This window comes from Trachypithecus francoisi, unplaced genomic scaffold (assembly GCF_009764315.1).
Source record: "Trachypithecus francoisi isolate TF-2019V2 unplaced genomic scaffold, Tfra_2.0 Lachesis_group11, whole genome shotgun sequence".
In the NCBI taxonomy this organism is placed as follows: domain Eukaryota; kingdom Metazoa; phylum Chordata; class Mammalia; order Primates; family Cercopithecidae; genus Trachypithecus; species Trachypithecus francoisi.
In genome coordinates, this window is record NW_022681456.1 from 86,517,427 (window position 1) to 86,649,331 (window position 131,905).

At 48.3% G+C, this 131,905-nt stretch overlaps 1 protein-coding gene across 5 annotated transcripts; it reads left to right on the forward strand.

Moving 5' to 3' along the window:
* The first annotated feature begins 58,061 nt into the window (after positions 1–58,061).
* VDR (vitamin D receptor) lies at positions 58,062–121,637 on the forward strand. Of its 5 annotated transcripts, XM_033222290.1 has the most exons (12): positions 58,073–58,147; positions 59,306–59,403; positions 61,367–61,443; positions 63,109–63,230; positions 83,861–84,008; positions 96,957–97,087; positions 104,398–104,582; positions 104,838–104,958; positions 107,600–107,771; positions 116,312–116,463; positions 116,664–116,780; positions 118,124–121,588. In XM_033222290.1, exons 5-12 carry the CDS (start codon positions 83,863–83,865, stop codon positions 118,381–118,383), a joined length of 1,284 nt encoding a protein of 427 aa, XP_033078181.1. In that variant the 5' UTR covers positions 58,073–58,147; positions 59,306–59,403; positions 61,367–61,443; positions 63,109–63,230; positions 83,861–83,862; the 3' UTR covers positions 118,384–121,588. The 5 variants fall into 5 exon arrangements, with proteins under 5 accessions (XP_033078179.1, XP_033078180.1, XP_033078181.1 ...); XM_033222288.1 differs by lacking the exons at positions 59,306–59,403; positions 61,367–61,443 and adding an exon at positions 80,188–80,268 and having other exon boundaries at positions 58,062–58,147; XM_033222287.1 differs by lacking the exons at positions 59,306–59,403; positions 61,367–61,443; positions 63,109–63,230 and adding an exon at positions 80,188–80,268 and having other exon boundaries at positions 58,077–58,147.
* The last annotated feature ends 10,268 nt before the right edge of the window (positions 121,638–131,905 follow it).

The window sequence follows — 131,905 nt, forward strand, 5'->3', positions numbered from 1 at the left end:
ACTGTGAGCAGCACATCAATGCTGCTCTGCTCCTCTGGAAGCTTCCATGAAAAGAACTCAGGACCTCACAAGTCAGTAGAAGGGTAAGAAATTTTCACCAGCCAGGCTTTCAATCTCTCTTTCTGTGGAATCTGATTGAGCAAATGGTAAAAATCACTGCCTTTTTCTCTCCTAAATCTTAATTAATGGGAGAAAAGCATTTGTGTGACTCGTCTTGGGTATGGCAACTCTGGTGTACTTTTTGAATGAATATTCATGTTATCTGATCCTTTTTCCTCCCAGAAATCCTGTTTTCCTTTGTCTTTGTCTTTCTGTGTTCTTATGCCATAAAGTGGGTACCATAAGGTAGAACATACACCTAAAACCCCAAAACCCTGCTCTTCAATTCAGCCTTGCAGACTGGTCAGTTTTGTGGTTCTGACCAGTCCAGTGTCTACTTAGAAAAACCACTGAGTCCCCAAAATAAAAACTGGACGAGGTCCCCCTCTCGTCTTGTCTTAAGTCATTGAGAGCCTGACTTGTGACCAAGTGGGAGCCCCTTCACAGGAAAAGGGGGCAGTTTTCCCTTTGCTCCTACACATCTCTCTCCTTACAAGTTCTATACCAGTTTTTATACCTCATTTAGCCAAATCTGATGTTGTTGGTGGCAGCAAATGATCAACTAACAACACATTTCTCAGTCTCTATTTCTTGCAAATAGAGGTGGCTGTGTGACACAGTTCTGGCCGATGGGGTCTAAGAACTTGTGTGGAACTTCCAGGAAAGCTCCTTAAAAGGGATGGAGACTCAACTGATCCTTTGATCTTCATCTTCCTGCTTGGAATTTGAACTTGATGTTGGAGATGGGGTAGCCATCTTGTGACGATAAGAAGTACATGCTAAGGGAGACTGGGTAGAAAGGTAAAAGGAGCCTGGACCCCTGATGGCATTGGAGCCATGGTCAGAGCCTGACTGCCTAACCTCTGAGCTCTCATTAAATGAGACAAATAGCCCCTCAAAATCATGTAAGCCTGGTCTTTGGGGTGTCTCTTTTTCCTGGTGGGATGCAATCCTAACATGTAGATATAGAGCTAGTAAAGATAAAAGACTGGATCTTATAACAAGAAGAATGACTGCTTTGACCACATACCATGTAGGCCACGCTGAGGTTTCTAACCTCTTCCAACTTCAGCCCTCAGGGCACATGCCCTTTGAGAGGGAGGCCCCTTGCCTAACTGAGGCCTATCTTCCAAGTTAGGCTTTCCTGCCTGAGGACCTGCCTCTATAGGTAATTAACCTGAAGAGCACCTCTAGTGAGAGCCCATCCTCTAGACACATGGGTGTTGCCTCACTTTGTGGCCTCTCTTGGACACCTTGCCAAGGACAGGAAGCAATAAACCTAATGTCTGTGGATGGACAGTGGGTGGTTTAGACTGTCCCAGAAGCAGGAAAATGAGGAGGCAGCAGCCTGATTCATACAGCTTAAGATGAAGAGGAGCCTAGAAGGAGATTGAGAACTGTGGGTGCTTTGAAAAGAGAGGGAAACAAGTTAGGGGCTTATAGCTGTGGTCAGGCAGTGGGAGGGCTTTGGGTTGATGGAGGTCTGGGGGCTTCACCAGTAGAGCTCTTGAGGCTTTCTGACAATCTGTCTCCGAAAGTGTGTCTGGGACAGACAGACTGTACTCTCCAGTGTGGCTTTTATTCCTCCTTGTTATGCCTGATGCATAGTAGGTCCTCAATAAATGCTCACAGAATGACTCAGCCTGGAGGCTGGCCAGCACCGCCCTGGGGGAGTAGTCCTAGCCTCCGCAGGAGCCATCTGGGAGGCAGTGTTAATTGGGCAGCACATTCCTGAGGAGACAGCCATCACTTCTCACCTGGGCTTGGCTTCCCAGGCGTGTCTCACCGTCGCAGTTATGAGAAGTGAGGTTACTGCAGACGTGAGCTCACTGGGGCTCTCCGGGTGGGCCTGGGCAGAGGGGACCAGCTGTGTACTCCTGTGCTCCCAGCCTCCTCAATCTCTCCACATGCATGTACTCTTGGCCCTATAGGCCCAGGGCAGTGCAGGCCGGAAAGGGCTGCTGGTCCTAAAAGGCCCTGTGGGGCCAGGGGCAGGTCAGCGACTAGCTCTGCCCAGCTCTGCATCCCTTTCTGGACTCATGGGCAGGAACGGGATGAGGCAGGAGGATCTTCAGGGCTGTGGTGACCTGCCTTTGCACTGGTGGGGTGACTGAGGAATTCGAGTTGGAGGTGCTCTTCATGGTCTTCATTCTGTCCCCACTTTCTTGATTCCACGCTTGAGAAAGCTTGCTTGAGGTTAAATGACACCCAGTGAGTGAAAGAATCAGGACCAGAACTAAGTCAGTTGTTTCCTTATTGGGTGCACTTTCCCAAAAGATCGGGACTTGCTAAAGCTTGGACAGTTGGAGGCTGAGCCAGGTCATAACCCCGTTGCTGCAGCCACTGTAGTACCTGAGTGGTCTTAAGAGGCACACAAACCTTATTTAATGGATTCTGTGTTTATTCTTTTTTTTTTTTTTTTTTTTGAGCCGGAGTCTCGCTCTGTCGCCCGGGCTGGAGTGTAGTGGCCGGATCTCAGCTCACTGCAAGCTCCGCCTCCCGGGTTTACGCCATTCTCCTGCCTCAGCCTCCCGAGTAGCTGGGACTACAGGTGCCCACCACCTCGCCTGGCTAGTTTTTTGTATTTTTTAGTAGAGACGGGGTTTCACAGTGTTAGCCAGGATGGTCTCCATCTCCTGACCTCGTGATCCGCCCGTCTCGGCCTCCCAAAGTGCTGGGATTACAGGCTTGAGCCACCGCGCCCGGCCGGATTCTGTGTTTATTCTTAGGTGAATCAGAGATCTTAGAGCCCAAAGCTCTGGCTCATATGTCTAGAGTGAGGAAACAGTCTCACCCTCTGAAGTTCTGAGTTCAGTTCTCTAAATGAATAGGGTCCCTTGCTTTTAAAAACTCCTTACAACCTTAGAGCATTTTACCACTTACATGGCACTTCCTTTGATGTGAGGCAGCTGTTATTCCCATTTTATGGGTGGAAAAACTGAGACGGAAGCTGATTTGTCTTAACTATTGTGGTAGGGTCCAAACTGGATCATTGGGATTTCTGCTCCCAAGTTGTCTCTTTTTTCCTTACTGTGCTAATTTGTGTGAAGAATGGGCACAGAAAGAGAGTTTACAGACTTTTTCTTGGAGGAGTAGCACATAGGGTGTCTATGTAGAGAAGGTCCCAGGCAGGGGTCTGCACCTGTGGGTGCAGTTGGAGGCAGAGAGCTCTGCTCGGACAGGTTAGACACAGTGAGGGCGCAGGGAGCTTATGTGTTCAAGTGTATGGTAGACACACCTGAGAGTGATAACTCAAGCCTACCCTGAGAGTGACCCTGTACAGCGGATGCACCTGAAAGCAGTTCAGAAGTCTGAGCTAAAGATTCTGGGAGTGGCCGACCTGGAGATTAATTTCTTATCTATGAGAACGTCCGAGTTTCCCTGCTGTCCAGTGGGACATGGCCGTACAGGGGATTGAGCCCCTTTCTTTTGGATTAAGTGAAGGCTGCCAGGTGGAGGCTGTTAGGGGCAGGGTGAGAAGTGAAAATGCTGTAAACTGCATGTTTTTCACAAGTGGCTGTGGTTCTTCTGCCCAGCGCGCCACCATGGGAACATCCCCATGTGTAATTTTCCCACTAATAACGCCCCTGGTCTCGTATGCTGGCTCGGGGTCTCTTCTTCAGTCTCTTGAACCTGGTGCCCTCCCTACTGAAGTTAATAGGGGTCTGGCACAACATCAAGGAACTGACAATTCACCACGACCTTGTGAAGAGGACCCAGAAGCCAGTCAACCAAGGTGGTCCCCAAAACCACATTCTCAGCTCTTCCTTTGAGGGACCTGACGAGGCTGTCTGTGGGACCAGGGAAGGAGGGTCTCGCTTGCATTGGGCCCACGTTCACCTGGCTCACAGGTGCACCTGGAACAGCCAATAAGTGTCCTGGCTGCAGTTGGAGGGATGAATCTTCCTCCACAAATCCTGGAGGGCAAAAGAGGTCTTAGTTTTAAAAAATTTAAACCAATCTAAATCTAACTCAGAGCCCCATCCTGACTGGCCCCAGGGGATTTAATCTCCTCCATTACTGAGGCTACCTCCCCCTCCCCATGGTCGCTCAGGAGTCCTGGAGAATTGCTTCTTGGAGCCCAGGAGGCAGGGTATGCAAGGGCCTCTCACCATGTCATGCTGATCTCCCCCTTGTCCCTTGTCCCACAGACCTCTGTGTTGGGTCATGTTACTGCTCCTTGTGACCTGGGAACCTTGGCCCAGGCTGGTAAAGCTGGTGTGCAGGGTCCAACATGCCCATGCAGTCATGCCCCTTGGACACCCTGACCCTTCTCCACGGTGATGCCAGGGCAGGGTTCAGCTTCCTCTCCCCTCACCCTGCTCGCTCCTTGCTGTCCTCGCTCAACAGCATCTTGAACACCTGATATCATCTCTTGAGTAAGCCCAGGAATTCAAGAGAGACAGTTCAAGAGGTTGTCTTTGAATGATTTTTTAAAAAATTTCTACCCCAAAGAAATCTAGAGGACTGAGTTATCCCTTTGGAACAGGGGACAGGTATTGGGGAAAAATCAAAAAACACAAACTAACATCTTAAAATGGACATAATCAAACTTTCTTAAAGGGGGACCTGCAGACCACAGAGACTAATAGCTGCCTCTGACACTATTAACAACTTCCCCAGGCTCAGTACGGCCTGAAGAGGGTGACAACACCATGAGATGGCTTTGGGGGTCTTAGCCCTTCATAATTGCCGCAAGTCCCTCCGCCACTGGCAACCTCAGATGAACACAGTCTAAGTAGGTTAAACGGTGATCCAGCTACACACACAAAAACTGCTTGCCCCTTTTTGCCCTTCCTCTAGAGGGGCTGGAGCATCCCCCGAATGGTACCTGTGGTACCTATGTTAAGAGCTGGCACCCTGGAGGCAGGTGTGGGAGGAAGGCTGCCTGGCCGGGGAGCTGGGGGAGCTGTGCCTGAGGGGTAGGCTGGAGATGGGCTTCCTAGATTTTCACTCTGCAGTGAGTGTTTGATGAAACCCAGGCGCCAGCTAATCTCCATGGTCAACTTTCCCAGCACTTCTTTTCTCAATCTTAGCTTCAAGGATGAACGTGGTGGCTGGACAGATCCTCATCTGATTGTCATCCAAAACCTCCATGAATCTGTCCACTGCTGCCTGAGACATCCCTACCTAGAGGCTCAGCCAGCAGGGCCTTTGCCTGAACTCCAGGCATCCTGTGCCTGAGCAGACAAACTGCAAATTGGACAAGCCTTAAACAAGCATATGTACACCTAATATAAAGCGAGCAGTAAAAAATGCGGGAAGGTGATTAAGTATGCATGGGTCACGGATTAGTGCCTGAGGACAAAAGGCTGAGATGAACTCTGGGATGTTTTTAGAAAGACAAGGTCCATATCCAACCCATTCCCAAAGGGCAACTGTCTGAAATAGCTCTTGACGTCCCCTTCTTCTCACCTTCCACAATGGTTGAATTCAGGTTCTCTGCATCTCTTGCCTAGGCAATTGCAATAGCCTTCTTGGTAGGCTCTCTGATGTAATATATATATACACATACACATATATATAGTATACATATATATAGTATATACACACACGCATATGTGTATAATTTACTGTGTGTCTATTATGTGTCAGGTACCATAGTAGGCACTTCTGCATATTATCTCATTTACTCCTCTTAACAAGTCTATAGACTGAGTATCATCACCCCCATTTGACAGATGCACCCCCATTTAACAGATGAGGCCTCTGTGGCTCAGATAAGTGATGTGGCTTGCCTGATGTCACACAGCTGGGGTACAAGCACCATGCCATTTTCGGCCACTTGCCTTCCCAGCCCCGCTCCACACTCCACTGGTCTAGTGGTCTTTTTCTGAAAGCAGAAGCGTTCGTATCATTCTGTCTCTTAAGGCCTTCAGGGGCTCCTCACAGCTCCAGGATCAGACCCAAGCCCCTTATACAACTTGTGAGGCTTCTTCCACCCTCTTGCTGCCTCCTTGCCACTGACCACACACTTGTACCACAGCAAACTATTTGTAGCTTCCTGAACATGCTGGGACTTTGTGACCTTCCTCTCTCTGTCCTCTTGGTGTGGGAAGTTCTTTCCGCCCTGCCCCACCCCATAGCCCATTTCCTGTGCCTGGAGGGATCCTATACAGCTACTCGATCCCAGCCTTGACGTGGCTCTGCCATCTCTGCAAATCCGTCTCCCACCATCCCCCAGCATGCACACACACGTACACGCATGCGCACCCACACCCTCTTCTGCTCCTCCAGGCCCCTGCTCGGTGTGAGAGCCGCTGTTGGTGCATCTGTCATGTCTCCTCTTGGCCTCTTCTCTGGCACCTGTGGCTCATCTACTGTATGATGATTGTTTGTTTAGCAGGCGATAGGTCCTGTTAGACTAAACTCTGTGAGGGCAGGATGGTGTCCTTGCGGCCTTGAGAAGAGCCTGGCAGAGAGGAGGAGCTCCATAAATATTTATTGAATGAATTGAACAGAGTTGAGTGAACAGAGAGGACCTTGGGACAGGGACAATTTCAATCCCTTCCATGCCCCATCTCGTGGCATGTGCCTGGCACCCAGAGTGTGTGCAGTTAAGGGTGAATGAATAAGGTCAGAGGAAAAGACTGGAGGGGTGGGAGGAGAGTGGTGGGAAGGTTGGCCACAGATTCCAGTGCAGGTCTGGACACAGCTCTGTTCCTTCCGCCAGGGGGCGTGGGAGGCCCGGCCCAGGCCTCCAGACTCCAATAATTCCTTCCTTTCTTAAAATCCACAGGAGGATCCAGGTGCGCCTGTCCTCCCAGCTACTTGGCAGGCTGAGGCAGGAGGATGGCTTGAGCCCAGGAGTTCGAGGCTGCAGTGCACTATGATCGTATCCATGCATAGCCACTGTGTTCTGGCCTGGGCAACACAGCGAAACCTCATCTCTGAAAAAAAAAAAAAAAAAACCAAATCCACAAGAGGTTGGAGGTTGCTTCCCTCCACTGAAGGGATCAGGAGACAGCCAGGATCAAAGGGAAGGAACCCACCCAGGGCTGGATTACCCAAAACAGTGGGCTAGGGTCTGGCCTGATCTGCTCTTGCATGGTGGGACAGGAAGGGATCGGGACGCACCTTGGAACAGGTAGATGTCTGCAGTTGGAGGCTATGGTTGGAGCTGTCGGTCTAGAGCCGGGAAAGGGCTCATATTTCTTCATCATCACATCTGAGAGAACTGAGGCCCAGAGATGTCAAATGACCTGGCATCTCAGCCAAGTACAGGCCGGACAGGGAGAGGCAGAGTCTGCCCACACACCCACCTGCCTATCTCCTGAGGCTTCAGGCCACTTGGCTCTGTGGCCACTTGGCTCTGTGGCCACTCTACTGGGCCCAACTGTCCAAACAAGACAGCTGGGTGATTTTTGTCTAAATTAGATGCCACCAAATATTTGTATTATAAGGAGTTTTTCAAGTGTTGTAGTTTTGTCTTTCACTCTCCCCATGAACAGGTTTGCAAGGGGACCCAGATGAGTGGTGAGAGTGAGAGAATGGAGCAGATAGGAGGTGCAGGGAGATGATACAGGCCAAGGGTGCTGGAGAGCTGGAGCATGAATCTGAGTTGCTCTTCCACTGTGGCTGAGCCTGGCCTGCCTGGACATCTTCCTCGGGCGAGTGTCCCTTCTGGGCACTGGGCTGCCATGAGGACAGGCTTTTGGGTGGTGCTGTACACCAGCAGCTGACCTCTCGGGTGCTGTCTCTGCTCCTGCTTTAGTGATCTCTGCTGTAGACCTTCCGTCCCTGCCCCTGAGTACAGGCTCAGAAGCCCCACTATCCTTCCAGAGGCTGCTCTACGTTACTTCCTCCAGGGAGCACTCCTTGATTCTGACCCTCTGCCAGGGACAATCTCTCCCTTCTTGGAGTTCTTATGTTAATTTGTTTATGCTTCTTTCATGAGGTTTTGCCTCTCCCCTTGCATGACTGTACAGAAGTGGCATAGCATAGCCGCTAAGATGGATTCAGGACAGATTCCCTGGGCCCAGATCCTGACTCCACTGTTTACTAGTTGTATTGTGGTGTGACAGTTTCTTGGCTGGGTGCGGTGGCTCACACCTGTAATCCCAGCACTTTGGGAGGCTGATGTGGGCGGATCACTTGAACCCAGTGTTCGAGACCAGCCTGAACAACATGGTTAAATCCTGCCTGTACAAAAATAAAACATAAGTAAAAATTAGCCAGGCTTGGTGATGTGCACCTGTAGACCCAGCTACTTGGGAGTCTGAGGTGGAAGGATCACCTGAGTCCAGGAGGTTGTGGCTGCAACAAGCTGTGATTGCGCCACTGCCCTTCAACCTGGGCAACAGAGTGCAACTCTTGTCTTTTTTTTTTTTTTAAGAGTTTCTTACCTTCTGTGTGCCTCAGTTTCCTCCTCTGTAAGATGGGAATAATAAGAGTACCTTTCTTACAGGGCTGATGAGGGTTTTTAATGAACTACTACATGTAAAGTGCTTAGGTCAGGACCTTGTACATGGCAAACACCCTGTAAGTGCATGCTATGATTGCCACTGGAGTGTTTGTGTCTATGCCTTACCTCCTTATTAAGCCTGTAACTTCTTGAGAATGGGGTTGGCCCCTTTTCCTTAAGGCGGTTTGTGTCCCTCAGGGTCCTGGCGCAGGGCCTGGTGCGCAGCCGGTTCTCGCTGACTGTTTGTAGAATGATGACGGTGCTCAGTGCCCTCTCCCTGCATCTGTGTCCCTGCTGCAAGCCCCTGCAGAGCGAGCCCGTCTCCGCAGCTCAGGCCCTTCCTCCCACAGCCTGAGCCCCAGCAATTTTCCCTGGCAGCTCCCACGTTCCGGACTAACTTTAGGGTTGGTTTCCAGCTGTGGTTGGATTTTTCTGTTTGAAAAATATTTTAAGCAGCTGGTGGGGAAGGGGTGGAGAGGTGGGAAAAGAATAATAAATACACTTGTGAAAGGAAGATTGTCTAAATAGCCAGGAGCTGCCACTGCCAACAGCTTGGTCTCTGGGCCATGCCAAGGACTCGGGAGCTATCAGGTGGTTGGCGGTGGGGACGGGACACTGTGGTGGCTTCGCAGGCCAAGGAGAAAGACTCTCTGCCCTTCACAAGCACTCTCACGCTTCCTTTCACATTATGCCCTGCGTGAGTTTCCAGGATGCAAGAGCTACACATGGAGAAAGCTAGTTCTGCCGCAGGCAGGATTGAAGTTAGACACTGAAAAGAACTTCTTAGTATCGGAGCCCATCCCTGTAATCCAACTTTATTTCCCCTAAGATCTTGTTTTTCTCCAAAACTCAACTCCTTTTCAGCTCTGATTATGTAACACCTCGGCCACCCCCACCTGCCTCCAATGCGCCCATTCAACTAACAGCGCACTTCCCTTTGGCCCTTCCACGGCCCGTCCTCCAGCGCCCTGCTTTCATCAGCTTCTTCTTTCCTTTCAGCCCGACTCTGCCACCGAGGCCCTTGGCTTCTTTCTTCACCTCAGCCACCTCCCTCGGTGGGGCTGGGGAGACCTCCCGGACAGAGCGGACCCTGGTGCAGACAGACTGCCAGGCCCAGAGGCCCAGGGTCCCTCCACATGCAGACGGAGGAAAGGCTCACACTACCCTTGTGCAGGCTGGGGACTGTGAAGACAGAGACCCACAGAAAATCAAGGATGGGAGAGAAACTAAATCACAGAGTCAAACAGAAGCTGAGTCAGAGAGACACGGAGCAAGTCAGATGTGGGGGGGAGGGCGTTGATGACCACTGGGCAGCTCCCTGGCCAGGCCCTCATGGACATTCCTGTGGCCTCCGATGGCAGGGTGGGCTCTGTCCTGAGGGCTGCCCGATGCCCAGGGTCCAGGGCCTGGGTGGGCAGGAGGCCCCGCCTCTGTCCTGGCTTCTCCTGAGAGCTCCCTCCACCTTCACTGTGGGGAGATTGCCAAGTCAGCGGGCCGATGAAAGGGGGTGATGCCTGTGCTCAGTGGCAGAGTGTTCCTCAAAGTCTAGGGGAACCCATAGCAGGGGAGGAAGGGCTGGGGATGTGGGGGGTTTGGGAGGCTGGGGAAGGCAGGAGTCCTTGTCTGGGGCCAGCAAGGTGGGGTGCTGAGGCCCAAGGAAGGGGCTGTGTTGAAGAGTAGGGTGGTGGGTAGTTGTGGAAAGGGGCCTGTCTGGGGTCCAGGGAGCTTTGCAGGGGTGAGGACCACCCCGGGCAGGAATTCAAGAGTGGGCAGATGAGGCCGCTGTCCTCAACAGTCTGTGGGGGAGAGAGACCACAGGAGGTAGGGCTGTTTGGAGTGGACTGACAGCCTCTCAGAAAGTCATCTGCCCTCCTGGGCACCCACCAGCAAGGAAAACGACATTGGTCTGAATTTATAACTGGAATCTCTACTCATTAGCTGATCCTTGCCATCCAGCAAACTCAGCCACAGCCCTACCACTGTCTACTTGTTTTCAATTGCCTGGGAAACCAGGCGAAATTTAGAGTCCCAGATGCTCCTCTGAGGGTATGAAGATGGGAATTTGCACTTCCTACTACTACTTTTACATTTATACTGAGCAGGAAAATGTCCAAAGTATTTACTTTTTTTTTCTTACTGTGAAGCATAGCATATGTATATTAAATATATATGTACAGATTAATAAATAATTATAAATCAAACACCTAGGTTTTCTTTTTTTTTGAGGCGGAGTGTCGCTCTGTCGCCCGAACTGGAGTGCAGTGGCCAGATCTCAGCTCACTGCAAGCTCCACCTCCTGGGTTTATGCCATTCTCCTGCCTCAGCCTCCCGAGTAGCTGGGACTACAGGCGCCCGCCACCTCGCCCGGCTCGTTTTTGTATTTTTAGTAGAGACGGGGTTTCACCGTGTTAGCCAGGATGGTCTCGATCTCCTGACCTCGTGATCCGCCCGTCTCGGCCTCCCAAAGTGCTGGGATTACAGGCTTGAGCCACCGCGCCCGGCCAACTAACACCTAGGTTTTCACTGCCTAGGTCAAGTCATAGAATACGGCTGGCACTCTAGAAGCCTTGTGTTCTTCCCTGATCACAACCCCTGCCCCACCCTGAGGGAACTGGGATCCTCAAGTTTGTGTCATCATTTCCTTGTTTGTCTTCTAAAGACTGTAGTTTCTTAGATATTATCATCTTTGAGTTTCACAATCACTTTATTATTCCTATTTTACTGTTGAGGAAACTGATGCTCAGGAAGGTTAAATAACTAGTCCAATACCAGAGAAGAAAGGAGTGGCAGAACCAGGATCATGTTTTGGATTGACTGGGTGTTTCCCAGGGTGTTCCTTGGTCAAACTAGAATCCACAGGAAACTCTGGGACGGTCCAGCATTGCAGATAGCACCCCAGTGCCCTAGAGAAGAGGGAGGCCATCTTCACAGCCAGGAGGGGTGCTGTTCACCAGCAATTTTTCACTCTCCTGGCTTTATCAATAGGATCCTGGTTCCTGAGTACCTGGCAAGAAATGGCAAGGCTTCCAGGGAGATGAGTTGGAGGCTGGGAAAGCTAGAGGAGCTGAGCGGACCTGAGATAGGATCAGTGACTTGAGAGAGCCTTGGGCCCTTCCTGACACATGCCAAGGGAACCCAGGATTGTGGGTATGTGCCTGAGCCAAGTGCTGCCCAAGTTTTGCCAGATTCACTAGGTGTGCCCTCCTTGGTGGGCCAGGTGTGCTTGGTGTGTGTGTGCGTGTGTGGGTGTGCATGTGTGTGGATGTGGGGGTGTGTACATGTAGATGTGAATGTGTGTGCATGTGTGTGTGCATGTGTGGGCATGTGTGTATGTGTGTGCATGTGTGTGTGTGTGCGCGTGTGTGTGTGCATGTGTACCTGGCATGTCCACATCTATCCACTGACTTGGATTGTTCCGAACCATTTTCTCTGCCCTCACCTTCTTTCTTTATTATGAAATCATACATGCTTATTCTAAAAATTCATATACAAATGTTTCTCTAAGTCTAAATTATCTCAGATATAATTTCTTCTAACTATTTCATATTTATCTACATATACTTCTTTCAAGTACATTCAAATATATAGTTAGTTACATGATTTAGATACACATATCCAAATGTAGTAGTATTAGGTTTATTGTTAACAAAATGGTATCATAATCTACGTATCATTTTTCACCTTTTTTTTCCCACTTAATAAACCTTGGTCATTTTCTCTGCCAGCATCAATGGGTTTATGTCACTTTTAACAGCTGAAGAGCACTCCATTAAACAGATGTATCATCATCTGTTTACCTGGGTGGACTCATCACTACGTGCCTAGCTCCCCCAGAAGCTGCGAGAATAGGGTGCCAGAGGGGTGGGAGGACAAGGAGACTAGTCAATGTCAGCCATACCTTGGGAAGCAGCCCAGTCTCAGCTGCCCTTTGACATCTTGCAAATGGATTCCAGAACTCTGCTCCCTCACCACCTCTACAACCCCACCCACGCCCAAGTCCATACCTCCAGTCCTCTGTCTGCTGTCCCCCTGCCCTTCTCCCTCTGACCATTGACCTCTGTATAGTGCTACGGGTTTGGGGGTCTCCTGGGTGGGCTCCCTGCTTCCCAGCTCCTGGCCTCTGAGGCTGGCTGATCTCCCAGAAATGGGAGGAACTGGGGCTTGAGGGACCCTGAGTTCAGGAGGCTCTGCGGAGACAGCCTGGCCTGGCCAAGACAGCCACCCAGGCCAACCCAGGGGAGGCGCCATGCTAATGGAGAGGCTGGCACTGCCCATGCCCAGATGGCAGTTTCCTGCTTCCCAGAGGGCATGGGGAATGGGGACTGTGCCAGGTAGGCATGGTGTCCCCGCCCCTGCACCAATGTCATGGAAAATGTGAAGCCTTGATCTTTGTTCTTGATTGTTCCTCCAACTTTTACAACTGGAAACTGGCGGTGTCTTTGTTCCCATCGGCTTAGGAAGGAGATGTTGAGGGCTGGGGACGGGAGGCAGCCGAGTCAGCAGCTGGAGATGTTGAACTGGTTGCTTCCTCAGACCAACCATGACCCCTTCTCTCTCACTTACATGCACTCAGTTTACCCATCAACAGACAGTACCTTAACAGCGCCAGTGGGAGTGGGGATGGGAACAGCCTTCACCGTCCTTCCTGAGCAAGCCATCTCTCCTTGCCCAGGATGGACGGCCGGGCTGTCCACAGCCGTGATCCCCACCCCCTGCTCCAGATACCTCTGGCTCCTCTAATGCCCATGGTGGCAAGCAGTTCCCAACTTGCCTCCTTCCTCAGGGCAGGTCCGGTGTGTTTGTTTACCTCAAGATCCAATTAGAAATTGATGGTAGGGAAACCACTTTGCCAGGTGGCTCCCTTCGGCTATGTGGGGCCCAGCCTCCTGGTGCCCCCCTGTTCCCTCATGGCCAGAGTTCATGGAAACTTCTCAGGTCACTGACTCTCACCTTCCTTTCCTCCTCAGGAGGGCAGGCCCAGCCCCACTCCCTGCAGCCTGGCCCCTCCTTTCCCTGAAGGCCCTGCTGTCCTGGTGCAGGGTGGAGAAGGGCAGGCCTGGGGACTGGACAGCAGCAGGGCCAGGGTGGTCTGCTGCAAGGGGAGATGCACCTCTGCTTCCTGCGACCTTGGCAGTGAGCCTGGGGACAGGGGTGAGGCCAGAGAGGGACATAGGGGCCCTGCCCAAAGCAAGGGAGGACAGCGGTACTAAGGCAGAAAGGAAGAGGGCATTGTGTTCACGCGCAGCCCAACCTGTCACTCAAGGACTCCTAGACGCTGGTAGAAAGCTCCTCCCAGGAGCCTGCTATCCAGTCGTGAATGCAGGTGTGGGGGGTGCGCAGGTGTGTGTGTGGGTGCGCAGGTGTGTGGGGGTGCGCAGGTGTGAGGGGTGCGCAGGTGTGCGTGGGTGTGCAGGTGTGTGGGGTGCGCAGGTGTGTGGGGTGCGCAGGTGTGTGGGGTGCGCAGGTGTGAAGGGTGCGCAGGTGTGTGGGGTGTGCAGGTGTGAGGGGTGCGCAGGTGTGCGTGGGTGTGCAGGTGTGTGGGGTGCGCAGGTGTGGGGGTGCGCAGGTGTGTGGGGTGCGCAGGTGTGAAGGGTGCGCAGGTGTGTGTGGGTGTGCAGGTGTGAGGGGTGCGCAGGTGTGAGGGGTGCACAGGTGTGTGGGTGCACAGGTGTGGGGGGTGCGCAGGTGTGTGGGGTGTGCAGGTGTGGGGGGTGCGCAGGTGTGAGGGGTGCACAGGTGTGTGTGGGTGCACAGGTGTGAGGGGTGTGCAGGTGTGTGGGGTGCGCAGGTGTGAGGGGTGCACAGGTGTGTGGGGTGCGCAGGTGTGAGGGGTGCACAGGTGTGGGGGGTGGGCAGGTGTGTGGGGTGCGCAGGTGTGAGAGGTGCACAGGTGTGAGGGGGTGCGCAGGTGTGTGGGGTGCGCAGGTGTGAGGGGGTGCACAGGTGTGAGGGAGTGCACAGGTGTGTGGGTGCACAGGTGTCAGGATGCGCAGGTGTGTGGGGTGCGCAGGTGTGTGGGATGCGCAAGTGTGAGGGGGTGAGCAGGTTATGGGGTGTGCAGGTGTCAGGGGGTGCACAGGTTTGTGGGGTGCGCAGGTGTGAGGGGGTGTGCAGGTGTGTGGAGTGAGCAGGTGTGGGGGGTGCACAGATGTGTGTGGGTGCACAGGTGTGAAGGGTGCACAGATGTGTGTGGGTGCGCAGGTGTGAGGGGTGCACAGGTGTGTGGGTGCGCAGGTGTGAAGGGTGCGCAGGTGTGTGTGGGTGCACAGGTGTGAGGGGTGCGCAGGTGTGAGGGGTGCGCAGGTGTGAGGGGGTGCACAGGTGTGTGGGGTGCACAGGTGTGTGGGGTGTGCAGGTGTGTGGGGTGCGCAGGTGTGTGGGGTGCGCAGGTGTGAGGGGTGCGCAGGTGTGGGGGGTGCGCAGGTGTGGGGGGTGCATAGGTGTGTGTGGGTGTGCAGGTGTGAGGGGTGTGCAGGTGTGTGGGGTGCGCAGGTGTGAGGGGTGTGCAGGTGTGTGGGTGCGCAGGTGTGAGGGGTGCACAGGTGTGGGGGTGCGCAGGTGTGAGGGGTGCGCAGGTGTGAGGGGTGCGCTGGTGTGAGGGGTGCACAGGTGTGAGGGGGTGCACAGGTGTGTGGGGTGCGTAGGTGTGAGGGGGTGCACAGGTGTGAGGGAGTGCACAGCTGTATGGGTGCACAGGTGTCAGGGTGTGCAGGTGTGTGGGGTGCGCAGGTGTGTGGGATGTGCAAGTGTGAGGGGGTGAGCAGGTGTATGGGGTGCGCAGGTGTCAGGGGGTGCACAGGTTTGTGGGGTGCGCAGGTGTGAGGGGTGTGCAGGTGTGTGGAGTGAGCAGGTGTGGGGGTGCGCAGATGTGTGTGGGTGCACAGGTGTGAAGGGTGCGCAGATGTGTGTGGGTGTGCAGGTGTGTGTGGGTGCACAGGTGTGAGGGGTGTGCTGGTGTGAGGGGTGCGCAGGTGTGGGGGGTGCGCTGGTGTGTGAGGTGCACAGGTGTGAGGGGGTGTGCAGGTGTGTGGGGTGTGCCGGTGTGAGGGAGTGAGCAGGTGTTTGTGGGTGCACAGGTGTGAGGGTGTGCGCAGGTGTGTGTGGGTGTGCAGGTGTGAGGGGTGCACAGATGTGGGGGTGCACAGGTGTGAGGGGCTGCGCAGGTGTGTGGGGTGTGCAGGTGTGAGGGGGTGCACAGGTGTGGGGGGTGCACAGGTGTGAGGGGTGTGCAGGTGTGTGGGGTGCGCAGGTGTGAGGGGTGTGCAGGTGTGAGGGGTGTGCAGGTGTGTGGGGTGCGCAGGTGTGAGGGGTGCGCAGGTGTGTGGGGTGCGCAGGTGTGAGGGGTGCACAGGTGTGAGGTGGTGCACAGGTGTGTGGGATGCGTAGGTGTGAGGGGGTGCACAGGTGTGAGGGAGTGCACAGGTGTATGGGTGCACAGGTGTCAGGGTGCGCAGGTGTGTGGGGTGCGCAGGTGTGTGGGATGTGCAAGTGTGGGGGGTGAGCAGGTGTATGGGGTGCGCAGGTGTCAGGGGGTGCACAGGTGTGGGGGTGCGCAGGTGTGTGGGGTGCGCAGGTGTGTGGGGTAACGCAGGTGTGTAGCCCGCGCTTTGGGGCCGCAGGAGAGAGAGGTTTGAGAGAGGATGGCAGTAAAGGCTGCCCCCTGCGGGGGAAGGGGTGTGGGAGGGGAGCTGCGATCCGGCGCTGGCGCAGTCAGAGAAGGGTGGGCGGTGGTTGGAGGGAGGCAGGGCATTGGCCTTGCTGGAGCAGAGAAGGGTGGGCGGTGGTTGGAGGGAGGCAGGGCATTGGCCTTGCTGGATCCCGCGCGCAGGCCTTCTCTGCTGGCGGAGGTTGCGAGGGCCGCCTCTGTCTGTCCGTCTGTCTGTCCGTCCGGGTGGTGCGCCAGGCTGCAGTCGGAGCAGGCAGTGGCTGTGGGTAGAGGAAATGGGACTTGCCGGCCTGGGGCTGAGCGCCTGATCTTTTCTTAGCGATGCTCTGCCTCCCAGGAACCATCGCTTTTGGCTGTGGCCGGGCAGGACTGGGAAGAGCCCTGTGGCCCCTGCAGGTCAGGCCGCTGCACCGCCTACATCCGATCCACCTCGCTGCCCAAGCGGGACAGGTTTTTTTTTGTTCCTTCAGATTTTGCCAGTGCTTTGCACCCCTCTCCGAGAGTTACTCAGTTACCAGTGTTGGTTTTCTATTTCCAGAGCAAAGGCAGGTCCTCCCCTCCACGGCTTTCTCCACCCTAGCGAGGGCTGGGCCTCTGCCTTCCATCCAAGCCTGAGTCCAGGTCCCAGGGCCATGGCTCCCTCGCCTTTGTGGAGGAAGGCGGGGGAGTGGGGGTGGGGGTGAGGGGTGGCACCTGAGGGGGAGGGTGCCTCAGCTGTCCTTCATATCTTCTCCTGACCTCCAACCCCACCCTGCTTTCTCCTGGACCGTTCCCATCAGCATGCTCTACCTCTCATCTCTAAAAGTATCCCTCTCCAGGATCCATCTTTGCCAGTCCATCGCACTGACCCTTCCACAGCCATCCTCCTCACAAGAGCAGGGCCACTTGCTGCCTCTACTTCCTCTCTCAGCCCCAGCCACTGCTCCACTGCAGCTCTTCACATGAAACTCGGCCTGAGGAGAGCTTCTGTGCCTCCCATGTCCTCTCCCAGCAGCCCGGACTCAACTGACTCCCCTCCCGAGGCCTTCTCTTTTCCCTTCTGCTCCCGCCATGTGGCGCTGCCCTTCTGGTTCCTTCTTGCCTTGTCTGTGATTCCTTCTCAGGCCTCTTGGCAGGTTTCTCTTCAAAGTGACTGGAAAGCCAGTGCTGCATGGACTTGGTACTGCCATCCCCTCTGCCGTATTTCTGTGGTTTAGACACCATCTGTATGGTGGCAAACCCCATTCTTCCTCTGTGTTCTGACTCCCAGAGCAGTTCCCCTGGACAATTCTGTTGGAGGCCTCGCAGACATTTCAACGTAATGCATCCAGATGACAACCCTTGATTCCCCTCTGTCACCCCCAATCTAACCTGCCTCACCTTCATCTTTCTAGTTGCTGAAGAGTGTGGTCCTTGGTGCTGCCTTACCTTTCACATCCAATATACCGTCCAGTCCACCAGATCGCACACAAAATGCACTTGCTTTTCCACCATTCATCTCAATGGCCACCATGGCCCTGGTTTTTCTAAGCCACCATCCTCTCTTACCTGGACTCCACAGTGGCCTCATGACTGGCCTGCCTGCTGCCAACCCTCAGCTCCTCCATTTCAATTTCCAGGAAGTATGAAGAATTGTCTTTTGGGGAAGATCACTTGAGGCCAGGACTTTCAGACCAGCCTGGGCAACATAGCTTGACCTCACCTATTAAAAAAAAAAAAAAAATCAGCCAGGTGTGGTAGCATGCACCTGTCGTCTCAGCTACTCAGGAAGCTGAGATGGGTGGATCACTTAAGCCTGAGAGGTCCAAGCTGCAGTGAGCTGAGATTGCACCACTGCACTCCAGCCTGGGTGACAGAGTAAGACCCTGCCTCAAACAAACAAACAAACAAACAACCAGAACTGTATTTTAATAGCTTTCAGTTCATGATCTCTTTTCTCCTGAAGCTTTCAGTGTGCCCACGCATATGTGCTGTGTGTGTGCACATGTGCACGTGCATGTGTGTGTGTTTGGAATGTTACCATAGCCTGTAAGGCCCTGAGTAATTCTGCACTTTTCCCATTTTCCCAGTCTTATCTTATACCCTTTATCATTGGCCAGGTGCTTGAGTCTTTCATTTCCCACTAGTCAAACTTCTTTCCCTACCATGGGGCCTAGAATCCCATCCTCCCCCAGTGTGTGTGTGTGCGCGCGCGCACACACACACACACACACACACCGAACTGGCCCCGTTTTCATTCTTCATGTCCACGTGTGTGTCATCTCTGCAGAGAAGTTTTCCTCACTGCCCTGTCCAAACCAGCCCTCCTCTTCTAATTTCTAGTTCAGTCCTCTATTTAGTTTCTTCTCTTAATAGCATGGATTGTACTTAGTAATAATTGTATTTATTTGTTTCTTCACTTTCACCTTTGCTGTTCACTCCAGAATGTAAACTCCACAGGGCAGGGGCTACGTCTGATGTTTCCGTCATTGTAACCCCAATGCTTAGCAGATGGCTTGGTGCTTGGTAGGTGTGCAATAAAAATGTGTTGGATGAGTGAATGAATAAATTAATGAATGGTCCCAGCTGCTAAGGTCATTTAGGATCTGGTGGGACTGGAAGACAGGTATGGAGGAAGGGAAGACTGTGATTGGTAGAAAGGCACGGCCTAAGTAGCCTTTCCAGACTTCGCAAATAAAACTACAGGATACCGGTTACATTTTAATTTCAGATAAACAATAATTTCTTTTAGTATAGGTACATCTGACATTCAAATTTAATTGGGCATCCTATATTTTATCTGGAGACTAGGTGAATGAGGAGGGTGTGGTGGGAGGGGGTCCAGGCCTGATGGAGTAATGGGGCCCAGGGAGTGTGCAGAGCCCTGGGGTCAGGTGGAGCAATTGTGGAAGCTAATCGGGCAAGAGCAGGGCACATCATCACAGCACACCCGTATGGGACACTCCCAGGGTGATCCTTGGCCCAAGAGAGAAATGAGGGGAAGAGGAAGCGCTGAGAGATGGTGAGAGCTGGGTGGGGCTGGGGGGAGGTGGGTCCTGGGGTTCGGGTGGGGACTCAGGTCCTTGCGCCTTGAAGGTGACAGAACCTGTCAGATGCTTCCTTCTCCATGACCTTCTGACTTGCCAAATTTAGCTCAACACATGCATATTGGATACCATAGAATGAGCTGGGCGTTGTGCCAGGTACCGAGGGCACAGAGATAAGTGAGACTTGTCCCTGCCCTCAAGTGCTTAGTGCTTGAGCACTGGGCAACATGATGTGGCCCTGGAGGAAGCCATAACCGGTTCCACTGTCCCCCAAACCAAAGTCGGGTACCCTCCATTTCATCCTAAAACAACCCCACAAAGTAGTCATTATTACTGCCATTCCCTAAACAAGGAAATGGGTGCTCAGGTGATTCTGCAACTTAGCAAAGGTTACACAAGAAGTCAGGGATGGAGCTGGGATGCAGTCTCCGTTTCTCTTTCCTTGAAGAACTCATCCCAGTTGGAGGGGCACGGCTCTTCAAGCCAGGTCAGGATCTAGTGGGGGCTGGAGGAGGTAAGTAGAGGGAGGATTCTTCTGGGCTTGGCAGTGCTGCCCTGCAACAAGGGCAGAGCACAGGCTTCAACGGCCTCTTTATGCTAGGGCCCAGCAGGGCTGCCTGGACGTACAATAGGGAAGGCCATTAGCACATGTCCACTGACGTTCTGGTCTTGCCTACATCTCCATGTAACATGTGTGACATTGAACGTATTGTCTACAGCCCTCACTCCTCTGGAGGCTCTAAACCCTGGGGAACATAAGCAGTGTGAGAGAAGGAGCTGGTGAAATGCTAACTCCACCAGGTGCAGTGATTTGTACTTGTAATCCCAGCATTTTGAGAGGGCGAGGCAGGAGGATCATTTAATCCCATGAGTTTGAGACCAGCCTGGGCAATGGAGGGAGACCCCGTCTCGACAAAACATAAAAAAAAAAAAAGTAGTCAGGCATGTTGGGGAGTGCTGCCTGTAGTCTCAGTTATTTGGGAGGCTAAGGCGCGAGGATTTCTTGAGCCCAGCTGGTTGAGATTGCAGTGAGTCGTAATTGTGCCACTCCACTCCTGCCTGGTGACAGAGCAAGAATCTGTCTCAAAATAAATAAATAAATAAATAAATAAAATAAAATAAATAAAGCTAACCCATCCTGTTCCCCGAACCTTCAAGAAGCCAATCCTTCTAACTCTGGGGGTGCAGCTGGGCTCATGTTCCTTTGCTTGGAAATTTCTTAAACTAGGTTTGGCTTTGAGAGCTCATCCTGCCCTCCTTCTCCCCCCAGGAAGGCCAGGACCTGGCTCCATTTTTACTGGTGGACTATCTTGGGCCTCAGAGATCTCTGAGGAGGGAGAGGCTATATAGCTCACCTTGCTCCCCCTCCCCACGGTCTTCCATGCCCAAGAAGTAGAAACTCCTACCTAACTTTGTCCCTCCCAGTGGCGTGTGTGGCAAGTCACTGTAGCCCAGGTCTCTGAGAATCAAGATGACCTTGGAACTTGCTGTTCAATGAATTCTTTTTCTGTCTTTCCAGTTCCCCGTGGCTCTATCTCTTTATTTTCCTTTGCATCATCTCTATGTCATTTCACAATTAAATAATTAATTAATTTTCAGGCAGATGCAGTTTGGGTATAAGGAATCCTCTCCTTGGGACCCTCATAAGACTGACATGTGGGATTTCCTAGCTCTGGATCCAACACCTAACGAGTGAGTCTAAACATCTACTTTGTGCCTTTTCCCAATAACATTTGATCTAGTTCTTAGGGCTCTCCCTACACGTGCACACACACAGTCACACATACACACACTTGTACATACATATGCTCTCACCCATGCTTGCACATACATTCACATGTACACACTAGCGCACGGACTGCTGTCTGTAACACAAGGTGTTGGTGTGTTGGGAAAGGAGCCTCTGTCACTGACAGGGAAAATTCTTCTTCAAGCACTTTGTTGAACAAACACCATGATGGGCCATTTGGGTTGTGGAAGGCAGTCTTTGCATGGAGTGGGCTTTGACTGAGACAGAGATAACCAGCATAGGAATTTGTGGGTGAGGGATGGTTAGTTCAGAAGGAGACTGGAGAGGAAGGAGCCACAACATGGTAGGAGGCTTGAGTCCAAGTAGAATACAATTCCCCGTGGTGGGAATATGGGGAGGGGAAAGAGCTGAAAGACTTTGAAGGACAAAGATTATAGTAATCAACATTATGACTGATTCTGTTATGCAGCAAAGAACTGCCCCTCAGTTACTTTCAGTTCTATAGTAGTCCACATGCAGTAGACACCGCCTGGTCTTTGTGGTAACATCTTAGAGAAATTAAGAAATATGGGCTGAATTGCATGTTTGAATCAATGGAGGTGGAGGTGGAAATGTCCACAAGAGGTAAGACATTAAAAAAAGAGATAAAATTCCATAGAAGCAGGAACTTAGAGCCAGAAGTGACTGAAAGAAACATAAGCTCAACTCCATTCCCACCTCAAACATTCCTAGAGATATTAGGATTAGATACCCGAATTGCACACCATTTGTGGGCTGAATGTCTGAGTACAGATTATCTCATTTCAACAAAGCTGAGTTATATGTAAATACACATATTAAATCACATGTGCGTTCACACTCACATGAGCATTACTTTTCTCTTCATAGAGCATGAATGAAGCTGTGATTTAGCAAGTATCAGGTTAATTTTACAAATGAAAACAGCCAAACCAGAATATTTTGGTTCAAAAATCACCACTGGCCTGAATGATCTGGTTTGGCCATCTATATCTAGCAAGTTAACCGGAAAAGTGCCAAAGTCCTGCACTTGTGCTCCCCAGGTGCACTTTTAATAGGGTGGCCTAAATCCTTGCAGGTACATAGGTATCTCTCCACACGTTATTATTAAGTAGATCTCTCCACATATTATTACATCTAATGTATATTTGTAAGCAACTCCATGATTGTCCCAGATTATCTAGGACTGATCTTTCATACTAGGCTGGTTTTCTGCAGCTACCTATCATGTGACTGACCCTAAAAAGGAGGTCATGCTAGAAAAGGCCATTATTGCTTTTGTTCTTGTTATTGTTTCATTCTCTATTAATGCGTGCTCAGAAAATGCAATGAAATTTACTATTAGCCTAAATTGTACATAACTGGCCCGCCAGTTACAGAAAGAAAAAAAAAAAAACACAATCCCAAATATAAAGCAACAAATGTGAAAATAAAGACATAAAGAAACAGGAAGAGAACAGTTACAGTGGAAGTCTTTTGAGTCAAAAGAGAGATTTGGGGTTTTACCTTTGTTCTGCTAGGGACTTGTTTTGCAAATGTGTCGGTGTCATTATTTGTCCTATGACAGGGTGGACCTAAGAGCTTTTGAGAATTGCCTTCCAGCTCTAAAATGCTAAGATGCCCTAAGAGTGTATGACCCAGGCAGATCAGCCGGTGCTTACGAGGAGTGGTCCGATATGGTAGAAACAATGCTTCTCAGGCTTTCATGTGCATGTAAAATGCGAATTGCCAGGGGATCTTGTTGAAATGTAGACTCTGATTCATGAGGTCCAGGTTTGCAATTCCATATTTCTAACAAGCTTCTAGGGTGAGCCAATGCTGCTGGTCTGTGGATCACACATTGAAAAGCAAAGCATGAAACATTAGGTCTGGAGTTAGAAGTCCCAGGCCTGTCCCTAGTTTCTTATCTTTGCTGAGCCTCAATTTCCTCTTTTGTAAAATAAAATAAAAAATAAAAATAAAATAAAATTAAAAAGTCTTAAATACATACATTCCGGAGGATGTTGTGAGACTCAAGGGAGATAACGTATTTGAAAGACCTCTACATCATAAAGTGCCTTACAAATGTTTGTTAGCATTGTTTTGAGGTTGCTGAGCTTTGCCGTCAAAGCCTCCTGGTGGCTGGGTGCTGCTGACATGGCGAGTGGGGCTGATGGAGTGATAGCAGCTCACAACCTTGCATCCGTTCCATGGTGCACTCACGTGAAGCTGTTTCTCTGGAAGCTGTTATTTACTGAGCCAGATGTTATGTGTCTCTCCCTCCACTCTCTGATTGCTAGTCTGCTTGTGCTCCTGGCCCTGACCCAGAGAGGCCACATGGCTTCCAGCTGTGCTGGGGCATCTAGAATGCATTCCTGTCTCTCCCAGCTTGTGGGCTCTCCCTTCAGCTGACCCCATGCTCAGGGCTGGCCCTGGGTGGTACTCTGCATTAGACAGTTTTCCCTGCCAGTTTTTCCCCTCAGGCAGCCAGTGTCCTCATGCCTTTCTACCCCCGTGCCCTCAGTTCACTCCACCCAACCCGCCCCCGTCAAATGCTCATGTCAGGAAATCATCTGATACATGGATTCACACCAAGTTAGCAATGCCTGATAAGACTTGGGGTGAACTCTCCACAGGGTACAAAGTCAAGATGGCAGTCAGAACCACAAGGGAATGGCTCAGGGCTAGGTGCCTGGAAAGGGTCACATTTTTGGAGATCCTACTCTTCAGTGTCCTGGATCTGTATGCCTTACCATTTTCCATTTGCAGCCAGAAACGCTCAAACTTTGCTGTGTTCCTGATCTTGCTCCTGACCCGTATGAGTGTGTCTGTGAAAGCCAAGATTAAGTCCTTTGATTTTGTAGACTGATGTGAGAATCTGGCAGGTCCGACTTTCTTAGCCATGAAGATGCTTGGGCACAGCTACCACAATTGATCTGCTTCCTGCATGTGACAGTCATGGCAGCTGAAACTTATATGTGGGACCTGTGTGTCCTGGTGCTGAACACCCTCCCTGGCAGCTATAACACTACCCCTTCCTTTCTTGTTCAAGTGAATTTCATCTAAGTAAATAAGAGTATTATTATAAAGATAATTTTGATTTGCTCTGATTATTATTTTTTAAGTTTTCTTAAACTTCGGTCCTTTTCTTTTTTTGAGACAGAGTCTCAATCTGTCACCCAAGCTGGAGTTCAGTGGTGAGACCTCGGCTCACTGCAACTTCTGCCTCCTGGGTTCAAGCGATTCTCATGCCTCAGCCTCTCCAGTAGCTGGGATTACAGGCATGTGCCACCATGCCCAGCTAATTCTTTTCTTTGTATTGTTGGTAGAGATGGGGTTTTGCCATATTGGCCAGGCTGGTCTGGAACTCCTGACCTCAGATGATCCGCCCGCCTCAGCTTCCCAAAGTCCTGGGATTACTGGTGTGAGCCACCGTGCCCAGTCAACTTTTGTTCTTTTCTTAATGTCAGTAACAAATAGCAGCATTTAATTCTTGACTCTCTGTTCACTCCAATATTGGAGCCATAGACAACCTACTCAAGAAGGGGATTTGATTCTAGACACTAACCCCACTGAATACCTATTATGTACCAGGCTGCCAACCTTTGAAGATACAAAGATAATTAAGACATGGGCACCACATTGCCAACAGGAAAGGGAGAGGGGGGCTTGCCTTCTATGGACATAATATCCTCTAGGCTTTTATCATATCAACAGTACCTCTAGGCCAGGCACAGTGGCTCACGCCTGTAATCCCAGAGCTTTAGGAGACCAAGGCAGGAGAATTGCTTGAGCACAGGAATTTGAGATCAGCTAGGCAGCATAGTGAGACTCTGTCTCTACAAAAAATTTAAAAATTAGCTGGATGTGGTGGCATGTGCCTGTGATCCCAGCTACTCGGGAGGCTGAGGCAGGATCCTTGATTGAGCCCAGGTGGTTGAGGTTACAGCAAGCCATGATTACACCACTGCACTCCAGCCTGGGTGACAAAGCAAGATCCTATTTCAAAAAACAAAACAGAAAAATAGTACCTCTACTTGCCTTTAAGGCTCTTTCCGCCCCTCTTTCATTCCTTTTCCTTCCTAGATAAATCTTGCTTTTTGCTTTTTTTAAGTTTGTCAGGTTTATTAATTCTCTCAGAACCCAACTTTCGAGTTTGTCATTATTGTTTCCTGATTCATTGTTTTGCTTTTTTGTTTCTTTCTACTTTCTTTGAACGTTCTCAGTTTTTGAATTGAATATGTAGCTCACTAACATTCAATCCTATTTTCTAATTACATTTAAAACCATACATTTTCCTATAAAAACTATTTTCAGCCTGGCGTGGTGGCTCATGCATGTGATCCCAGCACTTTGGGAGGCTGAGGTGGGCAGATCATGTGGTCAGGAGATCCAGACCATCCTGACTAACACAGTGAAACCCTATCTCTAGTAAAAATACGACAAATTAGCCGGACATGGTGATGCGTGCCTGTAGTCCCAGCTACTTGGGAGGCTGAGGCAGGAGAATTGCTTGAACCTGGGAGGCGGAGGTTGCAGTGAGCTGAGATCGCGCCACTGCACTCCAGCCTGGGCGACAGAGCGAGACTCCATCTCAAAATTAAAAAAAAAAAAATTTTCACTGCATCCACAAATTTTGATGTGTATTGTTTTCATTATTATTTGGTTGTAACAATTTCATAACCATAATTATATTTCTTTGGTTTAAATCATTTAGGGGAGCACTAGAAGTTTTCCAAATAAATACTTTATTTATCTTCTTGAAATTGAATTTTCATTTCACTTTATTATGGTCACAGAACATATAAACTTTTTTGGGTGTTTTTTGAGAAGTGCTTTAGGATTTACTTTTATAAATATTTTGTCATCTGTTCTTAAAAAAGGTGTGTCTTGTCCATTTTGGGGAGTAAGATTTTATATACATCTAACAACCCAGGACTTAATAAGTTTTGTTCAAATTATTTCTATTCTTATTCGATTTTTAGCTTCTTAAGCTTCTTATTTCTACAATGATGAGTAGAAATCTCCTACTCCGTGTATTCGTTAATTTCTCCTTATAATTGTCTCAATTTTTGCTTAATGTATTTCAAGCCTATATTGCTAAATGCGTGCAGATTTAGTCTTATTGTATTGTATCTTCCTGATATAATATCTTTAAGTAATGATCTTCTTTATTCCTATAATGCTTGTGGGGTGTTTTTTTGTTTGTTTTGCTTTAGACTCTGTTTGTTCTGATATTAATATTGCTACAGCCCTTTTTTTAAATATCATTTCTGCTAAAAACATTTTTGTGTTGTTACGGATTATGAACAAAATAGATGGACTTTTTAAATCCAGTCTGAGAATCTCTATCCTTTAGCAGATACGTTATACACACAGTGACTCTCTTAGTATGCCCGGGTTTTAAGCCGGAAGTATCCAGAGGAACTGAAGATGTCATTGCCATTCCCAGGAAAATGAACATGAATTATTCTTTCATAATTCTCCTGAGAGAATTGCCTGGGAATTGTCAAATTCCCTGGCCTGGAACTGACCTCATCTTGCGCTTATTTTACTGTTCTCTTCCACTTCAAGTGCAGTCATCCAGTATGCCACCAGCATCTATTAGCCCTGGACGTGTCCCAGGTACTTCTATCCCCTACTGCTTGGCTCACACAATCCAAAGGAGGATTTTTTTTTTTTTTTTTTTGAGACAGAGTCTTGCTCCATTGCCCAGGCTGAAGTACAGTGGCGTGATTTCGGCTCACTGCAACCTCCGCCTTCTGGGTTCAAGCGATTCTTGTGCCTTAGCCTCCCGAGTAGCTGGGATTACTGCCATGCCTGGCTAATTTTTGCAATTTTAGTAGAGACAGGGCTTCACTGTGTTGACCAGGCTGGTCTTGAACTCCTGGCCTCAAGGGATCTGCCCACCTTGGCCTCCCAAAGTGTTGGGATTACAGGCATGAGCCACTGCGCACGGTCATAGGAGGAAAATTTACTTGGGGTGTCCATGTCCTTCAGCATGTGGGAGGGATGGACAAAAAGGTGACTCAGTTCAGTAGTCAACACCCAACGGGTTACTGAACCCTACTCAGTTCAGTAAGCAAAATGAGCCCTCTTGGCATCTACAAGTCTGAGCCAACCCTTTGCTCTCCCAGGCTTTGTCCACCTGAATCTTCCTCTGTCCTCTTCTCCCTGAGTTGCTGTGGTTTCTCCCATCCCATAGTTTCCTCCACAACCCTCCCTCCTTGCATGCACAGGCAAACATACACACACGTGTGCAGATTCCTATGCTGGCTTCAGTATAACTGGATAGGGAGGAATTTGCTTTGAAGAGTCTCATTGGCAGGAATATCTCTGCTTTTCTTTGAAGTCAGAAAAGCAAATATTTTTGTTTGGGGAGTAGATAAGTGGGGAAAGGTGTAGTAAGTGGGGAAAGGTGAAGTGTAGGTAGATACCCTGATCAGGTGAGCTAATGGCGTGAGTGGGAGAGATTCAAGCAGCACCATAGTTACTCCGTTGTGAGTCCTATGTTTCCTGCCCATAGCAGGGTTGCGTTTAGAGTCTCCAGCTCTCTTCCCAACCAACTTGAGCTTAGACCTCAGAAGGGTAAGCTTGGGCTTGACTGGGGAGGTGGTATCGTTTCTCACATTCCCACCTTAGTGGCTTAGGAGCTTGAAACAGTGGAGGAGGCATAAGAGTCTGTGGTCTGGGGAAGATTGAGGCTGAAAGCCCTGAATGGTGGGAGGCAAGGGCCCTGGCGTTCATGTAGCACCTGAGGAGTGTGCAGGGAATACAATACAGCTACATCAACAGAGGCAGGCCTGAGAGACCTTGGGAACAGAAGAGCACACACCTGTTCTCAATGCTGTACTACCTGTTAGCCCAGCAAGAGCTCTCTTGGGGCCTAATCAGATGCCAGGTGAAGTGCAGGGACCCAGGGAAACAGGAGTGACAGAGCCTGCGTGTGGGAGTGATTTGAAGGGTGTAATGAAGGGGACTTTTTAGTATCATTAGGGCCATCACCATCACTCAACCGCCATTGAACTGTTAGACTCCAAAGACCAGCTCATCAGAGACTCTCCTTGGGACCGTGGTTGGTTTCCATTCCTTCCTTTCCATTCCATGCCTTTCTGTTAGTGAGAAATGATAGAAAGGATCAGATTTACTTGATAACAAGAGGGTTCTCAGAAACTATAACCTGTACTTAGGAACCTGACAACCTCATTAAAAATACATGTTCACAAATCATTGACTGAAAATGATACCCTACACAATGCTCTGTGGCCAATCATCCTAGTTTTCAGTACTCAAGGATAGGGTAAAAGGCAGTACTGGTGTGGGTAGGCACATCTGTACAGCACTTTCCACTGCTTAAGCTGAGGCCAAAGCTTCCACACGTGCTGTTACCTGGAGCAGGAACTCTTTAGCCTTCTCACCTAAAACGGGAACTGGGGCATCTTTTCACTTGGTAATGTCTTCCTTCACTTTGGTTCATCCCCAAGCATGCTGTGGTATAACCAAGTCACCTAGCACTACCTGGTTAAGGCTGGCCAGGATGGACAGAACCAGATAAGGATAGCATTCTTGGCCCTGGGAGCAGGGCAACAAGAACTCCAGGCGGGGGGCAGCAGCCCACAGCACAGAGTGGCATGTGTCTTAATTCCAGGATCCTTTTATCCCCCTGGATCTCAGGTTTTCCCCAGGCACGTAGAACACTTATGTTACCCACTTGCTCAGCTGAGAACAGAGTCGAGGTTTGTCTGCAGCATCTTGGAGATGTGGAAGTGCTTTCTGTCCCCCCTTGACTTGCCTCGGGCCCTATCTCCTCTGGTGGGGGTGGAAAGGCAAGTTGTCGGGAGCAGAAGGTACATTGAGTTCTCAGAGAGCACCTAGATATCAGTCCCACTCAGAGTAGGCAAACAGAGCTCTGGAACAAAGCATCTCAGCAGCAGTGTGTGGGTGGGTCTCTTCCTCCTCAGCACCCGGCGGTTAGAGTAATTGGCACAATTACTGATTACCGCCATGGCAGGTGAGATTGTAATTGGGCTTGGGCTGGGGGTGGGTGGGCAGACCTGAACCTAATGAAGTGGGTTTAGGAAACTGAAAGCCGGCTTGTTGATAGGGAAAGCTCCTGCACCTGGTGCCTCCAGGCAGCAGAATCTGCTCCAGGGAACACCTTGGGGCTTGGAGTTGGGGGCTAGGGCAAGGATGGAGGGGTTGATGGTGGGCAGAGATCCTCAGCTTTTGGTCGCCTGTAGACAGTGCTTTGTCTTGCTGACAATGATACTAATAAACGCTAAGTCACATCTGGCCCTTGGTTTGTCTTTGGACATCAAACCTGGGAGGCTCTGATGATGGCTACCCATCGTCATTCAGGCCCCAGGCCCCTACCCACCTCTCCTGCCTTCACTAACGGGTCCAGAGGTCTCGCTGCAGGCTTTGTGCCAAGCTCAGAGGTCTGAGAGCCCTGGGGAGCCATGGAGGAAGTGGTTCGCCTGGGCAATGATGCCTATGTGTGCGTCTCGCCTGTGGTCTCAGGCAGGCTGCAGAGGCCACAGGGCAGCATGGTCTTGGGCTCAGCTCCCCCACTCCCTGCTGGCCACACTGACCTGGGCCTCCCAATCCCATCTTGGTCTAGTGTCCCTGTGTCTGGAGACCCAATGAAGAGGGTCTGATTGTGAAAGTTTGGGGCCAGACTTCTATTGCATGGGTTTCTTTGAGCTCAAGAGGGAATTTGGGCCACAGGGTAAACAAGTTGAGTTCCTGGGAAGAAGTGCCCTGAACCAGCTGTTTGAGGTTGAAGGATAGGTCCCATTGTCCTGGGCCAGGCCACACAGAATTATCTGCAGGAAGCAGAGACTGCACTTTCGCCATAGGATATGTACTCCTTTTGTGGCTAACACGTCCTCTGGCTCTTTATTGAGGACTTCAGTCTGCCTCATCTCTGCCCCCAGTCATAGACCCGGTCCTTAATGTCCCATGGGGCTGGAGACACTTCACCTCAGTGAGCCCAGTGGCTGAGGCCAGCTCTGGGGTTGAGCAAGAGATGAGAGATAATACGTAACCTTTTAGAGCCAAAAAGTTGAGAGGAGGCAGGGGGTTGTCCGAGTTGGACAAGGAAGCCTCGTGGTGTCTGTAGCAGGATTTGGGTCACTGAAGGGCTCCATCTGCCCTAATAGCACTAACTGCAGCTCTTCACCAAAATTAATTTTTAAGTGTCCATACGTGACCCAGGTCATGGCAAAGTCAACATCACGCCTAGGCCAATGAGCCTCTTGGTTTCCTTACCTCAGATTATTCTCTGTTCCTTACTCCCATCTCCCTCTCGGATCCATTCTCACCTTTCTCTGTCCTGTTCTGTGTCCCAGGAGGCTGGCTCTCTGGACTACATCTGGGTTGGTCAGAAACTTTCCTAGGATCCTTCTAAGCCTAAGGAAGATATTTTGGGAAAAGAATGTTGTTATTTAAAGCTGGAAAAAACCCAGTGTGATTCTTGCTGTTCTAGTAAATTTATCAATCCCCTATAATTTTCTTGACCCCAAAGATAACAAGCTGTGCTCTTAAAGAAGGGCTTAACCACATCCTTCCCTTTTGTGATCTCTTTGCTGCCCTTCTCCCTCCAAAACACAGCCTTACAGACTTGGCAGAAATGGTCAGTCCAGCCCACAATTCCAAGCATGGTTTCCCACCACTCTGAACATGTAGATCCTAAATAGTTCAGACTCCGATCTCTGGGAAGCCCCTAATGTCCCTTGACCAGAGGCTCCTACAATGACATATGATATGCTCGTTTATTCCTCCAAACCTTCTCCTGTCATGGGAGGTGGCTGTACTCACAGAGGGTCCCTAAACCAAAGGGCCAAGATATGAGCTTCGCTGTCATGGGAGCCCTTCCTCTTTCAGATCATTCCTTTTTTGGGTACCACTGGCAAGGGTATAGCCATAGCAATGGTGCCAGCATAAAAAGTGGTCTTGATTGAGTTCATACATGGCCCAGGTCATGGCAAAGTCAACATTATGGCAGGGCCAATGAGCCTCTTGGTTCCCTTACCTCGGGTTATTCTCTGTTCCTCACTCCCACCTCCCACTCGGATCCATTCTCATCTTTCTCTGTTCTGTTCTGTGTCCCAGAAGGCTGGCTCTCTGGACTATGCCTCCATGGACTCCCTCACTGAATGGCTTCAGACGGGGTCCAGCAGGGGATCCAAGGGCCAGAGGAAAGGGAGGCCAAGTCTTCCTCCCTCCTTCTCCTTGCTCCAGGGCCAAGTCTCTGTGCAGTGACTGCAGTTCCTGCCAGGCGTCTCATTCTTTATGGTTCCAGCTGTCTCTAGGCTCTGGTTGCTATTTCTTTCCTCATCCCTTGGGCCATTGAGATCAAGGTGGTAATGATTTCCTGACATTCCTACAGTCCATTTTCATTCCCTTAACCTTGCCTATGCCTCTGTCAATTGACTTTTCTTCAAGGTTTCTTCATTTGACCCCTCTGGGGTGAATTGTATTTTCTGTTAGGGCCCTGATGGATACATCTCACCTCCTTCATTTTCCGAACAGATAGCACTTGCATGACCACTGGGATCCTTGTGTCAGTGCTCAGAGCTTCACTACCATTGCTGTCTAAATGAAATATCCAGGCTCTGATCCACTCCATTCCTCCCATTTGTAGACGTTGATTCCACTCTCTCTCCTCATCAGCCAGTCCCTCTGTGGAGAGGAGAGCTGGTGGTGGATGCTGGTGGACTTGGGCAGGAGGACATTGCCTTTGCCATGACTGCACAGCTGTCTTCCCACCATAACTGTATCGCCACATTGGCAGGCAGGCCTCCTGGAGATTCTCTTACCTCAAGGGGAAAAGTGCAAATAGTGAAGGGCAAGATGATACACATAGATATAAACAGAAAGAAAAAAAGAGAAAAGAAAGACAGATGATATTTCCATGCCAGGCAGGAGGTGATGTAGCTTCCAAGGGGAAGGGGAGGTAGAACATGGTGCTCAAGGATAAAGCCCAAACTCCCTAACACACATGAAAATAAATGACTTCCCATTCTGACTCAAACAGCTTTGTAGACTCTCCATGCCACTCCTTTCCCACTGACACACTGATATGCCTGAGGATACTGAGCCCCTTGCTCTCCCCCTAAAGTCTCTGAGTGCTCCGTATCGTCATGCTCATGCTCTTCCCTCTAAATAGAAAACCGTTTGCATTTGTTTCCTAGTGCTGTATAATAAGTACCACAGCCTAATGATAAATAGCATCCATGTATTAAGTCACTGCTCTGTAGGCCAGAAGTCCAGGTGGCCCCCGCTAGGTTATCTGTTTGGAGTCTCATAAGGCCAAAATTCATGTCGCCTGGGTAGGCTCTTTCTGGAGGCTGTGGGGAAGAATCTGCTTCTAAGTTCATTCAGGCTGTTGGCAGAATTCAGTTCCAGTGGCTGCAGGACTGAGGTTCTTGTTTCTCAGCTGGCTGTCACTGGGGTCTCCCTTGAGTCTGTAAAGCCATCTGCATTGCTTCTCCTGTGGTTCCTCCATCTTCAAGTCAGCAATGGTATACCAAGCCCTTCTCATGCCTCAAGTCTCTCACTTATTCTTCTATCACCAGCCAGATACAATGCCTGCTTTCACAGGGCTCATGTGATTAGACCAGATCCACCTGGATAATCTCCATTTGCCATATAATCATGGGAGTTAGACCAGGGTGTGAAGGTCATGGGGCCATCCTAAAATCTACTTATCTCACTTTCTCTCCTTAGTTCAAATGTTAACCCCTCCATGAAGCCTTCTTGGTCTCTTCACTCAGGATTAACAGCTCTCCTAGAGCTTCACTGACTCTTGACTAGACCTCTTATGATGTATTAATGAGGTATTTGAGAGTAGGAACTGTATGTTTCTCATCTTTGTATCTTCTATTGCACCAATGCCCATCACTTAGTAGGTATTCAATAAACATCTATTGAAAGAAAGGAAGGAATGAGGGAGGGAGGGAAGGAATGAAGGAGTCAAGGAAGGAAGGGAAGAGAAAGAGGCTACCAAGACCCAAGACATAATGATAAGGACCTGAAAGGTCATCTGGTTTGAAGGGTCACATTTCTGTAGATATTGAGGGTACTTGGAGTCAATCCATTTTCTCTTTCCTTCCTTCCTTCCTACCTTCCTTCCTTCCTTCCTTCCCTCCCTCCCTCTTTCCTTCTTTCTTTCTTTCTTTCTTTCTTTCCTTCCTTCCTTCCTTCCTTCCTGCCTGCCTTCCTTCTTTCTTTCTTTTCTTTCTTTCTTTCTTTCTTTCTTTCTTTCTTTCTTTCTTTCTTTCTTCTTCTCTCTCTCTCTCTCTCTCTCTCCTTTCTTTCTTTCTTTTTGACAGAGTCTCTCTCTATCGCTCAGGCTGGAGTGCAATGGTGCAATCTCAGCTCACTGTAACCTCTGCCTCCTGGGTTCAAGCAATTCTCCTGCCTCAGCCTCCCAAGTACCTGTGATTACAGGCACCCGCCCCCATGCCCAGCTAATTTTTTTTATTTAGTGGAGACAGGCAATCTTTCACCGTGCTAGCCGGGCTGGTCTTGAACTCTTCACCTCAGGTGATTACCTGCCTCGGCCTCCCAAAGTGCTGGGATTACAGGTGTGAACCACTGCACCCGGCCTCAATCCATTTTCTTAAGCTGCTTCCTCCTCCTCCTCCTTCTCCTCTTTCTTCCTCTTCAAACTTGGTTTGAAAAAGTTTCAGACTTGGCACTTATTACTCACCACTCTCAGAGGCAGTACTACTCCCAAGAACTAATGTTTTATACCTTTGTTTCCCAGCAAAGTGCATGATCAATTCACAAGAGCCAATTCAAGAGGTTTGTCCTCAATAGGTAAGCCCAGTGGTCATTCCTTCTCTCGCAGGGCAGATGACAATAGGACAGGCCACGAAGGACAAATCCTGGAGGTATGGGAATATTTTCAGTTTCAGGCAGATATGAACCAAGCGAGATCCCTGAGTTTAGCACCAAGGTTTTGAGGGGGATGAGAAAAGTCCAACCCTTTTCTATTTGGAAAAATCATTTTGATAATAGGTTATTAGATTTCTTGCCTTTATGCCATCAACTGAGGAGTCGGGGCAATGATCCCATTAATACAATCCTTCTCTTTCTTTAGTAATAAGGCATGGCTAGACGCACTCCTTCAGATAAGGCAAGTAGCACCAACCCAGTGGCCCAGCTGGGACCCATGTGCAGCCCCTCTTGGAGGAGTTCTGAGCTGACCCTTGCTGGTTCTTTTCTTATGTTTCCAGTTTCTGCTTCTTCCTACCCCAGACCCAGGTATGAAAATGGAGATGGGTGACCTAGATAGGGAAGTACAATCTTTTCATGCATTAACATTTTTTAAAAAGTAATATGTGTATATGGTAAAAAGCCAAGTGAAACAGAAAGATGAGATGAAAAGTAAAAATCTCCTTCAACACATCCCTCATCTGACCCATGTTTCTCTCTCTAAAGCCCATCAATGTTGATAGTTTCTTACATCTTTTTCTTAAAAAAAAAATGTATCGTGCCTGCATTTTAAACTCAATCATAATACCTCTGCAGCTAGTACATGGTTTAATTGGAGGCTTATTTCCGCAAAGATCATGTTCTCTCCTCTGAACTATTAAGTCAATTTAGAAGCATTTAGAAAAGCTATTTTTCGGCCAGGCGCGGTGGCTCAAGCCTGTAATCCCAGCACTTTGGGAGGCCGAGACGGGCGGATCACGAGGTCAGGAGATCGAGACCATCCTGGCTAACATGGTGAAACCCCGTCTCTACTAAAAAATACAAAAAACTAGCCGGGCGACGTGGCGGGCGCCTGTAGTCCCAGCTGCTTGGGAGGCTGAGGCAGGAGAATGGCGTAAACCCAGGAGGCGGAGCTTGCAGTGAGCTGAAACCTGGCCACTGCACTCCAGCCTGGGCGGCAGAGCGAGACTCCATCTCAAAAAAAAAAAAAAAGAAAGAAAAGCTATTTTTCAAGCAAATTAAAGTATTGAACTTGTTTACAGTTCATCCAAGACAAAGATGAAATGTTATTTTAACTCCCCCAAGATAGCAGCTTCCTCTCCCTCCAGCCCATGAGCCTTTCTCGATTCCCAGTTCACCTTTCTCCTGCCCAGGTAAAAGCAGTGAAGACATTTAAAAAGACATATTTGCAAAGGCATATCAGTATCTCCCCCACAGAAGATAAAGTGGACGCAACAACCTCCTCAGCACATTCTCAGTCTGTCCTGATTTCAGTCCCTGTTGAGGGTGGTAAGTTTTCTGTTTATAAATAAAACTTCAGCAGAAGCAAATGGGTCTAATGCTAGGTACAACTGCACTGAGAAAGGCCTTAATTCAAAGACATATATATATATATATATTTTTTGAGACAGGGTCTTGCTCTTTGTCCAGGCTGAAGTACAGTGGTGTGAACACAACTCACTGCAGCCTCCACCCCTTGGGCTCAAGTGATCCTCCCACCTCAGCCTCCTGGGTAGCTGGGAGTACAGGTGTGCACCACCATGCCCAGCTAATTTCTGTATTTTTTGTAGAGATGAGATCCCACTATATTGTCCAGGCTGGTCTTGAACTCCTGGGTTCAAGAAACCCACCTGCCTTGGCCTCCCAAAGTCCTGAGGTTACAGGTGTGAGCCACTGTGCCCAGCCTCAGAGATGTATCCCAAGAGAGATCTACTCATCTAGATATTGGGGCAATCTTGGGCAAAATTCTCCATCTACTTATTACTACTTACTTCCAGGATCTTTTCCATTCCCAGTCTCATTATCTATACATCTTTGCTCTGTTTATAGCCTCATGAGTCCTCCCAACTCTCTTATTCTCTAAACTAGCTTTCAGACAGAATCTAAAATTCATTTAGGTACAAAGTCATGTATAAAACCTAAAGCAGTGTCTCCAAAAGTATGAGCAATGGAAAAATTTCCCACTTGATGCTTCAAGGTATACTTCCAATAGGTTTGGAAAACCCCACATACTATGCCTCTTGCTTGAAGAGTTCTGATACAGATTTGCTCATGGAAGACCATGAGAAGTCCTGTATTGAAGAAATCTACTTAATATTGGTTCATCCATTCTTTCAAATATTTACAGAGTTCCTACAGTGTGCCGGGGTTACTCTAGACACCAGACCGATGGCAATAAATGAGATCTATATGGTTTTTAATTTAAATTGGAAGAGCAGATAATGCACAATTACAACTCACAGTTTCAAATAGTGATAAAGACTGCCATAAAGAGTGATGTGGTAAGGGTGTCTACCTTAGATGGAGTGGACAGGAAAGACCCTCTCTGGGATGTGACATCTGAGCAGAAACCTGAATGACAAGAGGAGGCCAGTTATGTGAAGATCTGGGAAGAGCATCCTAGGTGGAGGGACTGGCATATGCAAAGGTGCTGAAGCTCAAGTAAACTTTTGCATGTTTGGTGAGACCTGAGAGGTAGGGAGGGGTGAGATCAAACAGGACTTTGTGGGCTACCGCAAGGTATTTACTTTCTCTATAATAAAATTTCCCAATCTTTTTGATCATATAACTTTATTTCTGTTATGAAAGTATTTATTAACATCCCATAGAGCTAGTATGCTGTGGAACACAGTTTGCCAAACCAGAGTCAGCAGTATTATCCCTCTCCAAATGTTCGTATCCTCTTGAAGGATGTGTGCTCTAACGGAGTAAAGCTCTGAAGCCAAATTGCAGACTTCATCTAGCAAATGGGAGAGTATTGTCTTTTCTTTCTTTTTTTTTTTTTTATTTTTAAAATTTTGAATCACAAAACATGCCTGGGTGGGTCAAAGGTTATTTTAAAACTTTACAAAAGGCTATTTATGTAGATAACTGTTTTCATAAGTTTTAGATATTTTAATGCCAATTTGCTTTTTGACTGTTGGCTTTTTTTTTTTTTTTTTGAGACGGAGTCTGGCTCTGTCGCCCAGGCTGGAGTGCAGTGGCCGGATCTCAGCTCACTGCAAGCTCCACCTCCCAGGTTTACGCCATTCTCCTGCCTCAGCCTCCTGAGTAGCTGGGACTACAGGCGCCCGCCACCTCGCCCGGCTAGTTTTTTGTATTCTTTTTTTTAGTAGAGACGGGGTTTCACCATGTTAGCCAGGATGGTCTCGATCTCCTGACCTCGTGATCCGCCCGTCTCGGCCTCCCAAAGTGCTGGGATTACAGGCTTGAGCCACCGCGCCCGGCCGGCTTTTTTTATTACATAAGTTCGCAAGTCACTATGGCTGAATGACAGAAGAAGAGGAAGGAGGACAAACAAATTAAGAGTCCTCTGTGTGGGTAAAAGAAGAGCAAGGGAGACTGAGAGTTTTCAGCCATTATCATGGAGTTAAAGATAAAGGCCAGTCATTCCTTATGCTCACTGAAGGAACTAAGTGAACAGCGATGGGCCTCCTAAAAGGAATTGAAATAAGCAATTGGGAAGACCCTCAAGACTAGCAGAAGAATGTGGGACTGTGAGGAATCACTGAAAAAGGGTATCGAAAATTCTGACCCTTCAGCGTCCTTTCAGGATGTGGACGGGCTTCTCATCTGCCTGGGTAGATTTTAGGTTAACTTCCTGGACTCTCATTTTTTATTCAAACCAGTGGAAGTGACAGTATGAGGGTAGGAATCTGGGTGAAGGACCATTTCACGCTAGGAAAGTTAACAAGAAATCATTTCACTATGAGGGAGAACTCAACTCCTGAAGCAAATTTGTAATAATTAAGATTTTAAAAAGTAATAATTAACGTATTGAGTGCTTTCCATGTTTCAGGCAACCTTCTAGGTGCTTTTTGTGCATTAATTAATTTAATCTTTATGACATCTCTATGAGGTAGAAAAATATTATCTCTATTATATAGAGGTAAAGTTGGGGATTCGAGTGGTTTAATAACCAGCTCAAGTTCTATAGTTGTTAATTGGCAGGCCTGAGATTTAAACCTAGGTCAGTTTGAGTCCAGAATCATAGATCTTCATTATTATCTTATACTACCAAAAATGTGGAGGCAAAACGTTGATACTTAACTTGTTGAATTTGAAGGTGATGAAGGGAAAAGGAATCTTTTTATCCTAGGTCTGGATGTAGACTTCTGAACTGAATTTTTTTCTTGTCTTGAGATGAAAAGAACACAAACAGCAGAGCAATAAGAAGACTTGGGGGCTTGTGAGTGAGCAAGATTCCCACAAGAGAAGGCGACCAGGAGTTCACATGAAACATGGAGAGCTTTAGCCTTGGATGACAGAACAGATTTGAAAAATAGAGCCCGAGGCCTGGGAACCCAGAGAGAGGTCCAAGCATCAGCAAATGCAGTCCGGGTGGGAACACAGCAGAGCACATCTGATTGTGCAGCCTCTGGAGGAAGCATGAGTCTAGGAATGGCCAGGAAGGCCAGCGCATGACAACACAAAGGCCCATGCAGACAATTACCTGGAATAACCAGATGAAAAGTGAAAAGACCTTTAAATAAAAACTCAAAACGATAAATTGGGTGGACTGGATAATCAAGTCAACCTTAGTGAGAAGAAACAGGAAAGGGATACTGCATATTAATTGTTCCCAGTTCACATCCGCCACAGCTATCTGTCTATATGGCTGGCTCCTCAGTATACCTTTTATTTAGCAAGTTCATTATCATTGAATATTGAGGCACATACATGATACACAAACAGGTATACTATGATTGCACACACAGTTAAATATGAATACGAATACTGCAATGAAAATCCATGTACCTAGATTAAGAAAGGGAGCACACCAGTACATCAGAAGCACTCTGCATTTTCTCCTCCAACAGCTCACCATTATCCTAAGCTTTGTATTAATCATCCTCTTTATACTTTTGCCATCTGTGTGATTGAGTTTTAGACTAGTAAATTTCCTCAGTGTCTTTGAACTTGTACTTATCCAGCCCTAAAACTGTCTATGGTCTCTGGGGATGCATGTGAAGAGTAGTGAAATCATGTTTAAGAATATTTGGAAATCATTACTTTCTTATAGCACTGAACACATTTTGGCTCAGGAGATAATGATAGTATTTGTATCCCTAAATACTAGACTCTCTAATCCTTCCTGTTTTTAACATTAAATAAATGAAACCATTCTGTGTATATTCCATCACTTGCCTCTTTTCTCAGTTTTATGTTTGTGAGATTCACCCTTGTGGATGTGAGTTGTTGTAGTTCTTTCATTTTCCACTGCCATATAGTATTCCATTTCAGAACACGCCACAACTTATCTATTCATTATTCCATTGATGAATATATTTTTAAGTTTTTTGGCTATTATAAACAATTTTTAAGTGAACGTTTTGTACCTGTCTCTTGGTGCATGTGAGCAACAGGTTTCTCCAGAGTACATAACTAGGAGTGAAATTTTTGGGTTATAAGGTCTGAGCACACTAAACTTCACTAGGCAGAGATAAGCTGTTCTTTATGGTGGGTCCAATTGACCTACCAGATGAGAGTTACGACTGCCCCACATCTCTGCTAAAACTTGAGTTGACTGACCTTTCGACTTGGGAGATGTGAAATGATATCTTATTGTGGTTTTAATTTGCATTTCCCTGATTACTAATGAGGACTTTTACCCCTCATATATTTATGGATCATTTGTTTTTCCTTTACTGTGAAATGCCTACTCAAATCTTCTGCTCATCTTTTTATGTAATAGTTTATATTTTTATGATTGACTCACAGCCATACTTTATATATCTTTGGTATTGATCTGTTGTTGGCTAACCATGTGGCAATTATCTTGTTCCACTCTTTGGCTTATCTTTTCACTATTTTGTTGTCTTTTTTTTTTTTTCTTCTTTTTGAGACAAAGTCTCACTCCACTCACTCTGTCAGCCAGGCTGGAGTGCAGTGTCACAGTGACGATCTCAGCTCACTGAAACCTCTGCCTCCCGGTTCAAATGGTTCTCTTGCCTCAGCCTCCTGAATGGCTGGTATTTACAGGTGCCCACTACCATGCCAGGCTTATTTTTGTATTTTAAATAAAGATGGGATTTCACCATGTTGACCAGGCTGGTCTCAAACTCCTGACCTCAAGTGATCTGCCTGCCCCAGCCCCCCAAACTGTTGGGATTACAGGCGTGAGCCACTGCGCCTGTCCATTGTCTTTTTATAGCAGAGATTCTCCATTGTGATATAGTCAAATTGGTTAGTCTTTCAGTTTACTCCTTTTCTTTCTTGCTTAAGAAATCCCCCTTTTAAAACATTCAATAAATTTTTATTTTAGAATAGTTTAAGATTCATAGACAAGTTGAGGCCATGCCTCAACTGCTGGCTCATGCCTGGAATCCCAACACTTTGGGAGGCTGAAGTGGGTGGACTGTGTGAGCCCAGGAATTTGAGATCAGCCTGGGCAACATAGAAAGACACTGTTTCTAAAAAAAAAAAAAAGTTGCAAGAGTAGTAAAGATAGTTCTTATATACACTTCACACCTAGTTTCCCCTGTTGTTACATCTTACATCATGATGGTGCATTTGTGACAACTAATGACCAAATATTGCTATATGATTATTATCTGAAGTCCCTGTTTTATTTGCATTTCTTTAGCTTTCCTGTTTTAGGATCCCATCCAGGACACCACATTATATTAGCCATCATGTCTCCTTTGGCTCCTCTAGACTGACGGTTTCTCAAACTTTCCATGTTTTTTATGATCTTGGCAGTTTTGAGGAGGACTGGTCAGGTATTTTTTAGAATGTCCTTCGACTTGGGTTTGTCTGATCTCTTTTTTTCATAGTTACACAGGAAGTATGTGTTTTAGGGAAGAAGACTACAGAGGTAAATTGTCATTTTCATCATATCATATCAAAGGTATATGCTATTCATGTTAACTTATCACCAATAATGTTCACCTTGACCACCTGGCTGAGGTAGTGTTTGCTACTTCTCCTCGCTATAAAGTTACATTTCTCACCCTTTTCCATACTGTGCTTGTAAAAGGAAATAACAGCATGCACACCACACTTTCAGAGTGGGAAATGATGCTCCACCTCCTTGTGTGGGATGGTCTCTATGTAAGCTGTTTGAAATTCTCCTATAGAGGGGATTTATCTAATCTCCCCTACTCATTTGCTCATTCAGTCACTAACTGATATTTATTTGGGCTTATCATGAATATTGATTTATGAAACATGGGTGGTAGAAGCAAGTTTTCACTATTGCAGAGGGAGGTTACAGAAAAGCAAGAAAACAAGGCTAGAATGAACCTTGGGGTTCTGGATGACAGTTAAAAACATTAATACGCACTCATGAACTATGTTGCCCAGGTTGGTCTCAAAATCCTGAGTTCAAGTGATCCTTCCACTTTTGCCTCCCAAAGTGCTGGGATTACAGGTATGAGGCACCAAGCACAACCCTTTAACTTTTTCTTTTTTTCTGAGACAGAGTCTCACTCTGTTGTGCAAGCTGTAGTGCAGTGGTATGATTTTGGCTTACTGCAGCCTCAACCTCCCAAGCTCAAGTTATCCTCCCACCTCAGCCTCCCAAGTAGCTGGGACCACAGGTGTGCACCACCACACCTGGCTAATTTTTGTATGTTTTGTAAAGATGGAGTTTCACCATGTTGCCCAGGCTGGTCTCGAAATCCTGGGCTCAAGCGATCTGCCTGCCTCAGCCTCCCACAGTGCTATGTTTATAGGCATGAGCCACTGCACCTGGCCCTAACTTTTTAAAATAGGATGCTTAGCATATTAACTTGGACTCGGGAAGGGGAACATCACTCACTGGGGCCTATCATGGGGAGGGGGGAGGAGGGAGGGATTGCATTGGGGAGTTATACATGATATAAATGATGACTTGATGGGTGCTAACAAGTTGATGGGTGCAGCACACCAACATGGCATAAGTATACATATGTAACAAACCTGCACGTTATGCACATGTACCCTAGAACTTAAAGTATAATAAAAATATAAAATAAATAAAATAAAATAAAATAAAATAAAATAAATTAATGTAACATTTGCAACTATAGCATGTGGACTCTAAAGCCTGATTTTCTGAGTCCAATTCCTAGCCCTGCTCCTTCTAGCTGTGTGACTTCAGTTAGCTTTTTTGTGCTTCAGTTTCCTCATTTATACCTGCCTCAAGGGTTGTTATGAAAATTAAGGCTGGGTGTGGTGGCTCATGCCAGTGGTCCCAGCGCTTTTGGAGGCTTAGGTGGGCGGATCACTTGAGCTCAGAATTTTAAGACTAGCCTGGGCAACATGGCAAAACTGTTCTACAAAAATACAAAAATTAGCCAGGCATGGTGGCACATGCCTGTAGAGGCTGAGGTGGGAAGATCGTTTGAGCCTGGGGGGTTTAGGTTGCCATGAGCTATGATCACTGCACTCCAGCCCAGGTAACAGAGTGAGATCCCATTTCAAAAAAGAAAACTTAAATGAGTAAAACATGTAGAGTAAGTAAAACAATGTCCGCCACATAGTAAATGCTAAGCAAGTGTTAGTATTATATACATCCCTCTAAGTACCATTTTAGTTGCATCCATAAATTTCAATATATAGCATTGTTATTATTATATTCTGAGTATTTTCTCTTTTACTCTATGGTTTATTCTTCAGAAATACATTTAAAATTTCTGGTTGGAAAGGGTTTTTCCTGGACTCTTTATTATTGACTATTGTGATGTTCATCAGTATTTTCAGTTCTCCTCCCTTCCTGGACATATGAAAGGGCTACTCACTGACCCCTGAAGTTAGTTATAGCTAAGCGACTTACTCTGATCAATTAAATACATACAATTAAATGCTTTCACTACAGCATGTGATCTTCCGTGCTCTTTTCCTTTCCACAGGGATTGGGGAAATACATGCTGACATGCAAGTGCCAGCAGTTCAGACTAGTCTAGAACACTGAGACCCAGGTGGAGAGCAGCTGCCCTGGAGGGCTGTCTGCATGTTGAGCAACGTATAAACCTCTGTTGTGTCAATCAAGCTACTCAAGTTTTGATGTTATTACCACAGCATCACCTGACCTATCTTGTTTGACATTATTTCTTTTTAGGTAAATTGGGGTCTAAGGATACAGTCAGGATGAAAGCAGTCCTTTAAATTTGTTGAGAATAGCTTTATGGCGGAACATGTGGCCAATTTTCCTAAACTTTTACACACATTCTATGTAGGGTTTGAAAAGAATGTTCTCTAATTTTTGTATGTTATGTTCCTTACATGAATATTAAATCAAGCTTGTTAATTGTCTTTTCTATCCTCACTCATTTTTTGTTCCCTTAATCTGTCACTTCTCTAGAGTTGTGTGTTAAAATCACTCACTACAATATTGAATTTCTCCTCTTATCATACTGTCACTTTGCCCCATACTTTTAATACTGTTATATTAAACGTATACAAATTTAGAATTATTTTAGCTTCCTGGTTAATTGACTTAATAACATGTATTTGAAATTTTAAAAACTCAATCTATCTCCATTCTTTAATAGAACATTTACTTAATTACAATTTATTATGTTTATTGACATATTTTGATTTATCGCTACCACCATCTTAAGTGCTTTGTCTCTATTTTTCTTTAAATATATCTTCATTGACCTCTTTTTTTTCCCCTTTACTTGGTTTGAAATTATGTACTCTACATGTATTTGTTTGTTTCTTTGTTTGTTTGAGACTGAGTCTTGCTCTATCCCCCAGGCTGTAGTGCAGTGGCATGATCTTGGCTCACTGCAGCCTCCACCTCAGCCTCCCAAGTAGTTGGGATTACAGGCACGCACCACCACACCTGGCTAATTTTTGTATTTTTCAGTAGAGACGGGGTTTTGCTATATTGGCCAGGCTGGTCTCAAACTCCTGGCCTCAAGTAATCCACCTGCCTCGGCCTCCCAAAGTGTTGGGATTATAGGCGTTAGCCATCGTGTCCAGCCTCTATATCTATTTGTGATGATTTTCCTAGTTATTTTTATATTCATTCTTACTCTAATAAAGTCTGTAATTAATCAATACCTGTGCCTGCCTCCTAAACACTACAAGGATTTTGGAATACTTTAACACCAATCTGTACAACCCAGATGATTTTAATATCTATTCTTTTAGTTCTAGCCTTTCCTTACCACACATAAATATTGGTTAGGTAAATGCTAACCAATATTAACTGTTTAAAACAGTAATGATGACTTTTAAGCAGAAGGAAGATGATCTTAGAATAAAGATATTCATCATTCCTTCTTGAATGTCAGATGGCCAATCTAAGATCATTTTCCTTCTGCTTAAATTATTTAGAATTTTCTTTAATAAAAACTCCAAAATTTCTTGAGAATTTTCTTTAATATCTGTTAGTTGTAAATGCTCTCAATTTTTATTAGGACATATTTTTGTTAAGCTCTTATTTTTAAAATAGATATAAAATTCTAGGTTCATGGTCATTTTCTTTTAGCACCTTGAAGATACTGCTATATCCTTCTCTCATGTGGCCCCATTATTGCTGTTGAGAAGTCAGTCATAGTCTATTCACCATTCCTTTGTAGGTGATCTTTCTCTTAGCAGCTTTTTTTTTTTTTTTTTTTTGAGACGGAGTCTTGCTCTGTCACCAGGCTGGAGTGCAGTGGCGTGATTTCAGCTCACTGCAACCTCTGCCTCCCAGGTTCAAGCAATTCTCCTGCCTCAGTCTCCCAAGTAGCTGGGACTATAGGCATGCACCACCACGCCCAGCTAATTTTTGTATTTTTAGTAGAGACGAGGTTTCATCATGTTGGCCAGGATGGCCTCAATCCCTTGACCTTGTGATCCACACGCCTCAGCCTCCCAAAGTGCTGGGATTACAGGCATGAGCCACTGCGCCTGGCTCTCCTTAGTAGCTTTCAGTCTTCTCTTTTTTCTTTGGTGTTTTGTTTCTCATGATGTTCCCAGATTTGAATTTCTCTTTATTCATTTTGTTGGATTCACTGTGCTTCCTAAAGCTAAAGATTCATGTTTTCCACAATTTCAGAAATATCTGAGTTATTGTCTTTTTGAATATTACCTCTTCCCCATTTTTCTATTTCCTTCTGGAACTCTATTTAGGAACAATTCAATTTTCTTACTTTCTCCTCTGTACTCCTTAACCTTTCATATTTCTATGGCTTTGTCTTTTTGGTCTACATTCTAGACATTTTTTTCTGCTCTAGCTTCCAGCTTACTAATTTTTTCCTCAGCTATGCCTAATCTGCTGTTTAATCTACCCACTGAGTTTTAAGATTCAACCCTGGCCAAGCATGGTGGCTCATGCCTGTAATCCTAGCACTTTGGGAGGCTGAGACAGGCGGATCATGAGGTCAGGAGATCGAGACCATCCTGGCTAAACGGTGAAACCCTTTCTCTACTAAAAATACAAAAAATTAGCCGGGTGTGGTGGCGGGCGCCTGTAGTCCTGGCTACTTGGGAGGCTTGGGCAGGAGAATGGAGTGAACCTGGGAGGGGGAGGTTGCAGTGAGCCGAAATCGCGCCACCGCACTCCAGCCTGGGTGACAGACGGAGACTCTGTCTCAAACAAAACAAAACAAAACAAAAACAAAAAGATTCAACCCTTATTACTTTTTATTTCTAGAAATCCTTTTTGGTTCTTTTCTGAGTCTTCTTGGTGATCTATATAATCCTTGTTACCTGCCCATTTTTGGAACTTCTCTTTTATTTCTTTAAACCTATTAAAACTAGTTACTTTATATTATATCTGATAATTTAAATATCTGAATCTTTTGTGGGCTTGTTTCTGCTGAATCTTACTCATTGTGCTTTATTTTCACGTGTTTTGTGACTTTGACTGTGAGCTATAATTATCTGTGAAATTTCATCTGTGGCAAATCTTTGAATACTGGGGTGATGTCCTGCAGAGATTTATTTTTGTATTTATTTTGTAGAGATGGAGTCTCATCTTATTTCCCAGGCTGGTCTTGAACTCCTAGGCTCAAGCAGTCCTCCCACCTCAGCCTCCTAAAGTGCTGGAACTACAGGCATGAGCTACTGTGCCTGGCCAGAGAAGATTTATATTTGATTCCACTAGTTATCTGAGTAGTAATAACCTGGGATCATTTTAAATTAAATTTTATGTTTGAGAGTGTTTTTTTTCTTTAATCACATAGCATATAAATTTGGACTGCAAATCCGGATAGACACCTCGTGGTTGTGAATTTTAAGGGGACATTTATTAGTTTTCCGACCATCCAGAATGGCCCAGGCCAGTTTCCCTGCTGTCCTCTTCTTTGTGCAGGTTTATTTCTCATTCTCCTTACACAGAGAGTCCTGGAGCCCAGCTCATGCAGATTGATCTTTATCTCCCGTCCCCATGCCCTGCAAAGCCATTAAAGTGAAAGAAAGCTCAAGGTTCCCAGGGTTCTACAGGAACTCACCAGGTGAAGGTGAGCTTTGGTCCTGGCTTACCGACCTCTCTTCCTGTTTTCGCTTCATTTTGAGTTCTGCAGATTTCTTCCTTTGGTGCCAGCCTGCTGATAAATTTAAGCTTTTAGAAAATTATTGCTTCAATTGGGAGGATCATTCAGGGTGCCTAATCCACTCTACTATTAGAAATGAAACATCTTTTTCAAAGCTGAGTTTAAGATGAAGGTAATGCTATCTTGACACATCTTTGTCAGTTATTCTAGTTCCAACACCATTTGACCCTAAATGCCCTCTACTTAAAGGGTGTATGCTGTTTTCTGAGAAAGAAACATGGCAATAAATCCTTAATTACTACAGATTAAATGTCAACGGATCATCTAATGCAGTAAGATAACAAGAGATTAGAAGGAGCCTACTAGTAACCACAAAGCAAGAATTGTGTCTCCTCACATTCAGAGCTTTGATAAGGAAGTAAACCAGCTGTAGGCACCAAATCAGCCTTTCTATTGGCCCAGATTGCACTGCTACAACCGACAGTGTAGACCGTATCAGTCCAAAGTTTAAGACTCCTGGAATAGGGGGAAAGATCGGTAAGGGAAAGGTGATGTCAAGACTCTTGATTCTCTAGGGCTTCAGCCCTAAATATGGCAGAAATGATTGAATTTCTTCAATTGTCTCCAAGAAGCAACAGTGGGAATTTTGACATTGCCTCTGGGATTCACTTGTAATTCCTATTAAGATTAAGCATAAGATTCCTGGGAAGAAGAAAAGAGGACAGGGAACTGGGAGATCATTGACATTACTTCAAAGATATAGAAAAAAGATTCAGAGGCCAGGCGCGGTGGCTCATGCCTCTAATCCCAGCACTTTGGAAGGCCAAGGCAGGAGGATCGCTTGAGCTCAGGGGTTTGAGACCAACCTGGGCAACATGGTGAAACTCTGTCTCTACAAATAAATACAAAAAGTTAGCTGAGTGTGGTGATGCACACCGGTAGTCCCAGCTACTCGGGAGGCTGAGCTGGGAGGATTGTTTGAGTCTGGGAGGTCGAGGCTGCAGTGAGCTGAGATCACACCACTGTACTCAGCCTGGGAGACAGAGTGGGACCCTGTCTTGAAAAGAAAGAGAATGGATGCAGCTGGAAACCATCATTCTTAGCAAACTCTCACAAGAAGAGAAAACCAAACACCGCATGTTCTCACTCATAGGTGGGAACTGAACAATGAGATCACTTGGACTCGGGAAGGGGAACATCACTCACTGGGGCCTATCATGGGGAGGGGGGAGGAGGGAGGGATTGCATTGGGGAGTTATACATGATATAAATGATGACTTGATGGGTGCTAACGAGTTGATGGGTGCAGCACACCAACATGGCATAAGTATACATATGTAACAAACCTGCACGTTATGCACATGTACCCTAGAACTTAAAGTATAATAAAAAATATATATATAAAAAAAAGAGATTCTCGGAGGAAGAAATACCCTTATATTTAAGAGTATTAAAGTAAAAGATCTTTCTTAAAAAAAAAAAATACAAAAAACTAGGCGGGTGAGGTGGCGGGCACCTATAGTCCCAGCCACTCGGAAGGCTGGGGCAGGAGAATGGCGTGAACCTGGGAGGCGGAGCTTGCAGTGGGTTGAGATCCGGCCACTGCACTTCAGCCTGGGCGACAGAGCGAGACTCCGTCTCAAAATAAATAAATTAATTAATTAAATTAAATAAAAAAAAAAAGAAAAGAAAGAGAAAAGATTCAGTTGTTGTGATGCATTGTTCTAGGTCCAGCACATGACCCAGAATCTCCATCCTAGCACTGCCAGGAACCGACAGTGGGTGTTTTCATGTCTGGGCACCTGAACTACTTGTTTAAATGTTCTTTCTCACCCCTCTTCACCTAGGTTTTAGGTTTCACTACAGGGAAAGGAAGGGAGAATGTCAGGGACGGTACTGGAAACTGGGATGTTGACCTCTTACCTGAGCAGGTCCAAGTCATAGACTCATTGACCATCAGCTCTCCATGGCCCTTAAGCTCCACCACTCAACAGACGAGGATCCTACTGATGAATAAGGAGCAGAGGTAAAGGAGGTGAATGGGGGAGCAGAGCGGGGATAGAAGAGGGCTCTAAGAGGGAGAACTTGGCTTGTCTGCATAGAGCAGAAGTGTGGGGAGAGGGAGTTAAAAGGGTAAAATGGTCAACTGAGGTGAGGCCCGTGAAGAAGGGATGAAAACCCTCTTCATCACGTTCTTTGGCCTGTTCAGCACATTCTTTCTGTACTTGGTAGTGGCCACTCAGAATTCTGCCTGCTGAGGTTCCAGGAACCCCAACTGAGGGGCAGCTCTCCTGGAAATAGGGGTTAACGGGAGGTCCATGGTGGTGGCCAGGTGAAGAACTGAAAGGCTCCTCTCCTAATGACCCAAAAGTGGCCAACACACCCTCTCCTGCAGATAGTCATGGCCAGGAGAGCCTGTCCTGTTTGTATGTCTGGTTTAATCTGATCAAAGACCTGTGGCATTAGACCCTTGGTAATCCCAGACCCAGAGCACCATTTGAATTCTACTTGGATCTTGTCTAAGATTCTACTTAAATAAGCTAGGCAGGTCAAAGAATTTAGCTTCTCAGACTTCAGTTTCTTCAGCTGTCCTGAAAAGGATCTTGACCACCAAATAGAGTATGGAGCCCTTGTTATACATACAGCACTGTCTTAGGCACTGGTGGATACAGAGACACAATGCTTACCCTAAAGGACCTTCTGACCCAGCTGTCGCCATGCCATCCGTCACCCAGGGGTCATCTTTGCAGGGGACGGCCCAGCTTCTCATGCTGCCCCTATGGGGAGGGTCACTCTGAACATCACTTTCCCCATTCTGTAAAATGAGAGGAATAAAATTCCTCTCCACATTGTGGAGTCAGTCTCTCGAGAACGCTTCATAGACTAGATTATTTTAAGTGAGCTTTTAATGGAACTATCACACACACAGAGAAAAGTGCACAAATGCTAAGTGTAGAACATGGTGGTGAATTATCATAAAGTCAACACATGTAGGTGTCCACTGCAGCTCAACAAATGGAACATGGTAGAATGTGACCACTGCCATGGAACCCCCTTCCTATTCTCTCCTAGTCATTATCTCCGGCCTCCTTCCCAGAAGTAAGTGCTGTTCTGGCTTCTAACCCCAGAGATTCGAGACTAGATTTTAAACTGAATAACCTGTAAAATAATATGAGTTGGTAGATGCCAAGCAGGGCACTGTCACAGAGAATTGTGATTCTAATTTCCTGAGATCCTCTTTACTCTGGGGCTGCAGATCCATGGCAGATGTTTCTGGGAGCACTTTGGGAAGTTGTGAGGCATCCTCCCAAATAATTTGAGCATCTATTGCAAGAGCCGGAAGGCCAGACTGCAGCGTGGAGAGTTAATCCAGGTCTACGGCATTGTGGATATCAGCATCCTGCCTTCCACGATAATCCACAAATGCTACCTGGATCTGCTCACACCACCAGGGCGTCATCAGGCCCTCCTCATGTCCCTGGTGTGCTCATTAGCTTGCTGCATGGAGCTGCTTAAAGAATTGATGTACCTTTTGGTGGAAGTGGACAACAGAAGTGTAGACGTCTTCACTACGATAGGTGTAAGCAGCAGCAAACTGGCCAGCAAACTGGCTCTGGTACCAAACAGAAGGACTCCTGGAGCTGCCTGAGAGGGGCCTTCTTAAGAAGGAAGCAGCCTGGACCTTTGCTAACTGCATTGATCCTAGCAGCCTCCCCACGTGACTTTTAAAGTACCAACTGCTGCTTATAAATGGCTTTCAAAAAGCAATCTGAACACAATCTTTTGTTGAAAGAAAACACAATTTTTTGGCAGTACAAACCACATTTCACAAATCCTCAAGCCTTCACCTTCATCTTTACCCTCAAAAAGGGACTGTAAATCCCATGCATAACCCAGGCATGGTGGCTCATGCTGCTAATCCCAGGACTTTGGGAGGCCAAAGCAGGTGGATTGCTTGAGCCCAGGAGTTCGAGACCAGCCTGTGCAACATAGTGAGACTCCATCTCTCTAAACAACAACAAAAATGCCATTCACCTTTTGTAATCAAGAGATAAGGCCCCCAAAGGACAGAGTTCTTCCTGGATATGGAATACAGTTGGCATAAACCACAAAACATTATCTTAAATGCTTTACTCTAAAAATTTCAAATGCTCCTGACTGGGTAGCCCTGGTGCAAACAGCTCCCACTGTTGGGTCTGACTCTGTGCCCCTACACAGCAATGGGCAACCCAGATCTCAGAGAGTTTGCATACCTCCTGAGATGTACAGTAGCTATACCCTTGGCAATTCTTTCCAGTTAATTCTCTTCTAGATCTTGTGAGATGGACTTGCCTCCCTTTTCCTACTTATCAAAAGAGGAAGTGGCCTGTTGGAGGCAATCAGTAAGGGCTTCATGATGCCAATATCTCATAAGACCCTAGGGTCTGGAGGTCACTGGTTCTCTCAGCTGATCAGAGCCGCCCACCTCGAGTCAAGGACTTCCAAGAAATTAGGCTACGTCTAAAATATTTTGGGCAAAGGGCAAAAATAATGGGTCTGTGTATCAGAAGCAAAGCCATTTTAAGAATAGGTGACAGTATAGCTGATAGACCTACAGATATTTAAAAACATCACAGTCAGGCCAAGCACTCCCTTTCCTTTTACCTCTCATATCCCCTTCCTTTGCTTCCTCCTTCCACCCTAATCAGAGAGATGTGAAGTAATATCTTGTTGAAACTCCAGGGGCCATGTCAGTTTTAAGGAGCTTTGCTAATTACTACACAGAAAACTTACTATGTACCAGGCACAGTGCTAAAGGCTTTATATAGGCTATTTCACTTAATCTCTTCAACAACCCTATGAAGTCAGCAACTCTATGACTATTTTTATCCCCATTTTACTGATGGCAAAACTGATTTTCAGAGAGATCAAATAATTTGCCCAACATCATTCGACCAATCAGAAGCAGTCCAAGCCCAAGCTCTTTACCACTACACTATAAACTTGACTTGCTGTCCCCACTCTCCCTGTAGTTTAAATCCCTGGAGCCTTACAGAAATGTGATAGGGAAGGCTGGGTGTGGTGTCTCACACCTGTAATCCCAGCACTTTGGGAGGCCGAGGCAAGTGGATCATTTGATGTCAGGAGTTTGAGACCAGCCTGGCCAATATGGTGAAACTCCATCTCTACTAAAAATACAAAAAAAAAAAAAAAAATTACCTGGGTGTGGTGGCACATGTCTGTAATCCCAGCTACTAGGGGAGGCTGAGGCAGGAGAATCGCCTGAACCTGGAGACAGAAGTTGTAGTGAGCTGAGATCATGCCACCACGCTCCAGCCTGGGCAACAGAACAAGACTCTGTCCCCCCCCAAAAAAAAAAAGGTGGACAGGGACATTGTCAGGTACATGGAGATTACCAATCAAATTCCTTTCTATTTCAAATGTAGGGATATTTCAAACCCAAGTGTAGATAGGCCCAGCTAAAGACAAGGCCCCCAGCCAGACTATACTAAATACAGAAGCTACAGCTCCTAGAGTGAGACTTTCCAGAGAGGAAGAGAATGCAATGTGGTGTCTCTGAGCCAGTCTGTCTAGTTCCTGTTCCTAAGATGAATGTTTCCATGGAATTGAAGCCACTCATTACTGTTGATGATGAATCTCACCCTGTGTCATGTGACTTCAGATATTAACTAATGATAGTACTTTGAAAATAATATTCATATATGGGATCACAATTTTTTTTGCAATAGGGTTTTTAAATTAAAAACATTTACAGACAACTTCTTGGCTGTTGGACACATGGATGATAACAAAGCAACACACCACCACTATCATGCAGTCCAGAGCAAATCCAGCTGGAAGTGGAGGTGGACACCCGAAACAACAGTTTTAACAATGGCAACATTTTTAATGACACAGGACAATGAGGCAAACACAACCAAAAGGGCAGCCATGCTTGGTAGTATGTTTGTCCCAGGCCAGAGGTCAAAGGCAAAGGAGAAGGGCTGTCAACAGCCACATCTTTCTGGAGTTGGGGCCCCAGGGGAGAGTTGTTTAATGCATTCCTGGGCTGCTTACGGAATGTCCTTCCTGTTCTTCTGGAGAAACAAGCAGGCATGCCCAAGATGAGTCTTGTGGGGCTTCTGCTCATTGCTATGAAGGAGGTCATTGCCCAATCGTCTTCCCTGAAAACTTTCCTCTGGGGATGGGGAGCTTCTTTCAAAAACAATCAGCTTTTCTATACTGACCTCTTCAACTGCAATGTGACACTAACTCCATTTTCACCTGCTCCCAAGATACTGACTCCCATGCCATGGAGCCCCTCCATTTATCTCCACCCCTGGGCTCCTCCACAAGACACTCATCCCCAGAAGAACAGAATAAGAATTCCCCAAAGACATTGGGAATGAGGCTTGCTTCATCTCCGTACAAGAGTAATCTTGGTGGTTACAAAACCCACAGCCATAGTTAATCATAGATGGGAAAGGACCCTGAGCCTCTAGTCTATTTTGCTGGTCTCTATGGTTGGGGTTGGGGCTTGGAGAAGAGTCATCATTGTTTGCTTGGATTTGGACAGGAGCCCAGCAAATACCTAGCAGCTTGGGAGAGAGTTCTAAGCTGTGTTTGGTTGGAGGTGCAGGTGGGAGTTTAAACCTTTCTCTGTTCGGCCTCTAGGCTCTACTTTACCATGCCAGCAGACGCTGTGTGCGGGCCAGCAGGCTGGCAGCCTGGGGCTCGAAGATGTGGGAGCAGGTGGGAAAGACAAATGCCAAAAGCCCCGAGGAAGAAGACATGAGCTGGGCTACTGGGAATGGAGCCCTGGAGCCAGATGGATTTGGAGTGAATAACTGGCGGTGCCCTACCCTTTCTAGGGCAGGCTGGGTCTGTGTGCATTCACTTCTCATGGCATTGCACAGGACTCCTTGGAGCTGTTCTGTTCTGTTCTGTTCTGGAGCAGTCAAGATTTCTGAGGTGCCATAGGCATCTTGAGGCTAAACGAACTCCCCAAACCTGGAAAATACTTGAAGTGGTAATATATCAGTTGAGTAAAGGCCACAAAAACAAACATTGGGTGGATACATTCTGCCTCAGTGACCTAACCCTGACCATGCACTCTTGGAGGTAGAATCACCAGAATCATCATGTATCCCCTGCAGGGTTCTGAGGGTGCTACATGTAAGCCATTGATGGTCTCTCAAATGTATTTCTGTGAATCTCGTGTTCCAGGCTCTAAATGAGGGGGTCCCATGGTGAGAGGGACTTGTTCTGTCATTCAGAAAGGCAAGATTCCATCAATTCCCTGGATGGAGTCTTCTGTCGGTTGGCTACTCAAACAATAAAGTTAGCCTAGCCCATGATCTAGGGCAAGAATTTTTTTTTTTTTTTTTTTTTTTTTTTTTTTTTTTTTTAGATAAGGTCTCACTCTGCCGCCCAGGCCTCAAGCATAGTGGCATGATCATAGTTTACTGCAGCCTTGACCTCCCAGGCTCAAGCGATCCTCCCACTTCAGCCTCTCAAACAGCTTGGACTACAAGCACACACTACCCCGCCTGGATAATTTTTAAATTTTTTGTAGATAGGGTCTCACTATGTTGCTTAGGCTGGTCTCAAACTCCTGGCCTCAAAGTAATCCTTCCACCTCAACCTCCTAAAGTACTGGGATTACAGGCCTGAGCCACTGTGCAGGGTAGGATTTTTAATACTATATTTTGGGTCACAACCCATTAATGCATGGTGAAATAAATTTGGTGGATCCCAAAAGGAAAGAAGGAAGGCAGGAAGGCAGGAAGAAAGAAAGAAAGAAAGAAAGAAAGAAAGAAAGAAAGAAAGAAAGAAAGAAAGAAAGAAAGAAAGAAAGAAAGAAAGAGAGAGAGAGAAAGAGAGAGAGAGAGAAAGGAAGGAAGGAAGGAAGGAAGGAAGGAAGGAAGGAAGAAGGAAGGAAGGAAGGAAGGAAGGAAGGAAGGAAGGAAAAGGAATGAAAGAGGGAAGGAGGGAGGGAGGAAGGAAGGAAAAGAGGATAGAGAAAATCATAGAAAACATTGTAGAACATCTTTGGCAGCAGGAAACTTATATATATTCCTAAGTAAACTAGGTCATAATAAAAACTTATTTCTTACTATGGGTTGCAGTTAAAAATTTGAAAACCACTGTCCTGGGAAGACCCCTTGGTTTGCTTTCATTGCTACAGCTTCTTACATTTATTCATTCTATTTTTACCATCTGGAACATAAATAAGGAGAGTCATCCTTGATCCTTTTTGTCTTAACAAGGGTTAGGAAATATAAAAGAATTAATCTTTCTGAATTTAATGTGTGTTTTTTAAAAATCTCTAAAACAAGGGAAAAAACTGAAAAGATGGCCTGGTCCCTTCTGTCTTTCTAACTCCATGCCCATGTCTCTCAGAATGTTCTCTGGGAGTTTACTGAAGAGAGGCTTCCCTTCAGTCCCACTGTGCCCATAACTATAAAATATTTAAGGGGGAAAAATAGCCCTAAAAAGGGAAAAACAAACAGTTAGATGGGAGTGTTCCAGAGAGAGCTCAAAGGGCACATTTTTACCTGCAGAGCAATCTTTAGGCAGCTCAAAAAACCTCTGTCCATGGGGACAGGGTCTCTGGGAGCCTCACAGGGACAAAGTGACCCACTCAAGCTCTGACACAACAGCAAGAGGTGCAGAGAGCATCAGCCAGCCTCGAGGACAGTGGCCAGGCTGCAGAAAAGGGAAGCCCAGAGATGAGGACAGGCTGCAGTCCTATGGCCTGACTGCAGCCACAACTGCCCAGGCCATCCCCAGGTACCTAGAGCCTGGCAGAGAGGTCAAGAGACCAGGCCCTGCCTTTCTTTGGAGTCTGTGGAATGAAATGCACAGGAATGAAATGAATGAAATGAAATCCTCAGCCTAGCGCCTCTGGAATCTTTCCATCAAAGTCAGATGCACCTGGAAGGACTCTTGTTTTTATACAGATTTTTGAGTCTATAGCACTATAGCAGGATATCTAGCACACCACCAGACTTGGCTAATATTAGCCAAGCAAGTGCTTACTAGATATACCCTGATGTAATTTGGCAGAGATGAGTAGTGACAAAAAACAATCTGTACATCCCAATAAAGACCACTACCCACCCCAGGGATAAGTGAGAATATGAGAAATGTTAACTTCAGGGAAAAGAAAAATTAATGTCTTCTGCACAGGTTCTGGTACATGGTTTATAGAGAAGTCAAGATAGAGGAATTTAAAACTATTAACTCTGTAGTGCAGGAATGGTGCTTGTCATCAAGGCATCAAGAGAACATAGTGTGGGACAGCAACCTCCCTTTCCAGTTGTATACCTGGCTAGGGAGAAGTAGGGTCCAGAGACAATTATGGATTACAGCAGAACACAGGAGAAGTGAATCTCATATGATCTTGCTTTTCTACTTTCACAAAATAACCTTCCTTCTAAGAACAAAACAGGCAAAAAAAATCTATCTTTGTTCAATGTAAATACCAGATGGTTCATTATCAGGTGCCAAATCATGCAATATAGACAATGCATGCGCTACAAAGACCAGAGAATTGACAGTTCCTTTCAGCCTAGAGATGTTAGAAAAGCCTGATGGAACAGGCAGGACCTGAAAGAGGAGAAGATCTGGACAGGCGGATGAGAGAGAACAGTTAAGGTACTGGGGGAATATGAGAAGAACATGGTTAGAGACAAGGTGATGGAGCTGATGACGGCATGTGCTGGGGACCGTGATGACATCTATAATCTTGCCAATCTGCCAAACGCATAACCTCTGAGTTCTCCAACTCTGTGAAAAGTGCATGCATGGAAATATTTTTTTGTTTTTTAGAGGCAGCATGAAACAGTGGGATGTGCAGAGAGAAGACCTGGATCCAGTAGCTCTGATACTCCTCAGCTGTAAAAACCTTGACAACTCTGCACATCAGTTGTACAATGGAACATTATTTTTTACTCTTCATGTCTGAAAAGGCTGTGATAAAGATCAAGTAAGATATTCCAAAGAATTCTTTTTATACTATAAAGCAGTTTACACATATGAATTACAAGTACCTCTCCTCCAACAAAGAGCTGTGAAAAAAGACTGTCAATTACTCTGGAATACTTAGTAAGCATCCACCATCTTTTGATAAGGTTTATTTGCAAGATGTCAGGCCAATCAAGCACCACAAAAGTGATTTCTGAGTGCTCAACCTCTTTCAGAGGCTCATGGGACTTCCAGAGAAGGTCCCAAGGTATTAGCAGTTGGAAATTTCCTCTTATGCTTTTCTTCCCATAAGAATCACCTCTAGCTTTCCCACGATGCTTTGGGCAAGGGAATTCTTCCTATTACTTTCATTACGGGTAGAGAATCCATCCATCAGACTGGCAGGACCTCTAAAGGGGCACTTCATCTGTTTCTCAGAATAAATGGTCCATTCCCAAGTTCAGTCAAAGGCTGTGCCTCTCTTCTGTCTTTTGTTTAAGTCTCCTCAGAAAGTTTCCATGATACCTCCATAACGAACTGTTTCAGCGCTTAACAAACTTCACTGTTGGAGGTTCTTCCTTCTGTTTTATCTCAGTCTATTTCTTTTAACCCCATTATTTAGTTGTGAGGGGCTGGTTATCATGTAGTCCAGCATGGCTGTCTCAGAAATGGTCCAGAGACCATTGCACTGGCAGATTTGATGGGCTCTAGCACTAGTCCTTCATTGATTAGCTGAGTCATGTTGGGCATATTACTTAACCTTTCTATGCCTCAATTTTCCACCCTTTCACCTGTCCCTCTGAGCCACGGTTTCCTCCTCTGTAAGAGGCGAATAGCAGTATCTTCCCTGGCTAAAAGAGGTCATCCACTGCTGGATGATTTTGTGGGCATTTCTATTCCAGAAGATTATGTTGTAATTGCTATTTATTTATACACTCTCCCACTGCACAGCGAGTTCTTAGAAGAGGGAACCCCAGCTTTTTCAGCTCTCCTCTAGCAGCTAGAGCTGTGCCTATCACGTAGTCAAGGGAAGCAGAGAATAACTTTTAGCCAAAATTTTCTGTGGTGAATTTTCCACAGTCATCCACAATTCCAGGTCTCAGGACGTACTCTTTATCTTTTCCCTTCACGCCGATGCCACGGAGAGGAAGGGGGAACTGGGGACCAGGGACCAGGGAAGCTGAGACTCAGCTCCCTTGGGTGAGATTCGCGACAGACCGGAAACGTGGTAAGCCGCGGTCGCTGCCAAGGTGATATCGGGTGGGAGCGATGATGCAACTCCGGTTTCCACGTCGGCCCCTAGGGATCTTTTACCCTAATCTGTGGGATCAGGCTGAGCTTCCTGGCGTTCTGCAGCAGTAACAGGATAGTGAGCGGAGCCCTGGATTTCCCATCCGTGCGGAGCTAGCCGCCGGTGCCAGTCGGCAGGCGCCCCCCAGCGTCCCGCGGACGACGAAGTCCTGGCCGGGTCAGCCCAGGAGGAGGGGACGCACCTGGCCCGGGCGTCCGCAGCAGGCTGGGTAGAACCACAGTAGGAAGGGTGGGGGGCTGCATCCCGGATTAACGCAGGCTGAAGCGGGAATCCGCACCTATAAACATCGACAACTCTGTCCCACAGAGGGCAGAAGCGTGCCTTGCACTATGGACGACAGTCGATGCAAGTTTCACGAGGTAGAGTCTCTAAGGCTACAGCGTGGCCTGTAGGGTGGTTGATTCCAAGTCAAGATGGTTGCAGCGCCAACCTAGCTCCTGGCAGAAGAAGACTGGACCTGTGGGCGGGGCGGAGGGCCGGGCCGGGGCCGGGGCGGGGCCTGATCGAGAGGCGGGGCCAGGTGCTGGGCTGTCTCTGCTTGTCAAAAGGCGGCAGCCGAGCCGTGGGCGCCGGGAGCGCGGAACAGCTTGTCCACCCCGCGGCCGGACCAGGTGCGGACCCGGGAGCAGCGGGGAAGGGGGTTTCAGGATAGGGACTCGGTGTCGGGGCGTCGGGGTTACCGGGGCCTGAGAGCCCGGGTGCGAGCATTAGAATCTAAGTCCCAGCGGTAAACTTGGCGACTGAGGTCGGGGCTGTCGTGCCATGAGGCTGGGACACTAAGGGGCACTGAGGTTTGAGAAGGGTGAAGTTCGTGCCAGGCTGGCGAGGGGAGCGGCGACATCCTCGGTGCTTAAGCAACTTAAAGGAAAAATGCTCCGCTAGCACAGTGCTCAGCACTTGGGCAACAAGAAGCATTTGTTTCCTTCCTCTGTTCGGGCGCCTTGGCATGGAGTGGAGGAATAAGAAAAGGAGCGATTGGCTGTCGATGGTGTTCAAAACTGCTGGAGTGGAGGGCATGTAGCCTCATTTATTTTCTTACAGGGCCCAGGTATGGTCCACCTGTGATGGTAGAGTTGGGTCTTTTAAGTAATTTTTTTTTTTAACCTTTCTTTGAACTACTAATGAGTTTAGACCTAATTGGCCCTAGTTTTTCAGGACAGCCTGTCAATAGATGTTCAGAGGAACTCAGGGGCAAGCATTTAAATGAGGAAGAGGCTCAAGGAGTAGTTTCTGTTTGGAAAGTGAGGTGCCCTGCATCTGTGGTGGTGGTGAGGAAGATTCAGAAGCATCTAGGAGGGAACAGCCTGTGATCTCCAGGGCCAGTGGACAACTGCCCCTCCTCTTCAACCAGGGACCAGAGTCTGAGACCCAGCCTGGGCTGGGGGAGCCTTGCGTCTCCAAGTCCAGGCCCTTCTCACAGCTCCTCCTCCTCCTCCTCCTCCTCTTCCTCCTCCTCCTCCTCCTCTTGTTCCTCCTCCTTCTCTGTGCGTGCGGTGAGTGAGTCAGCCTCCTGTCTGGGCTCAGTTGAAGCCAAAGGGGCCAGAGCCCAGGCAAGCAGTTGGGCAGGCATTTTCTGAGGATTGCAGAAACTCCTGGGCAGAGTTCGGCTCTGCTCCAACTACCTGCTGGAAGGTGGTCTTCCTCACGGGCAGGGGCTCAGATACCCAATACAGCAGTGGTTATGGAATGGCTATGGGATGATTCTAGCAGGAGGTGACTGTGAAGGGATAGTGGCTTTATGATAAATCTACGTCTCATCTTTCTCCTAGGATCAAGAGGTACATCCCAGCACTGCAGGCTTTTCCAGCCCTTCATTCCATTTCTGCCTAGTGGTCTCATTAGCGGCCTGTCTCTGCTAGTGAAAGGGGTGAGCAAAAGAAATCGGGAAAGTCTGGGGCCAGAGAAGTCATGGTGTTGGCAAAGAAGGCTTTAACCCAGGCTAGGGATTGGAGGTGGTTTGCTGAGGTAGAGATGGGTTATCTGAACACTGGAGCCTCAATTCTATGAACTGAGAGTGTTGTGTGTTGAGAGACCTTCTGCCGTCCCTTCCCTGTCCAAGTGCTGGAGGAAACTGTGGGTCTTTCTGAAACAGTTTCAGGACTGGCATGCAGCCAGACCAGGAGGTAGTAAGACTGTACATTTCTCCCTGGCTTTTGTTTTGGGTGCCAGAAATCGTTGAGCAGAAGTAGCCCTCCCTGCAGAGTCCATGGCCCCCACTCAGTAGCCTCTCTGGACCCATTTGAGAAGAGTCCTGGGAGGCCAATCTGGCTGTGGGGCTGACTCAAACTGCAAAAAGCTGGGGAATTCACAGTCTGTTCTCTGGCTGGGTCCCATGGCTTCGGGTTTGGCTGGTCCTGATCAGCTGTGACTTGGACCCTTACCAAGCTAAAGGAGGAACTATAAAATAGGGTAAGAAAGGAGGGAAAAAATGAGAGTTAGAAAGCCTTTTCAACCCTTTGCTCCTCTTCAGCAGAGGCCATCAGACTTTGTTTGTACAAACATTATGGAAGGTCGGGTGCTGTTTGGGGTGCCCTGATAATTTGTGTTTATGGTTTCTCAGTAGTATTCCCCTATTTGACCTCAGAACTGATCTCTTTTGTAACTAAGTCCCAGAGGAAGCTCCAAGAGGACCTCCTGAACCCCTACACTCTACCCCCAGAACAGAGAGCAGGTGTCCAAAGCCCAGGCTGTGAATGGAGAAAGGCCTGGGGCCGAGTGGGCTGCATCAGGTGGCTACTACATCAGGTGGTTATCTAAGACAGGAGAGGGAGTTCCCATTGTTTGATTCCTTACCCCACATCCTAAGGAGGCACCGCTGTCCTGGCTGGGATGGGCATCTGGAATCTCTGCTAGAAACTCACTGTTGCTTCTGCAGCAGTCAGGTCCTAGAAGCCAGAGAGCCAGAGACAGGAGGACCACCTAGATGACATTTGGTGTGTTGCTGAATAAAGCATTACAGGGCTTCAGCTTCCATTTGTTCCTGCTGCAATTCTGTTTTGGATGCAGGTAGAGGAAAGTAAGGAATTGACCAGATTTGATTAAGAGCCTCTTGTGTCCCCGCATGACTCCAGGCCCTCTGAGGGATGGCAGAAAGCAGAACCCACCAGACTAGGCCCCTGACTCCAAGACAATTTGAACCCCAGGGTGGGCAGCAGTTCTCAGGCTCTCCCTCCACTATTGTCCAGTTCTGAGAGGATCCAGCTGGGCTGAAGCCAGCCTGGCTGCCACTCTGGGTCACCAAGGCCTTGCTTGTTGTTCTGCTTCCCTCTGATTTGTCTCTAACCTTTTCCTGTGTCAGTGTCCTCCTGGATATGCTAGAAAGAGTGCCTGTGTAATGTGTCTTGCAAACTGGGATATTATGAGAGTGAAAGGGGATGACATGCATGGTTATACCAGGACAATGGACATAAACCCAAACTCTCCAGGGAAAAATGGGATATTAATCATCCTAGTGATCATCACTCCAAACTCAGCAGAGGTCACAGCAGTGATGAGGGGATGATGAGGTTGGGGGAGGCTTAATGCTCAAGGGAAAGCAGGGGTAGCTTAATTCTGAGGACAGACCCCAACACCCTAGACTGCTCCCTGGTGTTATCAGCCAATTCTTGTCTTTTCCCTGAGGGCAGCACTGCTCCCAGCCACCCTGTGACTTCCCTTCACCCTTGACTTGTGACTGGCCTCACCTTTGGTTTTCCTGCCCCACCCCAACCTCAGACAGGGACAGGAAGGTCTGCCAGCTCCCCTTCAGCTTCCCCTGGGGAAACTGGGGTTCATAGTGAAGCCAAGACTGGGCCTCACGTTTCTTCTTCCTTCTTCCTCCATATCTGCAGCCTCCTTGTTTTGCTCATCCAGCTTCCCAGACCTCTCGGGACCACACTATCCCACAGAAAGTCTGGCTGTAAAGCAGGTAAGCAGCCAGGAAGGCAAGGGTAGGCAAACCTTGCCCACACTGATAAAGGACATAGGTCGCCTGTAATCAGGTTCCGGGGAAATGATAAGCAAAGTGGAGGCCAAAGCTAGGGAGAAGCTGCGTTGCAGGAGACATTGTCAGTTCACCAGGACGCTAGAGTTTGCCTCTTTGGTCTGGTCTGACTATTGGGAAAATGGTCCAGGGTGGGGACAGGTTGTTCTTGCTCAATCCAAGTGGCAGGCCTTGATGGCAGTGCCTGTATCCTGCTGTGGCGACATGTGGAAGAGAAACTGTCCTGCCTTCTGGGTCCTGGGTCCTCATGGCCCAGGTGCAAAGGATGGGCTCCCCAGAGGTCCAGCCTGTGGGTGATCGGGCATAGGGGTGGAGGGAGGAGAGCCGCCACGATGACTCTCAGTCACTCTGCCAGGAAGGAAGTCATTCTCATTGTCAACAAATGAAAAGGGCAAGTGAAGATCTCTTGGGGAGTCATGTCTTTGAAGTGACTTGTGGGGAAGGGAGGTGGTGAGACCCCCACCCCAAGGCTGGCTGGGGGAGGATGGGGGTGTCTCGTCGATAAATAGCAGGAGTGGAAGGCAGAAGCAGTCAGTACTCTGTGAGTCGGAATGTGTGTCATGCTTTTGCAAACCTGCCCTGCAGGTCCTGTGCCAAGGAATAGACTAAGCAGTGTTCCCAGAACCAGATGCCATACAAAGTCCTCATTCTGCACAGGGGAGAGTCCTGGTCCTGAGCAGGGTGTGGGCAGCTGCAACTCGCGGGAAATTGTAGTCTGGGCAGACTCGGTGGTTGGTTCCTGAGAAACTGCTGCCTCTCACTGGCCTTCTGATGACAACCTGAAGCTTGGAGGTGTTATGCAAGGTGGGACATTCCAGGCACTGTGGAATACCCATGAGGCCCAAGGCTTTGCTGATGACACATCCAGTGTGTGCCATCTGCTGGTGCTGGAGTTGTAGCTTCAGCTACTTACTGAGCAATCACTTGGTAACAGGTGCTGCGCTACGTGCCTCCCAGACCTATCACTAAGTCTTGTGACGTAGGAACCAGTTATATTCTCTTTACAAATGAGGAAATGGAGTCTCCGTGAGGTTAGTCAACATGCCAAGCTGTCATAGCCTGTGAGGAGGAAAGCCAGGACTCCCTCTCAGGTTTGCAGAAGCCCATGCTCTTAACCTGCATGGAACTCTCCCACCTCTGCCTTCATGGGATGGCCACAGGGCACTAGTGCCCTGTCTTGCACATTATAGGCCTGCAATAAATGTTTGTGAGCTGCGGGGTTAGATGTACTAACTAGTTTGAACAAGTTGACCTGAGAGCAAGCTTGGACTGCCCAGAGGTTACTCTGGGGACACTGGCCTCTCAGAAGGAGGCTCCCTCTGCCAGCACTTTTAGATCTTGGTGCCTCTCTGGCAGTCTCGGTCACCTTACTTAGGTTAAGAATAGCAAACAAGAACCCAAGGGAGGTAGGACTGTGCAGAAAAATTGTATGGAATCAAATATGACTCTAATAGTCTGGAAGGCAAATAGGAAACAATCTTTCAAACAAGCCTCTTTATTGAAAACCTACTATGTGCTGATTGTCCCATTGGCCAATGGGGAGCTATTCTCACTTTGCCTACCTTTTCCCTCTCCTGGCTATCCCTTAAGGACTCCTGAACCTAGCCCAACTGGAAGGAGAAATGGACTCTAGCCTCCTCTGATAGCCTCATGCCAGGCCCCGTGCTGATTGCTTTACTTGTCTCCTTCAATCCTCATAGCTTCTCTCTGGGGTAAGTACAGTTATCCTCTCCAGCAGGCATAGTGGGGAAACCAAGGTCTAAAGAGATATAATCACCTGCCCAGGGCTGCAGAGTCAGCCTGTAACCACTGCTTTACACAGCTTGCCAGCCCTGGGCCTGGCCATACAAACTGCTCTGTCAGAGCCTGGAGACAGAGGTCACAGGAAGAGAAAATGCTCAGCCTGCCCACCCCGTGGGTCCCAGGGTTCCTTGGTAGATAACTAAAATTTTAGGTAGTGCTGTTAGAAGCTAGCAGCCTGGCAGAACAGGAGAAACCCAGGGTCTGAGTTAGACTCCTAGGTTCAAATGTTGGCATGATCACTTTGTAGCCTGTGACCTTGGGCAAGTTTCTTAATATCCCCAAATCTCAGTGTCCTTACCTGTAAATCAGGTATAATAATAGCTACCTTGTAGGGCTGTGTGAGGGTTAGGTGATGTAAGTCAAGTGCCTGGCACACAGTAGGCCCTTGAAAGGCATGTGTATTCAGTACACATAGGCCAAGAGCCTACTGTGTGCCAGGTACTACTCAAGACACTGGGAATTTACAAGTGGGGAAAAAAAGACTCTTGTACTTCTTTTCAAAATTTCTAGCCCAGAAGCCTGTCCTTGTGAGGCCCGTTTAGAATTCAGGAATGGCTGTCCTGGCACCTGACTAAACTCAGATTTGGCAAATTGATTTCTCTGTCATGTGTTAGCTGATGAGCTTGTGAAGGTTACTTAGCTTCTCTGCAGCTTGGGTTCTTCAATTCTTTTTTGTTCATTTTAAAAACTGTGATATATCATATACACAAGATTATATGTTTATGTATATATTAAAGAATCCTATACCCTGAACCTACCACCCAAGTTAAGAGTGGAGCATTCGCAGCACCTTAAAAGCCCCCTCTGCCTCTCCCCATTTGCGTTCCCCCTCCTTACTCCCCAACCCAAAGTGAATTTCTGTAATTGTCTCCTTGCTTTCTTTGTAAGTTATCATTTATGTATGTTTTACAAAACACTATATTGTTTCATTTTACATGGCTTTGGAGTTCACATACATGTGTATTCTCTGTGATGCACTTCTTTGAGTCAATATGAGTTTTCTGAGGTTCATCCATGTCGATGCACACCACTGCAGTTCATTAGTTTGCACTGCTGTGTAGTATTCCATTGGAAAAATACACCACGATTTGTACATCTTCCTCTCACTGATGGACATTTGGGTTGTTTCCAGTTGAGCTATTACGATAGGACAGTACTGCTAGGGGTGTACATGTTATACTTGTCTTCTGGTGCATGAGAAACTCACAAGAATTTCTGTAGGGCACATACCTAGGGTTGGAATTGCTGCCTCCCATGGAATTCTATGTTCAGCATTGCTATAGGGTGCCAAACAGCTTTCCATAGTGGTTGTTCCAAAAAACACTTTCAGCAATGGTTGAAAGTTTCCATTGTTCTCCATCCTTTCCAACACTTGATATGGGCTTCATTTCTAAAATGAAAAAGTTGTATTAGATGAGTTTCTACAGTTATAATGATTAGCTATAAGAGTTGTATTATTCATGACCTAGGGACCCAATTTCTGGCTCATGCGTGTGCCTGTCTGCTGCACTGTGCACAGGTGACCACATACATGCCGCAGCCTGACTCTGAGAACTCTCTGCTGGGCCTCTGTGTACAGTTGAAGCCCTTCCTCTCTGGGCTTCCATCAGCAGTGCTTGAGGTATCCCATGGTTCTACATCCTCTCCAACACTTGGTGGTCTTCTCAATTCAACCAAGAGCCTGGTGTCAGCAGTGAGCCGATACTATGTGCTCAATTAATACCTACTGAATTGCATTTTCATAAGTGGATTAGGAGGAATATATATTTTGAGAAAAGGACATCAATTTTGAGAAAAGAACATGGAAGTGTAAGAACCATGAGTCTGGCTGGCTAATCAAAGCACACAGGGCTGGGGCAGTGATGGATTCACATCTGTCCTGGGCTTCTTGATCATTTAAGGGCTCCACTGAGATGGGGTGAAGTTTAGTGATCTCTACTGGCTATCTCTTCAGAGTCTGGCCTTGTTCTTTGGCCTTTTGACTTGTTTAACCTGAGAAGCAAGGGGTAGCTGGAGGGTTGGGGTGGAGGCAACAGAGGCGATGCCATGGGAAAAGGAGCCAAATGCCTGTAGAGAGTCCTTTTCCCTTTGAAGGTCGAATACCCTGCTGGGGCTACTGGGGAAAAGAGGTGTTGACCACACTCACCATCCTGGTAGCCACATAAACAGCCAGATACTCACCACCCAGCCACCCACGGGACAAAGGAATGTGGCTAGCTGGACAGTTGCATGGGCCACCCCAGCCCTCAACTTTGTAATTACCTATCCAGTCTGTGCCTGTCAGCTCCGGGCAGGTAGGTACTTCTGCCCTGGGCCTCGCCTTGGCTCCCAGGCCTGTGCTGGGATCAGGGACAGGGTTCTACCTTCTTCAGCCATCCCTCCACCCCGGCTCCACCCAGTGTCTCTTTCTATACCAACCTTTGGCCTTTGTGAGGTTACCATATTATGTAATAGCTGACAATCGTAATAACCAATGGTTATGATAACTCACTATGTTCCAGGTACTGTGTTCAGTGCTTTTCATGCATTTTCTCATTTATGCCTCTCAATAATCCTGTGAAGCTGGTAATATTATACCCATTTTACAGAAGAGGAAACCAAGGTTCACAGAGATTAAGAAGCTAAATTCCTTGCCCAAAGGCATTGAACTACTAAATCAGAACCAGAATTTAAACTCAGGCTTAAGTCCAGAATGCATGTTCTCTTCCTCACTTGCACATTGCCTTTCCTGCAGTGTCCTGGTCATTCAGCTCAGTCTTCCCTCCTCTCCTTCCTGTCTAGGAGAGCTGGAAAAAATGCAGCAGGTGGTACGAGGGTGAATGGGGCAGTTCCAGTCTGGTCAGGGAGATGCTGGAAAACACCTTCGGGGCAGAGTTCTTTGTTCCAAACGGCTCTGAATTTCCAGACTTCTGCCAGGGGCAGGAAGTGACTTCTGCCCAGCCTCTTTGGCAAGCACACCCATATCTTGGGTGCCATGATGTTAAGAAGTGGGGGAGGGGCTGCCTCAGGTAAAATTCCATTATAATGAACTCCATTTGAGACCTGACCGGCTTTGTTGAAATCACGTGCACAGTCTGGGAAACTGGAAATGAAGTGGAATTAATTCGAGGTTGGGTGTCTTTTAGCGAAGCCCCCCGAATGGTTTGGAGCCTAGAAGGAGAAGGAGAAAAGAATCAGATCCACCCCCAGATCCTCCTGAATGCCAAGCTCCTGTGTGGTCCTGGGCAGGGCTTGTGGGGAGAGCTCTGTGCGTAACTCCACCTGTCAGTGCTGTGAGTGTTCCATCGTCCATTCCCCCCACTCGACTGCGAGCCCCAGGAACAGGTCGGAATCCTATCTCTGAAGTGCCCCTGCTCCACACAATAACCAACATGGCACATATACTCACTAGATGGTTTTTGTCTGTAGACCAGGTCCCTGAGCAAGAAAGGAGGGTTTAAGGGCAATTGCTTTGTGTTGTTAAATCATCTTCAAAAACTGGGCTGCAACTCAGATGAATTCTCCTTAGTCATTACAGCAATTGTGCGCAATAATAAGCACTAAGGTTTACTGAGCAGGTACTACGTGCCAGGCACTGTACTGAGCACTTGACGTGATTATCTCATGGACTCCTCACAGACTATGCAGTGGGTGGTGGTATTTTTCTCATTTCACAGGTGAGGAAGCAGAAGCTTAGAGAGTGCATTTCATTGGTTCTGGTTGCACAGCTAGTGGTAGGGAGAATCCAGCGTTGGGCACACCCAGGCCAGCTGCCTCCAGAGCCTGCACTTCCAACCGTGAGCTCCACTGTCACTGTGGGCTGGTCAGGGGGCCAGGGCCAGGTGGGTCATGAGCGAGGCTGGAGGGATGCAGACCCCATGAGATGGACTGGAGGGCACACGCTGGTTGATGGGAACAGCCCCTTTTGGCCCAGTAGGCTTCCAGCAGGAGCTTCAGCCTGGTGTGGTCAGATTACCCAACTTTTTCATAGAAAGCTGGACATTCAGAATTGTTTTTCAAAAATGTAACCTCTTGATTTATAAAACATTGACAGCCAATCTAAAAAATGTGTAATCACTGTTGGTGATGGGGGAGGATGGGTGGCAAACAGCACACATCACAGTCAGGTCTGCCCTGCTGGCTCCACTGCATCCTCCGGTAGTTTCTTTTAACAGGTGACTGTTACACAGTGGGATGGGAAAAACCCTGTTCATGTAGAATTCCTTACTAATGTACTAGAAGGTACCTCTTCCAGCATGTGATAATAGCTTTATAATACAGAGTGTTTCTTCCTTGTGAGTTAGAAAGAAACCTTTCAGAATAAGATATTCCAAGAATACATTCCCCTCCTTTCCTTTCTCCCCTCCTCCTTCTCTGCCTCCCAAACTCTGTCTTCTCAGGAAGGTATTTCCCTGTAGGTATTAGAAGAAAAGTTGTGTGAGAAAAAATCAAAAGGAAACTAACAGAGGATAAGTTCTTAAGGCAAAAAATAAAAAATAAAAAAATAAAAAGTAGAAAGTTTGGGGGTGGGCTTGGTAGACAACGAATGAATGGATCATGCTCCATGCAATCATTCATGGTGTTTTTTCACAGCCTTCCCCTTTTTACCTGAATTTATTCCTCCTTCTTTCCTGTTCTGAAATACCTGGAAAAATAATAGTAAGGCTAATATTTTTATAGAGTATAATTTTACAGTGTAACAATTTTTATAACATATTTAAAATATTTATCTCAGCTGACACAACAGTCTTATAGAACCTCCTTTTGGAGGCTTGGTAAAGTAGCAGTGTTTTCTTCTTCTTCCTTGCATTCTGTAAGAGCTGTAGCCATGGAGGATGGAAACCCCTGATTCCTGTGGGCCTTCCCTATCCTGCCACCCTCATGCCCCATGTGGATCCACAGGTGGAGGCAGGTGTGGCAGGCAGTTACCTCTATAAAATCTGGTGCCAGCAAGAGTGCGGGAGTGTACATAGGAAGGGCCCTAAATGGATAGTGGCCCTAGTTAGTGACCCGAGGCCAGCCTCCCCCGCCCCACTGTGCCTGTCACTCTGAGCTATGTTCTGAAAGCTGGGCAGAAAATAGCTCACTGGGGGAATTATTTTCATCTCTGTTAAACTTCAATCCTGGGCTACAGAACAGCCTAGCTGCAGAGTTATTTTTCAGGTCGGGGGAATTCTGGGAAAAGTAAGGGCAGGGGAGTGAAGGGAAGCAGTGGGCATCTCCCCCAGGGGCGGAGATGGACCTCCGCCACTGACGTCCTGCCTAGGATGCTACCTGTCTGCAGCTCACCTGGCAGCAACTCCAACTGACTTAGTGGGGCCCAGCCCAGTCAAAGGAAATGGGGTTTCACCCACAAGTCCTTTAATTGAACCTAGGTTCTGAGTAACATCAAATTCCTTCTTGAGGGGTGTTTGCTTTGTCAGAAAGAGTGTTGAGTGCAGGGAGTGGAACTTCTGCCAGCTGGTTCAGGGGCCCGGTGGGCAGCAGGCCGGGCTCAGGGCAACTCGGGGGCTGCAGAGAGCTGACCACCTGGAGGGAAAGAAGTTGCTCCTCTAGGGAAAGAGGTTGTTCCTCTAGGGACCCTGAGTTTAGCTCCTTCTCTGTCCTGGGGCAGCATTTATGGAAAGTACTCTGTGGTTTAAATCTGTTCCCTCTTTGCCCCCTGGCTACCAAAGAAAAACAAAGAGGGAGATGATCAGTGGGTAGGGCTGGGGAAGGGGAATCCTAACTTGGTTAGGGTTCAAGGGTTAGAACAGAGGCAGCTGTTTCCTACCACTTTGTGGCCCTGGGGAAGAATACTCCAGACAGATTCTGATATTTGGTCTGAAACGTTGAACCAAGAGGGTTATCTTCAATGATAGCTCTAAGGGTAAGACAAGGCTTATGTCATGTTGGCCAGCAGTGAATTTGGACAGCCAGACTCAGGATATGGACTGGCATGTGCCTATCTGCATATGAGATGTTCCACACCCGTCAGTGGTGCGTGTTTTCTGTGAGCATCATGTATTTTGTCTGATGCCCTTCCTTAGACAAATTCCTGGCAACGAGCAGAACAGAGTGGGCTGAATAGACTGGTGGAGGCAGGTTTGAGGATCCTGCAGCTGTGGGCAACTCACCTCTCTCTGTGCCCATCAACCATATCTGGCCACCCTGGACAGACTGAGGAATTCAGTAAGGATTGCACTGGTGATATGGCAGCTGAGTCGTTCACTAACCTCCCTTCCATCTGCCCTTATTGAATCATTTGTTCTTTCTTTCGATTTTCTCCCACAAGACCTTTTTCTTTTCTTTTTCTATTCAGCTAGGCTGAATTTTTCAGGTCTCTCTCCTTTACCTCTCCCTTCTAGCTCAACTACTGATGGTCCTATTCTTCTCAGGGTTAAGGATCTCCCTGATGGGCTATGGGGGACAGTGGCTTTGTGTGTACCCTGGCGGGGACTTCAGCTGTGCTGCAGAAGAGGCCTGTGCATAGCTAACCTCTCAATGAAACAATGAGAGAGGCCCTGTTGTTATTTTATTCACAACCCTCCAGGTGGATTCACGTTGGAATGGGGATCTGAATGGGATCTGAAAGTCTTCAGTTTCAATAAATCATGGCAATAATTTAAAATTCCTGATATTCAAGACTCACTGGGTTTAACTTCAAGAAGCAGAGAAAAGAGTGGAATGTACTTCCTACAGGCCTTTGACATGAGTGGTCAGTTGGTGCGTTTCTTCCTGGCGCCCTCTCCCTCTCTCCAGCTATATTGAATGAGTTTCTCTGTCCCAAACATGTTCTTTCCCTTTCATTCTCAGCTTTTGCATGTGCAGTATCCTCTGCCTGGAGTGCTCCTTACGCCTCTTACCACTACCACATTAAACTCCTCTGTTCCTTCCTGTCTCCGTGGAGAGGTTGGGAGGGGACCGCCTCCAAAGAGTCTTCTCTTCTCTTCTCTCACTAAGATGAGGCAGAGGCTTTCGCATATGCTCCCTTTAGACCTGGCACTTACCTAGACTGTAGGATGTGTCATACTGAATTGGAGGTTCCTGTTTGTCCCCCATCCCCACCCCCTAATCCGCAGTAGACTGTAAGCTCCCAGAAGACAGGGTCTATGTCTTGCTCACCACTGCGTCTCTCACTTCCAGTACAGGCCTTTCCATGTGGCTGGAACTTAAACATAGGCAGGGTCCCCATCAGAGATAAGGAAGCAGAAGCCAGTGTGAGGCCAAGAAGAAATGCTGCCACATCCCATCCCTGGCCCTCCAGGGGTGTCCCCAAGAGGGACCCTACCCAGACGGATAGCCGGAAGCCTGACCAAACCGCTCTGGAGAAGCTTGTTAGGGGGAGTCATTCAGATCAGAAATGGAGGAGCGGCCGATGTCACCTTGGGGTGCCTGCTGCTGCCCTTGAAAGTGAGTGGGAACCTCCCACCTGGCCCAGGTCCCAAGAAGCTGCATGAATACTGTACAGGGGAAGTGTCCACCCCTTACTAATAACCCAGAAGTTGGAGAGGATACGTTTGGGCAAATCAGCCCTGTACAGGACCGGAGCTGCCTGGTGGAGAGTTAACCCAGCCCTGCCCATTTCAGAGGACTCTGAGGATCCCTCCCTGATTCTGACACAGGCTTCAGAATCTATCCCAGGATAAGTGAATGGCCTTCCCAGGCCTTTAAGAGCTGGGGCAGCCAGGAGTCCAGGCCCACTGAGCCAGAGCCCACCCCATGTCTAGGTGAAGGGAAATGGTGGGGCCATTCTTCTGCCAGGGCTTCCACAGTTCTCGCTGCCACCTCCTGACTCCAGCCCCTCAGCACCCACCTCAGCCTTCTCCTGAGTTCTGCTTTCTGCTGCAGGTGGTGGTGGGTGGGAATGGGTGGTGGTAGTGCCGCTGCCCTGGTAACAGTCAGAGGGGCATCCTGGAGGTAGTCAAGCTTCAGGTCCCACTACAGTGATAACAGATGCAGGTACAGGACCAGCACTTGATAGTGAGCAAGGTGGGGGATGGAGGTGACACTGGGTGAGAAGCGACAGGAAGGACGATGGGTGTAAGGGTTGGTAATCAGTGACAACTTGGGAGCCACAGGCTTTATCTTTTACATGGAGGAAAAGTCTAGATTTGTACCTCAGCTTCTCTGATTGTTAGGGGAGAGATTAGAACAACTCACATCTCCTCACCCCAAGAAGTTTTGGAAGAGTTTTAGAAGCCACAGACAATGGGTGGGGTGGTCAGTTTTTTCCCCAGCTCAGCAAAATTGTGGCTTTCTGGGCAATGTTTGTTTGGGGTGGAGCTTTTGGGACTGAGAAGCAGGCATCCTGCCCTTCACAGCACCTCTGTGGGGCCTGAAGATCTCATTTTCCTGGATTCTCCAGTGATTATACTAAAGCCAGGTACAGTTCCAAAAAAGTTAACATATAAAGCTTATGGTGTGCCAGGCACCCTTCTGAGGGCTACTCAGAGATCAGCTCATTTGATCCCCACACAAGACCTGAGACTCAGATATTATCATGTCCCTATTTGTAGATGAGGAGACAGGAATGGGCTCTGGGGGCATCTGAACAGTGGTCAGGTGGCCAGGGGCGTAGGCTGGCCCAGGTGGCTGGACAAAGGCAAGGGGTCTGATCCCAAGGATCCCAAATATCTCGGAGCTGGTAGGACCTGGGGTTTGGATACTGACCTTTGACACAATGCAGGAAGAGTCTGAGTGATTCAGAGATCATGTTGGTCCCAGAAGGAAAATAAGAAGAATAAGCCTGGCCACCCTGGATAGGGGTAGGTGGTTGGGCCTCAAAGAGGTTTGCCTGAGCAAGAGTGGCTCAGGTCTGGGCAGGCTACTGTCCCCAGGAGCACCCTCCCTGCCCATCGGGTCCCTCTGCCCCTCCCTCCTACACATGTCACACTGACCACATCTGTAGACATCTTGAGTTGTAGCTGCAGATGGGGACCAGGGGCTCCCATTTTCATTTTAGCCATTTTGTCTCCTGCACCCACTCCCTTCGTACAGTCTAGTCAGTATAGCACTTCTAGGGCACAGGTTCTCAGTCCAAGCTGTGGGAAAGCTCCCCTTATCCAAGAGAGTTTAAAAGTAGTGACTTGGGTTTTTGCGAGTGTTTTGTTTAGTAAGGACTTGTGGGGAGGAACCATGCTAAGCCACAACCAATGAGGAGAAGCAAGACAGTCTGTCTGCCCCCAGGAGCCAGTCCTCTGCTCTTCTGCAGCCAGGTCACTGACTGGAGGCTCTGGTCATTCCAGTGGAAGAAGAATGTAACCTGCATGGTAATGTGACTACTGTTTCCTCCCTGACCCCAAAGGGGCTGGCTCTAGAAGGTTGGGATCAATCCTGATATACTTTATGTGTTAGATTTACATATATATATATATATAAAATACAAAACAATAACCCTTCCTGGGTTTCTCGTGGCAGTTGAAATAGTCCCACATGTGGTCATCAGAAAATAAGCCATTCCTCATACCAATATGGGATAAGCTCCTTGACCTCTGAGAGGCAGGAGTGCTTCCTGCTGTGTGTTTTAGAGTCCCTCCCTGCTTTGTTTCATGGCAGTGAGATGCCTGTGGCCCTGTCTAAGTGTGTCTTTCACGGATTTTTGAATCGTGTTCTAGTTGCTTGGACCTGCCACATGGGCTCAGTGTTCATTTGAGCATAACTGTACTAAATCCTTTTTCCAGATCAGTATAATAAAGGAGTGATGTGCAATTAAAAAAAAAAAAAAAAAAAAAAGAGTGGTTCAGGCCTATGTGGACTCAGGCTGAGGGTCCCAGCATTAAGACAGATGCTTAGCCTGGAGGGAGGCATGCAGCCACACTGGAAGCTGGGCTTGGGAATGGCTTGGAAGCAGCCCTCTTCTGCTGTCTTGAGCTGCTTTTTTGTTTTTGCCTTTATTTTTAGAGAAAATCTCATTTAGCCATCAGCTGCACTAACACTAGCAGTAGTTCAGGTCTCCCCAAAGAAGGGCTGGCCCTACTCTTCCTCTTTGGGGCTGCCCAGTTTCTATTTCTTGGTCTTTAAGTCACTGAACAAATAGCCTCCTTGTCTCATCAACTTTTCCCTGTAGCAGATATCCTTGACACTCCCATGCTAGTGTCTCAGGAAAACTCACCCAGAGTAGAGAAAGTTCAGGCCGGGCATATCCCACTTCCCTCTAAAGTACTCCCTGTCTTGAGTCCTTGTTCATGTCTTTGGCCGTGGGAGCTGAAGCCAGGAGCTGGAGTTGGTCAGGCAGGAGCACGTGGGTGATCCTAGCGACCTTTTTGTTTCTCTGTGTTGATTGTAAGGATGTAGTCAGTGCTGGTGGTCCTGCTGCAGTCTGCATCAGGCCTCCTACAGGGAACTCTCAGCCCCAAGGGAGAGTACACACCTGTTTCCATGGCCCATTCCTACCCCACACCACACTCTCGCCCTGAAGCTACTCAGGCAGGAGATTGGGGGTCCTGGACTTGGCCAGGCTGGAGATGAGAAAGTACACTTCCTTACTGTGTGGCCTTGGATATGCCACTTCCTCTCTGATTACCTCAGAGGAGACTGAGAAGAGACTGAGGCCATCAGAGAGGAAGTGGCATGTCCAAGGCCACACAGTAAGGGAGTGTACTTCTCTTCTCTTGTTTTTATTGACTTTCTTAGAATTTTTTCTTTTTATTTGTAGTTGACACATAATAATTGTACATATGGAATACAGAGTGATATTTCAATATGGGTACACAATGTGCAGTGATCAAATCAGGGCAATTCGCTTATCTATTACCCCAAACATTTATCATTTCTTTGTGTTGTGAACATTCAAAATCCTCTGTCCTAGCTTTTAGGGAATATAAGGTAAATTATAGTTAACCACAGTCACCCTGCAGTGTTGCAGAAAACCAGAATCCATTCTTCCTGTCCAGCTTTAATTTTGTATTTGTTAACCAACCTCTCCCCATTTTCCCCTCCATGCTGCCCTTCCCAGCCTCTAAATACCCATGGTTCTACTTTTGTGGCCTCCATTTCTTCAGTTATAAAACCAGAGAGATTGGACTGCAGCTTCTAAATGGGCCAGTCCCCTATGCGTCACCGGCCACTCTCCAGCATAGCCTGCCTGTTACCTGGAGAGCAGTAATCAGCCCAGAAATCTTGTTGACAAAGCTGAGGGCAGAGTTTCCACTGGAAAAAAGCAGCTTGCAGGAAAAATTGTTGATAAGAAGTGGAAATCTATCTAAGTAAGCCATGGATCTCCTGTCCCACTGCCTGAGGCCTCATGGGCTCCCTGCTCTGAGTCCTGCCACGCTCCAAGAAGCTGCTAGAGCTCCCCAGAGCAGCATTGGTGAATGAGAGTGTATAGCCTGGTTTCCATGGAGTGACTCACGAGCCCTGTGATATGGCTTGGCTGTGTCCCCACCGAATCTCAACTTGAATTGTATCTGTCAGAATTCCCACGTGTTGTGGGAGGGACCCAGCTGGAGGTAATTGAATCATGGGGGCCCCTCTTCCCGTGCTATTCCTGTGATAGTGAATAAGCCTTACGAGATCTGATGGGTTTAGCAAGGGTTTCCACTTTTGCTTCTTCCTCATTTTTCCCTTGCCACCGCCATGTAAGAAGTACCTTTCACTGTGATAATGAGGCCTTCCCAGCCATGTGGAACTGTAATTCCAATTAAACCTCTTTTTCTTCCCAGTCCATGTATGTCTTTATCAGCAGTGTGAAAATGGACTAATATACCCTGATACTGTAGGGGGTGTCAGTCCATGGATTTTAGCAGATTCTCAAAGGTGATGCATAGTCCCAAAAGGGTTAATGAAGAACAAGCTTCAGGGGTAAACTCCTTCCTGCAACTCCGGTGTCATCAGCCACTGAATTTCCCATCATTAAGTCAGTCATGACTGGTGAGCCTCTTAAACGTTCTTAGAGGTGTTTAGAGCTGTGTTTCTGGGACCCAGCCTCCTCTGGAAAGAGCCAAGTGGCAGACAGAGGAGGCGGCAGCCCTGCTGGGAGCACATCCAGCACTCACGCTGCTCCACGGGCCCTTTCCGTGGAACAGACGCTGTTCTCTCCAGGTGCAGGCCACAAAGGCAGACGCTGTCTGTGCTACCACCTTACTCACTCTTCTTATGGGGATCATGATCAAACCTGGGAAGTTGATAGGGTCTAAATCAAAATTAAGTGTAATCCAGGCTATCTTCTGCGGCTTCTCCCCTGCAACCTCACTCACGACATAAGCATTGTAGAGTGTTATTTTTATGATAATTTTCTGACTGATGGAAGTGAAGTGTCTTAGGGCTTAGTGCCTTAGAAAAGTCTAAGAGTCTTAGAAAAAGGGATCCTTTTTCTTTTTAATTTTTCTTTTCTTCTTCTTTTTTTTTTTTTGAGATGGAGTTTCACTGTTGTCACCCAGGCTGGAGTGCAACGGTGCGATCTCAGCTCACTGCAACCTCTGCCTCCCTGGTTCAAGAGATTCTCCCGCCTCAGCCTCCTGAGTAGCTGGGATTACAGGCACACACCACCATCGCTGGCTAGTTTTTGTGTTTTTTTTTTTTTTTAGTAGAGACGGGGTTTCGCCATGTTAGCCAGGCTGGTCTCGAACTGCTGACCTCAAGAGATCCACCAGCCTGGGCCTCCCGAAGTGCTGGGATTACAGGCATGAGCCACCGCACCTGGCCAGGGCTCCTTTTTCTAATGTGCATATGGCACCATACGTGGCCCCCAATCCTCCTCTAGAGCTCCTGTGTGAATGGCCTAGTAGGTTTGTCTAACACGGCTGCAAAGAGCTGTCTAGGAGCAGCCATTGAAAGCCATGGGGGCTGTTCCATCTGTGCATGATACAGAGCTTTCTAAGCATAGAGTCATCCAAAGAGAGTGGATTGCCATGGGAGGTGGTTCTCCAGTAGGAAAATTATTCAAACATGGGCTGGAAAACTGTTTGGCTAGAATATCATAGAAGAAATTTAAGATGATTGGACTAGGTGGTGCTGTTGCCTTCCAATCTTGAGATTTTCTGAGCTGAATGTTATCTATTGGGTTTTACTGTGGACATTGTGGTCTGTAGAAAATAATTTCTAACCATTCTTACCCATATTTAAAATGTGTGTGTTTGAAGGAGCTGGGGAGACAGTTGGGGCAGGAAGTAGTTTGGATATGTTCTATTTATACAGTAAACCCTTTCCTCTCCCCCTTATTATCACTCTGTTCCCTGTCAGCTTCTTCTGGGAGATACTGAGACTGTTCTGGACAAAGAAAATGGGTACATGTTGGGGATGGTGGAGAAGGAAGAGAGGGTATCACCTTAGCTGGCCATGATATTGCTGTGCCTGAGTTATGCACCAGGCAAAAAGAGATGACAAATAAAAAGTCAGGTAGGTCATGCAGTGCTCAGCACTCGATGGGGCAGAGTTTAAGGGATGATGAAATGAAAAATAGCAAGACAAGGGTGTGTGTGCACAAGTGCATGTGCAGTTGTGGCTGGCGGACACACAGGCATATCTTCTCCTAGAAAAGCCCAACACGTGGTTGACTGTGTGTGTGGCAATTTTAGGAAGAAAAAGAATTGTCTCTCACTCTATGGGGAAGTAGCTTAGCTTTCCATTTCTTTCTAGAAGGAGTGGGAACTTTGAAACAATGTCAACAATTAGAAAGCCCAGTTTAGATCACCCCAGTCCCAACCTGGCGGAGAGAGAACCCCTCTCCTGGGGTCGATTAGGGGCCACATCTTTTGTGCCCTTCCTGCTCATTGGCATCTAAGGATGAGTGAGTCTCACTCACTGAGGCATGAATGTTGGGGTTCATCTGGCTAGTGAGGGATTAGGGAGAAAGCTTCATCTCATTTAAGGCCTTCTTGCCTGGCATGGCTTACACCTGTCACCCCAGCTACTTGAGAGTCTGAGGTGGAAGATTGCTTGAGCCTAGGAATTAGAGGCTGCAGTGAGCTGTCATTGTGCAACTGCACTCCAGCCTGGGTAACAGAGGAGACCTTGTCTCTTAAAAAGAAAAAAAAAACAGTGCTTCTCATGATGGGAATTCCAGTCTTGGAGTTGCATGCTCTCAGAGCTGGAAAAGACGCTAGTGATCAGACTTCGTGTCCACTCCACGGTCCTTCTCAGAGTCACAGCTTTACCACCCTTAGGAGGGTCCAGTCAATGTGGAGTTAAACTGAGCCATGAGGGACTTTGATGTTTGCCTTCCCAGGGCTCTGCCCAGGACACCTGGCAGTCATCACCCTGCAAGACTGCCGTAGGCGAGACTGCCCTGGGGATGCCCATTTAACAGAAGCTGTCGCAAGATGGGGCCGCCTGTGGTGTGGGCTGACGGGCAGATGTGTAGGAGAGGCAATGGTTGTGGCTTCAGTGACTGGAAGGAAATATGTTATCTTCTCATTTCTTGCTAAGGCAAGGTCAGGACTGGGGTCAGGGTCAGGCAGGGGTTTTGATGTGGGATGCAGGCCCTGGAGGGATGGAAGCCAGGGGCTTTCTACAGAGTTGAGCTCCTCCCCCTCTGCTTCTCTGAGGCTCAGTGCTGGGGGTTTGGTGTTTCTAAAGCAGGGTCAGGAGAGGGTTGCTCTGGGGACGGTCCCAGCAAAAGCAGTGGGATGTTCTCTGTACTCAGAACATGAATTGCTGGTGGGGTGGGCGTGTGACGTGGCAGAGAGCAGGTATTAAGCAGTTTTCCACCTGTCCTCTTTTCCATCTTGTGTCTTTGCCCCACTTTCCTATAGGTTTGCACTTGGACTTAGAGGCCGTATCTAGGATATCTCTCCTAAAAGGACCATCCAGTACTGGAAAGTTGACTGAGGAGGAGAAGCTCATCTATTGAATGGGATTTTCCCAGATGAGAGGGGCTGGGTGACAGAAAGTGGATGGATCCTGGCTGAGGCCTGCCATCCCTTGGCCTGGGACCCTTGGAAGGACAGGAACAATCCCCAGGTTCTTCCCTCATGACCTGGGGATTGTTCTCTGCATTGCTCCCGACTTAGTGGAAGTGAAAGGTGTCCAGGGCTTAGGGATGCAGAAATGACTCAGAGCTAAGCTACCTAGATTCAAATCCAGCTCCACAGTACAATCACCTTCCCTGCACCTCAGTTTCCACCCCTAACCTGGGGCAATAAAGTATCCACTGGAGGAGGCTGTTGTGAGAGTGAAGTAAGTGAGTACACAGGAAAACCATGGAGCAGGGCCCAGTGCGGAGCAGTAGGCATCTGCTCTGATGATTGTCATTGGAAAAGGACCCAGTTGGGCACTACAATCAGCCGTCCTTGTTTGGCCCCAGGCACCACTGCCTGCCTGGCTGTGGGACCCTGGGCAAGTCACTCAGAGTGCTCTGAACTTTGGCTTTGCTACCTGTAAAGTAGGACTGCTCCCTGCCTCACAGAACTGTTGTGAGGGCTAAATGAAACAATGTATGCAGAGCTTAGTAGGCCTGGCATGTAGTAAATACTCCAGAAACATTTTTTTAAGTTCCAAGGTGGTGGTCTACCTGGATGTCACCTCTGACCTCTGAAAACCACAGGGATTGAGGATAGGAAGGCAGTGCTCCTTTCTGCGTCCACCTTGTCCCCACCTCACCTTCCTGCCCACCAGGAAAGGAGCCTGAGGAGTCAATAAGGCCAGAGGGGGAACCCCGCAGAGCGTGGTCAGCTGGGAAGGACTTGGGCAGTAGGGGCAGAGGGAGCAAAGGAGGGCCTGGCTTGGGAGTATGTGGCAGCACGCCTGTCCTCAGCAGACACCTCCCACTGCCCATGCCCCTGGTGGGGGCCAGCCCAGCTTAGGTTATCTCGGCTCATTGTCCACTGGTGCTTTCCTCGATGCTCCCTGGGAACTGGTAGTGCTGGAAGGGGTGGCAAGTGGCCTCAGCCGGCTCACAGTTCTGGGACTGGGCCCAGGTCTTGAAAGCCCCTTGAGCTCTCCTTCTTCCCTGCTTAGGCTACTGGAAGACAGAGGTCTCCAAAGAAAAACAAAAGCTGAGATCTAGACATACTCCATCTGGGGTCTGACTTAAAGGCCTTTGCCAGGGTCACCTCCTGTTGGCATCAGAGAAGGAAACTCTTTGTGTGTGTGTGTGTGTGTGTGTGTGTGTGTGTGTGTGTGTCTGTCTGTCTGTCTGTCTACGTCTGCAGGTGGGCAAGCAGGGCTGGGTGGGAGTGGAAGTGGAAAGGGTACAATTCTGCCCGTCCCTCGTTGCTGGCCCCCCCTGCCAGCCACTAAGATCCAGAGTCTGGGCACCAGAGTCAGCCCTACTGCAGCTGGGGGTGTTGAGTGTGTCTGGGGAAGAGCTAAAAGTGGCAGAAAACATCCTGTTTGAAAGCAATACATTGCTGTATTTAACCCCTGCAGCACCTGCTCCGCCTACACCCAGTCTCCACAGACAGGAGATCTCAGACACCTGCCTTTGAAGCTGTCCCAAGAGGCCAAGGCTGTGGGCTGCCATCCAAGTCCGCCCCATTCCCAACTCCTGTGCGCCTCGTCCATTGCCCTGCCTTGGGCAGCTGTCTTCCCGCTCTTAGCAGTGGGCCACGTGGCCCAGTTGCTCTGCTTCCTGAGCTGCCTACATTCTGGAGATGGAGGGGGTAGTGGGGGTCTCCCTAAGGAAAAGGCCCTTCTTCCCTCCTGACCCCCTGGGCTGTGAGAGGAGGAGGAGTGCCTAGGCGGGAGGTTGTTTCCTTCTGCCTGGGGCTGGTTGCCGCCACCCCTTCCCACGGCTCCTGCTACTCCCTGCCTCGAGGGAGGGCCATCCTGGCTGCTGCCCAGCCTCCACCCCCACATCTCTGCCAGCGATGACATGGCATGCCTGCCCCCAACAAGCCACTTATGTTTGCAGTCCCTGATCTGGGGACTAAAGTTCCTGGAAAGATCCTCTCATGCCCACTTCCTTAGAGACGGGTGAGGCGGTCCGTGCTCCACTTTAGATAAAAGGTTTCCCCTTCTTCATTTCAGAAGGTTTTGGGTCTGAAGTATCTGTGAGACCTCACAGAAGAGCACCCCTGGGCTCCACTTACATGCCCCGTGCTCCTTCAGGTAGGTGTTTCCTCATTAGCCACAACTTCCCTGGCTTGCTGTTTTCAAGGGGCAAGGGTGGGCCATAAGAAGGTGGTGGGCAGGGGAAGGAAGGGGTACCACTCAGGATCTTGCAAGGTGGGTCCTGAACCAGCAGAGTCTGCAGCTGAGATGCATGAGTGTGTGGGGTGCGGGTGGGAGTTCAGAGAAGGGCTCAGGAGACGGGGCTTGCTGGCTCCGGCCATGACCCTGGCTGGGCTCTCCTGTGCATATGATGTTTCCTATTCAGCCCCCATCTCCTCTTTCTCTTTCCTGCCTTCTGTAGTCTCTGCCTGTCATTCCTGGGACTTTCAGCTTTCAAGCCGCAGAGGCTTGGGCATCTTCTCCACATGTGGACTCTGGTCTTGGGCGCTGACTTCTTGATAGCAACAAATAACCTTAAGCAGGGTTGGGTCTTCTGTCAGCTCCCCTGAAATGGGCCTCTGGCGGCTCAATCCAGCCTTTCCAGCCTTCACCCCCAGCATGGAGACTTCCTGATGTCAGGGCAGCACCCCACCCCATTGCAGGACTGCCCTGTTGCTGTGCTGTGGTAGTATGTTGTTCCAACTCGCTTGCATCATAGCATCTCCAAATGAGCCCATGTGATGCTGAACATGTGTCGGACTGATTTAACAGATATTCCTTCCTAGCCCCCATTTGATTTCTCTGTTTTCCACGAAATCCACCGGACACTTGGGAGCCTGGATGACCCAGACTCTGTAGCAACACCGTGATGACTCGGAGCTGCAGCATCTCAGCTGACCCAGGGTTAAGCCACAAGGATCCTGGATGGTTTCCCCTATTGCCCCACAATGATATTGGGCCTCCGGGATGCTGGCAACATCTTGACTGTGTGCTATGTTCTAAAACCTGCAGGCGTCAGCTTGGAATTGGGATGGTCTTTGGGGACAATGTTGATAGACCCACAAGCACTTTTCTATTTCTAATTGTTTTTAAATTATGAAATGTTTATATAGTCAGAAGGACCTGCAAACACAGATGTACAAAACATAGATGTAGTGTTTTGATAATAGTAATAAGAAGATACCATATACTCACTACTCAAAGAAATAGAATACTGCTACTACATAATGCATACCCCTCCCCAATCTTATCTCTCCAAAGGTTTCTGTTAGTCATTCCTTTGTTCTTTTTTTCTGAAATTTTCTTATAGGTTAAGGGGGTACCTGTGCAGGGTTGTTACAAAGGTATGTTGCATGATACTGAGATTTTGAGTATGAATGGTCTCCCAGGTAGAGAGCATAGTACCCAATAGGTTGTTTTTCAGCCCCTGCCCCCGTCCACTTGTATTCCCAGTGTCCATTGTTCTCATCTTTATGTCCATATGTACATGATGTTTAGGTCCCACTTATAAGTGAGAGCATGGGCTATTTGGTTTTCTGTTTCTGGCTTAGTTTCCTTAGGATGATGGTCTCCAGCTGTATCCATGTTGCTGCAAAGGACAAAGGACTTGATTTTGTTCTTTTTTATGGTTGCAAGCATTTCAGTGTGTGTGTGGGTGTGTGTGTACACATATATATGTGTGTGTGTGTATATACGTATACATATATATGTATACGTATATACACACACACACACACGCACACACATATACTGCATTTTCTTTATCTAGTTCAGAGTTTATGGGCACCTGGGTTGATTCCATGTCTTTGCTATCACTACAATGATCTTTGTTCTTTTTCTGAAAGTGCTTCTCTCTTTATATATAGGTATATATTTATACTTGCTAAACTTTAATGTATATATACTTGCTAAACTTTATATAAAAGTATGTTTTAATGTATATATAATATATACATATGTGTATATGTATAAGTATATATGTATAATATATACTTAATGTATATATTATATATACATTAGAGTTTAACAGGTATAAGTCTAGCTGTGAATGAAATTAGCAATAGTGTCACTATTATTATTAGGATGGTTCAAAAGTAATTACGATCTTTGCCATTATTTTCGATGGCCAAAACCACAATTACTTTTGCACCAACCTAATACATTAAGGGTTCCAGAAAAAGAAAAGCTAAATGAGGTTAGGGAATCTCCGAGGTCTGTCTGTGACCGGGATTCCCTCTGTCCCTTTGGGACTGGTGATACTATATTCTTGCTTATCTGCACCACTTCTTTCCCTTGGTGTGAAGCTCTTTGGGGAATTTTTAGAAAGTATTTGTTTTATTCATTTGGCAGTAGTAGTTTCTAGACATATCTTAAAGTTTGGTCTTCTCTGGGCCTCGTTTGTAAAGGGGATGATGATAATAGCATCTACACCATGGAGTGGCATGAAGGTGAAATAAGACTTAATGAGCTTTGATATTCCACACCCTTGATCAGAGATCATGGGCCTAGTCATTGAAAAGTAGCTCAGAGCCTCCCAAGGGCCCCCAGAATCTGCCTCTGTCACCCAGGGGCAGGAGGAAATGGTACCCTGGGATGGAGTGGGTTCTTATTTCTTCTTTCCTGGCTTTCTTATTTTTCTTCTGACATGAGGGACCCTTTGCCTTGGGTCAAAGGGGTCACTGAAACCTGTAATGACCCTTTTGAGGATTCGGATAAAGCTGGGAGAACTGGGAGGCAGTGGGGTCTGAAAGCATTTTAGGGCAGTCTGAGGTATTCCAGAATCATCTCTGAGCCTAACAGTAGACAGGATTAGACGCAGCAGGCAAAGCCAAGGGCCCAGTTTTGGCTAATGAAAGAGTCATGCCAGCTGCTTCCTGAGAAGATCCTCTCAAAGCTGTGGCCTTTCGTTTCTTCTGTCTCTTCTCCTTTTCCTCAAGTGTGAAATCCATCTCTAGATGATAATGTCTATTTATAAAAACCATCTCTGAAAACACAATTAATTGTACAGGACTCACATGACTCAGAAGGACATTCAAAATAATGTTTTAAGTATTATTGCCCAAAAAAGGGGGGAAGTATCTTGAAATTTTGATCATCTTGGTACCAGAACAAAAGGGGCATAAGCCTATTAGCCCTGAGCTTTATGGTTGCAAGGAGCTGGGGCTGGAATGACCAGGGCACCTAAATCACCTAAATCACTCCTCACCCTCAAGAGGAGGAGGCCTGAGGGTTTCTCTTCACATGTAGGTGCTGAGGCTGAGGGAGGACTCTCGTTTTCCCTTGGAGGGGGCATTGGGCAGGATAGAAGCCCCTGATCTGGTTCAGGTCTGTGCCTGAGGCAGAGCTAGTGCCAGTAGTATGCATGGGTTCATTCATATGATCCTTGCACCCTGGAAGTAAAACACCTTTTCCAATGCAGACAGTGGGGGCATGCAGAGATGAACCACTAAACCCAAGTTAGCCTGACAGATGCAACATCTGAAACCAGGCAGCTGATTCCAAGCCATGTTGTAGGGAGAATCATATATGAGAGCTCAAAAGGCACTGTGCTCAGGCCTGGGCCTTGGGGAGATGCCAACCCTTGCTGAGCTCCCTGGGGGTGGGAGATGGGGGCGGTGGGATGAGGCTAGGGGGTGGGTGGCACCAAGGATGCCAGCTGGCCCTGGCACTGATTCTGGCTCTGACCATGGCCTGCTTACTCTTCTTACAGGGATGGAGGCAATGGCAGCCAGCACTTCCCTGCCTGACCCTGGAGACTTCGACCGGAATGTGCCCCGGATCTGTGGGGTGTGTGGAGATCGAGCCACGGGCTTTCACTTCAATGCTATGACCTGTGAAGGCTGCAAAGGCTTCTTCAGGTGAGGCTTCTTCCCAGGCTCTCCCCAAGGGAAAGGGAGGGAGAAGAAGCAAGGTGTTTCCATGAAGGGAGCCCTTGAATTTTTCACGTCTCCTTCCTTGCAATGTCCATGGAACATGCGGCGCTCACAGCCATAGGAGCAGGAAGGTCTTGGTGAGTGCTTTCTTCTTTTCCCTCCTCTCAGCTCCAGATGTGTCCTCTGACTCACTTGGAAATTGCTTTCCTGAGGTTGCTGTGTGGGTCTCTATCTTTCCATTACACCTGTGACCCACAGCCTCCTGCACCAACCCATGTGTCCATCCTTCCAGAGTGAACCTCCTCCCTGTTGATGATCATAGCTTCCTCACTCAAGACACAGACATGTCTTTGGGGAAAGCCCAAGGACATGGCTTCAGAGCTTGCCTTTCCATCCAATCCAAACTGTTTCTTGGAACATGGGAAATGGCACCTCTTGTCGGGTCATCATGATCTGTATCCGTGTCTTCACCCAAGAATTGTTTGTCCTGGTCTGAAAGTCAACCTTGGAACACCCAGTCAGTGTCAGGAATGTACCCGCATTCCTGTTTGATCAGGGCCAGTTTCTTTACCAACACACTCCCCTTACATGAGCCCAGGATTACAGGTGTGACAGGTGTGGGGAAAGCACTGGAGGTTCCCATCCAAAGCCAGGGTGGGAGGGTGGGAAAGGGGTGAATTGGGGCGGGAACTGGGAATCGTGAGAAATTAGCATTTGGCATGTATTGGAGAGACAGAGAGAGTAGCCTGAAAGAAGGCAGCCAAAACAGAGCTTCTGTCTAGCAGTCTGGACCGGAGGTGACTATGGCAGGGCTCTAACCATCAAATGAGGAAAGCACAAATCAAGTCCAGAGGAAGATGCTGAGGTCGGCTTGGTTGTCTAAATTGGAGTGCTCTCCTCACCTTGGGGGCACAGTGAATTCAAGTCCAGGTGCTTATGTGGGACTCTTACTCAAGGACTTGGGGGCTCTCTGTCAACACAAGCTCCCAATTCACCTGCCCTCTATCCCAGGAATCAGCAGGCCCAGAGTTTCATGGCCTTGAGCAATTGCTGGGCAGCGGGATTTCTGTGGGTGCTAATTGCCTGTTTGGCCTGGCACTGACTGCCCGCTTCGCTTCCTGGCAACCTACTCCCTAGCTCAGGGAACCAGACAAGCAGCATCGCTGGCTCTAAGTCCTGTTGCTGCATTTGCCAATCCTTGGGCCAGAGGTCCACGCATCCTGCAGGGTGGGCCTTCTAGAGCCCTGGTTGTGTGTCCCAGGTGACACATGGACCCTTTTCTGCCAGGTCCTGGGACTTGGGGGGCTGCCTTGGGTGCTGATGAAAGGGGAATCTAATGCACACCTCAGAGCCTGCTTACTACCATGTAACCCATCAGAAAGGCGTGGTCTGGGGTGCTGGCCATGGCAATAATTTATGGGATATCCTTGCTCAAATGGATGTCCTTGACATCTCTAGGCTTTAGTTAACTCAACTAATGGCATGCATGTATTGATATCCAGCCCCTCTGCTATATAGTGTTAATCTGAGGATTAATGAGATGACATATAAAAAAGTGCTTTGAAAAACACTTTTTTCAGTCTGATGAAAAAAGCTGAGATTTTTTAGCCTGATGGGCCACTACTGCTGCCCTTCATGGAACCATGCTCTCATAAAATAAACAAAAGTCGCACAGCCAGCCAGCAACCCAGTCACTTTCCTCGTGTGTGTGTGTGTGTTTAATTTTTTTGTAGTGATGGGGCCTCCCTATGTTGCCCAGGCTGGTCTCAAACTCCTGGGCCCAAATGATCCTTCCATCTTGGCCTCCCAAAGTTCTAGGATTAGTGGCATGAGCCACCATGTCTGGCCTTGTGTTTCTTTCACTCATTCCCTCACCAGACTTGAATCAGCATTTATGATCTGGCATTGGGCTAGGAGCTGTCAATATGGAGTTTCTCACCGAAGGTCATATCTTGTCAATCTGCAACCAAAACATTTGGTTATGGAGTCTCTACCCTCAAATCCACTCTCTCCTCCTAGGCCTCCTTCCCCCTGAGATCCAGTTCTAGGAAATGAGAATCTTAGATGGCAGCTGGTTGGGTGGTGACATATTGAACGCCAGTTCCTCACTGGAGTGGCTCTGACTGCTGTGCATCTGTGGTTGCTGCCCTTGGACACACCACTAGGCTGGGAATCCTCAGGACAGGAATGTGTGAGGCATCTGGGTGGAGGGAGGACAGGTCCTATCATGCCCCAGGCTTGAGTGTGGAAGATGGCAGAATGAACAAGAATGGTATGTTTGTAGTCTGTGTCACCACAGACTGACAGAGTGACTGTGTTGCTTGTGGGCACATGATGCCACCTTAACCCACCGTCAATCCACCTCGACAAGAGCCCTTAGAATCTGTTGCTGGCTGTTGGTCACAACCACTGCCTGCAATGCCTGGCACTATGGGCTGCAGACTGGTTTTGTCTTGTTACCCTGTCCTCAGTCTACCTTACTTAGATCTTTACTGTCCCTGTCTTAATGACTAAGTCAGACTGCTACATTCTAAAGGGCCAACATGTCTGTCACTTGCTTGAGGATGTGGAAGAAAGAGAATGAGTGGTATTATCTATGGATTGTCCAAGAGTAATGTTCAGAAACTTGAGGGAAGGTCACTGAAGCTGTCAAGAAAGACAGCTGCAAGGTTCTGAATTTTGTTTGATATGTAAATAAACAAACACACATGTGCACACACACACACGCAGACAGTCAATCTTCATTATTCATGGATTCTGTATTTGCAAATCTGCCCACTTGCTAAAATTTACCAAAATCAATATTTGCAGCCCCTTTGTGGTCATTTGTGAACATGTGCAGAGCAGTGAAAAACTCGCATGGCTTGGCACCTATCTTCCCAGCCAAGGTCTTCACAATCTATTTAGTGCCACCTTTTTTACCTTTTTGTGATTTTTGTTGGTGACTTTGCTGTTTAAAACAGTTCCCAAGTGTAGTGCTGCACTGCTGTCTGGTGTTCCTAAGTGCAAGGCTGTGATGTGCCTTACAGGGAAGCTAGGTGTGTTAGACAAGCTTCCTGCAGACAACATTGCTGCTGGCTGTTTGTTCAATGTTAACAAATCAACAATATCTATTGAATAAGATGTTGTTAAACAGAAAACTCACATAAGACAAGGTTATGTGTTGATCAGTTGATGAAAATTTTGTGACCAGAGGCTTGCAGAAACCTCACCCTGTGTTTCCCCCAGGAACAATGTTTCAATATTCACTAATCCAGTGTCCACAGTGACTTTATAGACCATAACTACCGTGAATAATGAGAATCAGCTATACATACATCATTTCTCCTCTTCTTCCACCCTTGATGCCTGCTTCTCCTTCTTTGCTTCATCCAAATTTTATTTGGAAGTTTTCCATTTTGGTCTGGTCTACATAGTTGCTTGAGAACCCTGTGGTTGCTTACATCTGTTTGTGAAAATTTGATCCCAGGAAGCAAGGACAGTATCAGTGGTCTGTACCTTCTCTATGGTGGGCACTGCATCCTTGCATCCTTGGGAACACAGAGATGACAGCAACTAAGTCCTCGCTCTCAAGGAGCTTGCTTGGCCCTTTCCTGTTAGTTATTGATAGACAGCATTGCTTGAATGTTGGGTCACCAGCTGTTTTCCAAGCCCTGGAAACCAGTAATTCAATCCCATTTAACCATCTAGTATTTGGTTTGGCTTCTAAGATAGTTAACTAAACTGCTCTAGGAGCTAGTTGTTATCATCAAAACTAGTCTAAGACTCATAATCTAGCTGAAGTGTGATGATGGTTAGAAGATTAGAGAGGGATCACACTTCTATTGATCTATGATCGGGCATTAGAGGCCATTGCTGGTCAATTCCTCCTGCCAGCTCTTTCATGTTGCTTGTGCTTCTTGATATTCTGGAATACAGGGACATCCTCAGAGAAAGATGATATTTCCAGTGTGAATATAAGGTTGGCACAGGCAGGCTTGTAGATGGCCAGACACCTCTTGGCTATATGTTAACAACTAAAGCATAAGTAAGAGCCAGAGGAGGAAAAACATTTGGAATAGGTCTATTCCAAATGATATATATAGCGGATGATCCATATATGTATATGCATGTGGATGAATATGGTCATGGATGACTTTGTCCGGGATCTGATATAAAGGAAAGGTGTAATGGACAGAGAAGAAAATCAGAGGAACCCCTTTGATGAAGAGAATGAAGGTGGATGGTGAGGTTTAAGAGCTGATCCTGGAAAGCAGGATGAGAAATAGGTCATCGTTTGCCTGCTTATCTTGTCTTCTTCCTCCCTGTTGGGATGCTTTAATCAGGACTCTGCGCAGCTGTGTGCTACAAGCTACAAGCTAACAAAGACAGTGCATAGAAGTGCATTTTCGCTTGCTAGCTCCATGAGGACTTTGTTAATTATGGGTCATGTGGAGTGCAGGGGGCAAAAGGTAGGCTGGCGAGGATCCAGGAACATGAGGAATGTTCTGGCATTCAGGAAGGTCACCCCACTGAAATTTGTGGCTCTTCTAGCAACCTGATGTGAAGGGAAGCAGAGAAATAGGGCAGATGTCCAGGAATTTAAAACCTAAACTGCTTAAAGGAGAGAAAATAGAGAAAAAAGGGAGGAACAGCCACACGGGGTGTTCTATGGGCACAAGTAAATGAGTGACCAAGAAGTCAGTGTTGCTGGAGAGACTTTGTCCAGGTCCAGTTTGGCAGCCAGCCTCCATTCACAGATGTTCATGGATGTGAATGAAAGAGAATGAGTGGGATGATCTATGGATGGTCCAAGAGTAATGTTCAGAAGCTTGGGTCGAGGAGGCCAGAATATTTGGAGAGGGAAGGTCACTGAAGCTATCAAGAAAGCCAGCTGCAAGGATAGGATTTAACATTACCTTTCTGTCACTCTTTTATTTCTTTTGAAATTCAGCACTCTAATCCGGGCTCATTTGCATGACTTTGCACTCAGCACACACTTGAGATCTTCCCTGTGCTTGGGTTATACAGGGCCAGTGGAGAGCATGGTCAGATGTGACCCCACACTTCCAAAGCATCCTTCTAGAGACTGCCTGAATCCCTAGGGGGATTTGTCCTAGAGGAGTCCTTCAAACAGCCTCTGCTTCATGCTCCTGGACTTTGGGAAAGCATGTTTTTGACTGCTGCTCTAGCTTGGATTGAGAGATGGTACATTCCTGATGAGGACCATAGTATATATGAAGATCAGTGTATTAGTCCATATTCACATTGCTATAAAGAACTACCCAAGACTGACTAATTTATAAAGAAAGAGGTTTAATTGACTCATGGTTCTGCATGGATGGGGAAGCCTCAGGAAACTTACAATCATGGCGGAAGGGAAAGGGGAAGCAAGGCCTGTCTTACGTGGCAGCAGGAGAGAGAGAGAGAGCAAGTGAAGGGGGAAGTGCCACACTTTAAAACCATCAGATCTTGTGAAAATTCACTCAGTATCACAAGAACAGCAAGGAGGAAATCTGTCCCCATGATCCAATCATGTCCCAGCAGGCCCCTCCTTCGACACATGGGGATTATAAATCAAGATGGGATTTGGGTGGGGACACAGAGCCAAACCATATCAATCAGATTCCTTGGAGTCAAAGAGATCTTGATTCTAATTCCAGCTTTCACACTTGCTAGCTGTGTGACTTAAAGCAAGTTATTTAACTTTCCTGTGCTTTTTTGTGTCACTTGTAAAACAGGGATAATACCTACCCAAAAGGTTGTCGAGAACATTGGCGATAGTATGTAAAATACTGACCGAGAAAGCTTCCAATGGTGATCACTAGTATCATTATCCCTTTTTAGTGTCTTAGTTTTGTGGACAGACGATCCTTTCTTCCTTTCCTCTAACATGGAAGTTGGAAAGTGTAACTATGTGATGTGTTGGCAGTGGTCTCTGAAAAGAGGTTCTTAAACAGAAGGAGGTATGAAGAGGGAAGGGCTGGGTCAAGGGCTCTGAGAGAGCTTCATGTCAGTCAAAGCCTGGCTGGTGCTCAACAGAACTGGACTGGTGCTCAACAGAACTCAACAGGCTGGCTGGTAGAACTGGCTGGTGATCAACAGAACTGACAGTGGTTGCTGTAACTAGCACAGGGGGCTATGGCTCTAGACATCAGGAGCTATAGCATATAAAACAGCAATATGGTTTCAAACTCTGCTGCCTGCAGGCTTCCATGCTAGGCACCCAGAGAGCAGGCCTAAGACATGGTGTCTGCTTCCAGGGTCTGAAATTCTTAATAAGATGGTTAAAATCTACTTTAAAATCTACTTTCATCCACTCTCAGCACTCCCTCCCACTGCCTCTTTCTGCTAGTTTCTCTTCTTTCCCTTTATTTAGGGTTTCCTTTGTCCAGGTCCTGTTCCTTTTTCCTTTATTTAGTCCTTACAACCCCCTCTGAAATGTTGCTCCCATTTTACAGATGTGGAAACTAAAGCATGGGAAGGTTAAGTAACTTGGCCAAGGTTGTGCTTTAAGATTTAAACTCAAACAGATCAATCTAACCAAATACTGTATTTCATTTTTAATGTTTAGGTAGTTGTAGTGGGTAGTGGATTTTTTAAAATGTAATGTCATAATATGGCTTTTTTAAAAGCCAACAGCTTCCCGTCTCTATTAAAAATACAAAAAATTAGCTGGGCGTGGTGGCGGGCGCCTGTAGTCTCAGCTACTGGGGAGGCTGAGGCAGGAGAATGGCATGAACCCGGGAGGCGGAGCTTGCAGTGAGCCAAGATCGCGCCACTGCACTCCAGCCTGGGCGACAGAGCAAGGCTCCGTCTCAAAAAAAAAAAAAAGAGCCAACAGCTTAAGAAGATATGTAAGTGAAAAGTAAATCACCTATTCAACCCAATTCTTAGTTCCCTACCTCCTCCGGGAAGCTGTCGCTGTTGCCAGCTCATCGTGTTCGCTTCCAGATTCTTTATGTAAAAGTGCGTATGTGTGTGTTTGTGTGTATGTGTGCACACACGTCACCATTCTGCATCTTGGTTTTATCTACTAAAGAACACTTCTTCAAGCTCATTCCCATTTCAGTCTTCTTCCTATTTCTTTTTCATAGTCACAGCGTATTATATGGAGGTTCCGTAAGAAAAGAAACCAGTCCTGGCTGGGCGCAGTGGCTCATGCCTGTAATCCCAGCACTTTGGGAGGCCGAGGTGGGTGGATCACTTGAAGTCAGGAGTTTGAGACCAGTCTGGCCAACATAGTGAAACCCTATCTCTACTAAAAATACAAAAAAATTGACCAGGCATGGTGGCGCATGCCTGTAATCCCAGGTACTGGGGAGGCTGAAGCAGGAGAATTGATTGAACCTGGGAGGCAGAGGCTGCAGTGAGCCCAGATTGTGCTGCTGCACTCCAGCTTGGGTGACAGAGTGAAATTCTGTCTCAAAAAAAAAAAAAAGAAAGAAAGAAAAAACCAGTCCTCTGTCATGGGCATTTAGGTTCAGTCTTTGGCTTCTCCAGACAGAGCTGCAGTAACCACCGTTGGGCCCATGGAAAGATCTACCCACAGGATAAATACCTGGAAGTCGCTTTATTGCGTTAAAATGTCTGTGCGTTTAACATGCTTGATTCACATTGCCAGTTGCCCTCAAAAAAAAAAAACAAACAAAATTCTGTGCTCTTTTCTGCAGTGTGAACTGTCCTTTAATGTTTTTCTAAACCCACCTGAGGAGAACCCCCTGATGCTGCCTCTCACATACATGTAGGCCCCTATCAAATGATGTAGGTCTTTTTATTCCTTTAGATTCACTGGGGTATAATTGACAGATAGACATGGTCTGTATTTCAGGTGCACAACTCAATGTTCTGCTATACATATACATTGTGAAATGATCACCATAATCAATCTAGTTAGCATTCCCAGCGCCTCACATAGCTCTTTCAGATCAGGAGCTTTCACTAGTTCCTGTATCCTGAGCAGGCGCTGGGATCTCTGTGACACTCAGTGCGGTGGAGACAGAGCCCAGAGGGGATAGTTGACCCTACGCCTGGGTTATGCAACGTGTGTCTCTGCTGGCAGGGGCCACCTACTGGAGAAAGGCCCAACTGTCCCAGGCCTGAGGCCCTGGCCCCAGGCTCTTGATGCCTTTGTGAGGTTTTTGTCTCTTTCTGTTTTGATAAATTGGTCTCTGGCATGAGAATCAGTCAATGTCCTCTCTCACCCCTGGCTTTCTAGAAACTGCATCTATATTTAGCTTGGTTGCCCCACCCCTACCCCCCTTCCTGAGCTGGGGTATAAATGCCAACTAACCAGAGGATGACAGGGTCCAGGCTCAGAGAGCAGCTGAGGCAATGGGCTCTCATGGAAACCTGAAGCTCTTGTTTCTCAAATCCAAACCAGCTCACAGGCAATTAGTATTGGGAGGAAGGCAGGGTAGGGTGTGGACCTTCAGGACAAAGCATAGAGCCAGGGCTGGGCAGTCTGGCTGTCCTGACTCCTCGTGGGCAGAGAGTAAATGACAGCCACACACGTGGAAGTGCCCTTGGAAGGCGGGAGAACAGGGAAGAACAGGACCTCTGAGCCAAGAGGATCTGTGGCCCTGCAAACAGACATGTTGGGCCAGACACACCTCAAAGGCCAGCTCTGGGATCTGAGTTCCAGGGAGCCCCTGGGTCTGGCAGTTGGAGCTGGCGAGCAAGCTTTCTGTACCCTGAACACTGACCCCATGCTCCAGAACGTAACGGTGTTCTCTTCTTTTTCAGTGTTCTCGGGCTTCATATGACAACTCTTAAGCAAAAGCAAGAGCACCAAACTTTTTTTTTTACCCCCAGTACTTTCTCTTTTATTTTTTATTTTTAGAGCTAGGATCTCACTTCAGCACCCACACTGAAGTGCAGTGGCGCAACCTTGGTTCACTGCAGCCTTGACCTCACCAGCTTAAGCCATCCTTCCACCTTAGCCTCCCAAGTAGCTGGGACCACAGGTGCATGCCACCATGCCTGGCTAAATTTTTTTTTTTTTTATCTTATACAGGGTTTCACCATGTTGACCAGGTTGGTCTCGAACTCCTGAGCTCAAGCCATGTGCCCACCTCAGCCTCCCAAAGTGCTAGGCTTGCAGGCGTGCTCACGCCACCACGCCCAGTCCCAGTACTTTCTCTTAACTCAGCACTGCACTGTTTTCTCTTCCCATTCCTAGCCTCTTTCCTGTTGTCAGGCAAAGTGGGGCTGAGTGGCAATCTCCAGCCCTCCTGTGTATAGACGTCTGAGATGGAGCTTCATATTTAAAGCGACATGAGAAAGATGAGAGAAAGATGGGGAAGCACTGGAATCTCTTTTCAGGCAACCCTGCAGCTGGCTCCACTTGGGCTGCCCCCAAGTGAGGGTCAAATGCAGGCTCCCTGGAGCCTGGGGAAGGACAGATGGGGCCCCTGATAGGCCCTGGGGCCTCAGGAAGCTCTCAGCCCTGGGCCCGGTCTGCTGAGAGGCTTTGGTTCACATCACTGGAGGTGGTGGCTGGGCTAGGCTGACGATGTGCTGTCTTCTTGGTGCCCATGGCCTTGCAGGTTTAACAGGAAGAGCTCTGAGCCAGACAAAACAGCCAGTGGGAGGAAAGAGCAGCTCCTCAGCGACCAGAGCGAAATGCCTGGTTGTTGAAAAAAAAAAAAAAAAGGAAATGAGAGTTTCTTCTGAAATAGAAACTTCTGGTCCTTGAGTAAGTTTAGAGAATTACGGGCATTCTGAGGCTTGAGCATTTGTGGTGACGGACGAAGCCTCAAGAACCACAAGGTTGGTGGGAGGGACACCAATCTCATGTCCTGGAATACACAGATGTGCCCTGTGGGGATGATTGTATCTCGTTTCTGGGGAATGCTACCAGTTCTCAAGGTGCTTCCATATTCTCTTGTCCCTCCAGAAAAGCGGCAGTAAACAAATAGAGGTGAAAGGCAAAAGGCTTTTTGTTTCCACAAAGATGGAAAAAAGCCTGGTGTATAACTTCTTTCTTGTTAGCTACTGCAGGGTTAGGACTGGGCCTGAGGCAGGCTTGACTTGGAGCTAAGGAGCCCCTGAGAGCCTGGTGCTGCTCCACCTCCCTGACAACCCCGGCTCTGCGGTAGGCCCCTTGGGGTGATGAGGGTCGCCACAGCAGGGTACCAGAGTCAGGGTCCAAAACCAACAGCAGCTGCTTCCTTGATTGTTGGGTCATTCTTGGCCTTGAGCCACCTGGGGCTGCTTAGGACATCAACTTCACTGAGCACTTTAAGTTTCTGGGGTTGAAAACAATCCAGGAAGCTAAAGGCTAAGCCTCAGATCCCTAAGACTTCCAGACCTAGAAGCCTGCACTTCTTGCTGAATATCCTCACCCATAAGTTGCTTAACCTGAGTGTTCCCACGTATGAAGGGAAGGAGTTACACTGACAGTCTCTTGGGCCCTTTATGGATCTAAGAGTCTAGGCCTGCCTGGGACTGCCAGCAGAGCCCTACTCTTACCTCTTCTCTGTCCCGGGGGCTGAGTCGGTGTGGTCCCCAGCTGTCCCTTTGCTAGAGCAAGCTTGTCAATTGATGAGTGCGATTGCCCTCAACCCCGTGTGTGTGCTAATGAACATGAACAGTGAGTCATGTTTTACCAAGAATCCTAACTCACGCGTGGTCCCTGAGCAGACGTCAGTAGCTCATTTCCAGGAAGGAAATGGTTGGGCTGGGCTTTGGCTGGGAAGGCTTAGGCATCTTCACACTCAGCAGTTCCTTGGAAGATGCTGCTGCTCATGCAGACGGTGATTCCACCACCACCTTTCCCCAACTAACTATGTCAGAAAAGTGGGGCCCACTTCTGCTGGGGCTGGGAGGAGGACAGGACTTTCAGGACACGGATGATGAAAAGCCTCTAGGGACGTGCCTCAGGGAGGTGTCCTTTATGCAGCCTCCCAAAGTCCACGTGGTATGACTGGCAGTGGGAGAGAATGTTCGAATTAGGAAAATGAGCCCTTAAACTTGCACACTTGTGCGCACTTTATGGATCTATCACAACTTACATAGGCTACAGGGGTGCCACTTTTCTTTTCTTTCTTTTTTTTTTTTCTTTTGAGACAGAGTCTCATTCTGTTGCCTAGGCTGGAGTGCAGTGGTGCCATCTCGGCTCACTACAACCGCCACCTCCCAAATTCAAGCGATTCTCCTGCCTCAGCCTCCCGAGTAGCTGGGACTGTAGGCATGTGCCACCGTGCCCCGCTAATTTTTGTATTTTTAGCAGAGATGGGGTTTCACTATGTTGACCAGGCTGGTCTTGAACTCCTGACCTCGTGATCCACCCACCTCGGCCTCCCAAAATGCTGGGATTACAGGCCTGAGCTACCACGCCCGGCCTCAAGGGTGCCACCTTTCTAGCTAAGAACACTTTAGTAGTTTTCTGGGTTTTTTTGTTTTTGGGTTTTTGTTTTTTTCAGAGAGGGTCTTGCTCGGTTGCCCAGGCTAGAGTGGAGTGGCATGATCTCGGCCCACTGCAACCTCTGCCTCCTGGGTTCAAGCAATTCTCCTGCCTCAGCCCCCAGACCCCAAGTAGCTGGGACTACAGGCATGCACCACCATGGCCAACTAATTTTTGTATTTTTAGTAGAGACGGGGTTTTGGCATGTTGGCCAGGCTAGTCTCGAACTCCTGACCTCAGATGATCCGCCCACCTCGGCCTCTCAGAGTGCTAGGATTACAGGCGTGAGCCACCGTGCCCAGCTCTAGTTTTCTGTTCCTGCAGAATTCCTGCTTTCTCTTCCTTTCAAAAATCCAAGGCCAGGCCTCAGGATTTCCACCTGCTTGTCTGGCCCCTTCTATTTCTGGGCAGGTTCTGGGATGTCTAGAGCTATGGTTTGGGCCTTTTCTCCCTTCCATGTGCATGTCTATCCCCAGAACTGGAGCTATTCCTGTCACAGGTCTCTAGACTCTAGAAGACTTCATGCTGAGACTAGCATCCTTACTTCTCATAGCAGCTCATTAAATGTTACTATGCTGGCTACTCTGGAGATTTCAATATTTAAAAAGGTTTTTTCTAGGGAAATGCACTTGCGTCATTTCCTGTGTAATTTTTTAAAATGGGAAGGGGAGCAGAGTACTGTAAAAGTAAGTATAAGAGTCGGGGTGCGACCGGGCGTGGTGGCTCACGCCTGTAATCCCAGCACTTTGGGAGGCCGAGGCGGGTGGATCATGAGGTTAGGAGATTGAGACCATCCTGGCTAACACGGTGAAACCCCACCCATCTCTACTAAAAATACAAAAGAAAATTAACCGGGCGTGGTGGCGGGCGCCTGTAGTCCCAGCTATTCAGGAGGCTGAGGCAGGAGAATGGTGTGAACCAGGGAGGTGGAGCTTTCAATGAGCTGAGTGAGCCACTACACTGCAGCCTGGGTGACAGAGCGAGACTCCATCTCAAAAAAGAAAAAAAAGAATCGGGGCACAGTGGCTCACACTTGTAATCCCAGCACTGTGGGAGGCCTAGGAGAGGGGATTGCTTCAGCCCAGGAGTTTCAGACTAGCCTGGACAACATAGTGAGACCCCATCTTTATAAAAACATCAAAAAATTAGCCAGGCATGGTGGTATGCACCTGTAGTCCCAGCTACACCGGAGGCTGAAGCAGGAGGATTACTTGAACCCAGGAGGTCTAGACTGCAGTGAGCCGAGATCATGCCACTGCACTTCAGCCTGGGCTACAAAGCAACACCCTGTTCCCGCAAAAAAAAACAAAAATTAAAAGAAAAAAAGTAAGTACAAGCCATGATGGGAGCTGGGCAGGCAATGAAAGGAGAAGTAAGAATCGTTTGGTGCCCAACCTAGAGGTAAGAGTGGCTGGCAGCTGGGGTGGGCCCCACGTCCTCTGCTGGAGAAATGGAGACCAGGGGGCCCAGAAGACAGGTCTCCGTGGTCACAGGGCAAGGAGCCAGAAGTTCAGTGACCCAGGGCAGGCTGTGTGCTCTCTCGGCAGGCGAAGCATGAAGCGGAAGGCACTATTCACCTGCCCTTTCAACGGTGACTGCCGCATCACCAAGGACAACCGGCGCCACTGCCAGGCCTGCCGGCTCAAACGCTGTGTGGACATCGGCATGATGAAGGAGTGTGAGTGTCCAGGGGCTGGGTGGGGTTTGGGCCTGAGCTGGAGTCAGGGAAAGGCCTTGGCCACTCTCCTGCAAGTTTGGGCGGAGGGTCTGCCTGGTCCTTCCTGTGTAGCTGCCAGCGTCTGGGGCCAGGGCCTCATGGCACCAGCAGCTGGTGACAAGGCAGCTGGAAGTCCAGGGTCAGATGCACTCAGTGGCCCTGTGCACCTCTCGAGGATCTGTGTGTTGGTGTCAGAGGCCCTGGAAGGGTCCCTCCAGAGTGGAGCCTGAGAGGAAGGAGAGGCAGGACACTGCCTTCAAGAGTCCCTTCTACTCCTGGGTCAGGGTCTTCCTCCAGGATGCCATTCTTTTTTCATAGCTCACTGTTACCTGGACCGAGAGGGAAGAATGAGGTCAAGGACCCCCAGGTCCTCTGGGCTTGGGGAGAGAGGGCTGCTGTGGGTTGGGAAGGGCAGGAGTGATGGGGAGAATTAGTATTCAGAGCATAGCTGGCATCCACGTTCTGTCCCACCTCAGCCTCCCAGCCTCTCTGGCGCCTTGAACAGATTTGAGGGCTTGTGCCAGGGAGAGACCAGGAGGAAAGAGTCTGCCAGAGGACGCATTGGGTTCCAGGACGACCCTCTGAATCCAGATGGAGAAAGAGGAGTGATTCTATAGGGCTTCCTGTCCCACTCTGGGGTTGGAGAAGATCAACGTGGCATATTTACATGGATATTCTGACCCACCACTGAAAACAACACTTGAACTTTGCATCGGAGCTCTAGGACAGTTATTTGGTAACTAGAGTAGCCACTGAATTCAGCAGATGCTGGGAGGGGCCAGCCAGGTCCTCTCTGGGCTGGAGCATGGCCAGCTGGGCATGGGTGCCCTCTGCACACACATTCCTTGCTCTCCTTCTCTTGCTCACTCCTGTCTGCTGTCTGCATCCAGATCCCCACCAGGCCCTAGGACAGAACGCAGGCCCTCCTAGCTGTGTGTCTGAGGAGTCAGAGTGGGGTGGGGATGTTGCTGAGATGCAGACCCTCCTGGCTATGGGACCGTATGGGGTGGTGGGGAATGGGGAGAGGTCAGGTAACAGGAAGATGTGTCAGGGACAGAGGAAGAGTCACAGGACAGGGCTTAGAGGATAACAAATTTCTTCCTTAATGGGAATAAAAAGTCTCTGTTGTTGGGACACAGAGGCAGAGCTGAGGCCCTCACCCTGGGCCTCCTCTTTGGGCCTTGACCTCGGATCCTCTTCTGTGGGTCACAATTCCTCCCTCCTCATCTGGTGACTCCCCAGCCAACACTGGCAGCCCTGGAAGGTATTTCCAGGGCTGTGGTTTCTCCGCACCTCCACAGTGTGCAGGCCTGGGCACGCTGATCTCTTCTACCCTAGTCCCTGCCACGCCCTGGCTCCTGTGTTTATCCTGAAGAGAGTAAGAAGTGGAGGCTGGAGGCCTGGGTGCCTTATGGGGCTTCACACACATTCTCAGTGGGCCCTGCTCAGGGTGAGGCATTAGGGTGGGCACCAACAGGGTGTGCTCAGCACAGTCCCATCTCCGCAGAGAAGATAGCCTCTGCAAAGCAGGGAGCCTGGTTTCTAAAGCTCCAGCTAACCAAGACTGGCACGAGATTCCACTGCTGCAGTTTGTAAGGCACTGCTGCAGGAGTTCCCCTCAGGGCCAAGCTCACTGATGCCCAAGAGGCCCCTCTCCTACCTCAGGAGGAAGAGGATGTCCTACTGACTTAGAATAGAAGGATCATCTGAGATTCAGAAAGGTAAAGACCTCAGGACTGGGATCAGAAAGCAAGTTGGTAGCCAAGCTGGGACTAGAATCAGACTTCACGTCCCCTTCTGCCTGCCTCCTGGTCCCCATAGACAGCGCTGCATCCGTGGTGAAGAGCAGCACCAGCCTGGGGTAAATCAGAGGGCACTGCCCAGGAGCACCCTACCACGTGGGAACCCAGCAGCCCAGAAGCGATGCCCATCCCATCCCTAAATCAACGCTATGTGTCAGCCACCCCCACCCCAGCCTAATTCTCTCCTGTGGAGTCCTATGTCCCCATCCTGCTGTATGCCCAAGGCAGCTTCTCACCACACCACCCTCCTCATCCCAGTGCAGGGAACGGTACTGAGTTCCAGATGGGTTGGTGGAGCGGGGATCCAGTTAAAACAGAAATGTCCTGGTGCTTTTTACTTTCCCAAAGGGAAGATCGTCCAGGAAGAGACATCATTACCAGCTTCAGGTTAGCCCAGCTTTAGGAGGCCTTGCCAGTGTGAAGTCCTCCAGCCTCAGAACCCTGGGAGAGCTGCTCATTTCTTATCTGGGCTGGATTTTGTCCCCAAGGCATAGCATCCCAGAGACAACTGAGTATCTCAATATTAGTAAAACCACAGGAAGGAAGCTAAAAGCCCAGGCTCCTGATGGCGGGGCAGGAAGATGGGCCTTCCATAGAAGAGGCACAGGAAGGGAAAGGATGAGGACAGAAACCCCGTGTGTTGACCATCTACTATGAGTCAGATAACGCGTCAGGCACTTGCATTTTCGTCTGAAATTCTCACAATACTCCCTAAATATGTAAATACTTTTATTTTTTCAATAGCTGAGGAAGCTCAGAGGAATTAAAATATCATGGCTCTGAGCTATTAAGATGATGGTATCAGCATTCATTCTAATCTAGGTCTGTCTGCTTCCAAAGCTCAGGCTTGTGGGCCACACCCAAGGCAGCCTCTCGTGGCCCCAGTGGGTCGGAGCTCACTCCATTATGCATTTCCAGGCACTTTCACATGCTCTAAGAGATGGACTGAAGAGAGCTTGGTCCCACCAAAGACTCATTTTCTCTGTTTTCCATTCTTAGTTGACTTTATACCCTGGGAACCCAAGAAATGTCCTGAGTTCTTGCTTTTTGCTTATACTATACCTGTCCTGCACAGAACCACACATTATGGTAACTTGTTTGATGTTTTTACAGACGTATGTCTTTTCTCCCTGGTGTTAGCAAAGTACCTGGCACATGGTAGGTGCTCAATAAATGTGTGGAATAAATTAATATTAGCTCCTCATTATGCTTTTTTCTCTCTGTATATCTTCCACAGGTCTATAGATCAGTAAGATTCTCCCAAACCTGGTCATGTCTGTGCCATTCATTTGGAAAAATTTTATGTCGTCTTCCTGTGGTTGTTCTTAGGCCATCCTTGGCATCTTGAAATGTTTTCAAATTGTTTATGTTGCAGATCTTGACTTCTTTAGGGAGAGAACATGTCTTGCATGGGAATAACTTGCACAAAATTATTTCACACTGAGCAAGGAGCTTAAAAGGAAGTCAAAAAAAGCTTCTGAGCAACCATGTAGGTTTTACAAAGTCCATATGCCAAAACTCATGCACTTCAGACACCTAATCACCAAAGAGTCCAACACTCTTTCAGAATCTGTTTACTCTTATTCTAGGTCAATGGCTTCATATATTATATAGTGTCTTCCTACATGATAGTAATGACATTTTAGGTTCAATCCATTGAAAAAAATGATAAGAAGTTTCCTATGAAATTAACAAGCTCTTTAAACAAATTATTTCATAAATCACAGTGCATTTGCATATGTGAAAGACTTTAGACTTATTCAGTCCTCAAGCAATGTTGCCTTGCAGAAGGCTTATGAATTGGGCCTGTTTGAAACTGCTAGATCTCAGCATTTCTTCCTCTATTACCTGCATAGAAGATGATGGTTGCTATTTGATGCAAGTGACTTGGAGGAATCATGTTATAGGGTTAAACTTGAACTTTCTTTGTCTCTTTAAAGTAGGTAATTTACAAGCTTTGTGATTTAATTTTATTTTCACACTCTTCAGATGGATTGGAACATAATGTGTGTCAAAACTCCATGGCTGAAAGCCAAGGTCCGCCTATATCCAGATGTAATCAGACACAGTAGAGGCTAGTGGTTATGACCTTCCACTCCAGAACCAGACTGCCCAGGTCTAAATACCAGTTTCACCACTGTTAGCTGTGTGACTTTGAGAAAGGTAGAAAGCCTCTCTGGGCCTCAGCTCCCTCATCTGCTAAACGGGAGTAACAATAACCTGCCTTAAAGGGTTGTCATGAGGACTAAATATATGAGTTAATATACAAAAAGCTCTTAGAATAGTGTCTCATAGATAGAAAAAGTCTATATGTGCTATCCAGCATTAAGAATATTTTCCGTTTATTACATCAAACTTGATCACCGGAACTTCTAGCTCCCAAAAGATCAAAAGTAAGTCTTCAGGGGTAGAAAGGCACACTCCCAGAGGCAGACACCAATAAGAAGAGACAACGCATAGCTTAACAGAGAGGTGGACACTGGAAGCAAGAAAAGTAGCCCAAGAACTCCAAAGCCCAGCACGCCGAGCTGTGCAACGTGGGGCAGACAGCCTCCGAACTCCGAGGCCGTAACCTTGTCCTGCAATGTTCAGTAATTATTCAGAATGATACCTCTGAATCATCAGGGAAAGGTTATATGACGTTAAAAGTGTTCCGTTACAAGGTTTTCTGTCTTGAAAATCTTTCCATAATAATTGTTTCAATAAAAGAGGTCAGCTTTGCTCAGCTCTCTGGTGTGCCAGGTGCCATTCCCTACATTGCAGGAGACAAGCAGCACTGGAGTACTCACTAGCCTTTCCTGAGCCAGGAAAATGATTTGCACACAGTTGGTGTAATCTGTGTGGATGCATTTGATGTTTGGTGTCAGACTATTGAGCAGACACCACAGCCAGGTAGCCCATCCGGTCTAGCCTTTATGGGGAAAATATAAGAATTATAAAATAAAGGCCGGGAGTGGTAGCTCGCGCCTGTAATCTCAGCACTTTGGGAGGCCAAGGCGGGTGGATCACCTGAGGTCAGAAGTTCGAGACCAGCCTGGCCAACATGGTGAAACCCCGTCTCTACTAAAAATACAAAAAAATTAGCCGGACGTGGTGGCGTGTGCCTATAAACCCAGGTACCCTGGAGCCTGAGGCAGGAGAATAGCTTAGAACTCCAGGGGGTGGAGGTTGCAGTGAGCCAAGATGGTGCCATTGTACTCCAGCCTGGGTAGTAGAGCAAGACTCTGTCTCGAAAGAAAGAAAGAATGAAAGAAAGAAAGAAAAAAAGAAAGAAAGAAAGAAAGAGAGAGAGAGGGAGGGAGGGAGGGAGGAAGAAAGGAAGGAAGGAGAGAGAAAGAAAGAAAGAATTGTAAGACATGGACCCTGCCCTTAAGTAACTTGTAATCTAGAGAAAGAGACCTAGAACTTCTTGGGCTCCCTCCGTAGGTAATGAATTGAAACCTGTGCTAACCATGAGTCTTACAGAGCAGAAGATAATTGGGTGTCAATGTGTGTGGGAAAGACTAAATATGTAGCAGGCATAGGAAATGAGGCTCAGCAGAAGAAAACGAGGCTTGGTGCAGTTCAGGGCAATCAAGAAATGCTTCACAGAAAAAGATGGCTATGATGTAGGCACTGAAGAACTGATAGAACTCATACAGGTATTGGGGAGAGGAGACCCAGCTGGACAGGCACCCAGCACAACTGGAAATGCAGGGGCAAGTATGAGCAGGTCACGTTCCCAGGCCAGCAGCAATGCCAGTGTGCCCAGAACAGAGGCTGTGTCAAGAAGCACTAAGTCATGAAGTAGGAAAATTAGTAAGAAGCCAACTTTAGTTTGGATGTGGTCAGCAGTAGGGGCCAGGAAAAGTATCTGGGCAGAAGAATGGCCTTACAGAATCACTGGAAAGTCAGCAAAGTCCAGTCAGGCTGAGCTACATGCCTGTAGACACCATGGTGTGGCTGGCAGAAACAGGCCTCCCTAACTCCTCTGGTCCCCAGGTGAGCAGGAAAGACAAGACACCTAATCTTGGGCTCCCCAAGTGAGGGCTTACCCCCATTGCCTTCCCTGGATGCTCCCTGCCCCTTCCTCTCCCACCCTGCCTGACCTGGTAGGGTCTGTGCAGACACCCACTGTGGGAGGAGAGTTGGCAGCTGTTTGGGCAGGTAAGTCAGTCACCTGGGCGTGGTCTACTCCCAGGCTCCCCATGGAGGGAAGCGCCATCTCTTGCAGTAACACTCGCTTTCCTGCTATGCCTGTGGCACTGGCTGTCCACTCCCACCCAGCATAGGCCCTTCCTCACCCCCTACCAACTTATCTCGTCCTCCCTCTACCTGAGGACCTGGGCCAATGGACCTTTCTTGAAGCCTGGAACTCACCCACCCTGGGCTTCTGGTTCCTTTCCCTGCTCTTGTGAAACTCCCCAGTTCTGTGGGCAGATGCCCTGGCAGCACCAACACCGAGCAAGTAGCTACAGGCCAAGGGCCCCGGTGCCCACTCCTGCCGTCAGCGCTCAGCAAGCCACAGCCAGGAGGTCTGTTTGCCCAGCCGCTGTGCCAGGCACCTCTTCTCCCAGCATCCCCCCAACCCCCACAGCTACCCCAGCACAGGGAGGCAGGCACAAGCCTGCAGGTGGTGTTGGAGCTCTCTACGGCCCGACACCCTGATTAGTGGCTGGAGAGAACTTCCAAGATTAGAGCTGCAAGGCCTCACCCTTGGGGGCCTTCAAGAGGACTTGAAAACTTCCATGGACAGAAATGTCAAGGCCGTACAGGCTGGAGGAGGAGTGGTTTTGCAGAGAACCAAAGAGGCCTAGTCTTTCTATATTCCACAGTCCCATGTCTGGAAACTTGGATGTGGAGATAGCCACACAGAGGCGTCCTCTCCACATCTCACTTCCAGCGCTGTGAGAGCTCTGGCATCCTTTCTCCACTCTGATGTCTTCTTCAGGTTCATGGAACATCAGGGTAGGGGAGAGATGAGAACTAACATTTCGTGAGCATCTGCTCTGGGCCAGGCATGCATCCAGTTCTCAAATCAGTTGATCCTTTGAGGCAGGTGTTATTACTTCTCCCACCTGCATGTGAACACGCTCACACACACACAGACACACACACACTTTATGGAGGAAGGTACAAGAAAGTAACCTTGGTTCAAATCTCTCATTTTACAAACAAGAGAACAAAAGCCCAGAGAGTTTGCCCAAGGTCCCACAACTCATTCTTGAGAACCCCCGACTCCCTAAAGCGCAGACCATTCCACCTCTCAAATCCTCTTTTTCTTCTTCTTGCGTGTACCTTCCTTTCCACCATAGCAAACCCAATATTTCTTCACACAGTGGAGTGGGAGTCCCTGTGGCAGGAGGACCCCCGAGGGAGCCCCGAGTGTTAAAGCCCCTCCTATCTTGGACCTTTACCCACAACCACAGGAGGAAGGTTTTCTGGAGGAGCTGCTGGCTGGCCCTCCTGACTCCCCTTCCCACCCCACAGTCATCCTGACAGATGAGGAGGTACAGAGGAAGCGGGAGATGATCCTGAAGCGGAAGGAGGAGGAAGCCTTGAAGGACAGTCTGCGGCCCAAGCTGTCTGAGGAGCAGCAGCGCATCATTGCCATCCTGCTGGATGCCCACCATAAGACCTACGACCCCACCTACTCCGACTTCTGCCAGTTCCGGGTATGTCTGCCTGCTGGGAGGATGAATCGGTCCAGAGGAGAAGCACTAGTGGAACCAGGGCCCAGGGAGTAGGGACAGAGGGCAGGGGACATCCTGAATAGAACTGGGGTAGGGACGGAGGCTGCTCTGCCCCCTGGCACTGAGAGGCTTTGCCTTCCCGTAGACCTTCCTCAAAGCCATTCCTATCAGAGATTAGGACCAAGGTAGGAAGGTGACCCCAAAATGTGGGTCTGAGACCCCATCTTTCCCTTCCAGCCTCCAGTTCGTGTGAATGATGGTGGAGGGAGCCATCCTTCCAGGCCCAACACGAGACACACTCCCAGCTTCTCTGGGGACTCCTCCTCCTGCTGCTCAGATCACTATATCACCTCTCCAGGTAAGCAGGACTTCAGTCCTCCATGGAGTAAGGGAGCTGGGGTGAGGAGTCCACCCCACCTGCCCTGGGGCTGCCGGATAGAAGGAGGTGGAAGGCTCCCTAATAGAAACTTACATACATACTGTGTGCCATGCAGTGTCCTCAAAACAGTCCCTCTGTTACAGAAGGAGGTGACTTGCCCAAGGGCCCACATTGGGGAAGAGGCCAAGCTGGGATTCCAGCCGTACAGCATCGGGCTCCTAGGCCCATGCTCTTTCCTCTAAGCCAGGCTTCAGCCCATGGCCCCCTCCTTGGAGGTGACCTGCTTCCTTTAAGTGATATTTTAATCCTGGGCCCTTCAGAAGGTGAAATTTGGAGTGGGAAGGAGAATGTGTTGGTCCCATTGCGGCCCACCTTCCACCTGAGCTCTGGGGACCACTCTGGCCCTGGAGGACCTGTCCCGTCCAGCTCAGCTGAGAGTCTGGGAGGCATCACGCTTTCCTTCCTTTCTTTTTTTGAGATGGAGTCTTGCTCTGTCGCCTAGACTGAAGTGCAGTGGCACGATCTCGGCTCACTGCAACCTTCACCTCCTGGGTTCAAGCGATTCTCCTGCCTCAGCCTCCTGAGTTGCTGGGACTATAGGCACGTACCACCACACCTGGCTAATTTTTGTATTTTTAGTAGAGATGGGGTTTCACCATGTTGGCCAGGCTGGTCTCCATCTCCTGACATTGTGATCTGCCCCCTTGGCCTCCCAAAGTGCTGAGATTACAGGCATGAGCCACCACACCCCACCCATGCTTTCCATCTTGTGGCCTTTTTCTTCCTTCCTCTTCGTCACCCTGCCTCATCTGCCCCCTGCTCTTGTTCTTCCTCCCTCTACCCGTAACCTGACCCTGGTGTCCTCTGCTTGGGATCTGCAGGAGGGCAGGGATGGGAAAAAACCTTCCCCTCCAGGCAATCAGAACCTTAGATAAAGCAATTCCATACTCAGTGATGAATCTGTGCCCAGATCCAGGATGGAAAGGGTCCCAGTGCCCCTGGACAGAGATACTAGTTAGAACACTTGCTCCCCGCATGATCAGCTGACCCTCCCAGCCCCTCACCTTGTAGGAATCCCTCCCACTTGTCACTTTTCTGTACTTACCTTCCTGCTCTTTTCAGGTGATAGCATATTTCTTTATATCAGTTAAGGCCAGTCTGTTTAATCCATATGTTGTTCTGTATTTCAGCTTTCAATAGTAATTCCATATTATTTAGGAGGCTTTTTGTTGTTGTTTTTTGTTTTTGTTTGTGTTTTGTTTTGTTTTGAGACAGAATCTTGCTCTGTCACCCAGGCTGGAGTGCAGTGGCACAGTCTCTGCCTCCCCGGTTCAAGCCATTTTCCTGCCTCAGCCTCCAGAGTAGCTGGGATTACAGGCACCCACCACCACACCTGGCTAATTTTTGTATTTTTAGTAGAAATGGGGTTTCACCATGTTTGCCAGGCTGGTCTCGAACTCCTGACCTCAGATGATCTGCCTGCCTTGGCCTCACAAAGTGCTGGGATTACAGGCATGAGCCACTGCGCCCTGCCTATTTAGGAGTTTTTTGATACCCTCTTGTAAGTTCATTGATTCAAGGTGCTTAAACTGCCCTCCCCACAAGTGGTATGTTCAGTATAGCATATATTTATTTAAAAATTCAAACAAGTTAAACTTTTTATTTAAAAAAAATTATTATACAAAAGTAATACATGTTCATCTTAGACATTTGGAAAACATAAACTATATATATATATATTTTAATCCTGCTACCCAAAGATAATCACTGTTAGCACTGTAATATATCTCTTGCCTCTTTTTTTAAAAACACATATGTACATTCAGAAAAGAAATTTTGCTGTATACAATCTGATGACTTGTTTTTTTAATATTGCATTGTTTTTCCTTACAATTTAGTATGCATCCAGAATATAATTTTTAAAGGCTGCACAGTATTTTGGAATACAATAATGTACCTAAATCCCCTACCATTGGATATCTGGATTATTTCCCAGCATTTTAGTAAGACAACAGTATACTTATAGCTAAATATGTACACTTATCTGAAATTTTCCCTTACAATGAATTCCAGGAAGTGGGATTACTGGTCAAAGAGTACACACAATTGTTTGACTAATGTCAAATAGCTTTCTAGATTACCTGCAGTAATGTACATCTCCTTTAGCACCCCAGCCCTCATAGGCATTGCCTATTTCCTGCATCTTTATAAATACTGGCATCAGTATTTAAACATTTTTGTTTCTGGTTTATAGGTGAAAAGTGTAGATGTTCTACATCGCAGTTCTTTGATCATTAGCAAGGTTGAACATTTTTTTCCATGGGTTGATGGGTCCCAAATTCATTTCTGATTGAGATCTGTAGGAACAGCACACGGTCTGCTTGAGGAAGTCTCATTGCTCTGAGTGTCTCTGGCTCTTTGATTTTACTGTCTTATGCTGCTGAAAGAGGCAGAGAGAGTCCCAGAGGGAAGCCTGGGCTGAAGGGTGACCTCCGGAGTCACTGCAGGATTCCCAGCTGGCTCTCCTGCCAGGGCACACCAGGTCTTTGCAGGGGCTGGCAGGAGTGGTCCTGGTCCAAGTATCCTTAAATAGCTCCTTCTGTTCCCTCATCTCCCCTAGACATGATGGACTCGTCCAGCTTCTCCAACCTGGATCTGAGTGAAGAAGATTCAGATCACCCTTCTCTGACTCTAGAGCTGTCCCAGCTTTCCATGCTGCCCCACCTGGCTGACCTGGTCAGTTACAGCATCCAGAAGGTCATTGGCTTTGCTAAGATGATCCCAGGATTCAGGTAAGAAACTTCTGCAATATCTAGGGAACAGAGTCAGAGTCCTAGACTGAGCTATAAGAAGGGCTGGAGATCACCCATCCACCACTCCTTTTTTTTATTTTTTTATTTTTTTAAATGGAGTCTCACTCTGTCACCCAGGCTGGAGTGCAGTGATGCCATCTCGGCTCACTGCAACCTCTGCTCCCAGATTCAAGCGATTCTCCTGCCTCAACCTCCCAAGTAGCTGAGATTACAGGTACCCACAACCATGCCCAGCTAATGTATGTATGTATGTATGTATGTATGTATTTTTATTTTTCCAGACGGAGTCTCACTCTGACACCCAGGCTGAAGTGCAATGGTGCTGTCTCGGCTCACTGCAACTGCCGCCTCCCAGGTTCAAACGATTCTCCTGCCTCAGCCTCCTAAGTAGCTGGGATTACAGGTGCATGCCACCATGCCCAGCTAATTTTTGTATTTTTAGTAGAGACGGGGTTTCACCATGTTGGCCAGGCTGTTCTCAATCACCTGACCTCATGATCTACCTGCATCGGCCTCCCAAAGTACTGGGATTATAGGTGTGAGCTATCACACCCTGCCCTAATTTTTTTATTTTAGTAGAGACGGAGTTTTGCCATGTTGGCCAGGCTGGTCTCAAACTCCTGACCTCAAATGATCCACCCGCCTCAGCATCCCAAAGTGCTGGGATTACAGGCATGAGCCACCACACCCAGCCTCCATTGCTTCTTTAAAATAGAGATTCAGGCCCTACCCTAGACCTGCTAAATCAGAACCTCTGGTGTAGGACCAGAAATCTGTATTTATGAAGTGTAGCCTATCCTGCGTTACTCTGTAGGCCAGCACTGGAGAGCTAGTCCATCCCCTCACTTTCTGGATGATGGTATGGAAGCCCAGAAAGGTCCAACGGCCAGCCAGGATCCCTTCCTGGTGTTGGAGCCAGCATGTCAGAGCCAGGCCTAGAACTCCCAGCTCACTGTTGTGTTACTCCAGCTGGCTTGACTGGCATCCTCATATTATCTCTTTAAATTCAACGACATGATTCCTCCACACCCCAACTCTGAGAGTAGAATGAAGTGATAGAGAGGAGAAGGGTTGGCCATGTAGACTTGTGAAACAGTCTAGGAATCCTGGAGAAAGACAGGTTTCCTGGCATATATGACCCCGGCATCCTTCACCAAAATGAAGACCATTTAAAGACCATTTCCTGGCCAAGCGTGGTGGCACGTGCCTATAATCCCAACACTTTGAGAGGCTGAGGTAGGAGTTCAGCCCAGGAATTCCAGACCAGCTTGAGCAACATAGTGAGACCTCTTCTCTACAAAAAAAAATTATAAATTAGCTGGGTGTGGTGGCACACGCCTGTAGTACCACCTACTAGGAAGGCTGAGGCAGGAGGATCACTTGAGCCCAGGAGGTCAAGGCTGCAGTTAGCCATGATTATACCACTGCACTCCAGCCTGGGCAACAGAGCAAGATCCTGTCTCAGAAAAGAAAAAAATAAAGACCATTTCCTAACCATACTGAAACATTTTTTGCCAAAATAGATAAGTATAAGGAGTTCTACTAGAGAAGGGGTCCTCCTTTATCAATTCACGCATACAAATTTCATTCATTTATTCCCATGTTTTATTGTTGTAACACTAACAGTGTATATAATACTTATATTTAAATACTCATACAGTGTTAATACTCTTTTTTTTCCTTTTCTTGTTTGAGATGGAGTTTTGCTCTTGTCACCCAGGCTGGAGTGCAATGGCGTGATCTCACTGCAACCTCCACCTTCCGGGTTCAAGCAATTCTCCTGCCTCAGCCTCCCAAGTAGCTGGAACTACAGGAGTATGCCACCATGCCAGGCTAATTTTTTGTATTTTATTTTGAGACAAGACTTTCCCTCTTGTTGCCCAGGCCGGAGTATAATGACACAGTCTCAACTCACTGCAACCTCTACCTCCCGGCTTCAAGCAATTCTCCTGCCTTAGCCTCCCAAGTAGCTGAAATTACAGGCATGCACCACCACGCCCAGCTAGTTTTGTATTTTTAGCAGTAGAGAAGGGGTTTTACCATGTTGGCCAGGCTGGTCTTGAACTCCTGACCTCAAGTGATCTGCTGGCCTCAGCTTCCCAAAGTGCTGGGATTACAGGCGTGAACCACTACGCCCGGCCAATATTCTTAAAATAGAGTACTGACACATTTAGTAGATGTGTTGGGAGATGGCTATATTTATGTATGTTTGTATATTAATTCTTCCCAAAAGTTCATTTGGCATATTGCCATAAAATACATAAACAATATGGTTGAGAAAGAGAAGTAAATCGATCTTAAGCAATATTATTATCATTTTAAGTAGCAGCAAGAGCTGGATTTCCGGTAGAAGGAGCAAAATGCTTCCTAGATACTAATGCTCAGATTCAGTGCTGGAATACGGGGAGCTGGAAAATGAGTTAACATTGCTGGCTCTGGATGGAAACAGATATGAGGTGCCACATATCCGTTTATGAACCTCTTAGCTGTGTAGAAAAGCCATCAGTTATTTCCTAAATTACTGCCTTGCCAGTGAGATGATGGTCATTCACAGAGTTAAACCCAGAACTTTCCAGTTCGTTTCTGCCCTGAGAAAACTGGCTCTGTGTTATTTTATGCCTCTCACCAACCCAAATACCAGAAATTTTTCAATGCTCTTCCTCTGGAATTAATGTGAAAATGGCGAAGAAAAGAAAACTGGCAGACAGTGATGAGACACTTCTACCGCATTGCACATTTTGGTTGTAGCGATAGGAGCGAGGGCCCTCTGGCAAGCAGGCAGGAGCGAGCGACAGATCTCATGTGAGTCAGGCATTGCTCTGAGCACAGGGTTTACCCTCAGAGCCTTTCCTTGGAACTGACAATACATTCCGTAGAGCACAAGTTCCAACTCCCTCCTCCATGCTTCACGTTACTGTTTGCAAACTCCACATATACCAAAGTCTTGTTTTGTGTAAACGGCTAGGGAAAAAACACGGAAGCACTCCGCTTCCATCCTCATGTCAGGCAGCAGTTCTCATCTACACAGGCTTCATTTTTCCCTGCTCTAGTGGGGAGTAGGACAGAGGGCCCTCATGACCCTTTCCAGGTACTGAGGTTCAGTGATTCCAATGGGGGCTGAGATTGCACACACAGGAAAGCTGTCCTAAAAAGAAAGTTACTCACTGAATCAGATTACTCCAATGCTGCCCCCTTCACTAAGGAACCCCAGCCTCCACTTTTCTCCCATGCTCAAGTTCCCTATTCCTTGCCCTTCCACATGGACCCTGACACAAATAGTACTACTCTCAGTTTCTCTTCATGAGGTTAAATTGAAGTCTGCCCTCTTCCTTTCATCATGTTCCCCTCTGTCCCCTAGTCTGTCCTTGCAACTCATGGCTAAAGTGAGGTACATATGGGCAGGTACAGGAGCTGCCCAGCCATTGATGCAAAATGGATTAAACTGATCCTGAACATGCTAGGGTTTGCTTCTCTGTCTTCAGTATGACTTGAGAAGTCCCAGAGCAGAAGGTATGCCAATGAAAATGGAGCAGGCCTTGCTAAGAGAGCTTGCAGGGACACTGGTATGGACACTCCCTGTGGCTGGACAGAGGTGATGCTGAGCCTGGACTGGAGCCCAAACCTAGGCTCCAACTGGGCCCAGCGTGGGCCAGCCCAGCAGCTCTCTCGTTCTGCTGCTTTCCACACTTAGGGGTTCTGTTGTTCCAAGACATAGAAGAATAGTGGCTGCATCCCTGGTGGCTTTGATCTTGCTGCCTGTAGGCAGGCGCGGAGGGTGTGGGAAAGCCAGGATGAGACTTCTGTGTGGGTGTGTGGGGGCACAGGATGAGTCTCCAATGTGGGCATGAGACCAACGTGGGGCGGGGCTGGATGGGCTGCTCTGGGTGTGAACTGCGCTACAGTGTGGTCTTGGCCTGCTCTCTCCTCCCACCTCTCCTCCCTTAGTCTCTCAGTCTCACCCCACAAATCTCCCTCCCTGCTGGCACTGCAAATGAAACGCACGGAGGAGGTGGCGTCAGCAGCAGCATCTAAATGGCCAGGAGCAGCCTTAGATCCCAGGACTTAGGACCCCCAGGCTTCACTGCCAAGTAAAGTGCACAAGAGACCAGGCCACGTCAGCTGCAGCCCTGCCCTTTTCTGCTAAATGCCTTCACCTTCATTGCCATTCCATACCCAGGGAAGAGCCCTGGGGGTTATCATGCTTCCTTCGTGCTGTGCCCTTTCTCCACATTCATTTCTTCATCCATCCAACAAATAGCTTTCTTTTTTTTTTTTTTTTTTTTTTTTTTTTTTTTTTTGAGACGGAGTCTCGCTCTGTCACCCAGGCTGGAGTGCTGTGGCCGGATCTCGGCTCACTGCAAGCTCCGCCTCCCGGGTTCACGCCATTCTCCTGCCTCAGCCTCCCGAGCAGCTGGGACGACAGGCGCCCACCACCTCGCCCGGCTAGTTTTTTGTATTTTTTAGTAGAGACGGGGTTTCACCGTGTTAGCCAGGATGGTCTCGATCTCCTGACCTCGTGATCCACCTGACTCGGCCTCCCAAAGTGCTGGGATTACAGGCTTGAGCCACCGCGCCCGGCCTTAACAAATAGCTTTCTTACATAAACTGTGAGGGACAAAAGTTGTTGAGAAGACAGTCCCTGGCATCCAGGGATTTGGTGTCTGATGAAAGAGACAGACGTGTAAACAATTGCTGCAAGGAGATAAGAGCCCTGCTAGAAGCCTGCTGGAGGTACCGTGGGAATGCGGGAGGGGAGGGGCCGAGCTCTGCCTGTGGGGGTGGGAAAGATGAAACAGCAACACAATTCCAGTCACATCTCGGGTGCCCAGAAGCGGCTGCAGGCGTGAAGACAGAGGAGGGTGTAAATGTCACACAGGTGAGGGAGGGGGAACGGAGCTGTGTTGGTGCCTATCATTGTGGAACAAGCTCTCTTGTGGCTTCCCCTGTAACTCCACCTCTACTCCCACCTTGCCATCATCCCTGGTCCTGGCTGTGAGCTGTATTTAGAAAGTCCCTGTATTTCCAGGCTGTCGGCAGTCATTTGGGGTTGTTTTGGGCTTCTGTTCCTAGCAGCAGAATGTCTGGATCACAAAAGCAGTGATCCCACTGAAGTCTCGCTGGTCCGCACCCATGGAAGGTGTGTTCACTGCTAGCCATCTGTTTGAGTGGGGCATTGAACAAAAGCCTATGTATAAAGATATTCCTCCCAGAATTACCTATGATAGCAAAAACTGGAAGCAATCAAAATGTTCAAAAATAGATAAGTGGAAGACTGGTTCAATAACTTAGAGTATACTGTTATGATGTAACATTATGCAACCCTCTAAGAACTGGGCTAAAGAATTTTGAGTGATATAGGAAGTAGGATAAAGAATTAGTATAAGCTCCAGTATGTTAAAGATATACTCCCTCTCTCTATGTATATGTGTGGATATATATATATTTGTATAGAAAAAAGATAGGAAGGTGCCAGGCACGGCAGCTCACAGCTATAATCCCAGAACTTTGGGAGGCCGAGGCAGGCAGATCACTTGAGGTCAGGAGTTCAAGACCAGCCTGGCCAACATGGTGAAACCCCATCTCTACTAAAAATACAAAAATTAGCCGGGTGTGGTGGCTCATGCCTGTAGTCCCAGCTCCTCCGCAGGAGAATTGCTTGAACCCAGGAGGCAGAGGTTGCAGTGAGCCGAGATTGCACCACTGCACTCCAGCCTGGGCGACAGAGCAAGACTCTGTCTCAAAAAAAAAAAAAAAAAAAATTAAAATAAATAGAAAAATAAATAAGAAAAAAAGACAGGAAGAAAATACACTGAAATGTGAAGTGTGGTTATGAGCAATTTTAATTTGTTTTTACATTTTTATGTATTTTCCAAAGATTTGATAATGAATATGTTTTACTTGTATAATGAGTCAAATCAAAAACGGGGATGGTGTTCCTTTTTGTTTTTTAAATGTGAATTGAGTATCTAGAGAAAAGTGACAAGGATGGTGAGATGTTTAGACATTGTGTCATTAGACTATCTGAAGTAGTTTTCCTTTTTAAAAAACTCCATTAGCTATGGTTCGAAGGAAGTCCCATGGCTAGTGAAGAAGTCTGGTTCTGGGTTTCTTGAGTACAAAACTGTAAACCACAAATGAGTGTACCATCACGTGGGTTGTAGCTCAATAGAAGAGGCCATTAATCTCGGCGCAAACAACTCCATGGCTGTGTCCAGAGGCCCTGAGCTCCCTGACCCTAGGAGAGTCCTACAGAGGTTATGTAGGAGCCACCTCTAAGAGCCCCTAAGAGGGGCCCTCCAACTCTAGCACTTTGTGATTTTTTTCAATACAGATCCTTTGCTGGACATCCTGATCATGCAAGGCTTCTCATTCCCCACCATCTATCACCCATTGATACAACACTCTCATCAGTTAATATCGGCTTCCTGACTTTATATACAAACATGCAGCTATCGAGGGGATGACAGCCTATCTACAGGATATCCAGGAGGAAATAGACAGTCAGGAAGAGAAAGAGAGTAAAAGCCAGAAGCAAGCTGATTTGTGAGCCCTGCCTTTTCCTCGCCATTGTTCAGACAAGCCCAATCATGACTCAGAATAGTGGAACTAGTCATTGGCCTCTCAACTCATCAACGCATCTCTATTAATCCTCTTGTTGTGCTGAGGACTCAATGATCATTGGGTGGGCAACAGTAAGGTGATTAAGAGGAGGTGCTGGCCCCCAAGTAACTTACAAATAAGAGTAGAAAACAAGTGGCTGGGCGCAGTGGCTCATGCCATAATCCCAGCACTTTGGGAGGCTGAGGTGGGCAGATCATCTGAGGTCAGGAGTTTGAGACCAGCCTGGCCAACATGGCGAAACCCTGTCTCTACTAAAAATAGAAAAATTGGCTAGGCGTGGTGGTGGGTGCCTGTAATCCCAGCTACTCAGGAGGCTGAGGTAGGAGAATTGCTTGAACCTGCGAGGTGGAGGGTGCAGTGAGCCAAGACTGCACCACTGCACTCCAGCCTGGGCAACAGAGCAAGACTCTGTCTCAAAAAAAAAAAAAAAGTAGAAAACAAGCATGTAAAGAGCAGAACTGGAAGAGAAGGGCAAAATAAGAGCACCAGCAATGTTCAATGCATCACAACGACATGGCCCTAATTGTGCTGAAGAGTCAGAGGGTGCGGGGCTCCAAGGGAAAACACAATGGATTCAGGACCAGAAAAACAAAATGGAACATTAGAAAGGTACTCCTGGCTGGAGCTGTAGTATGCTCAAAGGCATGGTGATGGCTGGGTACAGTGGCTCACACCTATAACCCCAGTGCTTTGGGAGGTCAAGATGAGAGGATCACATGAGGCCAGGAGTTTGAGACCAGCCTGGGTCACATAGTGAAACACCATCTCTACAGAAAAAAAAAATTTTAAAGTTAGCTAGGTGTGGTGGTAGGCATCTGTAGTCCTAGCTACTTAGGAGGCTGAGGCAGGAGGATTGCTCAAGCCCAGGAGTTTGGGGCTGCAGTGAGCCATGGTCATTCTGTTGTACTCCAGCTTGTGTGACAGAACAGGACACTGTCTCTAAAAATAATAATAAAAGAAAATTAGCTGAGCATGGTGGTGCATGCTTGTAGTCTTAGCTATTTGGAAGGCTGAGATGGGAGACTCACTTGAGCCCAGGAGTTTGAGGCTATAACATGCTATGATCATAACACTGTACTCCAGCCTCAGCAACAGAGTGAGATCCTGTCTCAAGAAAAAAAAAAAAAAGGCACAGTGAGAACACACAGCATCTGAATGTGAAGTGGCATGATGCCGCTAGAATGGAAGGTTGGTGGAGTTTACCATGGGAAAGGGAGTTGGAATGAGAGGTTGGAGCCAAGTTAGGGAGTATGGGCCTGAACCTAGGGTGTTTGAGAGTCAGTGAGGATTTCTGAGCACAAGAAGACATTGACCTACAGCAGTGGTAAGAAAGATGAATGACAGACTGGAGAGACACAAGTCTGAGATTCCCATAAGAGGCTATTGGTAAACACGCTGGAGCTCTGAACCAGAGCACTCCTGGTAGGAGTGGAAATAAGATCAGCAGCTCGAGAGACATCCTGGAGACAGAGCTGGCTGAATTTACTACTGAAAAGGACTGGAAGACAGGAGGAGGGAGAGGAGGAGAAAACTTGGGTGTTTTTGAAGATACTGTGGTCCTACCTTTTGCAGACCGCCATATTCATGCCTCAACGCTGGGAGCTTCCCTGGGCTCCGTCTTCCTGTGCCTCACAGCTCTGGCTGCTTGGCCTCTGGGTTTTCTTTGTCTTAGTAACTGAGCTACTTCACTTCCGGCCTTGGCACATGATCACAGTGTTGAACTGTTCTCTCTCAAGGAACACTCTTGTCCCTTCCACCCAGGCTGCAAGCTCCTCGATGAAAGACCCAGGGCACATGTTGGCACCCAGCAGGTGTATACCTGTCAAAACACTAAACTGATTTGTGTGTCTGGAAGGCCTTGACTGGTAATCTGACCTCCTTCCCTCCCTCCCCTGCAGAGACCTCACCTCTGAGGACCAGATAGTGCTGCTGAAGTCAAGTGCCATTGAGGTCATCATGTTACGCTCCAATGAATCCTTCACCATGGATGACATGTCCTGGACCTGTGGCAACCAGGACTACAAGTACCGCGTCAGTGACGTGACCAAAGGTATGCCTGGACTCCACCTCCACCTTTTCCAGCGCCCAGAGTCTGTCTCCGCCCCTCCTGGGGTTTGGGCTCCAATCAGACACATGGGAGGGAGTTAAGCACCAACAGGGAGAGAAGGGTGAGGGTCCGACTCATGGGGTTGGAGGTGGGTGGGCGGCTCCTCAGCTCTGCCCACAGTACCTGGCCATTGTCTCTCACAGCCGGACACAACCTGGAGCTGATTGAGCCCCTCATCAAGTTCCAGGTGGGACTGAAGAAGCTGAATTTGCATGAGGAGGAGCATGTTCTGCTCATGGCCATCTGCATCGTCTCCCCAGGTATGGGGCCAGGTCAGGAGGAGCTCGGGGACCTGGGGAGCAGGGAGCGTGAAGGATGAAGACCTGCTGAGGGCCAGCTGGGCAACCTGAAGGGAGATGTAGCAAAAGGAGAGGCAGAGAAGGAAATGCCTACTTTGCTGATTTGCAGAGCCCCAGTGGTGTGTGGATACTGAGGTGCCCCTCACTGCCCTTGGCTCTGCCTTACAGAGTTTGTAGGCGATTCGTAGGGGGGATTCTGAGAAACTAGATAAGCAGGGTTCCTCGGGCCACAGACGGGCCTGCGCATTCCCAATACTCAGGCTCTGCTCTCGTGTGAACTGGGCTCAACATTCCTGTTATTTGAGGTTTCTCGTGGGCAGGGTACCAAACCCTGGAGCCTGAGAGATAGTTCTGCCTATACAGTTTACCTGATTGATTTTGGAGGCAGTGTGCTGTGACCCTTGACCTCTTCCGCTGGTTAGAGGTGAGAAGAGGGGGAAAAGGCCGAAGAGGAAGTTATTGTAACCTTGGGGACATGATGTCGGTGATGAGTTCAAAGAGGGGTGGCCCTGCCTCAGCCAGTGCTGTGTTCAGGGGACAAGCTAGTGGCCTCTGCCCAGGGATGCTTTCCTGGACTGGAGGCTCAAGGAATGGAGATGAGCTCCCCTACACCTGCCCAGCCAGCATTCACTCATTCATTCATCCACTTAGCAACAATTGACTGAGCACCTATTGGGTACCAGGCACTATGCTATTCTAGGTACTGGAGTTGAACAGCAAACAGGACACAGGCTCCACTCTCATGAAGCTTAGATGGAAACATTAAACAAACGCTATTTAACAACTAATTCCTAACACGGCAAGAGTTTTAAAAATAAAGTAAGTGATACTACAGAATGGTAGAAGGAGGGAAGTTGACATGGTCTGGGCCCCGGAGGTAGAGTGTTGCCAGGAGTCTTTTGGAGGAAGACCTTTTAAGCTGTTACCCAAAGGATCAGTAAGAGTCTGGCAAAGATAGCAGAACAGAGTTCCAAGCAGTGGGAACACAGATGTGAAGGCTGGTGACCAGAGAGCACGGCACATCGGAACGCTGAGGGATGGACGGAGCATGGACAGAGAGCAAGGCCAGGCAGAGACAGGCCCAGATGGGCCCATGGAAGGACCTGGGACTGGATCCTAAATACAAGAAGAAGTCACTGGAGGGCTTTGGGGCCATGCAGTGGTATCACCAGTCAGCAGTCACAGAGGGGTGACCTAGGGGGTGCTGCCATTGAGTGTCTATGTGGGTGGGGGGTGGGGGGATTGAGCAGTGAGGGGCCCAGCTCAGAGCTCCTGTGCCTTCTCCTCTACCACCGTGTCCACAGATCGTCCCGGGGTGCAGGATGCCGCGCTGATTGAGGCCATCCAGGACCGCCTGTCCAACACGTTGCAGACCTACATCCGCTGCCGCCACCCGCCCCCAGGCAGCCACCTGCTCTATGCCAAGATGATCCAGAAGCTGGCCGACTTGCGCAGCCTCAATGAGGAGCACTCCAAGCAGTACCGCTGCCTCTCCTTCCAGCCTGAGAGCAGCATGAAGCTCACGCCCCTCGTGCTCGAAGTGTTTGGCAATGAGATCTCCTGACTAGGACAGCCCGAGGCAGTGCCTGGGTGGGGCCGCTCCTCCAGGGCCACGTGCCGGCCCCGGGGCTGGCAGCTACTCAGCAGCCCTCCTCACCCTGTCTGGGGTTCAGCCTCTCCTCTGCCACCTCCCCTGTCCACCCAGCCCATTCTCTCTCCTGTTCAACCTAACCCCTCTCCTGCAGACCTTTCCCTGGTCCCTTGAGACCTCAGCCATGAGGAGTTGCTGTTTGTTTGACAAAGAAACTCAAGTGGGGGCAGAGGGCAGAGGCTGGAGGCAGGGCCTTGCCCAGAGACACCCCCACTACTGCATAAGTGGCTGCTGACTGGTGTTGAGGGACTAGGCAGGGGAAATGCATCAATTCCTCAGGGACAGAGACACCTGCACCTCCCCCTGCTGCAGGCCCCCCATTCCAGAGCCTAGTGGGGTCTCCCTCTCCTGCTTACTCATGATAATCAGCCCACAGCTCCCACCCCACCCGCTTTAGTGCCCACCGACATCCCATTGCCCTGGTTATATTCTCACGGGCAGTAGCTGTGGTGAGGTGGGTTTTCTTCCCATCACTGGAGCACCAGTCACGAACCCACCTGCTGAGAGACCCAAGGAGGAAAACAGACAAAAACAGCCTCACAGAAGAATAGTGGATGGTGGTCATAGCTATCCCTGTCACCAAGCCCCCAGTTTCTCACCCTGGATCTAAGGGGTTGGTTGAGGTGGAAGCCCTCCTTTCACAGATCCAGGTAGCAGGACTGAATTGTCCCCAGTTTGCAGAATAGCACCTGCCGTCCTCGTCCTCCCCCTGCCAGTGCCTTACCTCCTGCCCAGGAGAGCCAGCCCTCCCTGTCCTCCTCGAGTCACCGAGGGTAACTCAGAGCCTGCTCCCCCCACCCCCCCCCACTTCCAGTCTGAAGAAGCAGTGAGCCACATCTTCTCCACCTGGCAGGGTGGGATGGAGGAGAAGAACTTTCAGACCCCAGCGGCTGAGTCATGATCTCCCTGCCGCCTCGGTGTGGTTCCAAGGCCGCTGTTCACCCACGGGGCTAAGAGCTAGCGCTCCAGCACCCCAGAGTGTGGGAAGGGAGAGCGGGGCAGCCTCGGGTGGCTAGTCAGAGACAGTGTTTGGGGGTTCCATGATGTGGAGTAGCGTCCCTTCTTATTCTCACTCCACCACCCAAAAGTCAAAAGGAGCCAGTGAGGCAGGGGCGGAGTGATACAACTTCAAATGCATGCTCTCTTCTGCAGCCAGCCTAGCCCCGCGGGTGGGAACCGTCTGTCCGTTTACTCCAGGGTGGGGTCCTTGTGAGAGTGAGCTGTAGGTGTGCCGGACCAGTACAGAAAGGCGTTCTTCGAGGTGGATCACGGAGGCTTCTTAGATCAGTGCTTGAGTTTGGGGAATGCGACCGCATTTGCTGTGTCACCAGAAATGTTAAAGTCAGTGGGAACGTGACCGCCCCAGCTCCCGGAAGCTGTGTCCTTCCACCTGTATCCGTTGTTCCCTGAAAACCCAGGGAGGATCAGACTTCACACTGCAAGAGCCTCGGTGTCCACCTGGCCCCATGTCTCTCAGAATTCTTCAGATGGAAAAACATCTGAAAGCCACATTCCTTACTGCAGAATAGCATATGTATCTCTTAATCTGTAAATTTATTAGATATGAGTTGTTTTCAGACTCAGACTCCATTTGTATTATATTCTAATATACAGGGTAGCAGGTACCACTGATTTGGAGATATTTATGGGGGGAGAACTTACATTGTGAAACTTCTGTACATTAATTATTGTTGCTATTGTTATTCTACAAGGGTCTAGGGAGAGACTCTTGTTTGATTTTAACTGCGGAACGTATTGGTCCAGCTTGCTCTTCATTAGGAGAAAACACTTGAAAGTTGCTAAATGAGTCAATCCCCTCATTAAGGAAAACTGACAGAGGAGGGCGTGACTCACCCAAGCATATATAACTAGTTAGAAGCGGGCCAGGACAGGCCGGGCGCGGTGGCTCACGCCTGTAATCCCAGCACTTTGGGAGGCCGAGGCGGGAGGATCACCTGGGGTCGTGAGTTCGAGAGCAGCCTGACCAACATGGAGAAACCCTGTCTCTACTAAACACACACACACACACACACACACACACACAACTGGGCGTAGTGGCACATGCCTTTAATCCCAGCTACTCGGGAGGCTGAGGCAGGAGAATTGAACCCAAGAGGTGGAGGTTGCAGTGAACCAAGATTGTGCCGTTGCTCTCTAGCTCTGGGCAACAAGAGGGAAATTCCATCTTTAAAAAAAAAAAAAAAAAAAGAAGTGGACTAGGACAGGACCAGACTTTGGAGTCATGGTCTGATGTCCTGTTCACTACACTATGTTTGAGCTCAGACCCCACCATGTTTGAGCTCAGTCACCCCATTCCCCAGGTGGCTGACCCAGTCCCTGGGGAAAGCCCTGGATTTCAGACAGAGCAAGTCTGGATCTGGGACCCCTTCCTTCCTTCCATGGCTTGTAACTCCACCAACCCATCAGAAGGAGAAGGAAGGAGACTCACCTCTGCCTCATTGTGAATCAGACCCTGCCCCACCGCAATGTGGCCCAGGCCTGCTGGGCTCTCCGCCTCAGCCTTGTATAATGTTGTTGCCTCATCTATAACATGCATTTGTCTTTGTAATGTTGCCACCTTCCCAGCTCTCCTTCTGGCCCTGTCTTCTCCAGGAAACTCCTGGGAGTATCAGTTACTCAGCCCTGGGCCCCACCACCTAGGCCACTCCTCCAAAGGAAGTCTAGGAGCTGGGAGGAAAAGAAAAGAGGGAAAAATGAGTTTTCATGGGGCTGAACTGGGAGAAAAGGTCATCATCGATTCTATTTTAGAATGAAAGTGTAAAAATAGACATTTGTAAATGTGAAACTTTTAAGGTATATCATTATAACTGAAGAAAGGTGTGCACCAAAGTGCAAGATTTTCCACAAGATTCCCAGAGACAGGAAAATCCTCCAGCTGGCTAACTGGAAGCATGTAGGAGAATCGAAGTGAGGCCAACAGAGAAGGCAGGAATGTGTGGCAGATTTAGTGAAAGCTAGAGATATGGTGGCGAAAGGATGTAAACGGTGCCTGCTGAATGATTTCCAAAGAGAAAAAAGTTTGCCCTGCAGTTTGTCAAGTCAACCAATGTAGAAAGCTTTGCTTATGGTAATAAAAATGGCTCATACTTATATAGCACTTACTTTGTTGCAAGTACTGCTGTAAATAAATGCTTTATGCAAACCAATTTGCCTTATCCTTATAAGGACCCTAAGGGAGATGAATCATTATTACCCCCATTTGACAGAAGGGATAGCTTGAGCAATGCCACACTAGCAAGGGATGGGATTTGAACCTTCATCAGCTAACTTCAGAAGCCACAAATTAACTGCTACATTGTCCTGCTTCCTACTGAGTTGGGGGACCTGACAGGTTACTGATGGTCTTGCTAGCTCTCTCCTAGAGAGGAGATAAAAGAGGTTCCCATTCCTAAACCAGGCCCTGAGCTGGGAAAATTAGAGGTGCTGGATCAAAGTGTGCTCTACTCCCAGGAAGTGTGCAGTCCATATGTGACACCTACATGAGACCCTCAAAAATGAAAACCAAGCAGCTATTGGCAAAACTGTGTCTGCCATTAGAGATGGCGGCTATGCCAGTGACCTGGAGGATTACAAATGACTGCTGTGCAGAAACAGGACTCCTAAGGGGCCCAACTTATGCCGATGCACTCCACTCTGCTTCCCAAGGAAGTGGGATTTATGATGAAGGGTAGCGTTGCTAAGCACAGTAAACAAGAATAACCTACCAAGGACACAGCATTGTGATCTGAAAATAAGGAAATCATGCCAGCCAATGTATTGATTTAGGATAAGTTGGCCTGGGGATGTGATTCGCTCTAATTTTTCAGAAATATCTGAAAATATTTCAAACCAAAGGCTAAAATGTGTTTCAGTGGGATCAGATGAACTTGGGGAATCGGGGTTAGAATTTGAGGGTTATTTTGTGAAACATGAAGGGACTTAGAGAAAGGAAATCAACAGCTGCATAAATGGGCGTGTCTCTGGCTGGAGAAATGTGGAGAATGGAGTTCTGATACACTGTTAGGAGGATCTTATGTAGCATTTTTATAGCTGACCTAGAAGAACACAAAATTTCCAAGGCTGTGTTATAATGAACTTTTCCAGGTAAACCACGAGGAATATACCCCAGGAAGATTGCATAATTAGGATCAAGTGATTTTAAGTTTTCACATTCCAAGCTTTGGTTCTATGCCTACACTGTTCAATCAAGTAGCCACTAGCCACATGTGAGTATTTAAATGAAATAAAGGTAAACATCTAGCTTCTCAGCGGCACAAGCCGCAGTTCCAGTGTTTGATAACCTCAGGGCTACTGTAACGGACAGCGCAAATACACAACATTTTCTTTTTTTCTTTTTTTTTTTTTTGACAGAGTCTTGCTCTGTCACCCAGGCTAGAGTGCAGTGGCACAATCTCGGCTCACTGCAACCTCTGCCTCCCAGATTTAAACCATTCTTCTGCCTCAGCTGACAGAGTATATAGGATTACAGGCACCTGCCACCATGCCTGGCTAATTTTTGTATTTTTAGTAGAGACGGGGTTTCACCATGTTGTCCAGGCTGGTCTTGAACTCCTGACCTCAAGTGATCTGCCCGCCTTGGCCTCCCAAAGTGCTGGGATTACAGGCATGACATTTTCATCATCACAGAATAGTCTGTGGGGCAGCACTGGTCTACACAGTGCATTCTTATCTGGTACAAATTGTGAATGACTCCGTGAGGATGCTGGCCTAATGTGCTTCTCTTGATCTGTTGGGCAGAATGGCCACTAACCTGACATCATATGGAAGCTCTATAGGGAACATCCTCCCCTTACAATGGGCTGTGCCACACCTGGGGTAGTGTGAATGAGTCTGCTCCTTAAAAGAGATATAAAGCAAAAACACTGCACAGACCATGGGGTTGATAGACTCAAAGCATCATGTGGTATAAATAAGTCACTGGTGTGCTAGGAAGTATTGATTCCTTTAGCCCTGGAGCAAGCAAACAGGGCATGCCAAGAGTAGCCAGAGCCCTTCAATTTCCCCAGCTTCTACCAGGCTCCTTGCAGGCTGCTCGTGCGGTGGGGTCAGTCTGCCTACCCCATGGCCTCTGCAGATGACAAGAAAGATGGATGCTGTCTGACACCTCCAGCGTGGCCAAGGAGATGGCTCATCACGCTGACATCCTATAGGCAACTAGTCCTCATTGTGGGCAGGGAGCCCGTGAGGCTGCTGGGGAGTGTGTGTTCCTCGAGACCCAGAAGCACAGCAGGGTGTGGAGCCTGTGGCTAGTAGGGGGAATCTGAGAGCTCGCTGCTCCAGACAGCTGCTCCGAATCTCTGTACGCACGCATGTCATATATGATATACGGGATGGTGTTGCAAGCTGGATTCCAGGGAGGTAGACCCTGAAATGCAGGTTGAAGTGCAGGGAGTTTGTTGGGGAGCAGTCTCAGGATTATCAGCCCTGGTGGAAGGGAAAGAAGTAGAATCAGCAGTGGGAGAAGTTGGGTTGCAATGCAGTCTCAATGAAGGTCTCAATCAACCTGTGTGGGGATCTCTGAAGCGGGGATGGCCCTTTGGATGGCCCCAAGATGAAGCGGAGGAGTCACTTCTATATTCCTGTACCAGGTAGTCGTTAGATGCAGGCCGTTCCCTGAAGAGGGTGTGATTTCATTGACATGACCTCAGCTAGGCGGCTCTTTTCAGCCTGGGGCCCATAGGACGTGTCCGTAGGGGGTGTTTTCTTCACATTTTGTACAACCTGGTGAGCCCTTCTGGAGTGAGCTGCTCTGGCTTGGGGAGACGCTGGAAGAGCTCCAGGTCCTTTCCTGTAGCTCCATCCAAGGAGAGTGCGCTCTCCAAAGGAGGGGATTCCCAGCCTCCCCTCAGCTATGTATTAGCCGGGTATTTTTCCTAAATCATCTTGAGCTTCACCACTAGGTGGTGCTACTGCCCTACGGGGATAGCTTTGAGCTACTTGCCTGGCCTCCCCGCCCCCGAAGCCCCAATCACATCCCCTTCCACCCTTTCTCTGTCTCCATGTTATGACTCAGATTCAGCGAGGCGCTGAGTCTCTGCTACTGAGGGTGGTGCTTACTTCTCCTCATGCCAGCGACATGGGGTTAGGGACTTGCTCTCTGGCTTCTCCTCCCAGGCAACAGAGAGTATCTGACCCTCTCACACCTCAGCCAAGTGCCTCCCAGGGTCAAGATCTTGTGCCCGGGGCCTCTGAGCATAGTCCGTGCTGAGAGTGAGCGAGGCTGCAGATTCCCTCTGAGATCCAGCCAAGTTGTGTAGTCCTTCCAATGTTTCTAACCAAACACACCACCGAGCTCAGTGCTGGGGATACGGCGATGAACAAGACAGTCGCCGCCCCCAAGAAAGACACTGTGCAGTGGGAGAAGATAGCCCTACAGACAGATGAGTGCAAGGTATGCCAAGTGGAAGCTGCAAGGTGTTAACAAGTTACAAGTAACAGTTAACAAGTAAACTACTGTCTCCTAGGCCTGGCTCTGCCATTTGCTGCTTGTATGACCCTGGGCAAGTTACTTAATGTTTTTGAGCCTCAGTTTCTTCATCCACAAAATGGTAACAATAATAGTACCTACCTCATAGATTTGCTGCTGTTGTGATATAATCTGTGTAAAGCATTTATAACAGTACCTGGCACGTAGTTATCATAAAAGTTGGCCAGCATCACTATTGGGTTGTTGAGATGGCCAAATAAGTTTTTATCAAGGAGGTGACATTGCTCCCACATTCCGACCTCCGATCCCTGACCAGCCCTCTAGACTTACTCCAGGCTGATTTTTTGGGGCCCTTCCGGATCTCAGCTTCTGGTGCTAGGGACTTCTGCTCCATGCTATCTACCGGAATGGAGAGAAGGTGTCATTGTATCACCTGGCCACCAGGGGGCAGGTGTGCCACTTAATAAACCAAATTGGCCCCAACCGAATGCTACTTGGGGAGAAAAGTGGGAAAGAGGTGGGAAGGTAGGAATATCAATCTGAAATACATGGAACTCTAGTGACTACTGTCCCCAGCTTCTTTCAGTCATGTTCTTTCTTTGTCAATGTCACGCCTTCAACAATCGCCAACACCTGGACTTCACCACATGCATATTTACTGACCTATAATTAATGTCAGTATTCTTTGGCAAGGGTTGGCTTATGCCCAGAGAAAAGGGAATCAAGACAAGTTTCAAGAATCGGGTTTGAAGGCCCGGCGCGGTGGCTCAAGCCTGTAATCCCAACACTTTGGGAGGCCGAGACGGGCGGATCACGAGGTCAGGAGATCGAGACCATCCTGGCTAACACAGTGAAACCCCGTCTCTACTAAAAAATACAAAAAACTAGCCGGGCGTGGTGGCGGGCGCCTATAGTCCCAGCTACTCGGGAGGCTGAGACAGGAGAATGGCGTAAACCCGGGAGGCGGAGCTTGCAGTGAGCTGAGATCCGGCCACTGCACTCCAGCCTGGGCGACAGAGCGAGACTCCGTCTCAAAAAAAAAAAAAAAAAGAATCGGGTTTGATCGATTAATTTATCCCCGTGTTTGTTGGAACCCTGCTTCTCTGATGAGGTATAAACCCCACCATGATCTCTTCAGTGTCGTTTGTCTTTGTTCCAGACATTGAAACTCAACCCACCACCGTGTCCGGGTATGTGCTGTTCTCTGAATGTGCACCTCTGTGGCCTGCCTCTAGACCAGTTTCTCAAGCATTTTGGTCCTGGCGTCCTTTTACTCTCTTAAAAATAAGGACCCCAAAGGACTTTTGTGTATGTGGGTTAGATCCATCAATATGTACCATCAGAAATTAAAACAGAAACTTTTAAAGTGTATTCTTTAAATGTGGCAATAATGAATCTATTAAAAGTTAGGATAATAACACATTTTTTCTTTAAAATAACCACTTTCCAAAGTAAAACTAATTTAATGGCAAGACAGTATTGTTTCACAGTTTTGCAAATCTCTTTAATGTCTGATTTTTTTTTTTTTTTTTTTGAGACGGAGTCTCGCTCTGTCGCCCAGGCTGGAGTGCAGTGGCCAGATCTCAGCTCGCTGCAAGCTCCGCCTCCCGGGTTTACACCATTCTCCTGCCTCAGCCTCCCGAGTAGCTGGGACTACAGGCGCCCGCCACCTCGCCCGGCTAGTTTTTTTTTGTATTTTTTAGTAGAGACGGGGTTTCACTGTGTTAGCCAGGATGGTCTCGATCTCCTGACCTAGTGATCCGCCCGTCTCGGCCTCCCAAAGTGCTGGGATTACAGGCTTGAGCCACCGCGCCCGGCCAATGTCTGATTTAATAGAAGGCAGCCAGATTCTCATATTGGCTTCTGCATTCAACCAGTTATGATATCATGTGTCAAGAAGCCTCCAGAAAACTCCACTGTACACTTGTGAGAAAATGAGAGTCAAAAAGGCTAATAATGTCCCTGCTAGAAAATGAAATGCAAACAGACTTATGCAAATTTAAACACCTTCATTTGAACTTCAGAACCTGTGAAGTTAATTCCATGTGGCTTCAGAAACTTCATACTAACTTCTCTCCCTAAAGTGTCTGCCACATCCCCCTCATTCTGTACTTGGCTGATCGTGTGTGTGTGTGCACGTGCGCGTGTGTGTGTGAGAGACAGAGAGAGAGAGAGAGAGAAAGAGAGAGAGAGAGAGAGATGGTCTCTCTGTGGCCTAGGCCAGAGTGCATGATCATAGCTCACTGCAGCCTCAAACTCCTGGGCTCAAGCAATCCTCTCGTCTCAGCCTCCTGAGCAGCTGGGACCACCGGCACACTCAGCTAATTTTTTTGTGTTTTGTAAAGATGGGGTCCCTCTGTGTTGCCTCGGTTAGTCCTGAACTCCTGACGTGAAGCAATCCCCCTCCCTTCCTCCCAAGCCTTGGCTTCTCAAAGTGCTGGGGTTACAGGTGTGAGCCACCGTGCCTGGCCACCAATTTGTTTTGACTAAATGCAGAATGTAGCGTTTGTCCCTCTTTACATTTATCTGATTTGATTCTCCCGTATTGGCTTACTCGAATGTTTTGAATCCTCATTTTGTCATAGAGTATTCTGACCATCCCTCCTGCTCTTGTGTCTTCCAAAACCTAGGTCTGCTTACCATACTCAGAGTTGACTGAGACAGAGCCAAAGACTGTGTCCTCTTGCAGGTTAACATTAGCGCATGAACCAGAAGCTCTTTGGTTCAGTTGTTCAAGACCTCACTAATAAGGAAGGGAAGAGGGTGGGTAATGAGAGATTGAGCCTCAGGTGAGGGGAGGCATTGGAAAGACTCAGGTACCACAGGAATGTGGGGAACTTGTCAATGCTGCCACAGCCCCTCCCTCCTCAGGACTCAACAGCCTCACTCCAAGTCCGAACAGACTCTAAGAATTAGACAGATCTGAGCCAAGGGTCACAGATCCAGGGTTATTTGATCTAGGGGATGCACGGAGGGGTGGATCAAGTATCAAATTTCAAGCTGGATTGTTCTGCAAATTGTTTGAGCTGGTCTCTGGAAAGGAAGGCATGACCTCCTGGATACTGGTTGCTGAGAGGAGGAAGGCAGGAAGAAGCTCCCGTGAGCTCCTGGGGGTAGTGGGCAGAGCTCCCCTTAGACATCCAGACCTTGGTGTTGAATAGAAAATTCACACATAGCCTGGTTGACAGCCCTTATTTAGCTACGTAGGGCCTCCCCACTGCACTCTGCACTTGCATTCAGAAGCCTACTGGGTCTCTGGAAAGGCCCGTGCCACCCTGAACCTATCCCAAATCCTAGCTGGGCATGGTGGCTCATGCCTGTAATCCCAACACTTTGGGAGGCTGGGGCAGGAGGATTACTTGAGGCCAGGAGTTCAAGACCAGCCTGGGCAACATAGAGAGACAGCATTTCTACAAACAAATTTTAAAAATAAATTAGCTGGGCCTGGTGGCGTGTGCCTATAGTCCTAGCTACCTGGGGGGCCAAGGTGGGAGGACTGCCTAAGCCCGGGAGGTTGAGGCTGCAATGAGCCATGATCGCACCACTGCACTCCAGCCTGGGCAATAGAGCGAAAGCCTATCTCAAAAAACAACAAAAACAAAACAATCCTGCAGACACCTGTGAACATCTGTGGCAGCCGGCATGGGGCTAGGGCTGAAGTGAGGGCAGGTGCCCCAACTCTGTCAGCTCCTGACTTCCATTTCCCCATTTGCCTACTAGGCCGGCCAGATAGATCAAGCGGCCTATCAGAAAGGGCTTGGTCCTCTAGGCCACTGGCCCAGCCTGCCAAGGACTGTGAGCCCCAGGTTAAATGTGCCGGGGAAATGCTCCTGGTATCCTTTCTGCTTCCCCCGCTTCCCCCAGCCCCACTGATTTCCACGTCTTTCCCTCTCCTACTCAGGAGCCCCCAGAGAGGGACAGGGAGGGGACTGTGGAGGCCCTGGGTGATAAAGTAGGGATGGGGGAGAAGTGATAACGGAGGTGGGGGAGAAGCCAGCTGCACTTCCTCCCTGATAGGGACCCCACCCCAAGGGGCTCCTGCCTCTGCTGTGTTCACAGGAAGGACTGGAGGTAGTAGAGGAGTGGATGGGGAGGGCGGTGGGCAGGATATCAGTGGCTTCTGCAATCCTTTGTCTTGGAAGATGACAGTTCATTATTTTGTCCTTCAGTTGTTCATTCATCAGCAAATACTAACCACACTCCTCCTACCACTGTTGGCAGAGCTCTGGGCTGTGGGGGCCACGGACGCAGATGGAGCTCAGTAGCTCTCCTGGTCTCCTCTCCACCCCACTCCTCAACCTTGAGGGAGGCAATGAGCAAATAAGAGATGAACTTTAAGAGCAGGTCATCGGAATCCTGATAGTGTCTCTTACTGACTGTGTAACCTTGGGGGAAATGTGTGAGCTCTCTGAGCCTCAGCTTTCTCATCTGTGAATGACAGTGTAGAGCTGGTAAAGATAACGGAAGGAAGGCTTGCAGCACGCCACAGGGCCCTGCCTTGTCTAGGGCAGCAGTGAAGAGCAGCAGAAGTGGCATCTAACAGGAGCCGGACTTGAACCCTGGCACTCCCCTGAGTCGCTGTGGGACTGCTGGCTATTCGTCTCTCTTCTGTAAAGCAAAGAGAGTAATGGTACTTACTTCCTAGGTGTTGTGAGAACCACCTGAGCTACTATGTAGTATTACAATTGCGCTTGGCATGGAGTTTGGTGCTCAGTAAATGCTAACCTTTATGACTGTAATTTTCATCATCCTCTGGGGACCCTCTCCTCTAAAGAGATAACCTCTGACCTGATATTATCTTCCTTACAAGCAGCTCCTCCAACACATTCCAAGTCAGGGATAGACAGGGTAGAAGCGAGGACTCACAGGTGGACCCCTCTTGTGAAAGGCCAAGTTGGCCCTCAACCCAGCTCCAAGGATGGCAGACACACCCCTGGCCTGGCCCGTGGTGCCGACAACTCCGCTCACTCCCCTAGCTCCACGGTGGTGTGCTGGTGGGTAGTGCAGAGGACCTGAGGTCCGCCCCATTATCTCCTCCTGCAAAGCCTCCTCCACCCGTTAACCTCCAACCAAGATTATAGAGCCTCAACTGTCTCCAACTGCTCTGATTCAGGGATAAGGCTGGACCTTCGAGCCCATCAGCCCTGCCGTGTTGAGGGGAGGCTGCCTGGTTCCCTGGGAGCTGGGGAGCTGGTGAAGTTGGGCCATGGCAGAGGCAGGGGATACTCCCCTGCCCACCTGCCTGCCTGCTCTGGTGTTGCCTCCAGAGCTTGAGGAGAAAAGCGCTCCTCCTCTGGGGAGAGGCCTTCCTGGGTTCACTAAGGCTCTCTTCTCCCACCTCTGTCTTTCCTGTCTACCTCGCTGGCTCCAGGCTGCTTCTGCCGTTTCTACTTCTCTCTCAGGCTGCTCTTCCCCCACCCCCAGAGCCTCAAAGCTGCACACCTGGCTCATCACATCAGATAACCCGACCACAGCAGCTCCCCTCACCCCAGCCCAGCTCCCAGCAGCCCCCCAGCCCCCTTGCTCCTCACCCTCTTCCTCTCCTGCCACCCCCACCTTCTAGCTCCCTGACACACCTACACAGCCCTGGGGAGGGCCCTGGAGGGGAACCCCAAAGCCTTACTGGGTAATGAGGGTGTGAGAAGACAGCTTTTCCTACTCCCCGACACACACACACGCACACACACACACACACACACACACACACGGTGGAAACTCTATACCCCTGTGCCTCGTCAGAAACAGTGATGGGGACGGACCCAGGGACCAGGCCTGGAGGTATGAGGAAAATCCAGCCTCCCCAAGTGAGGGGTTTGGGGAGTCACAGAAAGGGGCAGCTTCTGGGTCTGAAGGTTCCACCGCCTCCTGTTTTTAGGCAAAGAGAGTTTTCTTCGCTTTCCAGGGCTTCATCTCCAAGTCCTAAGGCTAGAGGCCTTCCCAGCAGGGCTTTCCTCCGGTGGAGCTGGGCTGGGGAGGTGGGTGGGTGCCATCTGGACCTGCCCTAGCCCCTTCCCACTGTTCCCCAAGGGGTCAAGTGGGGAGGAGAAGGGTGGGGGTGGGGGTGGGGGAGGCGGCGCTGAGTTTGGGATGCTGGGGCTCAGGAAGACAGGGTAAGAGCTGGGCAGGACACCGTGGGAAGGGGAGTGGTGGGACCTAGGAGGGAGGGGTACAAAGACCAGGGTGCCTGGGAGCTGGAGAATTTAATACCTCTTGACAACAAATGAATCATAGGCAAATTCTGTGGAAATGATGGCGTAAAGAAAGATGTGTTATTTCAAGGCCCCAGTGTGTTGTTGTGGGAAGAGAGTGGAGGGGGAGGAGCAGGAGGCCCAATGGCACTGTAGGTGGGGGCCTGGGTAGAGTTCCTGGGGGCGCCGTGGAGGGGATGGCCCCTGAATCTCATGTCACCTTTGGGGTGATGTGAAACAGCAGGTGGCCAACCACAGCCCACCAACCCCCACCCCAGAGCAGAGAGGCCCTCATACCCGCTGAGCTCCTCACCTCACTGTGGCCACTACTGCAGATGCTTTGTTCCTCCTGCAGTCGGCCCTGTCCTCTGGGGGCTGTCCCCACAGGCGCCTGCCACGGCCTGCTCCTCAACAGTAGTAGAGGAGACTATGGGGCTCCAGGAACTTCCCGTGCATGGGAGGGAATCCGTGGTGAGCACCTGGCCGTCGTCCCTCACGGTGGGCTTCTTCCTATCAGGAGAGTGCTAAGCTGATACCCACAGTGACCGCACCTGCCTTGCTGTCAGAGCTCAGTCCATTAAGTTGCCAGATAAACGCATTCATGGCCTCTGGAAGGTTGTCAGGTCCCTCCCTATAGCTGAGACCCAAATCTCAGCTTCTGGTCAACCCTCATTCCCACTCTCCACAACGTTAAGACTCATTAAATGAGACCAAAACCATATATACCCATTCCACGCTACATAATCATTACCTATGGCACATACTTCCTCTTCACCTTCTCCTCCCTGCATATATGTTT

What these genes read in the sequence shown, in the direction of transcription:
- VDR (XM_033222286.1), top strand. An exon ending in GGCTGCAAAGGCTTCTTCAG is followed by an intron (nt 84,009 to 96,956) that starts GTGAGGCTTCTT and finishes CTCTCTCGGCAG; the next exon opens with GCGAAGCATGAAGCGGAAGG. An exon ending in TCACTATATCACCTCTCCAG is followed by an intron (nt 104,959 to 107,599) that starts GTAAGCAGGACT and finishes CATCTCCCCTAG; the next exon opens with ACATGATGGACTCGTCCAGC.